The following is a 102,943-nucleotide window of genomic DNA, read 5'->3' on the forward strand; positions in this document are numbered from 1 at the left end:
GCAGGATCAGGGCATTACGCTGCAAGCTCATTGGTTTAGGGACTTGATGTTGTTTGTACAGTACACTGTACTATATGGCCCTGATCCTGATCTGGGCACCACTGTAATATAATAATAAGGGTGGTCGAGCTGAGGCCACATTTCATCGTCATGTCACACGGGTCATGTTACTGAGGCCTGGTCTACATCTTAAAACAGATCGACCAAGCTACGTTGCTCAGGGCTGGAAAAAATTTTGCGCCATAGTGAAGTCGACCTAACTCCCACTAAAGATGCAGGTAGGTCAATGGAAGGATTCCTCAGTCAGCTGAATTACCACCTCTTGGAGAGGTGGATTAACTGCATCCACAGAAACCCCCCTTCCACGGATGTGGGAAGCATCGAGGCTACAGTGGCCTGGCTCTGCCCAGTTTGTCTGGCTGGTTGTGTCTGCTCATGCAGAGTTCTAGCCCTGCTGCCCTTATTGACTTTCAGTGGGACTCAGCCGGAGGCTCACCTGAGCCTTTCATTGTGTAAGGATGGGACTCTGGGAGAGAAAATCCTGTGGCTTTGAAGAGCCCATCATCCACATCCCTCAAATGGCAGAAGTTTTGCTGGCTCGTGAGCTTTCCACCCTCTTGGACTGGGAGCCAATTGGACCTAGAAATCAGGGTTCTTCTGCCCTGAGATCTGATTTAGGATCAAAGTACCTGGCGGGACAGCCTTTGGGGGGTTTGAATCCAGTGTCTGCCATTTCTCCCATGAAATCTGGGGTGTTTGAGATCTGAGCAGTCAGCTCCAGAACCAGTCTGTCTGTCGTAGGAGTTTCTAAAGGAACACCTACGTATAGAGCATGGCAACATAGGTAGTGCTAACAACAGTGTCCGAAAAGGGTGTTTCTAGTGTAGACATGCTGACAAGCAGAGACAGCAGGATTTCTGGGCTTAGCTGCAGCTGTTAATTTCTACCTCATTCATTCTCAGTTTATTTGTATGAGATTCTCTTAGTTTACAGGCTGATTTTAAGATGAAAATACTTTTATGTTTGGGAAGGATTCTTACCAACCTAACCTCTCTACAGATGGCCTGGTGGGGAACACTGGGCTCTTCCAACCTTTGCTTCTACTTAGGGCCTTTCATTTTCAGTTACTCTTTTTTTATGGAAACATTTCCAGGTTTCACAAAAGCGGTTGTTCCATTTTTACTGATTTACAGCCAAATTTGGGACCACTTGGGTACATGAAAATACTGATTATGGTAAGGAAATCTAATCACTCCATTAGGTGGGAGCATTTATGTTAATAAGAAGTCAGTCGAAGTGTTAGAAACGAGGCTGTCTGTTAAAATAAGGCAATGTAGTGGAAGATGCACGCATGGGTGTGCATGTGTGTAAATACGGTTCATGTCCAATTTGTGAAGTAAACCACAATATTAAACTGCTTTGACTTTCAATACTTTTACTTTTTTCTATTAGTTGCTTTTTTACTGTCCTCCCCTCTCCTGATAGTAAATCTGATCTTTATCCTGAAAATTGTTAATTTTTTGCACTGATTTTCACCCGCTGTTTAATTTTTGTAATAGAATCATAGGAGGTCATCTAGTCCAACCCCCAAAGCAGGACCAAACCCCAATTTTTGCCCCAGATTCCTAAATGGCCCCCTCAAGGATTGAACTCACAACCCTGGGTTTAGCAGGCCAGTGCTCAAACAAATGAGCTATCCCTCCCCCCTACTAATAAATACTGATAAGTTACCAGGAAAGTTTAGCAAAGTAAAAACTGAAATCAAAGGGCCTCTCTTCTGCTTTAGCCGGATCAAGGTCTGAAAAGGCGGGATTCTTCAGCATTGGAGTTTGCCCACATTTGTATTACCACAGGAATGGAGGTTTGAAGTTGTCATAGTGATGGTTGCTTAGGGGTTGGGTGAAGCACCATCCCTCTCCCCCATTGGCTTGATCCCCCCCTTCCCCCCCTCCAAAGCCAGGCTACTCTTGGGTCCTAGTGCGCCCTGGTTTGCCTGCGGAGGATGATGCTGGTGACACCAGAGATGTCCCCTTGGAGGGCAGGTGAGCCGAGGCAGTGGTGGAGGCAGTGGTGGTAACACCAGTGACAGGCCCCTGCTGGGGTTTGCACGATCGCTAGCACCAGCAGAGCTGCCCCAGCACTAGTGCAGCAGTGGGAAATTCTTCTAAAAATGCTTGTGCCAGAGACAGCTGAGAAGTGTAAAGTCGGGGTCCCAGCTGCGAGCCCAGAAAGACCGTGTGAATCCTGTGTCTTTGGGTACGCCTACCCTGCAGTCGGAGGTGGGAGTGCAGCTCAGGGAGGCATGCCCATTAGGAATACGGCTAAAGAAACCAGTGAAGATGTGGTGGCCCGGGCTTCAGCTCGGCCTGGGCAAGCCCAGCGGGAGCCCCAGGTACAGCGGGTCCGTGCTGCTGCGTCTCCCCTGCTATTCTCCGTTGTGCTAGCAGGATTAGCGCTGGCATGCCTGTCTGAGCTGCAGTTACACTGCCCGGTGCAGTGTAGACATACCCTTAGATGCACTGTGCCTCGGTAGGCAAGAGGACGCAGTCTAACCTGATTGGGTCAGGATAATGGCCTTTTTGGGCCAGTTGCTTCGGTTGTTGTAAATCCTGCTGCCCATCCCTCTGGCTTCTCAGGAGACCAGGTTGCTAGGTTGAAGCTGCCTTTATTCAAGACAGTGTTGCTTAGTGGGTAGAACAGGAGACAGGGAGATGGACTCACTGAGTTCCATTTCCAGCTTCTCCCACCAACCACGTTTGTTTTTCTGTGCCTCGGTTTCCCTATTTGTAAAATGGGTCTAATATAATCCACCTGCCAGGGGTGCTGTGCAGCTTTATTACCATCTGTAAAGCGCCTTGGGCTTTTCCTGGGCAAAAGGCTCCAGAGAAGGGCAAAGTATTCGTCTGATTCTCCCCACCCCTTAGTGGCAGGGGGCACAGAAAGGGGAGGAGTTAATGAACACATTTGAGAGTACTGTACTTTTTTAAGCATAGTGTGATTTACAGCAAAATTCTCAGGCCTGGGAGAGGAGCTGGGTTTTCTAGCAGGGTGATTTCTCTTCTGGACCCTTCTTGGGGGCTGAATCTGTCACATCAGCCTTTGACTAGTAAGAGTCTGATAATTTGAATCTGTGTTTCCTGCTAGCTACTGAAAGGAAGGTGCTTTCAGACCCAAGCTGTCTGTGAGATTCCAGGATGCTGAGGGATAGCAGGTGCTGGACTGGATCAGTCTGTCTGTCCCCATATCCTGCCTCTGATAGTGGACAGCATCAGATGCCTCAGAAGAAGGTTCAAGACCAGAGGCAGATTACAGTTTTGTGGGGCCCTGGGCCAGAGCAAGTGGGGGCCCCTTTCCACCCCTTCCACTTGCAGTCCCCCTCCCCCCTCCCCCATGCTCCTGCTGGGGAAACGGGGATGGGCTTCCCCCACACCCTGGCAGGAGTGCCGGGCGGGCGGAGTGGGGCAAGCCCCTGTGCCCTGACCCGGCTCCCTGGCAGAAGTGCCGGGTGGGTGTGCAGAGTGGGTTGGGATCCCATTTTTACGCCCCCCCCAGTTGTCTGGGGCCCCTGGGCATGGGCCCCGTTGGCCCAGTGGCTAATCCGCCACTGTTCAAGACCCCCCACTTCAGGGGGCAGATGTGGGGTAAACTGCCCTCCACACGGGGTCTTATCCTGCTCTTTAATAGTTAGAGATTGCCTTAAGCCCTGAAGCACGAGGCTGAATACCCCTTCCAAAGTTTTCCTTGTCAGTAATAGCAACTGCAGATTCTCCATCTGGATAGAAATGTCCACTCCCTGTTTGAATCTTGAATTCTTGGCCTCAGTATAACCCTTCACCCTATGCACACTCCGCTTTAAAACGTGTCGCTTAGCACGTTTTAACACCCTTTTATCCTCGTCTCCCCAAAGTTCTTGGGGGGCCACCAGTAAACGTCGACTCCACTTCCCCGCTCTCTCCCCCAGCGCTCGGGGCTCCTGCGGTGGCGACAGCCGGCCCGCTACGCCCCGGCCCCGGGCGCCGGCCGGCTCAGGAGCCCGCCCCGGTGTGCGCGGCGCGGGCCCCGCCTCGCCGCTCTCTGCCGGCAGGCGGCCGGGGAGCGTTAGGACCCCGAGCCGGGGGAGGACGTCCCGGAGCGAGAGCTGCAGGAAGGGGCGGGATTCCCAGGCCGCCTGCCCTCCGCCCGGGGGGCTCCCTGCCCGTGGGTCACATGCGGGAGCGGGACTTAATCCTAAGCCCCAATTCCCGGTTGTGGCGCCGTGGGCGCGGAGCAGCCGCTGTCCCCGGGGCAGAGCCCGCGGGTGGCCGCCGGCGATGGGACGCTCCTGAGCCGCTAGCAGCCGGGGAGAGGGGCTGGGCCGGCTGGTGGGGGGCTCGCGGATCTCTCGGGGGGACCCCCCCGCCCCATGAGCGCCCCCGAGCGCGCAGCGGACGCCGAGCTGAAGCTGGAGACGGTGATCCAGGTTGGTGGGATAGTTTCGCTTTTACGAGGGACTGGTCCAGACGCGGAGCTGAAAGGATCCGGGGCAGTGACTAGCGGGGAGGGGGGAGCGCCCGGTTCTGGTCTCACTCCGGATCAGAAACTCGGCCTGCGGGACCCCAGGGCTGTCCTGGATTAACGCGGTTCCTCGTCTTGCAAGCGGAGCCTGTAAGTGAGGCGCCGACTCCCCCTCTCTGCCCAGGGCTCCGGCTCTCCCTGCTGTGGCTATTTAGCTGTTTTACACCTCCCAGTGCCAGTGAAAATTGCTGGGGGACCCAGTGCCTGATTCGGGTTTCACACCGGTTTCACACTGCTTGCAGTGGGGCTGCTCCCGATTTATACTAATACAGCTGTTATTCTGAAACCCGATTTATACTGGGGCCAACGAGAGGTGAATCAGGGCCCTGGTATATTCCAAATACTTGACTGTTTGGGTAGCAACAGTGTATGTGCCAGTCCTGAAGGGCCTCCTTGAAAATCCTGGTTGCTTTAAGGGTGACCTGCCAAGCTGATGCAGCTTTTAGGATGTATAGGTGAAGTTTGAAAGGTTGTTTTCTCCCCCCCTCCCTTTTTTTAACCATACAATATCTGGAATATTATATCTTGCCTTCCCACTTGTTGCTTGGACACCTAGAGACTCAGGGTGGGAGATGTATGAGCCAGCTATTAAAGGAGCGGTGGTGTATTTTGATCCATCCTGGAGTGTTTGTCTTCCAAACATGTGCCAAGCATTGGAGTTATATGAGTGTTTTTTTAAAAAAACATCCGTTGCTCCGGTTTCAAGCTTGTAATCGCATCATCCTCAAAGTTCTCCTGCTGGCTGCAGAGTCCTCCAGTGGGAACGGGGTGGACAAGAACTCCGATGTCTGTTACAAAAACAGCCGGGGAGGGCCCCCTTAGAGGCCTCTATCTATCTATCTGTCTATCTATCGCAGAATGGGAAAGAAGCAGAAAAGGGCATGAGCCCAACTTTTCTACCCCCTGTGCAGGTCACCACAATGTATTAGGGCACTATTTTTATCCCCTGAAATGAAAGCTGCCAAGGAACCAGGTTCGGAGGCAGGGCTGGGTCCGACTCCAAGTGCAAGCCATTCCAGGCCAGGGGGAGAGTCTCTCTGGAAGATACCGTAGAGCTCTCAGGTGTGAGATGAGCCAACGGGTAAAGGATGCCTGTCCGTATTGCCCTGGCGGGGACGGGCGTGGTGGGGCAGGGAGAGATTAGGATCGTGTTTGTAAGGGATTCTTGGGGAGTTTGCACCTCAAAAGTGTTTGCAAAGTGCTTTGCCCATTCCTGGGTTCTGGGGGTGTCACAGCTCTGAGCTGCACCCCGAGTAGCTTGGGTCCAAATCCAGGCTCCTCATGGGGTAAGTGGAGGGGCTGGGGCTTGGTAATGGAACCGGGAGCCTTTTGCCTCCAAGCTCTCGGTTTGGGTTTTGAACTGCCAGGAGCGATGGAAGTTGCTTCCATCCTGGTGACTGTTCAGTGGCCTGTGTAAAGCGAGTGGGTTGGTCTCTGACCAGGTCCCTAGTGCTCAGATTTCCACGCCCCACGAAAACCTTTCTCACCTCCAGCCCCCTTTGCCTCTGTGGTGAGGCCGAGGATTGAATGGATGGTGTCCCGGTGGGAGCTTGCCCTGCCTGCGAAGGACCCACCATCAACCTCTGCGGGCTTTAGATCAGGCCCTACTTGAGGACTTCAGCCTCCTGGGTTGTCAGCCCAGCAGTAGAGAGCGAGCGATGGGATGTGAGGATTGTTCTCCCCAGGGCCAGGAGCTGGAGGCTAGGATCTGGCGCCCACTTGATTGGGGCTGACTGTAAAAATCCTCTTGTCCTCTCATTCTCAGCCTGACCCCAGTGACTATCAGGTCTGGCCTGGCCCCGTGAATCTCCCTCAGGGAAGGGTGGGGTTGGTCCCGTTGCATCTGAAACAACCATCCATCGGCCTTGCTGGTGACAAGTGAAGGGGAAATGACCCAGGAGCCTGATGTGGACTTTCTCCCGTGTGATCTGAACCCAGGACAGGCAGGATGTGACCAGGACCCCAGAGGTGCTCTCATCCTCCCTGGGAAAAATGCTGCCACGTTTAAGCAAATGAGGATGAAATGAGGCAAATGACGGTGTTGCCAGGGATTTTTGTGGGATGTCATAAAGTCCAGTGGATTCGGTTTATTTATTTGTCCCTGGCTGAGTCCCATCATGGGGGTGCTGGGGCACTGATCTCTTACACTAGCATCTGGGGGTTAGGGGCTGCTAAATCTCTCCCTCCCCCCAATATTTCCTTTTCCCAGCTCCTGCTGACATTTCTTTCCTCTCCTGTTTGGGGTGAATTTTGTTCTTAGCAAAGCAAAGGACGTGTAGAGTAGCCGGGGGCTGTGTAAACTCCCCCATGCCCACCACTGTTCTTGCTGCTCCTCCCTCATCTCTGCCCCAATCCTCCGTCCTGGGCCACTTGCAGGCTTGGCCCTCTCCTGAGCAGGTGCGTGCAGTGAGTTTGCAGCAGGGCTGGATATGGGATAGGGTGAAACCCGCCAGACTTGCAGGATTTGAACCCAGGTCAGCAGGGTGGATGCTAATCCCCTGGTTCCATGCTGGCTTTGCCTGTGACGTTTCTGTGGACCTCGGTCCAATCCAGCTAGACAGAGTCTTGAGCATCCCACGCTCCTGTCTTTGGCCTCTCCACAGTGAGTCACCTGTATCCCAGTCACAGCTGGTTAGGAGGGGTGGACGGCCGGGCATTGTGTCTTGATTGACTGACTGGTGTCTGAGCAGCGCAAGGCTGCCTTCCAGTATGACCATCTGGGGAGCAAGAGTTGCAGTCCCAGGAAGGTTCAGGGTGAGTTCAAGGGATTTGCCAAGGTGCGAAGGGCCAGGAGGAGGCTGTATGGGCTATGGAGGTCTCCTGGGGTAGCTCCTGTCCGTAGGGAGAACTAGCCTGGCTCCCGCGCTCAGCCTGCTGTGTTCACTCCCAACAGAAGCTGGAGAGCAGCGTGCTGACCTCAGGGGAGGGGAAGAGTTTTACCATTCGGAGCAGCTCTGAGGACAAGCCACCCACCCGCCTGCTCGCCCGGATCCGAGAGATCGTCGCCGAGAACCTGTCGGAGCAGGACAGCCCAGGTAGGGTTGTGGCAGTCCTGCCCCCCTGCCGCTCTCCGGGTCCATCAGGCTAACCTGCTCACCGCCATAGCCTACTGGGCTGAGCCTCGTGCTGCGGCAGCACGTGGGTTCTGCCCGGCCACACTAAACCACAGCCACCAAGGAGCAGCTTCTCGGTGGGTTCTCGGCTCCTGGCCCTTGCCGGGCTGTGCCCACCTGATGGCTGCACTGGTAGCTTGCCAGGAGCCTCAGGACCAAGGCTGGATGGTGTAGAATGTAGCCGCCTTTGCAGAGACTAGACCCGAGCCTGCAGTGATCCCTCTGGATCCAAGCAGGGCAGCTGCATTGCTAAATCCCCCATCCCCCATGCAGAGGTGAATGTCGCATGGGCAAAACTGGTGCTTTGTGGCCCCCCGCACAAAACCTCCCTTGCTGTGGGGCCCACCAAGCCAGGGGAGAGCTGGGCCACCCATGACAGCCAGATTAACCCTTTCAATGCCCGGGATTGTGCGCTGGTGGCCCACTGCCAAAGGTGGTCGCTGATTTAGGCAGCAAAGCGATGCAGCCCAGGGAGGGGCTAGGAGCTACGGCTGCCTTGTACCTCAGTTGATATCCGCCCCCCAGTGCCCCCGACCCCACTTTCTTCTCCACCTCTTGGACCCTGCCTCTATCCATCAGCCTCTGTAAAGTATCTCCTCTGTATTCAGTCCTGCCTTTGTCTTACCACAAAGGCCTCTACATCTCGTGCTGCCACTGGCCACTGCCTTGGGAGTCTTGTGTTTGAGGGCTCCTTGGAACTCCCTGCTGCAACGCTGCCCTGGGCTCGGCAGGAAGGGGACAGGGCTGGGCTAGCCCCACCTCACTCTGTGGCACCGATGGGTGCGTCACATGGAACGTGCGTGATCACCCATGCGGCCGTGTCACTCGTATTGTTGATGTCATGCCTGTTACCAAGACCTTAAACCGGGGCGATCTGAACCCCTGCTAGGAGAACCACAGGGCCAGCTTCTTCTCCAGGCAGCTGCCTCCCTGTGGCTCTGGGGTGGGCCCCCCCAGCTGAGCGCTGATGCCCATCCTGCCCTGCTCTGCTACGGTTCTTGCTCTTCTCCCCACAGCAGCCTGCCCTGGGGAGATGTCGTCACTGCTCTCCCTCCAGGAGGAGAACCGCATCCTGCAGCAGGAGCTGTCCCGTGTTGAGGACCTGCTGGCGCAGAGCCGGGCTGAGCGCGATGAGTTGGCCATCAAATACAACGCCATCAGCGAGAGGGTAGGTGTGGGAAGCCATGCCTGTCCGGATGGGAGTGGATCCTCCCCCGCCCCCCAGGTCTGTGTTCAGGCAGGTGCTGTGTGCTCAGGGAGAAGTCCTTTGTGCCAGAAATGGGGCTTTGTAATGCGTGGGGAGGGGAGGTTGTCACTGGAGCTGGGCAAAACTTTTCATTTAAAACATTTTTTGCCCCCCAAAAGAGTTACGAGTGAGGTTGACTGAAACATTCCGCCGATTCCAGTCGATTTCACCAAAGTGTTTTGAAGTGTGGGCGGGGGAGGAACACACTGAAAAAAATTCTAAAAATGTCAGAACATTTCCTTTTGACGTTTTCCAAACAAAACATTTCAACTTTTCGCTTTGAAATGCCCTTGAATTTTATGACAAAAACATTAAAGGGAAAATAAGAACATAAGAACGGCCATACTGAGTCAGACCAACGGTCCATCTAGCCCAGTATCCTGTCTGCTGACAGTGGCCAATGCCAGGTGCCCCAGAGAGAATGAACAGAACAGGTCATCATCAAGGGATCCATCCCTTGTCTCTCATTCCCAGCTCGGGGCAAACAGAGGCTAGGGACACCATCCCTGCTCATCCTGGCTAATAGCCATTAATGGACCTATCCTCCAGGAACTTATCTAGTTCTTTTTTTTGAACCCTGTTATAGTCTTGGCCTTCACAACATCCTCTGGCAAGGAGTTCCACAGGTTGCCTGTGAGTCGTGTGAAGAAATACTTCCTTTTGTTTGTTTTAAACCTGCTGCCTAGTAATTTCATTTGGTGACCCCTAGTTCTTGTGTTATGAGAAAGAGTAAATAACACTTCCTTATCTACTTTCTCCACACCAGTCGTGATTTTATAGACCTCTATCATATCCCCCCTTAATGCTCAACGTTGAGCTGCCATGTTTCTTTGATCGACCCACAATCGTTTTTTCCCAACTTTTTGATTGGCTGAAAATTTAGAAAAATCTTGTTTTTTCAGGTGACTCGAAATAACTCAAATCCCCCCATTTTTTGGCATTACTTGCAGTGAACTGAACGATCAGTTAATTGCCCAGCTCTAGTCATTAGGCCTTAGTGAGATGCAGCAGGGCAGCTGAGTCTGAAGAAACATCCGCCCTTCCCACCTCCAGGGGTCTGCTTGGAGCCTCCTCCTCTGTGCTGGGAGGGTGTGTGTGGAGGAGGCCCATACACTGGGGATGGGGCCCTGTGTGTTCTGGCTTGGAAGCAAATCTTCCAGGTTCAATTTGGTTTGGCTCTGGTCTCTTGGGGTTGGCGACCTGGTGTGGGGACCCGCATCGCTTCGAGACTCTTCCCCAGCCGACGTGCTCAGAACAGCTCGCTTGGTGTTAAACCCAACTCTTCCCCTTCATAAACACATTGAAACCAGCTGAGAGCTGGTTAGGAACCAGGGAACTGCTGTCCTCAGGCAATGATGCTCCTTTGCCACCACATTAAGAACTGCAGCAGGGCTGGGAAGCATGTTCTGATAGTTGGATCGCAGGGCATACAGCAGCTGAGTTTCTAGCTTGTAGAGCGTCTGTGCAGCATTTCAACTCAGCCCTGGCCTGTAAGTGCTGGGGGGAGAGAGGGCTCCTGGTTGTTGCTTCTCTACCATTGTACATTGTTGCAGCGGCCTTGGCTGCTCCTGCCTCGCTAGGGGGGCCCGTGCAGTTGCATGCCTGGCTGATCTCGACCTCCTGCTGGGCGGAAAGTCCCAGCTCTCTTGCATTGATGTGCCAAGGTGGGAACATGCTTGCGGGGGCTGAGCGGTGACACGTCTCTCCTGGGCTTTAGCCCGGAATGTGTGTAGAGTTGCCACCCCTCCAGGATTGCCCTGGAGTCTCCAGGCATTAGAGATAATTCTTTCATTAAAGATTAATGTCATGTGATGAAACCTCCAGGAACATGTCCAACCAAAACTGGCAGCGCACAATGCAATGTGTTTCCCTGCCGGGGGACCCTGTGCACAGCGGCCCGTCTGGGGCAGTGACCTGGTGGGATACGCAGGTTGGCTGATCCCGAGGGAAGTTGTGTGTGTTCTTGTCCACGCCGGGATCACGGGCCTGTCTGGGCATGTTCTTGCAGGGAATGTGACCGGGGCTTGCTGGGACTTGTCCCAGAGGAAATAAACAGCCTGGTGGTTAATGATTGGGATAGCAGCCGGTCGGTGTCCTTGGCACTCACCTTGGGGATGGGATACTGACCTGCGCCCGACACAGCCAGGTGGGCTGCGGTGGTTAAACCACAGAAAAGGCCCTTCCAGTGACACCGAGCATCTGATTTGAAACCAGCAGCTATAACGGAGGCTCGGAGTCGCGTCCTTTGTGCGACTCCGGCTGCAGCGAAGGCCCCGCGGGGGAAGTTGGGCCAGAGGGACCCTCCCACTCCCAACTCCCACCCGTCGGGCTGCTTGAATGGAGGTTTTGTGCAGGGATTTCTCCAAGTGCAGTAACAAATCTCCGTGAAAAGCACTTAGGTCAGAGCCCCTTGGTGGGCTCTGGACCCCCGGGGTGGGAGGGTGGTGGGTGGTGGTTGCATCTGTTCTTGGGTGTGTAGATAGCATCTGTAGTGCTGTATGGCAGCTGAACTGCACCCAGCTAATAACATGCGGTGCAGAGGAGTTTGCATGAGTAGGTCACAGTATAGACCCCAACCCAGGGGCGGTTGCGGGAGCCGAAGGTTGGGAGTTGTTTGAAGGAGTGGACAGGGGTGGCATTAGGCTGTTCCCAAGTGTGGGGCAGTGGGAGAAGGGAGAAAGTTTGGAGTGGGGAAGGGGACTTAGGCTCACCGCCTCAAGAATGATCCTGTCTGCGGCCATCGGTATGTACTTGGGGCAGCTAGCCCCTCGTGCCACTGAGGCTACATGTCTATATTTAGCATGCTAAATGGAAATAATAATAATTAATAAACCACAGCTCTGGGATAGTGCTTGTCATCAGTAGATCTCAAACCATGAAGTCAGGATCATTATCCCCTTTGTGCAGGTGTGGAAACTGAGGCACGGAGGGGGGACGTGACTTGCCCAAGATTACCCAGCAGGCCGGTGGCTGAGCCGGGAACAGAATGCAGGTCTCCTGAGTCCCAGTCCTGTGCCTGATCTGCGAGGCAACCTTCCTCTTTGCTAGCCCAGCCCATCCCTGGAGGAACATGTTGCCTTTCTCAGTCACTGTTTCAAGTGTCGTCCTGGTTAGTGGTGACTGGCAGGTGCTCCCAGCTGGCGCTGCTGCCGTGGCCCGTGTTACAGCAGTTGCGGACGGTGATGGGTCTCTGTCCATTTCCTGGTGGATTAGTGTCCCCGTTGTGAAATCACCGGCACAGCTGGCACCAACTGGCCCCTGCTGTCAGCCCCGGGGCCAAGGGCAGAGTGGCGAGGGGGCACTGACTGGTAGAGCGGAGTGCCGCAGGGCCGGGGCAGCACGCCAGTTGGGAATTGTGCAGCCTAACCCGGCACCGTTATATTCCAGACCCCCAAATTATGGGGGCTGGCGGCATCTCCGCACTTGTAGCCCAGAAACTGGGGGAGCAGGGGCTGTGGCAGGGCGGCGCGAGCCCCCTCAGGGTTTCTCATCTTCTTTGGAGGGAGCATTTTGGGCTAGCGACATTCCTGGTGTCCGTGGCAACGGGGCAGAAGAATGGAAGGAATCCCTGGTTGCTAAGGCAGCAGTTGCTAGGGGAGATGGTAAACTTTGTTCATTCCAGGGCCTGAGCCTTTGGAAAAGGCCCCTTTTACAGAATACTTAATAATACTAATAATGAGATGAGCAGAGAGGTGGGGCGGGGTCACCCCTTGAGTTTATTCCAGGCTCCACCAAGCTGGGACGATATAAACACTGGAGAGACTTGAAAACAATTGAGAATAGCTTCGAAATACCAGCGGACCAGATCTTGGTGCCACTGACGGAAATCTCTTTGGGAGCAGGTTGGCCCCTGCAGTTGGGAATCTTTTTCCCCCCATGTGAATGGGAGGCACCCGAAAATGAAGGCTACATGTCTGAGGCTTGGTAACTCTGGCTTCTTGGTCTCGGGGACCTTGCTTGGCTTCTCTGGGGCCACAGAGGTGGTTTTGATGCATGTAACCGCCGTCGCAAATGCAGCAACAAAATCCAGGGGATGGGGCACCACACTGGGAGTCGGAAGTCCTGGTGGTAATTCCCAGCTGTGCTACTGACCTGCAGCCTCAGTTTCCCCAGCTGTAAAACAGGCACAAAGATATTGACTCTTCTTTGTAAAGTGCTTTGAGATGTAGGGATGGCAGACTGCCCAATAAGCATTACGTATTGTTGTTGGGTTTTTATTTTATTACACAATTTAATTTTTTTTTTTAAGAGAAAAAATGATTTTCCTTCTAGCTCCCGTTTTGTAGCCGGAGGACCCAAGGTGATCTGGCTCATCTGTTCGCTTGCCTGATAATTTATTTTTTTCTTCTTTTCCCCATGATTCCTGCCCCTGCTCAAAATAATGGCTTAACTGGATTTTCAGCAACAGGTAGGACGTCTGTAAGCAAACAGGTGCAGAGTGCGGGAGCCGAGCAAACGGGACACCCAGCAAATCTGTATGTTTCAGGCTCGCATGTGGCTCGACGTAAGAGAGAGCGCGTGTGACTAGGAGAAGAGGGACAGATTAGAAACAAAAATATGAATCAGTTCTAATATTACCTCTTGTACTGTGCTCCTAAACATGCCTTGCAAATATGGACCGATAATATTAACCCCGTTGTACTGATGGGGAAACTGAGGCCCAGAGAGGGGGAGGGACAACCCCTAGGTCACCACTGGGAGATCTGGGAATAGAACCCAGCTCTGCTTGATTCACCCGATCTGACTGGAGAAGAAGCGGACCTGATCTCCTGGGGCTGCTGCATGGCTAAAATCCGTTGCATTTTCTAAGCATAGAAACAAGTCTGTCTTTTAAAGAAGGTGAAGTCAGGGCGTTAAACTTCCAGACAGGCACAGCCGCTAATGGGCCCTTTTCTCTGTGGGGAGGCTCGGATTGGCCCTGCGGCCCCTTCACCGGGTATTGAGCGGCCTGTCTCTCAAACCTGTAGAGTTTCTGAAGTGCCAGTTACCATTGTCTCTTGGGGCCGTGTGCTGTAAGGGTCCAGAAGTGGACATGGGAAGAGCGGTGCCACCGGCTGTTGAGATGTTGCCCCTTCTCTGCTGCGTTAGCAAGCTGCCCCCCGAGCGCCGTCGCTGGGGAAATGAGCTAGCGTCTCTTGGTTTGAAACACCTCCGCCTGGAGTAGACGTAAGAGCCCTTCCCCCTTCTCTACACATCAAGCACCTCGAAGCACGTCATTCACGAAAGCGCCGTATGGGGTGGGTGCATGTTGTCGTGCTCACTTTACAGATGGGGAAACCGAGGCACAGCTGATGAGCATGTCAGGGAGTGATGAGCCTTGACATGTTCCTTGTGTCCTGAGCCCTCCTGCAGAGGCAACATGCCCTGGGGCACGGTGTGTGTGGAGGGGGAGCACCCTGCTCATGAACCACCCCCTCAGGCTGGCACTGATTAGTTTGGGGGCGGGGTGGGGAGGGGCAGTGTCCTGGATCAAGACCCTCAAGGATGGAGAACCGGGGGGGAATATCACTGGAGCTCTCCAATACCAAATGAAACTGAACTCCTCTGAATCTCCGTAGTGACGCTGCTTGGGGGAGTTCTGCACGGCGCTCTCTGGCTGCCTGGCGGGTCTGCCGACGTGCCGAGGACGGGGGCTAGCGTCTGTCTGTCCATGTCTGGTGCAGACACCTGGCCAGCAGTCTCCAGCTGAGCATGAACTGGCTGCTCCGCAGACCCCCCTGGCACCGGGTTGGTCACGCGACCCCCTCTGGGCCTGTGCAGGCAGGCTGGAGCGGTGGCCAGGCCACGGATTACAGTCGCTCTGTGTCTCGTTTCCGAGCTGCCCATTAGAATGTGAATGCGTCTCCAGGCGGCTTAGGGGAGACAATGCACAAACTGGGCCCCGCCGGCAGCTGGATTTCTTAGCCTGTGTCTCGAAGGCGCCGGGGCTTTGTGCCTCGCTGGAGCAGGGAGAGGGAGGGCTGTGCCAGGATCTGGGCACGCATATGTCTGGCGACGCTGCCTGCAGGATGGAGCCTGAGGATCCGGCCCCCTCCGTGCCCCCCGAGGACCCCCCCGGGCTTTACGTGAAGAAGCGAGTGGAGCGGGCAAGTGGCTACAGCCTGGGCTGAGCTGGGCTCGCTGGTGGATGCCTGGGGTGGGGGGTGCTGGGGAGGGAGTGGGGGCTGCCGTGTCCCCTTGCAGAGCGATGCCAGGAAGGAACCTGGGGGTGGGGGTGGGGGGCAGGGAGGTTATTGCCTGGGGAGCTGTATGCCATTGCCAGCCATGGCTGACCATCACTGGGTGCAAGAACTGACTTGCAGAGCCCCTCCCAGGGATTGTGGCACACAGGCTGGCTTCTTACATGCCTTGCCCTAGGGAGCAGAGCTGTGCCAGGCTGTGCCCTATGGGGGCAGGGGCAGTGAGGGAGCTCTTCCTTCGAAAACGGGAGTAGAAAAGAGAGAATTTGGGAGGTTCTTCAACCTGTGCATTTCCCTCCCTTCCTGGAGCCCGGCAGAGGGGGCCCTGCTCTGCCTTGATGCCCTCCAGGCTAGAGAGGGTCTGTGATCTCCCTGCTCTTCCTTCTGGCCTGGAAGAGCCCCCTACAGTAGCTGGATACACCAAGGGTCCAGATCCCTGGGCCCCCTACCTTATGGTGACCCATTGGGTCAGCCTGGGGGACAGGACTGGAGTGTGCTGGCCAGGAGAGCCAGTCCATTCCTCTCTCTGTGGGACAGGCTGGCCCCCACTGGCTATAGGCCTGTCCGGCTGGCATTTGCTGGGGAAGGCAGAGTGGGTAGTGGGACCCGGCTGAGCAGGTGGTGGGAGCTGGTTGCTGGGCAGTGGGGTGGGCTCTCCGGGGAGGATTTTGTTCTGTGCACAGTCGTCCGTCCGTCTGTCCCCCCCTCCGAAGGCAGCTGCTGGCTTGCTGATCTGGACGCCGACCACCACCGCGGGGGTTGCAATAAGCTTTGGCTTTTCGCCGCCGGGTCTCTGGCTTGAAACCTGCTTCCAGCCCCGGAGGGATGATTTTGGGAGCCCTCTTTGTGCTGGCTGAGTTGACACCTTAACCCTAGTGGGCAGTTTGGCCGCCACAATTGGCTGTTTTCGCTCTAGAAGCCCCAAGAATTCAGTAGGGGCTGGGGGGTGGGGTGGGGGGGATCCCAGGGCTGGGATACTTGGGGGGGTATCAGAGCATGGTTGCGGGGCACTGGCTGAGCTGTGTGTCGGGGGGATCCCAGGGCTGGGATAGCAGGCGGGGGAGGGCATCAGAGCAGGGTTGCGGGGCACCGGCTGAGCGGCGTTGGGGGGGATCCCAGGGCTGGGATAGCTGGGGGGGCATCAGAGCAGGGTTGTGGGGCACCGGCTGAGCTGTGTTGGGGGGGATCCCAGGGCTGGGATAGCGGGGTGGGGGCATCAGCAGGGTTGCGGGGCACCGGCTGAGCGGTGTTGGGGGGGGGAATCCAGGGCTGGGATAGCGGGGGGGGGGCATCAGAGCAGGGTGGCGGGGCACTGGCTGAGCTGTGCTGGGGGGGATCCCAGGGCTGGGATGCTGGGGGGGGCATCAGACCAGGGTGGCGGGGCACCGGCTGAGCTGTGTTGGGGGGATCCCAAGGCTGGGATAGCGGGCGGGGGGGGGCATCAGAGCAGGGTTGCGGGGCACCGGCTGAGTGGTCTTGGGGGGGAATCCAGGGCTGGGATAGCGGGGGGGGGGACATCAGAGGAGGGTTGCGGGGCACTGGCTGAGCGGTGTTTGGGGGGAATCCAGGGCTGGGATAGCGGGGGGGGGGCATCAGAGCAGGGTGGTGGGGCACCGGCTGAGCTGTGTGTGGAAAGGGTAGGACTGGAAATATCATCAGAAGATGGTGCAGGTGACGACTGAAGCATCTTGCCAAAGCTGTACGGGGGGGATCCCAGGACTGGTGTCTTGCAGATCAGGACGGAAACGCCCTGGCAGAGCTGCATGTGTGAAGCTTGTGCTGGCCCTGGCGAATCAGCTGTTGGTACCTGACTTAAATGAACCCTAAAAATGCACCAAATGAGTCGGCGGCCCATTTAAAAACAAATCCAGCTGGATTCCCCGGGTGACGAAAAGCCAGTGGACGAGCTCTTTGCGTCTGGCCTGATGCGCTGGTGGAGATGGCAGCTCTCTGCGCTTGGCTCACCCAGGGCTGCAGGGGATGGGCTGGGGATGATTAAATTCTGCTGCGCAAGCAAATAAGTCAAACTCCTTCCCCCGCTTTTCTTAAGGCCGCCCCCCCATCTCTTCCTTCTCCCCCCCTCTTTCTTTGAGTTTTCCATCGCTCCTTCTCCCTGCAGCTCAGCTGTACCGTTCCTGGGGAGATCTGGTGCTTCCCCTCCCTGCTTTGTGTCCAGTTGTGGGCACGGGGCTGGTGTCTGTGCTCGGGGCGGGGCTGGTTCCTCCCGGGTGTCTGTGCTCATGCTGTCTGTTTTCTGTCTCTCCACCTGCTTCCCCGCCACAGCTAGAGGAGAGCTTGCGCCTGAAGGGGACGGACCCGGTGACCAATGCTGACGTGGGTATCCTGCAGTGGAAGGCTGTTGCTGACTGGAAAGGCATGAACCCCGTACAGCACATGGGTAGCGAGTACAGCCCTGTGACCCCGGGTGCCTCAAAATACTCAAGACCTCCGCACTGCCCCGGCTAGTTGGGTACATGGCTCACCACGCTGCCGAACCTGTCTCTGATTAGAATAGCTGATGAGGGGCTTGGACCAGCCCCCTCCTGGCTGAATGTCCCACTCAACATCCCTGCAAAGGTCCCTGCAGGATTCTCCTCCCCATGACGGAGCAGGAGCCAAACCCGTAACCCACAAAGTTCTACAGAACGGGATGACTTGTGCCAAGTTAACACCCATTCAGGCCCTGGGATGGGCCTGATCCAAACCCTGCTGAACTCGGTGGAAAGGCTTCCATTGATTTCAGCGTGGATCAGGCCCTGAGTTCCTACAGATGCTGCTCATAGATGGTCCGTCTTCTGACTGACTGGACAGGAGCTAGACCCCTCGCCCCCATCTCCCGGGCCCTTGTGTCCCTCGTGAGACACAGCTGAGCCTCGAGCATGGTAGCTCATAAATCACACGTTAGGGTTCCCAGTCCCTCTGCCTTGTCAGATCAGCCTGGCCCCGTTTTTACGTTCATGGAAGGAACCAAACCCCGACCTAGCATGTGCTTGTGTGTAACATTCCCAGGGAAAGCTCTGTGGCTTGTGTGTCCTGTCACCGTTGCTTTGTACTAGGAATCCCCATTGGAGGTTGGATGGCTCCTGGGTGGTTGTACAGGAGAGACTTTTATCTTGGTCAGCAAATAAATTAACAAATCCCGCCCCCCCCCCCCCAGTACATGATCTATTTTTTCTGCCCTTGTTAGAATATGTGCCAGGTATTTTTAATGCTTGTTAATGTGGCATAAAGTCCCCAGGAGTTACGTTTCCCCTCGGTCGGCCAGGCCCACGTCATCTTGTGCTTATGCAGCTCCCCAAGGGTCTGTGCCCAGCAGTGGGAACTGGTGTTACAGGTGTGTCCTCTCTCCGTTCGCTGGGTAACCTTCCCTCCCAGCCCAGTGCAGACAGGTGGAGTCCTGTTCACTCCAGCCTGGTTTCTGACTCTGGGGTCATGTGATAACGCAGATGATATTCGATCAGGAGTCTGCCTGCCCATATCATGCAAGATGTGATGTTGCCCTGATGTGAATTGCCCTGTGTCCCCCATGGCTCTTGGAAGGGGTCTCACTATTATGTATTCTGAGGCTAGCAACCCAGCAGTCTGCAGCCACTTGCTACAGATTCCAGACCCCTTTCCTAGCCTTTACAATGGCTGCCCCTGCAGGGCCACCCCCCCCCAGCTAAGCAGTATGGTTGCTGTATATTCTTTCAGGCTTTGGTAGCCCAGGAGGCTAGCTATGTATATGTGATCTTTTTTGCAGTCGTCTTTGCAAGCAAAACATTTCATCGCCAAGTCCCTTGGGATCTTAACTTTGCATGCAGATGTCTGTCTACGCAGAGTTGCTGTCTTTGCTCTCAGAACTCTGGGGAGCACCGTGCAGTGACGTTTTTCTCACCCAGGCAGGGGTTCGGTGCATGGTTTGCGTTGCTGTGTTCTGATGCATGGGAAGGTTTGCTTTGCATGCCGCGGGGCTCTCTTTCTGTTGACAGTCAGGGAAGAGCATGCACGGTTAGCAGCATGCAGCCCCTGTGTCACCCGGGCGCTATGCTGTGTATGTGGAGTGGTTCCAAGCACTGATCTCGCAATGTTTTTTGCTGTGGAAGCTGGAGCAAGCCATCAGCTGGAGTTGTCGGGGGTTGGGCACCAACCGCTTGGAAGAGATGGAGCTGAGGAGGAGGAACCAAATGGTAAGGAGCTCGGGATGGCCTCTGTTCTGTTGGCCGCAGTGGAGCAGAAGTGGACCCGGTCTGTAATACATTGAGTCTCTTCTCTTAGATAAGATGAATGGCATTCAAGGATTTAGAGAGGCTGTGTGGCCTAGTGGATAGGGCATTTGTCTGGGTGTCAGGAGACCTGGGTTCTGCCACTGATGCTGATCTGTCTGTGACACCTTTGGGCAAATCATTTTGCCTCTCTGTGCCTCTGTTTCCCCTCCCACCATTTCTGTCTGATGTATTGAGGCTCAAGAGGGCAGAGACTGTACTGAACGTGTGATTAGTGCTTAGCATGATGGGACTCTGATCTTGGCTGGGTTCTCTGTTACAGTAGCATCTACAGATGAAAAGCCACTGGTATCTCTGACTCCGGCAAAAGGTGAATACCTAGCAGCATGGAGGGGACTGCTTTGCAGGCATGTGGGAGGCTGGAAGTGGTGGAGACCCGACAGTCAGGGTGGCTAATCAAAGCAGCAGCAACAAGCTGTTCAAAGTGTCTTTGCCCCTTGCTGAGGAGGGGGCAGGGTGGCGTGAGGTTCAGCTGGGTTCGGTGCAAAGAAACCAACCCCGACCAGGGAGGCTGGCACCAACGGTGCCATCAGAATGTGATGTGACTCAGAGAGGCCTCTGCTGCAGAGAAATAATATTTATACCTGACCCCAGTGGGAACCCCAAAGCTCTGGCCCGTGGCGGAGGATAAATACTCTGGTCCTATTAGCACTGTCAGCTGTTGAGTGGCTGCTTTGATCTTTTGCCCATAGCTGGGGAAGGTGAGGCTAGACTGGTCAGTTTCACTTTCCAGGCCTTCTGCTCTAGCTTGAAGGCTGTTGAGGGCGAGATTCCTTCCCGGGTGCGAACAGCTCAGTAACGCTCTGCTCCTTCAGCAGCAGGAGGATCTGCGGAGGCCACCGAAAAGGAAGGGTCCAGAGGCCTTTCTGTGCAAATGTAGCATGTTCTCACTGAAACATAGTGATGACCCTTTCTGTTCATATTAGTTTTTTGTAGCTCTGTCTTTCTCTGCCTCCGCTGCTGGATATTTACTTCGACTGCAAGCTCTTCAGGGCAGGGGCTGCGTGTGTGGTCTGGGTTTGTGCAGCGCCTGGCACAAGGGGGTGCTGATCCGTGACAGGCCCATAGGTGCTATTGCCATGTAAAAAGTACTAAGAATGTCCCTTTAACCCTGTCCTGGTAGCAGGTTTCTACAGAGCATGAATTCAAAGAAGCTGGGCACTGTGGCTCCCGGGGGAAGCCCTGGATTCTGCTGGGGGCTAATCCTCCGAAATGGGACAGGGGAAAGGGGTGGCTCAAGGGGCCAGATCGAGTGCGCAGGAGGCCGGTTGGCAGGCGCGTCTGCAGTGACCCTGTCCCCCATCTCTCCGGGCCCAGCTGGAGCAGGCCCTGCGTCTGGAGACCGGGGAGCGGGAGTCGCTGGAGAACAAGAGCCTGGCCCAGCAGAACGTCGAGCTGCGGCGCCACCTGGAGGAGGAGCAGGCCGCCTACAAACGCAAGCTCCAGGCCTACCAGGAGGGCCAGCAGCGGCAGGCGCAGCTCGTTCAGAAGCTGCAGGCAAAGGTGGGTATCCGGCACTGGACGGGCCGGGGTCTGCTCCGGGGGGGTCTGTCTGCGGGAGGTGCGGCTGCAGCTGGAGCAGGCCCACCTGAGCTGGCTTTGCTCTCCCTGGGACTAGCCTGGCTACCTGAGCTAGCGGCGATCTCGCGCACTGGTTCTCCGCCCGCCAGCCAGCGCACGGCTGCGGCCCCCTGTGACAGCCTCAGGGCCATACAGGGAGTATGTCGACCGAACCCACAGAGAGCTGCATATGCCACCTACAGTGGTAAATAGGTTGAGAGCCACTGATCTAGTGGAGTCCAAGCCAGCTTGGGCACGTCTACCCAGGCTGCCCTCACCCCTCCTGATGGCCGTGTAGGTGTGCCCAGGGCGGCACGGGCTCTGAGACGAGCGGCGAGGGGATGTAGCCTTGCAGTGACTTCTTAGAGTGGCTTGAAGGAAAGGAAGAAGCTGCCTGACCCAGGCAAGGAACCCTGAGGCTGCTGCAGAGAAGGCCCCATCTGCTTTCTCCAAGCTCGTCTGCCCACTCAGCTCTGGCTTGTTTCAGTCATTCTGATCATCGCGGTTTGGACACTCTGGGATCTGCATAGCTGGGGTTTGGAGGCTGCGGATTTAGCTGTGTATATACGGCACCCATGTGCAGCCACCTCTTGGGGGGAGTGTGGAGTGGCAGCCAACCCAGCACCCTGCACTGTACAGAATATTTTGGCTAAGGATGTCTGAGCAAAACTGGCAAAGTGCTCCGGGATCTGTAATGTCCATGCAGAGTGGGCAGGGCCTGGGCTGGAAGGAAAGGTGCCCCCGGCCCCCAAAATGGCCGGGGGCTCAGTGCAGCGGCCTCGAGGTGACAGTCCTCGTGGACTAGTCTCTCCTCAAAGAGCTGCTCCATCGCCGAGGGCTCTCCGTCAGCTGGAGGGTGGTGGGGCATTGCGGGAGGGGGAAGGGGTTAGCTGTGGGAGAGCTAGGGCCCTGCTGGAGATAGCTGAAGATTCTCAGCTTATGGGGTGTGGAGACCAGTCTGTCCCCCTCCCCTCACTTGGAGGGACTGTGCATAATGCCTTAGTGCTTAATTCTAGGTAGCTGAACCTACCGAACTAGTGACTTAGGTGGGGTGGAAGGGGCCTGCCATGGGGGTCGGCTGATGATGGTTAGGATTTCAGGAGTGAGTGGCCTTGCAGGGCACTGTGGGTGTGGCAGGGAGGGTGGGGGGCCGGCCAGCTCTGTGGCTGTTTTTTCCTTGTCCTGCCGAGCATCCGCGGAGCCAGGCTGGCAGCGGGCTCTGAGCTGCTGCGTTCCTGCAGGTTCTCCAGTACAAGAAGAAGTGTGGGGAGGTAGAACAGCAGCTGCTGGAGAAATCAACTGAGCTGGAGCAGCAGAGACTCACGGTGAGTGTCGCCCTCCTCCCAGTGCCAGCGAAAAGCCCGAAGGACCCCACGCCCACTAGTGAAACGATGTCCCTGGCTGGGTCCCTGTCAGTGGGATTGAACCAGCGACTTCTTGATCGAACAGTAAGAGCAGCGGCTGTTTGAGCGGAAAGGCCCAGCTCTGAGCCAAGTCTGTGACTAGCGGGGATGGCTCCAGGCGGCGTGGGGGTGGGTTACACCCGCCGTTGTTTTCTGCCCACGTGCCAGGGGCCGGCTGGCTCAGGGACTCGGTCACGGCAGGCGGCCCTCTTGTGTTCCTGCTTGATTGGACCTGCTGGAATGAGCCTGTCCCCCCCGGCCAGTTCCTGCTCAGGTAGATGGGAGCCCAGGCTGCACCAGCCAGCTCCGCAGCTGCTCTAACTGGCCCCCTTGCCCCAGCCTCGGCTGCCAGGCCAAGGCCTGACCGACTCGTGGTGGTGGGTCCAGGCAGGCCTGGGGTGGTGTTTGGGGGGCGCTTGCCCCACGCTGCTCTTCTCCATCCCATGGCCGAAAGGGACAGCCTGGTTATCCAGAGCCCCTAGCCCCCTGCTAACCAGCCGCTGCCCATGCCCTCCCCCAGAGCCGGCTGGACATGACGGACTCGCGCCTGCGCCAGGATGAAGAGCACAGCAATGACCTGGAGAATGCGCTCATCCGGCTGGAGGAGGAGCAGCAAAGGTGTGTCGGGGGAGGTGGTTGGAGGGGTCCTGTCCACGGGGCTCCACCTGGGGCTCAGGTGGGTCTGGGCTGCTGCATCCTTGGAGCCCCATTCTTCGGGGCCTCTATTGCACCTGCTGCCTGGCTGGGCTTCATGCTGGGCTGGGAGAGCAGCTTCCTTGGAGTCTGGGCTATGCCAGGAATCTACCATTGGAGTCCGTGCTCCTGGTATCGCCTGCACGTAGGCCCAGCATTTCCCTGCAGCTGAGCCACCAGGGGTTGTGATTCTCCAGCTAAGCAGGGTCCGGCTGGGTTCATATTTGGACAGGTGACCTCCAAGGATGCCTGGTTACTGTAGGCAGTGGTGTTGCCGGGTTTTACCCGCCCCTCCCCAGGAGTACTGCAGTACTAATCCCTAGCACAGGCCTAGGGGTGCTGCGCGACTGGAAGTGACGTGTACTTTGCGGTGTGAAACTGTCCTGAGCACTTTTGCTCACTATTGGTCCCCTGGTGCTTTAGCTGAGTCAGGGTGTTAACTCCAGCCTCACGGCCAAATTCCCTCGCGGGTTATTACATTGGGTTTCCCCAAATCTCCTCTTCAAATTCAATTGGACAGGCTCTTTTCTTGCTTCTTGTTGTGTGCAGCTGCCACGCTGTGCCTCAGAGGTGGCTGCCTGGCAGTGGTGGGTGAACTGATCCCTGTAGCTCCCTTATTGACAATGGGCTCAGTTAATGCCTGGAAAGGGTCATGAGGCGCTCGGCTGGAAGGCGCTTGAATTGGGCAGTGATTGTCTTATTCTGAATGAAGTGTTTGGATCTGTGTTGTTCGGTGTCTCAGAGCTGCGATGTCAGGGCCCATCCTCCACGTTGGGCCCTTTGCCCCATGCCAGAGTCAGTCCCTTGCCGACTCTGCACGGGCCCCTCATTTCCTTCTCAGCCCTTGCTCTCGCTGTGTCCCTGTCTCCAGGAGCGCCAGCCTGGCCCAGGTCAATGCCATGCTGCGGGAGCAGCTGGACCAGGCCAACGCCGCCAACCAGGCCCTCAGTGAGGACATCCGGAAGCTGACGACCGACTGGACCAAAGCACGCAACGAGCTGGAGCAGCGGGAGGTGGAGTGGAGGCGAGAGGAGGAGGTTAGGGCCAGAGAGATTCAGTGCGGCCTTGGTTGGCATGTGTCATTCTCCCTTGTGCATGCCCAACGTGTGTGCACCGTCCTGCTGGGCAGAGACGGATCCGCACGCATGCTACCAGTCCCTGGAGAGGTGATTCGTCCCCTCCCCTGCAACTTCCTTTTACCATCAGTGGGAGCCAAGTCTCTCTGCTCCGGGCCTTTCTGTGCCAACGGTCACTGCGTTGCCCCAGAGGTGGCTGCATTTCAGTGGGGCTGTCTGTGCATAGCTGGTTCAAGCCCTTTGTGTGGGGGAAGGGGTCCTGCAGCATCAAAAACTCTGTATAAACTTAGCTCTTGCTAAGAGTCCTGCCTGGAGCTGCCACTGAGGTCAGCGGTGACTGCGCCTTCGGGATACCGAGAGCAATGCAGGGCGCCCCATGGAGCAGGGCTCACTCACTTGTGGGGCGTTATGGACAGTCAGGGCCAGGTGCTCTGTATCCAGCCAGGCAGCGAGTGCCTTGCTGTGCCCTGTGCTTCCCCCGGGGTGCGCTGGCCGTTCCCGTTAGCGCGTTGCTCTGAACGGGGGCGTGGAAGCGTGGGGGGGTGCCTGGGGAGGGGGATCTGGCTGTCACTGCTTCTCCTCTTCTCTCCCTTCCCAGTCATTCAACACCTACTTCAGCAACGAGCACAGCCGGCTGCTGACCCTCTGGAGACAGGTGGTGGGCTTCCGGCGCCACTTCAGTGAGATGAAGACCATGACCGAGAGGTCAGGAGGAGTGTGGGGGCAGGGTGTGTGCGTGGGGCGGGAGGTTGCTGGGCTCTTTTTCTTTGAAAAGCACAAGGAGCTTGGCTTGGGAAAGCTACCTGAGCGGCCCAGAACCCCGTGGCTTACAGTGCCTCCTCCAGGATCCCTGTGAGAACAACCTGAGTGCAGAACAGCCCTCCCGATCTCCCCCGCACCCCCCAGACAAACCCGTTAGCCCATTCTGGGAGCCATGTTTGGCTGCCCGGCCTGATTTCCGCTTCTCTGTGTGTCCTGCCTGGGGGCCTTTAATGACCTTCTCCCTGGCAGGGGTGGTTCTGTAAGTTCTGCAGGCAGGGGAGGCCGTGTCGGTTCTGAACACTCGGGCTCATGTGGGTTTAGATCCCAGCCAGGCCCCCTCGGAGGGAGATGCCCTGCAGGTCATGGGGCATGGGGTTCTGTAGATCCCGCAGCGTGGGCTCCTTGGGGTGCCCGGGCCTCCGGAAACGCCCCTCTCTTTGGGACTCGGGTGCAGGGACCTGTCGGAGCTGAGCAACGAGCTGTCCCGGTCCGGCCGCACCATCCACGCCGCCTGTCTGAACCTGAGCAGCAACTTGCGCCTGTCGGAGAGCAGCGCCAGCGTGGCCCTGGAGAAGCAGGCCCTGCTGCTGGCCCAGCTGGAGGAGCAGCTGAAGGACAAGGTGCGCGACATGATCCAGCTGCAGGTCAGGTGTGACATGGAGAAAGCGGAGCTCGGCACCAGGTACGGATGCCCCCGATCAGGGCCAGTGTCCCAGGCCCTGAAGCTTGGAGCTCGCCGGTCTGGGAGATGCACCGTGCATCCACGGGGAATCAGGGAGCGCTGCCCCTCCTTGGAGATCCTTGGCTTGGTGGATGGGGCTAGTGGGCTGAGCATATCCTGCTCACGGGAGAAGGAAGGGCAGAGGTGGGCCCGTCTGTCCCATGTTATAACCATCCTGGAGCCTTAACTTCCCACCGGCCCTGCAGAGCGGCGATACTCAGACCTCAGTGGTTCAAGAGGCCTGGGGCCTGGCTCTCTAGCTCAGGGGGTTAGCGCGGTGGTCTCAGAACGAGGAGGTTGCCTGTTCAAATCTCATGCGGGCCTGGGTAGCGGTGTTGGCCTCGGATTCTCCAGGAGCCAAATTAGCAATTGGCATTACCCAAAAGAGCCCCAGCCATGGGGGTTCAGTGTTTCATTTACTATTTATATATTCTTGGTTATTCTGACCCAGTGTTGTTATTTTATCAACTACAATTGGTTAATAACACTGGAAAAGCCTCCTGATTGGTTAATAACTTAGATCAGTAATTACATCCCGTGGTGTTTAATATCGTGTGCAGCAAAGAGCCGCAGGAGACACATTAACGAGCTGCTCGTGGCTCCGGAGCTGCAGTCTGAGCATCACTGCTGGAGAGTAACATGGTTCCTGGTTCCAGACGATCAGGGGCTCCCCGCAGAGCCATTCCTTTGGGTCCACAGGTGCCAGGCCCAGGACATGGGGTGTGGCCTGGTCTCCCCCCGCCTCTTACTAGACATCAGCTGGGCAAGCTCAGCGCTGTGGGGAAAGGGCTGGGGGAGGGGACATGGTGTACTTGGAGGATGTTACTGGGACATGGAGAGGAGAGGAAGCTGCCATGTGCTCCAGCCAGGGCTGAGATACTGGGGTGGGGGTTTTCCCAGGGCACTGTTGGCATGAAGCAGCTCGGTCCCTGGACCAAACGTGGAGTGGTAGACCTCTCTCTAGGATGGCTGGGGGTCCAGGGATCTCCAAATGCTTGACCTGGCCCATGGCCGTTGAGTTCTGGCCCTGTGCCGTGAAGTATGGGTCCCTGGCCATTCCTCTGCTCGCCCTGACCAGCCCCCCTCCCTTGCTCCAGAGTTGCTGAGATGACGGCCACTGTGGAACGCTTGAAAGCCCAGAACTCGGAGAAGGAGAAGACGGTCGAGACGCTGACCCAGAAGCTGGAAAATCTGGTGAGAGGCTCAGCATGACTTGGCTGGTTCCCGGAGGAGATGGGAGCATCTGAAACAGCAATCCATCTTGGTGTCTGTGCTCCAGCGAAAGGCCCACCAGCAGTCCGCCTGCCACTCCCTGGCTGATCACAGCACAGTGTTGGGCCTTCTGGGGAGAGCTGCAAGCTGGAGCCAGAAACGAGCCGTGGAGCGGACGTGGGGGTCTCGAGCGCCGCCTGGCTGATGCTGTGTCTCTGCTTGCAGGAGGCTGCACGGGCGCAGGAGCAGGCAGTGCTGGAGGCCGAGGAGATCGAGGCTTTGCGGACAGAGTCGGAGATGCTCCAGCAGACGCTGCGAGACCTTGCTCAGGTACAGGGCGCGCGGGTCCCGTGAGCGAGGCGGGGTACCCCAGAGAGCAGGGTTCTCCGACTTGTGAGCCGTTACCGAGGCGTAGAATTGACAGTCAGAAGGAACCACCCGATCATCTAGTCTGATCTCCTGTATAGCTCAGCCGCCAGCACCCATACAATAAACCCAAGAGCCGAAATGAGACCAACGTTTTACAGCCCACAGGAGACTAGACTGTTCTGTGCCACAGGCAGAGAACGGGAGGGACCCCGGGGCACCAGTGCCCGAGGCTCCTGCAATGGCAGGAAATTGATCAAGTGAGATGTACCCAGGTAATCCCAGCAAGTGACCTGCACCCACATGCTGCAGAGAAAAGTGAACCCCCCCAGCTCTCTGCCAGTCTGACCTGTGGGGAAAGATCAGGGAGAGGCGTGGGCCTGTCACCCAGCTGATGGGCAGGGCAGCAAATGGATCACCTGGAGGGAGGAGCTGCCCCTCTCAAGAGCAAGCTGTTTTCTCAGAGTCATCAGGGGCTGAACTGAAAAATCCAGAGGAAAAATCAGGTTCAAGTCAAACCAAAAGAAAAAGGTCTTCACGTTTTGTTTTGTCCACTCGAAAAACTAAAAAAAAAAAAAAAAAAAAGTTTTGAATGGACCCAGAACGTTTTGAGTCGACTCAAAATGATTTTTTTTTAAAATTCAGTTTTGGGGTGGGGGGTTCCCCTTTTTAACCTGGCAAAACTTTGAAGTTGAAACAAAAAAAAGTCGCAACCAAACTTTTCGAAATGGTCGGAATGAAACGTTTTGACTCTTACTACATTTTCTTTTTCCCCTAAAGCTAGTGGTTGAATTCACCCCGATGCCCGTGGGGAGTTCCGGGCCCCAAAAGCTGTTGATGAAAAAACTAATTTTCCGGGAAAACGTTGCCCTGCTCCAGTCGGGCTTTGAGCGGTGGCGGTGTCGCGCTCTGGAGGCTGGCGGCCTAGGCCCCCGGCTAGCGGCCTCTGTGGCGACAGGAGCCTAGAGACTGGTTTGGCATCTTGGTGCCTGTACCCAGTGGCTCGCCATTGTCTCTCCCGCTCAGGCTGTCCTGTCCGATGCCGACAGCGCCATCCACCTCACAGGCACGGAGCGAACGACGGACGTTTCGGACAGCGACGCCACGGGATTCAGCCTGCGGGGCCTCTCCTCCAGCCTCCGCACCCCGTCCCCGCTCCGGCGCTCCTCCCCCCGGCGCAGCTCCTCCCCCCGGCGCAGCCTCTCGCCGGCCTTCTCCGACTCCACGCTGGCCGTGGTGCACTCCGCCTTGCAGAAGAGGCAGCTGCAGGTGCAGGTGAGGGGACGGGACCTCCCAGAGCACGTGGCCATGGGATTCCTTCATGGCGGTGGGCCAGCCCTCGACTGGGCACCCAGACGTACTCCTGCTCCCCAGCTCTGCGAGACTGCGTGGAGTGGGGCCGCTGAGCCACGAGAGCCATCTGTGGGGTTATAGCTGTTCAGGCTGCATTTCTGTGGGGCTGTTTGGTGCCCACCAGGGGAGTGGGAAGCGAACAGGATTGCAAGCGTTGCTCTTTTGATAAAGCAGCCTGACAGGGTAGTTCCTGGCTGGAAACATCTGGGGGATTTTCGTGCCTTGCAGGGAATAGGATTCTGGGGAGGGGGGTTTGGAATGGGTGGGATTCCCATGGGAGATTGTCGTCCAAAGGGCATGGAGTGTGATCAGCCATGCAGGAAGCCCCGGTGGCAGGCGGTGCGGATGGCGGGGTGCACAGGGGGTGGGCAGTGCTTCAGAGGGAGAGGAGCTGACTTGCTGGGGTTTCTGCTAGGACATCCGCGGCAAGTACGAAGCCATCCAGGAGCTGGTGGGCTCCCTGAAGAAGCAGCTGGTGGAAAGAGATCACGAGCGACGCTCCCTGGAGCAGAAGATCCTGCAGCTGAAGGACGATGTCGACTGCTCCTTGCGGGCCAAGGATGATGCCGTGCGGGATGCCAGCCGCTTCCGCTCCTCGGCTGACCTGCTGGGCAGGTACTTCCATGGGCGCTCCCCCCTGCCCATCCCCCTGTGCTCCAGCATATCCCGGCTGATGGGACGGGTGTCACATGGGCATTTCTGCCCTGCTGACATCCTGGGAGTGGAGCCTGCTCTAGGGGCGACTTTCTGCACCACAGAACAAGGGCCCTGGAACGTGGGGAGGGTTGATTTTTGTTCCTTAAAGGGCTGTTCAGCCCCCAGAAATCTGTCTGTCTGTGCCCGTCTGTCAGTGAGAAGAGCAACCTGGAGCGAAGCCTGCAGGCCCTGCAGCAGCATGTGGAGGCCCTGCGGCAGGAGAGCGAGAGGCTGCAGCTGGCCAACAGCGACCTGCAGCGGCAGCGAGAATGCCTGGAGGACGAGAAGGAGGACATCGCCAAGGACAAGGAGCGGGCGCAGAAGGAGATTGAGCGCGGGTTGGTATGGGGAGAGTGGCCAGCGTGGGGGGGTGGAGGGGTGTGGAGGAAATACCAAGCCAGAGACAGAAGCTCCTCAGTAGCTACCCCGCTCCAGTGAGCAGCACCCTAGCTCGGTGCTCCAAAGTGCCAGGCCTTCCTCCCCTGAGCACCCCAAGGCAAGCCCCGCTGGTGCCCATGCCCAGCGTCCCAGCCCTGATCCTGGGGCCCAACTCTCCCTGCCAGCTGAGGTCTTGCAGACCCAGGCTGCCTGGCTTCCAGGCGAGGTGAGATTTCTCCATGGGTCATTTGAGCTGAGCTGCTATAAAAACAACCCCCGTTAGTGGTGTTTTCCCTTCTCTTACTGCGGACACCTAGGCCAAACCCTCTGCCTGGCTTGTTTAAGCTTAATCTCCTGTTGGCGTGGTGGTTCAAAGGGAGGGCGCTGAGTGATGGGCAGGGCTGGTAAAAGCAGACGTTCTTGTATGAGGCACCACAAGAGGGCAAACCACTCCTCAATCATATCCAGAGAGAGACAAGGCGGGTGAGGTCATATCTCTTACTGGACCAACTTCTGGTGGCGAAAGAGACAAGCATGAGCCACACAGAGCTTTTCTTCAGTTCTGGGAAAGGGACTTGGTGTGTCCCAGGTAAATACAAGGTGAGACAGATTGTTTGGCATAAGGAGTGAAGAAGAGCTCTGTGGAGTTCGAAAGCTTGTCTCTCTCACCAACAGAAGTTGGTCCAATAAAAGATATCACCCACCTTGTCTTTTTCATATCCTGGGCTCAACACAGCTATAACGCTGCAAATAATCGCACATATATATAGTTTGTGTGTGTGTTCTGGCTATACCTAGAAAAATGATCGTTTTTTTCAGAGCCATAAAGATTCAGAAATGACCCTGTTGATTTCCTTCAGAATTTCCAAAAACCTCATTTCTGTCCTGAATGTTTTCAGGCAAAAAGGAAGCTTTTGGAGAAAGCGAAGGCAGGACTCCAGAAGAGGCTTGGGGAGGGAAAATTTGCAGTGGGGACAAAATAGAGCCATAGAGTCAGTGCTTAATTTGTAATGGAAGAGATGCCAGGGCTCAAGCAATTTTTTTTGTTTCATAACTGACATGCCAGGCCCCGAGGTGCCCGGGGCTCTGAACTGCCAGGCCCCGAGGTGCCCGGGGCTCTGAACTGCCAGGCCCCAGCACAAATTAAGCCCTGCATAGATTCCAAGGCTGGATCATGTAGTCTGACCTCGTGCATAACACAGGCTGGAGAGTTCCACCCTTTGGACTAATTAGCTCTTTGAAGTCCCTTTGCTGTGCTCCCTTGCAAGGATAGCCAGTGACAAAGGGTGTTAAAGGTCCCCTGCTGCCAGAGCACAGGGGGTTGTGTGTGAGTCCCTCTCTGTGCCCTGCAGCCACAAACAGCTGGAGCAGCTGGAAGTGAAGAAATCCAGTCTGAAAAAGGAGCTGATGCTTGTTAAGGAGGCTCTGAACAAAGCCACCCTGGAGAAGGAGGTGTCTGAGAATGAGAAGGTGGAGATGGCAGAGGCGCTTTCCAAGGTAGGGCTTTGCGCCCCGAGAGGCAGTTGGGGATTGGGAGGGAGGGGGCAGGTATTACAGTGGGGCTCGGGAGTAGCTGTTAGGCTGGCTGGTATGGGTGCGTCTGATGGATAATGCTATGGTAGCATCACTCGTTCTGCCACTTCCAAACTACAGGTCTGTTTTAAAGGCAGCTCCCTGAGGAGATCTTGACGAAGGATGCTCCCCTCTCTAGCACCTCTCCTCTTAGGCCTGCAAACAAAACTGCCCTTCACAACGCCCTGATCCGATGGGCAGATGCTGCCCCCATTCTAGAGGGGGCGCACTTCCTAGTGGTTAGAGCACAAGACCAGGAGGCAGGATTCCTGCGTTCTGTTGCCTGTCACGCTGACCGCTGTTGGCTCATTGTTTCATGATACTCCTCTGTCTGTCTGTATCCACCTGTTCTCTCTTGTCTTGCACTTAGATTGTCAGCAATCTGGGGGAGGGACCATCTTGGTCTGGGTTTGCAAAGAGCCAAGCACGGTGGGGTCCCAGGCCATGGGGTTCCTAGAGCCGATGGTAATACAAATAATTAGCTAACAATGGATCTGCTGTGGGCTCTTGGGCAGGCCACTGGCCTTCTCTGCTTCCTCCATCAAAGCGGGAGAAGGATCGTCCCGGCCTCACGCAGGTGTCGTAGCCTTGATTAATATTTAGACAGTGTTCGGAGGTCCTTTGAGACGCAGAGGGGCAAAGAGAAGTTGCCTGAGGTCACCGAGCGAGTCAGTGTGAGAGCTGGGAATAGACCCCAGAACGCCGTCCCCAGCTGTAACCATGGGAGGGCGCTGCGTTTCTTGCAGCCGTTTGCTTTATTTTATGCATGCCACATTGGGACAGTAGGGGGGCTGCGCCAGGGCTGGGGGAGGGGTCCTAGCCCTCAGCTTGGCTAGTGGGATTCACACCCCTGGCTTATCCAGGCTTCTATCCGCGTCCTCCCCTGCTGGGCGGCTCTCCGCTCCCTGCCGTGCTCCGTGGGGACTCCTGTGCCCAAGTTGCTTTAGTGACCCCGGCTGTTTGATCTCTCTCCCCCTGCCCCATGTTCACAGGCGGAGGCGAGCCGGGCCGAGCTGGAGCTGACCGCCAGCAAGCTGAAGGCGGAGGAGGCCTCGCTGCGCGACTCGCTGTCCAAGATGAGCTCCCTGAACGAGGGGCTGGCCCAGGATAAAATTGAACTCAACAGGATCATAAGCCAGGTCGGTGCCGCCATGGGCTTGGCAGTGCGGCCCAGCGCCTCCTGGGGGCTCTGGTCTGGGGACATTGACCTTGGCAGGCAGCCTGCAGGGAGAAGGGGCATTGACTTGAATCTCTGCTTTTCCAGGGGAATCATAGAGTCTCAGGGTTGGAAAGGACCTCAGGAGGTCATCTAGTCCAACCCCCTGCTCAAAGCAGGACCAGTCTCCAACTAAATCATCCCAGCCAGGGCTTTGTCAAGCCTGACCGTAAAAACCTCAAAAGAAGGAGATTCCACCACCTCCCTAGGTAACCCATTCCAGTGCTTCACCACCCTCCTAGTGAAAAAGTTTTTCCTAATGTCCAACCTAAACCTCCCCCGCTGCAACTTGAGACCATTACTCCTTGTTCTGTCATCTGCTACCACTGAGAACAGTCTAGAGCCATCCTCTCTGGAACCCCCTTTCAGGTAGTTGAAAGCAGCTATCAAATCCCCCCTCATTCTTCTCTTCTGCAGGCTAAACAATCCCAGTTTCCTCAGCCTCTCCTCATAACTCATGTGTTCCAGTCCCCTAATCATTTTTGTTGCCCTCCATTGGATGTTTTCCAATTTATCCACATCCTTTTTGTAGTGTGGGGCCCAAAACTGGACACAGTACTCCAGATGAGGCCTCACCAATGTCGAATAGAGGGGAACGATCACGTCCCTCGATCTGCTCGCTATGCCCCTACTTATACATCCCAAAATGCCATTGGCCTTCTTGGCAACAAGGGCACACTGCTGACTCATATCCAGCTTCTCGTCCACTGTCACCCCTAGGTCCTTTTCCGCAGAACTGCTGCCGAGCCATTCGGTCCCTAGTCAAATGGGGGAGCCTCAATGGGGGATGAGCACCCTAGCCCAGTCTGTCCTAGATCGATGGAGGGTTGGCCTGGCCCATGGCTCCTTCCCATGGGGAGGGATAGAGGGGTTATGGCTGAGGCCCCTGGAGGAAGCGATGGGCAGGGGGTGAACAAGGAGCTGCCCCAGGTACCTGGGGTGGGGGCTTTGTTTCCCAGGCAGGTGACGGTCTCTCCTGTCCTGCCCCTGACAGCTGGAGGAGGAGAGGGGGGCCGTGTTGGGGCAGAAGCGGGAGGTGGAGCAGGAGAAGGCCTCAATCCGCGATGAGCTGGTTCGGCTGGAGCAGGAGAAGCTGGAGCTGGACACGGAGAGGCAGGGACTGGAGCACTCCCTGCAGGATGTGGAGCGGAGCCGGGAGAGGCTGGAGAGGGAGCTGCTGGCCCTGCAGAAGGAGAGGGTGCAGCTGCAGGAGCAGCTGGGGCAGGTAGTGGGGTGGAGCGCAGGAGCCACATGGAGGGCATGCACTTGGGAGGTGCATGTGGGGGTCTGATTGCTAGATGCTGGGAGCTGCAGGGGTGCTGGGATTTGGGGGTCAAGTTGGGGGTGCTGGGGGAGCAGGCTGGGGGGTGGTGAGGGCCTGGGTGGGGAGCAGGCTGGGGGGCGCTGGGAGCTGGGGGAGCAGGCTGGGGGGTGGTGAGGGCCTGGGTGGGGAGCAGGCAGGGGGGTGTTGGGAGCTGGGGGAGCAGGAGGGGGGTGGTGGGGGCCTGGGTGGGGAGCAGGCTGGGGGGCGCTGGGAGCTGGGGGAACAGGAGGGGGGTGGTGGGGGCCTGGGTGGGGAGCAGGCTGGGGGGCGCTGGGAGCTGGGGGAGCAGGCGGGGGGAGGGCCTGGGTGGGGAGCAGGCTGGGGCTGCTGGGAGACGGCCGGCACGGGGCAGAGGAGCAGGCTGGGGGTGCTGGGAGCCGGGGAGGCAGGCGGGTACCACAGATGAGATGGGTCCCTCCGAGAGTGGCTGGAGCCTGGCTCTCTCGCTGCTAGGGGCCTGGGTGCCCAGGGCATGGCCTCCCCTCCAGGCTCAGCTCTGCCTGTTGTCCCCTCCCCTCCCCGCCAGCTGTCCCGCCAGAGGAACGCAGCCAGCGAGGAGCTGGGGCAGGCCCGCCGGGAGCAGGAGCGGCTCAGCGAGGCCCTGCTGCGAGCCGCCAGGGAGAAGGAGGGGCTGATGAAGGAGAAGGCCAGCCTGCTGGTGCAGCTGGCGGCGTCGGAGCGGGAGAACAGGGGGTTGGCGGAGGAGATCGCTGGGCTCCGGTAAGGTTTGGGCAGGCCAGGAACAACGGGGTCCCTCCTGCGGCTGGACACATACAGCCCCGGCCTCTCCCTCCCCATGGGTGCTGTGAATGGGGATCCCTCGATGGGCACCCTGCCTTTGAGACCATCTACAGGGGTACTGCCATCCTGGAGCGACTTGGCGCTCGGGGGGGAGGAGGCTTCCCCGGCACCTCCCCTCCATGGTGGGGCCAGCCTGAGTTTCCCCTCCCCTTCCCATGGGGGCTCGTCCCCTTGCCATGGCCAGGCTGTCCCCACGGCCCGGGCCGCCCCTGCCTTCCCCCCTCACTGCTGGCTCGCCCGGGCCTCTGTTGCGTGGCCTGCGCTGGGAAGGTGCTGTTCGCCCACGAGTACGGCCGGGTGAGGCTTAGCGGCACGTGGAGACGAGGCCCGAGTGCTTGGCACCAGTCCAGAAACCCTGGCAACCCCCCTGGGATAGGTGGGCCCGGAACAAGGACGAGGGGCCTGAGCTGAGGTGCAGGGAGGCTGCACATGCCTCCTTGCTGCTCCAGCTGTGAGGTTCGAGAGAGGCTCCTGGGGCCGCTGGATCCAGGCGTGGCGAGCTATGGGCGCACGCTGCAGGGGCCAGGTGCCCAGCGAGCTCTCCCTGAAGCAGCTGTGTGTGTGTGTGATGGTTACCAGGGAGCAGTGTTTGCAAACAGGTGTGTCAGGTCAGGGAGTGGGGGAGCCCTGCCAAACGGCAGCCCTGGGTCTGTAGGAGCGGGTGGAATCTCTCATGTCGCAATCCCCAGGCAGGTCAGTGTCTCCCCCCCCCAGCTCCGGCCTTTCCTGTCCCGTCTCCTTGTTGCCCTCTCTATGCCCCATGCACGTCCCAGCCCTGGGGTCAGATCTGTGCCGGGGCAGTCGCTCTGGCTGGGACGGAGCTGGCCCTTCACCCGCCCCCCTGCGCTGTCAGGAGGTGTGAGATTGCGTGGGCACCTTCACCGCTGCCCTGCAGACGACCCCACACCTGTGCCTCTGCAGGGAGTGCCCAGTGGTGCGGTCCTCTCCAGGGGTCCCTGAGGCCCCGCTGCCGGGAGCTTCCTGACCTCGGGGCAGAGGTTTGCAGAGGGAGCGACTTCCTGGCACTCTGAAATGCACCACTGTGCCCGTGGCAGGAGGGTGCATTGGGGTGGCTTTCCACGCCTCCTTGGAGGGGCCCAATGGGGATTTTAAGGGCTGGTTGCCCCCCCACTCAGAGGCCAGGGCATGCCTGTTCAGTCGTCAAAGCAACGTGCTTCTCGTCGTGGATCGTCTGCTCAGGGGCTGTTTTGTTCCGGCTTTGTCCAGCGCCTAGCACACTGGGGGCCTGCTCATCACTTCCTCGGCGGTTTTCTCTCTCTCTCTCCGCTTGAGACCTGGGGCAGGTGGGCAGGGGCTGGTGATTGGGAGGACTCACTCTGCTCGCGCTTTCCCAGGTCGGAGAAGGATGCCTTGGAGACCACCCTCTTTGACATCCAGCAGCAGCGTGCTCAGCTGGACGCCCGGAAGGAGCAGCTGGAGGCCGACAGCCAGAACCTGCTCCTGGCCAAGGAGATGCTGCAGGGTAACCTGGGCCTGGCTGCCCTACCGTTTCCTTCAGTTTCCACCTTCACCCCTTTCCAGTGTCTGTCCCCCATTCGCCCAGCTGCTGCTGGCGTCCTGAGGCCCACCAGGCTCTGGTGGCTGGATTGAGAGGGAGGAGGAGGCTGGTTCAGTGGGTAGGAGACAGGACTGGGAGCCCTGAGTTCTAGTCCTGCTTCTGCTGGGGAGAATGATCCCCTCCCCTTTGTAATGAGCTGTGTGGCTGAAAGTCCCTAGTTAAGTGTTGTGAGAGAGTCAGGGTCCCTGTCTCCTCCATGCTGCCAAGACTCCCAGACCTCGGGAAGGGCTGTAGTTAGCAGATCTCCCTTCACGCTGTGGATGTTGATCGGATCCTCATTGCTCTATCCCCAGTGGAGCTGGCCAGCATCCGCAAGCAGAGGGAGCTGGACGTGACCCGGCTGGAGAGGGATAAGGAGCTGCTGGCTCAGAAATTGGCTCAGACGGAGCAGGAGGCCCAGGTCACGCTGAGAAACAAGGAGGTGGCTCATGAGGAGGACGTGGATCGGCTCCAGAAGGAGAAGGTACGGCACAGGGCAGGCCCTGATTCTGACTCAGACCAGTGCCATGTTACGTACCCCAGCGGCTCAGCCGGGCTGGCTCAGGCAGTTGGGGGAAGGGATCCCAGTGAGTCAATGGCAACATCTCCTTGCCTTCTATGGTGCCGGCAGAGACCCTGCAGTGGGAGTGCACGAATCTTTCCTGTGGGTTTCAGGGGGAGAGGCAGTAAGCTGCACCCCCACCCCACTCACTGCATCCCTCCCTGTCCCACCCCTCGCACCCCATCATTGCATCCCTCCCCAACCCCCCCGCACCTCCATCCCCCAGTCATTGCATTCCTCCCCAGTCCCATCCCATCCTGCCCCCCACACCTACCCATCCCAGCCTTGTACCCCTTACAGCGCTCTCCCACCCATTCTCTCCACCTCCCAGAGCGGCCACCCCGCACAGCCCTGCACCCCATTCACGTCCATACACTGCTGCACTCCCATTATGTCCCCATACACCCCTGTGCCCCCCCACATCCTCATGCACCTGTAGCCTTCTGGGGAAGGAGACCAAAGCCCTGAGGTAAGTGGGAAAGCGGGATACCGGGAGGAAGCACAGGCAGGAATGTCTGTGAGGGGAGGGCTCCTGCCTCATACTGGGAATGAGGGGCGATCAACAGGTTATCTCAAGTGCTTATATACGAATGCACAAAGCCTTGGAAACAAGCAGGGAGAACTGGAGGTCCTGGTGATGTCAAGGAACTATGACGTGATTGGAATAACAGAGACTTGGTGGGATAACTCACATGACTGGAGTACTGTCATGGATGGTTATAAACTGTTCAGGAAGGACAGGCAGGGCAGAAAAGGTGGGGGAGTAGCCCTGTATGTAAGGGAGCAGTATGACTGCTCAGAGCTCCGGTACGAAACTGCAGAAAAACCTGAGTGTCTCTGGATTAAGTTTAGAAGTGTGTGCAACAAGAGTGATGTAGTGGTGGGAGTCTGCTATAGACCACCGGACCAGGGGGATGAGGTAGATGAGGCTTTCTTCCGGCAACTCACGGAAGCTACTAGATCGCATGCCCTGATTCTCATGGGTGACTTTAATTTTCCTGATACCTGCTGGGAGAGCAGTACAGCGGTGCATAGACAACCCAGGAAGTTTTTGGAGAGCGTAGAGGACAATTTCCTGGCGCAAGTGCTAGAGGAGCCAACTAGGGGGGGCGCTTTTCTTGACCTGCTGCTCACAAACCGGGTAGAATTAGTGGGGGAAGCAAAAGTGGATGGGAATCTGGGAGGCAGTGACCATGAGTTGGTTGAGTTCAGGATCCTGACGCAGGGAAGAAAGGTAAGCAGCAGGATACGGACCCTGGACTTCAGGAAAGCAGACTTCGACTCCCTCAGGGAACGGATGGCCAGGATCCCCTGGGGGACTAACTTGAAGGGGAAAGGAGTCCAGGAGAGCTGGCTGTATTTCAAGGAATCCCTGTTGAGGTTACAGGGACAAACCATCCCGATGAGTCGAAAGAATAGTAAATATGGCAGGCGACCAGCTTGGCTTAATAGTGAAATCCTCGCGGATCTTAAACATAAAAAAGAAGCTTACAAGAAGTGTAAGGTTGGACATATGACCAGGGAAGAGTATAAAAATATTGCTCGGGCATGTAGGAATGATATCAGGAGGGCCAGATCGCACCTGGAGCTGCAGCTAGCGAGAGATGTCAAGAGTAACAAGAAGAGTTTCTTCAGGTATGTTGGCAACAAGAAGAAAGCCAAGGAATGTGTGGGCCCCTTACTGGATGAGGGAGGCAACCTAGTGACAGAGGATGTGGAAAAAGCTAATGTACTCAATGCTTTTTTTGCCTCTGTCTTCACTAACAAGGTCAGCTCCCAGACTGCTGCGCTGGGCATCACAAAATGGGGAAGAGATGGCCAGCCCTCTGTGGAGATAGAGGTGGTTAGAGACTATTTAGAAAAGCTGGACGTGCACAAGTCCATGGGGCCGGACGAGTTGCATCCGAGAGTGCTGAAGGAATTGGCGGCTGTGATTGCAGAGCCATTGGCCATTATCTTTGAAAACTCGTGGCGAACCGGGGAAGTCCCGGATGACTGGAAAAAGGCTAATGTAGTGCCAATCTTTAAAAAAGGGAAGAAGGAGGATCCTGGGAACTACAGGCCAGTCAGCCTCACCTCAGTCCCCGGAAAAATCATGGAGCAGGTCCTCAAAGAATCAATCCTGAAGCACTTGCATGAGAGGAAAGTGATCAGGAACAGCCAGCATGGATTCACCAAGGGAAGGTCATGCCTGACTAATCTAATCGCCTTTTATGATGAGATTACTGGTTCTGTGGATGAAGGGAAAGCAGTGGATGTATTGTTTCTTGACTTTAGCAAAGCTTTTGACACAGTCTCCCACAGTATTCTTGTCAGCAAGTTAAGGAAGTATGGGCTGGATGAATGCACTATAAGGTGGGTAGAAAGCTGGCTAGATTGTCGGGCTCAACGGGTAGTGATCAATGGCTCCATGTCTAGTTGGCAGCCGGTATCAAGTGGAGTGCCCCAAGGGTCGGTCCTGGGGCCGGTTTTGTTCAATATCTTCATAAATGATCTGGAGGATGGTGTGGATTGCACTCTCAGCAAATTTGCGGATGATACTAAACTGGGAGGAGTAGTAGATACGCTGGAGGGGAGGGATAGGATACAGAAGGACCTAGACAAATTGTAGGATTGGGCCAAAAGAAATCTGATGAGGATCAACAAGGACAAGTGCAGAGTCCTGCACTTAGGATGGAAGAATCCAATGCACCGTTACAGACTAGGGACCGAATGGCTAGGCAGCAGTTCTGCGGAAAAGGACCTAGGGGTGACAGTGGACGAGAAGCTGGATATGAGTCAGCAGTGTGCCCTTGTTGCCAAGAAGGCCAATGGCATTTTGGGATGTATAAGTAGGGGCATAGCGAGCAGATCGAGGGACGTGATCGTTCCCCTCTATTCGACATTGGTGAGGCCTCATCTGGAGTACTGTGTCCAGTTTTGGGCCCCACACTACAAGAAGGATGTGTATAAATTGGAGAGAGTCCAGCGAAGGGCAACAAAAATGATTAGGGGTCTAGAACACATGACTTAAGAGGAGAGGCTGAGGGAGCTGGGATTGTTTAGCCTGCAGAAGAGAAGAATGAGGGGGGATTTGATAGCTGCTTTCAAGTACCTGAAAGGGGGTTCCAAAGAGGATGGCTCTAGACTGTTCTCAGTGGTAGCAGATGACAGAACGAGGAGTAATGGTCTCAAGTTGCAGTGGGAGAGGTTTAGATTGGATATTAGGAAAAACTTTTTCACTAAGAGGGTGGTGAAACACTGGAATGCGTTACCTAGGGAGGTGGTAGAATCTCCTTCCTTAGAGGTTTTTAAGGTCAGGCTTGACAAAGCCCTGGCTGGGATGATTTAACTGGGAACTGGTCCTGCTTCGAGCAGGGGGTTGGACTAGATGACCTTCAGGGGTCCCTTCCAACCCTGATATTCTATGATTCTATGATTCCCCCTGCATCCCCATCCCCCCACTCCTACCTCTCTCCTTCACTGCCCCCTCTCACCCCCACCCTGCTCTTGTCCTTGGCCTCTTTCTCTCGCCATCCTCTCTCCTCCACCCCGTTCCCACCCCATCTTTTCCCCTCCAGCCCACCCTCCTCCCTTCCCAGCTGGGTGACTTAGGCAGCCCCTGGAAAAGTGTATGAAAAAGTGACTCTGTGTAGGCAAGTGTGTGCGTGCATTGTATGTGCGTAAGAGACTGTGTGTCATTGTGTAGGGAGGTGCATGTATTGTCGCCTGTGTGTATACCTGTGTGAATACAATTTTCAGCCTAACTCTTTGACTTTTATTCCTTTTACTGGCTTGCCCACAAAAAGAGTGTATGGCCTAAAATGTGTGGGTATTCATTTCGTAACAAGTTTTTAAGAGGGAAGGGAACTCTAAAAGAAACGTATTCTTTCTTAAAGAGTGAATGTTGTAGACTAGGCATTGCAGAAGAGCCGATGTATCACACACATCTCCCCACCTTTGTCTTGCGACATTATAAACGCTTTGTTGCAGACTCTCTCTTTTTATGTGTATGTCCAGCACCGACCACCCTGGAGCCCTGATCTTAGATGGGGTCTCTAGGCACTAAACAACAATTGTAATAATAAATAATGTGGAAGTACATGTGTTAGTGCGTGCTAGACGTGTACACATGAGTACACGTGTGGTTCTGCATGTGGGTGTGGGAGTCAGTTTCTACAGATTTATTTACATAGGTTTCTGGACAGCGGCATTTCTGCGGTTGTGCTCTCTGGATTTGTATTTGGGCTTCAGGAGTGGGCCTTTAATGGACCCAGAGCAGCTGTGATAATGTGTGTCCTAATTCCACACACAAAATTACAATAACTTTAGTGAACAAAAACCATGGAGCTGGTTACGACAAATGGGAAGAGGGGAGGGAAAGAATCAGAAAATCTTTTTTGTGAAATTTCATTTTTTTTAAAAAATGACCCTTTTTGACTATTTTGCTGCCAGTTGTAGTGTCCTGTAACAAGTAACAACTGAACTTAGCATAACACATCGGTCAAAACAAGAAATACGCCTGACTGGGTCGTGCAGTGAAAATGAGCATGTGACAGAGAGTGGGGGAGAGCAAGCGACGGAGGGAGGGGGGATGGAGTGAGTGGGAGGCGGGGCCTTGGGGCAGGGGCGGGCCAAGGGTGTTCGGTTTTCTGGAATTAGAAAGTTGGCAACCCTGGTGGGGAAAGGGCCACGGAGCCTGCCAGGCCTATGGAGGAGTTAGCATGGGTTTGGGCAATTTGGTTTGCTGGTTACTTTCCTTGGGACCCACAGCTCTGAAAGCAAAGGCCTCCAGCCCTGGAACTCTCCATCAGCTGCGTCAGTATTAGGGCTCACGTGCACCTCCCTGGACTCCCGCCACCAGCGGGCCCTGTGAACCTTTAGCCCATGTGCAGCTCTGCTATCCCCTCCGGTAACGGGGAGGGGCTCGTGCCCGAGCCGTAGCTTTGGAGCCTTCACCTAGAGCTCTGGCGTCTGCTGCTTGGTCCGTGCAGGAGACGGTGCGCCTGGAGTTGGAGTCGGAGCGGGAGGAGCTGCTGCACCGGCTGAGCCACGAGCGGGAGGAGCTGCTGGCCCGCTACGAGGCGGAGAAGGAGGAGCTGAGCGAGGAGATCACCGCGCTGCAGCAGGAGCGGGACGAGAGCCTCCTGCAGGCGGAGAATGAGAAGCAGCAGGTAGGGGAGGGTGCGCGGGGGATTGGCACTGCTGCCAGCCCCGGCCTGGGGGAGGCTCCCATTAACTCCAGCCGAGAGCTGGGGCCGGTCCTGGCAGGCGCTCAGCACTCTGAGCAGCAGCAGCAGACGGCGTGAGGTGGAACGGGGCAGAGAGCAGGGCCTGCCCGGCCCCACACCAGCCCCAGCATGTGCCGGCTCCCAGCTGGCAGAACAGCTGCTGCGGCTCCCACCCACACCCCAGAATCCCGGAGCTCCAGCCCCTCTGCTCCTTTATCGCCATCCCTGCCCCCCGGAGTTCACCCCCTGGATCTCACCCCTGTCGCACGCCCTCTGAATTTCTTTCCCTCGCTGGGATCTCTCCCGGCCACACAGGCCCTGTCCCTCAAGGAGTCGGAGAAGACCCTCCTGTCGGAGAAGCTGGCCTGCGCCCAGCACAGCCTCGCCGGCGTGACCTTGGAGATGGAGCGGCAGAAGCGAGAGGCCATCAGCCGGCAGGAGCAGGATCGGGTTGGTGTGGGTGCTATGCGGGCATCAGGAGGGTGGGAGATGGACACACGCACATGAGACGGTCGCTGGTGGTGGTGAGCACATTCACCGCAGTGTTTGTGGAGGGGGGGTGCTGATTGCTGCCGCCGAACCGAAGCAGAACTCGGGAAGCAAATACCACCACCAGCTCGCTCCTAGGTAGCGCTTTCCATCAGTTGATCTCCGAGCACTTTACAAACCAGCATTAGCTCCATTTTACACCTGGGGAAACTGAGGCACAGAGAGAGGTGACTTGCCCAAGGTCACCGGGCAGGCCAGTGGTAGAGCTGAGAATAGAACCCAGGTCTCCTGAGTCCCGGGACAGTGCCCTATCCACTAGGCCACACTGCCTCTTATTGCCCCACACACCTCCATAGATGCTTAATCTGTATCTGCAGAGCCAGTTTCAGGTCCTCTGCTGAGACATTTCAAACCTGAATTGCAGCAATGCCACTGCACCTAACTTCTGGCCCGCAGCCACCCCCCATGCAGCAGTGCCTGTGCACCTTGCTCCTGGCCTGCAGCCCCTTCTTTTGCTCCCCTCCTGTCTCCCCAGTGTCCCCTCCCACCTGGCTTCTGATCTGCAGGTCACTTCCCAGCCTAGCCCTGGGCGGAGACTGGCTGCTGCGCTGGGTCACGCCTCGCCTTGAGCTCCATGACGCAGGAGGGGGAGGAAGCCAGATGCCGTCTCCCCTCCTGGAGCACCAAGGAGAAGCTGATTCCTGTTCACGGCGAATGCCCCCTGCCTGTACCTGGTGGCTGTGCAGTGCATGTCGTGGGCAACTGCTGATTGGCAGCTGGCTGGGTGAACCTGGTAAATGTGACCCCAGCGAGGGGGGAGCCGGTGCAGGTCAGTAAGGGCTGGGCCGTTCTTTGTTCGCAGAGCACCATCAACGCCCTGACCTCGGAGCTGAAGAGCTTGCGGGTGCAGTTGGAAGAAACCGTCGCGGCCCGCGAGCGGGAGGCCCGGGGGCTGCAGGAGCAGGTCAAGGAGCTGGCCAGGCAGCGGGAATGCACCCTCCGTGAGGTGAGTGCGGGCATGGGGAGGGGGATAGTGGGCTGGGCCCCACTGCCAACCTCCCCCTTCCAGAAGGGGATGGAAGCGGGGGGCAGGAGAGAGTCACCAGGGGACAGAAGTGGAGCCATGAACCACGGTGGATCTCCTTCAGCAGGGCTTGACAGTGTTGCACTGGAGATGGCAGGTGGGACTCCTGAAGAGGAGGGTGCCGGGGGGGTGGGGAGCAGGTGCTTGGAGATCATGCCAGGGCCGCCTCCTGCCGAGTACACGGTCCCCATGTGTGCTGGGGCAGCAGGGATCTGAGGGCGGCCGCACCCGTCTTCTGCCACGAAGGTGGAGGAGCTAAAGACCCAGCTGCGCATGGTGGAGGATGCCCGGGACAGCATCCGGCGGGACGTGATCGAGGCCCACCGGAAAGTACGGGAGAGCCAGGAGGGCCATGAGGTCCAGAGGAAGGACATCCTGGACCTGCGGCGCAGCCTGAGCGACGAGGCCAAGGAAAAGGAGGCACTGCAGAGCTCCAACCAGGAGCTGCGGGCTGCCATCAAGCGAGCTGAGAGCGACCGCATCAGGTGAGGGGGGGAGCCGCCGTGGGGGGTGGGAGCGGGGTACGTCGCTGCGTCCCGCTGGGATCTGACGCTGCCTTGGTCCCCAGCCTGAAGTGGGCCAACGAGGAGAAGGAGCAGAAGCTGGCCACCCTGGAGGAGGTGCGGGCAGCCGTGGGCAAGGAAGCCGCCGACCTGAGGAGCAGCCTGCAGGAGGTGGAGCGATCGCGGCTGGAGGCCCGCAGGGAGCTGCAGGAGCTGAGGCGACAGGTGTGTGAGTGTGTGTGTGCACGGGGTTGGGGGGGGCACAGGGGGAGGTGGCTGGAAGGAGCAGGCTCCCCAGCACTAGGAAACTGGGCCTGCACCTTCCCCAAGTGCTCAGGACCTGGCCTCTGTGCGGGCGAAGCTGCCTGGGGGCAGGGCCCTGCTCCTCGGATGAGCCTGTTTTCCCTGACGCGGTGCCCGAGTTACCCCCTGCGTGTGACCCCTGTCCGGACTGTGGGGCTGCTGCCCCCGCGTTTGGGGGCTCGACCTCCCATGGCTGGGAGCTTCGGGCAGGGAATCAAACCCCAGAGGAAATGTGCCCTGCAGGCCCCTCCTCGCCGGAGCTGATGGGAGGTGGATGCTCCTCTGTCCTCCTGGTGAGGGCTGGGACTGGGCAGGCCCATGGTGCCGGATCCCCAGGGTTGTCTGAGGTTGAACGGCTCCGAGGGGCCGTGGGGGAAGGCGAAGCAGGGCTTTGAGTGAGGGGCTCGCGAGGCGTCGGGGAAGAGGAGGCTCTGCCCAGCTGCCCCCGAGCCCACGCTGACGACTCTCTGTCGGGAGGACAGGAAGGTGTGGGCACAGTTGGCATAGCAGAGTCTGGGCCACCGGGCCAAGCATCTGTAGTTCAGGAGGGGCCGTGAGTGTGTAGGATCCCGCCCTTCCGGCCCTGGGGCGAGCTACAGTTCCCCTCGCTGGCCTGGAACAGCTTTGGTGCCTCTCTGTTGCGCTGCGCCACTCCCGTCCGCGGGGCAGTCATGTACTTCCCTGCCCCCCTTCCGGTGCCCCCAGATCAAGATGCTGGACAGTGAGAACGCCAAGAAGAACAAGGAGGTGGCAGAGCTGCAGGCCCGGGTGGCACTGGATGAGCAGCGGGAGGAGGAGAGCCGGCGGGAATCCTTCGGCCTCAAGCAGAAGATTGTGGAGAGCGAAGCCAGCAGGGAGTTTGCCAGGAAGGAGGTGAGCATGGGGCTCCTTTGGTCTTGCATGCTCCTCCTGCCTCCGCCCAGGAATTCTCTCCTGGTCGTGCCTGTCGGCCACCCAGCTCTTGCTCATCGCGTTGCCGCTGCCAGGGACCGGTCATGCTGTGTACTGCCCATGTGGCCCGGGTGTGGGGAGCAGATGCGTCCCTCCAGGCAACTTGAAGGAGGCTCATGGAGGTTAAGGCCAGAAAGGACCATTACAGCGCTGTAGTTTGACGCCTGGTGTAACCCAGGCCAGAGAACCTCCTGAGTAATTCCTGCCTCCAGAACTTGCCGACCATGCTTCCTCCTTGGTCTTCTTTGCCTGTGCCACTTGGCATGATAAAATGGAGGAGAGTGGTCCAAAGTGGTGGAGACCACGTCCTTCTGGAGTAGCCATGTGGCCAGGAGGACATGTGGCTTTTGTGCGGAGGTGGCTGTGCCACGCTTGACCCCATGTGCTCTCACTGGGCTGGCTCTCCCTACCCAGAATGCCTTTCAGCCCTCTCTCTTGCCTCCCCAGCTCCACAACCTGCAGCGGAAGCTGTCGGAACAGGAGGGCGAGTTCCAGGTGAGGGAGAAGGACCTCCTGGGCAGCCTGGAGGAGGCCCGCGGCAATGAGAAGAAGCTGCTGGACAACGCCCGCAACCTGGAGATCAAGCTGGAGAACGCGCAGGCTGAGGCGGCGGAGCTGAGCCTCCGGCTGAGCGCCGCCGAGGGCCGCGCCCTCGGCCTGGAGGCTGAGCTGGCTCGAGTGGAGGGGTTGAAGCGGGACGTGGAGTTCAAGCTGGGGAGCCTGCATTCCGCCCTGAGGCGCACCCTGGGCATCAGCCGGGGAGGCCGGGCCCCCAGCCCAGCCATCAGGGGGCGTAGCAGCTCCCCCAAAAGACTCTTCTCTCCTACCAAAGGTAACGGGTCAGGAGAGCCCTCGGACGCAGCCCTGAGGAGGCCCCTTTCTCTCCTCCCCAAACCTTGAGGGCTTGGTTGTCTTCAGTGCCCTGCTGTGTGGGAGTGGCATCTGGTGGAATGGAGCCAGGACTCCTGGGTCCTATTCCTGACCGTGCCACTGGCTTGCCATGGGGCCTTGGTCAAGTCACTTCCCTTGCCTGTACCCCATCTTTGCAATGGGGATAGTAAGACCCTGGCGTCCTGGCAGGGTTGGGAGGCTCAATCACTGACGCTTGCAAAGCACTTGGGGATGCCCAGGTGGAAGGGCCTGGAGGAGGGCGGGGTAGAACTATTGGCCTGAATGGCTGGCTGGGATTCACTCCAGACCCTGCACTGCTCTTCACGCCTGTCCAGTGGCTTCTCCCTCAGGTCCTCCCTGTTCGCTGCCTTGAGCCCTTCGGGGTGGGGTGAAGGGCCCTTTGCGGCCCTGCTGTACAGGAGAGGCTCTTCTCTGGCTGGGCTGCAGCTCCTCTTCCTGCCAGTAGGTGTCCCCCTTCTCCTTGTGGGATCAGAGCCAGGGGCTAGGAAAACCCTGACGGGTTTAGTGCTGGATTCCCGGAGCCCAGCCGGGGCCCACCATCTCTCCCCTGTGCCCGTCTCCCCCTAGGTGACAACGCGTACAGCACCACGGACGGGCGCGGCAGCCCCACCCCACAGGCGGGCAGCCCCGAGCGCAGCCCCAGCTCGCGCCCTCTGTCTCCGGAGCGCGCCCTCTCGCCCGGCCGCAGCGAGCAGCTGGTGGCGGATATCGACCCTGAAGTGGTGCGGGCCGCCCTCCAGGACTTCCTGCAGGAGCTGCGGGAGACGCAGCGCGAGCGGGTACCGGTGTGGGGAGGAAGGGGTCAACATCTGCCCACGCTGCTCTGCCCGAAGGGCGAGCAGCCTGGCGGGTCTCCCGACTGCTGATCGCCCCCTCCTGTCTCGCCCTCCTCTCCGAATCCAGGATGACCTGCGGGCCCAGCTGGGCAGCCTGACCCGCCAGCTGGCTGAGATGGAGTCGGAGCGGGACAGTGCCAGAACCCGAGTGCAGCAGCTGCAGAAGCTAGTGACCGAAAGCCAGGAAGGTAAGGGCTGTGGTGGGGGCGTGCAGAGGGGCCTGTGCCCATCGTAATAATGAGTGCTCTTGGCAATGCTTGGCCCATCTCTAGGGCCTTTCAAAGCACTCGGTGTGCAGATGGATGCATTTTGCCTCACGACCCCTTACCCTAGGTTAGTCTTAATAGCCCCGTATTCCAGAGGGGTAAACTGAGGCACAGAGAGGGGAAATGACTTGCCCCAGCCAGTGGCAGGGTCAGGGTCCCCACTCTTCTAAGCCCCTACTTGCACTGTCTCTTCATAGTAATTTGCATGCTGTTACCCATGGTGCTCCTGGATTTTTACTTTTTGCAGTGGTACCTTTTGTTTGTAAACTTGGTGCTTTAATGCCCTTATGCCAGTGGGCTGGGCTACCATGCAGAGGTTATACCTAGCTGGTAGGCATGCAGGCTTGGTCCATTGCAACATGCAGCAGGCCCTAGCTCATCTCTCTTGTTGGAAATGCAAGGACAGACCCAGAGAACAAGAGCAGGACCGTAGGAGGCAGTTAGTGAGTCTCCAGGCCAGGGCTTGTGAGATTTTCCAGAGTCCCCTCCCATTCAAGCCTGTGTGCGCCATCTCTCCCATGCACCTGCATCTTGTCCCTGTGGCATCTGCATCAAGCACTAGATAGTTGTGTATCGCTGCTCTGTGCTCTTTTAAACAGCTTGTTACCACCCACGCCCCAGAGGTGGCTGCATTTCGGTGGGTGAAAGGATCCCTGTATACAGTTTATGGGATCACTTGGAATGAGAGGAACACTAGGAAATACCAGCCCTCGTTTTGAACCACTAGCCCCCAGCAGAGCCTGGGCATCGCTTGGTATGGCTGCCGCCTGCCAACACTTGCAACTGGAGGTTTAATCCTGAACTGGGGATTTCCAGACACTTGGGGTTTTGTGTCTCGGCTCTGACGTTCTGTATTTGGCTGCCCTCTTGCTGGGCTGCTCCCCTCCCCCCTCAAGGAACAATCCATTTTCCTCCTTTCTCTAAGTTGCCACAGCTAGGAAAGCTCAGAAGACAGCGATATCTTCCCAGGCTCCCAGAGCCCTGTTCCTACATGCGGTGTTGGGAACTCAGCATTTCGGGGATGCTTGGTTATTCCCTGCCCTCTCTCCTTTTGTGGGTGTCATGTTTTCCCCTTGCCCGGGTCTGTGCCCCTTAAACGTTTCCTCTGAGGTTCACTGGGAAGGGGGCCATTTTGAAATCCAGCTGTATAGATCGATTCATTCTCAAGCATTATTTTAGCATCGAAATTAATTCCCTGGTTGAGGGGGAACCACAAGGAGAGGCTAAAACTTTTTTACCTGGGGCTTCAAAACCACTTGATCCTTCTTATTGTTACGTGTAGCGACCAGAGGCCTCGACTGAGATCAGGGCCCCATTGCGCTAGGAGCTGTGCAGAGGTAGTGAGCGTTGGCCCCTTCCCCAAAGGGCTTCCAGTCTAAATAACCAAGGCAAAGAGCAGGGGGCAGACGGTCAGTATTATTATCCCCCCAGGGATGAGAGGAGCAAGACACAGTGTGTCTTCTTGTCACAAATCTGCAGGATCTGTGCTACATCCCAGCTTTTGTCTCTTGGAAGAACCCCTTCAGTGTGCCAGAGCCCCGCACCGCTTCCTAGACTGAGCTACGGGGCTCCAGCCTTCCTGCTTCACGCCGTGAGCTGTGCTCAGCGAGTGGGACTGAGAGAGACTCCTGAGAGAGATGCGTGCATTCTTTGGGGACGAATGCACCCCAGCCAGTATTTGCAGTGATCCCCTGGGTGGATTAGTCGGCTGGAGCACAGCAGAGGAAGCCCTTAGCTTAGCACAGAGGATAAAGGTTAAAGCATCATCCATTCTGGTCAAGCCGCAGCTCACCAGCCAAGCTGTAGTGGGCTTCCATGTTCAGGCTCTGTCTCTCTCTGACTTTGTCGCTTCCCTGGTCCGAGAGCTCCAGCCTCTTCCAGAGGTCAACACTTTATTCTCTCCCGGTCACGGCTCGGTCCTTTACTCTCCAGGCAGGCCCCTGCTGGCTGGAGTGTCCAGCCCACTGAGTGTTGATCCATGAGTCATCGGCGCTTGCATTGTCTCTCTGGACCCATTGTTGATCTGGGTCAGTTTCAGGCAGTTCCTTAACAGCTGTATTCATCCCACCCAGACAGGGAGGTGAAACACACTGCTATGTCTGTCTCTTAGGGCTGGTTTACAAGTGGGAACTTAGACTGGCATAGCTACATCTCTCGGGGTGTGAAAAGTCCACACCCCTAAGAGACATAGCTAAGAACATAAGAACGGTCATACTGGGTCAGACCAAGGGTCCCTCTAGCCCAGTGTCCTGTCTTCCAGTGGCCCGTGCCAGGTGCCCCAGGGAATCATCAAGTGATCTGTCCCCTGTCGCCCACTCCTAGCCTTTGGCAAACAGAGGCTAGGGGCTCTATCCCTGCCCATCCTGGCTAATAGCCATTGATGGATCTATTCTCCATGAACTTATCTAATTCTTTTTTGAACCCTGTTAGAGTCTTGGCCTTCACAACATCCTGTGGCAAAGAGTTCCACTGGTTGACTGTGTGTTGTCAGCCTAAGCCTTGGTGTAGACAGTGGTAGGTGGACAGAAGAATTTTTCCGTCGACCTAGCTACTGTCTCTCAGGGCAGTGGATTACCTGTGCCAAAGGGAGAACCCCTCCCATCCATGTACATAGTGTCTAAGTGTCTACACTTAAAAGGCTGCATCGGTGCAGTTGCGCCAGTCGCACTTTAATGAAGACGCTCTACGCCCATGGGAGAGAGCTCTTCCGTCGGCTTCATTAATCCACCTCTGTGAGAGGCGGTGAAGCTCTCCCGCAGCTGCCTGCCCCAGCACACGGGTCGGAGTAACTACGTCACTCAAGGGTGTGGATTTTTCACTGCCCTGAGCAACATACCAAAGTAATTCTGCAGTGCAGGCCTGCCCAAAACGGAAGCGATACAGTGGTGCAGCGGCAGTGGTTTAAGTATAGACATACCCTTAGTCCGCCCTGAGAGCAGACATAGCCCTTCCCCCTCACTTGGTAACAATGCAAAGTATAGGGAGAAACTGAGGCACACGTCGGCTTCATAAAAACATTACCAAAAATTCCCACTTTGTCCCACGTCATGCAGCTGGGAACTGAACTCACTTCTCCTGGATCCCAGCCCAGTGCTGTGAAACGTGGCCCGTGCTGTGTGAAGAAGTTGGCTGTCACCGGGTTTATACGTTGAGACTCCAAAAGGCAGCCCCCACTCAGGTGCTGAAGATGTCCCCTTCAGGGACAAGTGTTTATTCAAGCTGCATAGTAAAACTTAGCTCTGAGAGTGAGTGCTTCACATCTTCATTGGTAATGGATTTTCTCTCCCTCGCCCTCTGGGGTAGGCAAGCATTAGCCTCATTTTACAGATGGGGAAACTGAGTCACGGAGGGTTTAAAGAACTCGCCCCGAGGTCTCGCAGTGCATCAGTGTCAAAGCCAGGATTAGAACCCAAGTGCTCTGTGCCTCCTATTTGCCGCTGGCTTCTGGTGCAAAGTGCCCGCATGCCCCCTCACTGGCTCTGCACCTGCGTTCTCTGCTTCAGGGAGGCGCAGCGCGGACGGCAAGCTGAGCAGCGCCCAGACCGCCCTCCTGCTGCAGGAGGAGACCCTCCGCCGCAACGACCGGGAGCGCAAGGCATTGATGGACAAGGTGACGGCGCTGGAGCGGAGCCTGCAGTCGGCAGACAGCGACCGGCGAACCACCCAGGTGCACAGGGCCGGGGGCAGGTCGCTGGCCGGGGAGGTTCTAATGGACCAGGGATAGGAGCAGAACCTGAAGGCAAATACGTAAAGAGAGGGTGAATGAGGACACCAGGGGAACAAGGCATTTCAGATGGGTTGAAGTGAGCCCTGTGTGCGCTCGTTGGTCGGAATTGGGGTGGGGGGATCAAGGCCATTTGGGGCACCAGGGGGTTAAAATGAGTGTTTAGGGCCTCTCTTCTGGCTGCAGTGGGCACTGAATACCAGCTTGATGCACCCGCCTCTGGATTGGGTGCTTAGAGATTCACCATCGTTCACCCTGGGTGGGCAAGGATCTGGTTTTCCCAGCTCGATCTCCCTGGCTGGTGGTGAACGGCCTGGGCTGACTGCAGTGGGGATGCCCGATGCCTGCAGCTCCTGGCAGGGACTGAGATCATTACTGCAGATCTCCTTGCCTCCGGTGGGAGATCCAGGCGTGGAGTCCAGTCCACTGCCGTGCTCCCGGCGGGGAGCCAAGAGCTGGGGGGGTGGGGGCAGCAGGGTGTAGGGATTGGGGAGGCCGGGCAGCAGCCCAAGCTGGGAGTCTGGCAGCCTGGCTTGGAGCAGAGGCTGGGCAGCAGCCTGGCTGGGGAGCCGGGAGCTGGGCCAATAGCCGATGTAAGTCTACACAGACACTGCGTCGCCCTAACTACGCCTCTTGTGGAGGTGGAGTTACGATGTCGGTGCAGTAGGGCACTTACATGGGCGGGAGCACAGCTGTAGTGTGGACACTGGCATAATTAGGTCGACGTAGGCTGCTTCATGTCGACCTAACTGTGGAGCGTAGACCAGGCCTTAGACTTGGGGGCGCCCCAGCCCCATCATCTCTGCGAGGTTTCTGTGGGATAGAATGTGGATCGAGGTCCAGATCCACTCGGAAGTGGCTTCATTTTGCATGCTAATGTGACCGGGATCTGCTTGCCTGACCTCTGATTTACTTACACCCATGGAGATCAGGGCCCCATTGCACTGTGCGTTGTGTGTGTATGTACATAGGCACTCACACACGTGGACATGGACACGGACACACACCTGTGTACACTCAGACATGGACACACTCACACATGTGGACACTCGCACACACACACATTCACACACACTCCTTGTCCCCAAATCACTTACAGGCTGAACAGACCAGACGGACATAGTGGGAGAAGGGAAGTGACTTGACCAAGATCCCCCGGCAGGCTTGTGGCAGAGCTGGGACCCATGTTTTCTGAGACTCAGTCCGGTACCCTGTCCCCTAGACAAAGCTGCCTGCCCCTGATCTGTCAGGCTATGGGGCTCTGTGCCATCGCAGGCCTCCCAGAGGCGTTGGGAAAGAGATCCAGCGGGGTATTGGATCTGCTGAGCTGCACTGGGCAACAGACAGGGCATGAGAGGTGAGACTCCTCCAGTAACTCCCTGCCCCCCAGGCTGGCACTGGGGCTAAATCCAGGGGGCTGGAGGGGGGTCTGCTCCATCCTCCGCCTGCAGCGGGCGTGCACCCTTGCTGTGCCTTGTGGGGCTGGCTTTTGGCAGCGAGGGGGCCTCTCTGCCTGGCGGAACTCTTTGCTCACGGTCCCAGGGGCGCCCCGTGTCTGGGCTGTGTGTGTTATGTCTGCCGGGCTTGGAGGCCAGCCATGCCTTTGGGTTAAGGAACAACGCTGGGAGGCTGCCAGTCTGGCAGGGCCTGGGTCTGTCGGCTCAGATGGAGGCCAAAGAAGGCGTTCTGCTGAGCGTGCAGCTTGGGAGCGGTCTGGGAAGGGGAGGAACTGTCTTTCTTGCAGGGGTCTCTGCCACTAGCCGCGCTCGAAGCCCCGGGAAGGGCCAGGTCCCGGGACGGGGGAGGGTGTAGCCGCATCGGCTCTCCCTGCATTCTGCCCTTGCAAAGCAGGAGGAAACTTGCTGCATCTTTGTCTCTTAGGAGAACTTCCTGGGGCTGTGGACTCAAAGGGGAGGGGGCTGTGGGCACCCCTCGAGGCGAAGGCCAGGCAGATGGGCGCCCCTGAGAGCCTGGCTGTCCAGGGTAGGGCTGGCAGGGCCCTGCTCAGCACAGACGGACGCTTAGGGCTACACCTTATAACAGAGCCAATTGCCGCCACACTGGCTCTCGGCTGGATGTGTGGCCTGGGGAGACTACAGTGCCCAGCATGCAATGTGGCTTGCTCTGGCCGGCCTTGTCGCAGTGCATGCTGGATCCTGTGTGGTCTACTACCCCCTCCTGCACCCTGCGCTGGAGCATGGAATTAACCCCTGCCCGACCAGCCTTTGTCCCGGATCCCAGGGATAATTCACCTCCCCCGTTCTCGCAAAGATCTTCCAGCTCCGGGGATCTCTGAGCTGACTCTGGGGAGGAGGCCGGCAGATTGGTGGCCAACACGCACGCTGGTCACTGATGCACTGCGCTCCTGGGGACAGAGAGGAGTCTGTCCCCCATCATGGTCGCTGGGTGCAACTGGGACTGTCACTTGGCGAGTAGGCTGGGCAGCAGAGCACAGGGTTCTCCCAGGGTTGGGGCTGCCTATTACTGTTTAATATTTGTATTGTGGTGGAACCTAGGAGCCCCAGTCCCGGACCAGGACCCCCTTGTGCAAGGTGCTGTACAAACACAGAACAACATGATAACATCCCTGCCCCAAAGAGCTTAGTTCATAGGGCCCCCCCATCTCTTGATAGCCCTTCGGCTCTAGGGGTGGTGCATCTTTCAGGCTTTTGGCTCACAAAGGCCAGGGCTGAGCCCTGGCCACTCTTTGCAGATTCCTGCTGGCACCTGCAATGCCGAGAGCTGACCTGCCAGGGCTGTGGCTGCCAGCCCCCCCTCAGCCCTGGCTTGTAGCACATGCTGTCTCCTATCCCCTCCACGATAGCAGGGGAAGCCAGCCCCACTGCTGTGTGTCAGCCCCTGCTCCCCACCATCCGTCGGGATGCGGGGTGACGGCTGGACGTGGGAGCCCACAGTCTCTCTGGCCGAGCGTTGAGCAGCAGCTGAGCCAAGCCATGGCTTCCTGTGTGGCGCTGGAGCTGTATTGAATTCCTGCCTTATTGTAACCAGCCTCCTGCATGCCTGGAATGGGAGCGAAGGGGGGAAGGGCCTGGAGGTGGAATGGGGCCCAGCTGGGCTCGCAATGGGGCCCTGTAGTCTCTGCAGATGGAGACTTAGGGCTGGGTGCTGCTCTCCCACTCGCCCCCCAGGCTGCTTCGCGCACCCTTGTGAGCGGCCGCACGGTTCAGTTTCACATTGGCCCCCCTGTCACGCTGCAGCGGACCTGCTCTTGCTATGCAATGCTCAGGGCTGATGTGCATGGGCAGAGTCGCAGGGGGAGAAGGGGTGTAGGGCTGGGATAACGGAGGAGGCTGCGGGTCAGGCTTGAGGGGCACCAGCAAACCTGGGGGCTGGGCCCAAGTGCCGGAAGGGGGAGGCGGGACACCATGGGTTGAGCATTGAGGCTCCTCAGCAGAGTTGTAGGGGGATGTAAGATTGGAATAGCAGCAGGGGGCTGCAGGGTGGGATTGAGGGGCATCAGCTGGGCTGGGGCAGGAGCCCAGGCTGGTATAGCAGGGGATGCTGCAGGGTGGCACTGAGGGTCATCAGCTGGGCTGGGGCAGGAGCCCAGGCTGGTATAGCAGGGGATGCTGCAGGGTGGCACTGAGGGGCATCAGGTGAGCTGGGGGGGAGCCCAGGCTGGTATAGCAGGGGATGCTGCAGGGTGGCACTGAAGGGCATCAGGTGAGCTGGAGGGGAGCCCAGGCTGGTATAGCAGGGGATGCTGCAGGGTGGCACTGAGGGGCATCAGGTGAGCTGGAGGGGAGCCCAGGCTGGTATAGCAGGGGATGCTGCAGGGTGGCACTGAGGGGCATCAGGTGAGCTGGGGGGGAGCCCAGGCTGGTATAGCAGGGGATGCTGCAGGGTGGCACTGAGGGGCATCAGGTGAGCTGGGGGGGAGCCCAGGCTGGTATAGCAGGGGATGCTGCAGGGTGGCACCGAGCGACATCAGCCGAGCTGGGACTGGACTCACTGGGGTGGTGCAGGCGAGAATGCAGGCATGTCAGTATTGCTGTATAGGGACCCTAGGGCTGGACTAGCAAGGGGGCTGCAGATCTTTACAGCCGGACGTCAGCAGGGCTGGGTGTGGAAGTTGAGGCAGAGACTGCTCAGGACTGGCCATGCCATTCATCTTCCGTGAGCCCTGAGCTTACCCTGTAAGGCCCCAGAGCCAGATGAGCCCTTAGCCTGGGGAGAGGGGAGGCGGCTGGTGACTCTTCTCCCCGCTGTCCCCCAGGAGAAGATCAGCAAGATGAAAGCCAACGAGGCCAAGCTGGAGAACGACAAGCGGCGCCTGAAGGAGGTCCTGGACGCCTCGGAGAGCCGCTGCACCAAGCTGGAGCTGCTGCGGCGCTCGCTGGAGGGGGAGCTGCAGAGGGTGAAGCTGGTGCTGAGTGACCGCGAGGTGGAGATCCAGGTGCTGCAGGACCGCGGTGACACGCTGCAGAGACAGGTAGCGCTGCCGTGGCTTCTGGGCCGGGCCTGTGCCCCGTGGCAGACCGAGGCCGTGGCAGCCTCTTGGCACCGGCTGCGCCCTCTCCTCCTGCAGGCTCTCTCTGCGTTTGAGGGGAAGGAGCCGTGATGAGGCACAAAGGCCCACGCTGCTGACGGGCTGCACCTGCGTGTCATAGAGCGGCGCTCTGGGCCAACTCTGCCTCAGCGTGGGGGGCAGGGAGTGACGTGGCTAGTGGGTCTGTGATTAGAATCATAGAATATCAGGGTTGGAAGGGACCCCAGAAGGTCATCTAGTCCAACCCCCTGCTCGAAGCAGGACCAATTCCCAGTTAAATCATCCCAGCCAGGGCTTTGTCAAGCCTGACCTTAAAAACCTCTAAGGAAGGAGATTCCACCACCTCCCTAGGTAACGCATTCCAGTGTTTCACCACCCTCCTAGAGAAAAAGTTTTTCCTAATACCAATCTAAACCTCCCCCACTGCAACTTGATTATGTTGCCTTGGGGTCATCATCCTGGTGCGGTGGGTGCGTGAGCACCATGGTCCAGCCCCTAGGCAGCAGCTCCCTACCCATGAGCTGGGATGTGGATTTGATCTCCCCGGGAGTCCACTACATTGCTGTCCCGAGTGGGTGTGGCCTACTGGCTAGGGGGCGTGGCCTAGCACACTGGACTCGCCGGCTCCGCCCACTGCTCCTCTTCAAAGGATCCCTAACGGCAGCCGGTTTGGGTAACGCCAGCAGGGCTGGCAGCGCTCCAGCCATCCCAGTGCGGCCCCTGCCACTAAGGGCAGGGCTCTGACCGCAGAGCCTTCGTGAACATCGGATAGCGACTCGGGAGATGCAGCCGGGGGCCCTGGCTCATTGCCGGACTGTGCCGATCCCGCTGCAGGTCACCGACAGCGAGATGAAGGCCAACGCCCTGCAGCTGTCTGTGGAGCGACTGCACCTGACCCTGGCCAGGGCCGAGGAGGGCGAGAGCGCCCTGAAGGACAAGGTGCAGGGCCTGGCCCTGTCTCTGTCAGAGAGCAGTGCCAATGCCGGTGCCACCCAGGAGAAAGCGCTCCAGCTGCAGAAGGCGCTGACCGCCAGCGAGCATGACCGCCGAGTGCTGCAGGTGGGAGTCGCCCGGGGCTGCCAGGTGCAGAGAGGCAGTGTGTGTGTGTGTGGGGGGGTCCGGACAGAGATTTCCAACAGGATTGAGGGACACTGGCAAAGGTGGGCGGGGAATCGGGCCAGGACTGGAGTTCCCCAAGGCTTCCAGCAGGTCGGGGTTGGGCGCATTGGTAGATCTAACTTGGATGGGCCGGGACTGGCCGAGCCAGGAGGGGCTGCACGGGCATCAGGAGCTGTAGGGGAAACTGCTGGCGCTGCGCCTGACGGTAGACACCTCCTTCAGTCCCACACCATCCTCCCCGTGCCAGCCACCCCTCCATACAACATGGGGACCGGTTTCCCTCCCCATCGTCTTTGCTGCGAGCGGGTGGCTCCGTCCTGCTAGCGCTGGGTTAATCGGTCCAAGCTCGTGAAGCGGGGAGCTCTGCCGGGACCTCTGTGCCCTTGGGGTGTCACCGCCTCCCCTCCTGCCACAGGAGCGGCTGGACGCTGCCCGCCAGGCGGTCTCAGAAGCCAAGAAGCAGAACAGCGGGCTGGCCGACCGGGTCCAGGTGCTGAAAACTGAGCAGCTGGAACTGGAGGTGCAGAAGGAGGAGCTCGAAGGGCAGGTCCGGCAGCAGCAGGAGGTGAGGACACGGCGCCAGGTCGGGATTGGGGGTGACTGTCCCATGAATGTAGTCCGAGCTGGCCAGAGCTCGGATCAGCTGGGCTGGTATCGGGGCAGGGAGGCAGTAGGGGAGCTGACTCCGTAGAGACGTAGGAGTGCTGCAGTGGGTCATGTCTGGCTTTCCATGGTGATCCCAGCGAGAGCATCACTTGGGTGCCACCGGCACAGAGAACGGGACGCGTATGTGGGGCAGGGAGAGCGGTTTCCCCAGAGCACCCTGTGCCACTCATGTCCTGTGCTGGGATGGTGACCCCAGTGCTACATAGTCATGGGGGGCTGGAGGGAGGTTTTCCTTGGAGCATCCCCTGTGGGGTCACTTGTAGCTCCCCCCAGAGAGCATTTGTACACAGGGCTCCCTGTGGATCTGTGACCTCTGCCTGTCCAAGCCAGGGCATTGGGAGTTGAAGCTGCCTTTCCTCGGTGTTTGGGCCCTTCCTGCCCCGCAATCCAGCATTCCCAGGGGGCTGAGCCCCTCGGTTGTTAAACCCCTGCTGTCTCTCACGCTGCTCTGTGCCGACAGCCGCGTGCTGGGCACAGGCACTGACCTCGGGTCTCCCCCATGGAAGAGCTGATCTCTAACCACTAGGCTACCGGGCCGATCCCACGTGCCTATCACTGGAGTGGCTCCCTGCCCTGCGATGTTGCGCTCAGCCACGTCTCTCTTCCCCTGCTGCCCAGCTGGTGCGCCAGTGCCAGGAGAGCGAGAGCGCGGCCCTGCGGAGCCTGCAGAAGCTGCAGGAGGACAAGCACCTGCTGCAGGAGCGGCTGGGCAGCCTGCAGCGGGCACTGGCCCAGCTGGAGAGTGAGAAGCGGGAGGCGGAGCGCTCCTCCCTGCGGCTGGAGAAGGACAAGATGGCCCTGAAGAAGACCCTGGACAAGGTGAGCGGCAGGAGCAGGGGTTGGGGCTTGTGCCTCTTTCCTTCTGCTCGTATGCATGGCTCCCGGTGCTCTCCCCCCGGCACACACAGCCGGAATGGTACAAGCCTGTTTGTAGGCTTCTTATCCAATGTCCCTCCACGAAATGGCACCAGGATTAGCCATGGGGAGATTGTTTTGGGAATTCGCTAGTTCCATGCCATCTTCCCTGCTGGCAGGGGGCTGCCTGATCTTGGACAGAGTATGGGGGTGACAAGCAGGGGTTGCAAAATTCCACAGGATCCTGGGTCTGGCACTAGGTTCGAATCCCGAGCTGGCATTTGTACTGAGAGCGAATGGGGGTGAATGCTCAGCTTGGCTTCCAATCAGCTGTGACTGCTGGGGCGTGAGGGAGATTATCCCTGGCATCGCAGGGCGTTACACTCGGGAACGGCCTGAAATCTTCTCTGTCCGTTCAGTGGCGCTTCGGTCATTGCATTTGTGCTCCTGTGCCTGCGATTTCAACTGGCAACCCGTGGAATTAGACTGGCCGTAGCTGACAGCCCCTTCCTGAGCGACCCCCCCACCCGTCTGCCATGGGGAAAACCCACCCAACAGTGATCCACGTTCAGTTACTTCCCCATAAAGCTGTGCCTGGCAATGTGCTCTGAGCCAGCACTCAGGGCAGAGAGAAACATAGCCAGACTCCCATGATCCTCAGCTGCTGCCTGCAATCCTCCGGAGAGCACGGCTTGGGGACCCAATCCTGTTGGAGGAGTCGTTTCCCCCTCCCGAGAGCTGTGGTGTAAGGGCTCTAGTGAAGAGTGGGGGCCTTATTGCTCCCCAGAAGTGAAGGTTTACAATGCAGTGTGGACGCTCAAGTGCAGGCTTGGAATCTCCAAGTCCACCACCCCGACTGCCACGGGCCAGGGCGTAGTGTGGAGTGTAGCCATAACCAGTGTGGCCTGACCCACCCTCTCTCCCTGGGCTTGCGTGGCCGGTAGGTGGAGCGCGAGAAGCTGAAGACGCACGAGGATTCGGTGCGGCTGTCGGCAGAGAAGGGCCGGCTGGACCGCTCCCTCAACACGGTGGAGCAGGAGTTGGCGGAGGCTCAGCGGCAGATCCAGCTGCTCGAGGTCAGCCATCAAACCTTCCTCACTGAGTGCTTTGTCCTGAGCAGACAGGGTGGGGGGGCATCTTTCCAAAGCCCTAGACACAGTCCTGGTTCCTGCTGACCCCTGGGGGTGGAAACACCCCGCGGTTCTGCTCGCAGCTTCAATCACGCGCTGCCATGGCTGTTAGGACGTAGCCAAGATTCAGGGTGTGCCGCACCCTACCCAGATTATGCTGCAGGGTCAGGGCGCTGTCGACGGGGCCTCTTCATAGGCTCCCTTGCCTGACCTTAACCAGGATCTTTGTGGCCTCAGGCAGGACATATTTTCATGGTTCTGCACAAAAAAACACTGGGGGTGCGGGGAAGGAGGGGCCAGAATGGTGGGTGGGGACAGGTGAGGGATGAAAGGACAGGGTGGAAGTGGGGGGAAGGGACACAGATGGTGAAGACGTGGGTCTGAGAAGGGTCAAATACAGTTTAATCTACAAGGCAGGTGTGCTAGGAAGGGCTAGTGCTGCCTGTTTTCTTGGCCCTCTCCCTGCAAACAGACTAACGGCGGAAACCCCGAGCTCCCATTGCAGGCTGTTTCCTAGCTGCTCCGGCCCGGTGGATGAGCCCCAGAGCCGAGCGGGGTGGACATGACGTCATCTCTGCCAGTGGGTATAACACGAGGGGGAAGGTGGTTTGGGAGTTAAAGCCCAGGCCGGAGTGTAGGTCAGGAGATCCGGGCTCGCTCTCTCCGCTTGGCCACTGGGACGCCATGTGAGCTGGGGCCTGGCGCTTCCCCGCTCTGTGCCTCCGCAGGGATGGGGACGGAGCCCTGGGGTGTGCGACGCTGAGCTGTGGAGGCAAGGTGCTGTGGAAGTGCGACTCGTCAGAAGTTTAGGGGGGACCCAGCCTCGACTTTGCCCTGGCATTGAAGGGTTAATACTTCCTCTAGGGAGACGGATAGCGGGGAGCAGAGGAGGGGGAAGAGCATTGGGTGAGCAGCACCCATAGCTGTGCTGATTAATAGCCAGTGACCTGCCTCTGCTGCCAAACTCCTCCCTAGCGCCTCCCAGCTACCCTCCCCCCCATTCCTTAAGCTCTAGCGAGGCGCGTCCCAAGGCCGCCCTCCCTTCCAGCTACCCGAGCCGGGGCACAGCCTCTCCCTACACGGGCTGAGACCCATCACCTCGTTACACACCTGCACCCTCCTCCCAGCACCAGCCTGGGGTGCTGAATGTGTCCAGACTCCCAGAATGCCCTGCTGCCACCAGAGGCGCGGGGCACGGCTGCACTGAGCAGATACAGGAAGCGGCAAAGCCCCCAGGACTGAGGCAGGCAGGGGCCCTGCAGCTGTATCCCTGCCCAGGGCCTGATCCAAAGCTCATTGTGGTCGATTGAAAGACGCTCATTGATCAGACTCATGTGCAACTCCCTCACCCCCTTGTCACCTGGAATCCTTGGCTCTCCTGGGAGCGGGGAGCCTCGCTTACCTGGCCCCCTCCCCTAGCTCAGATAACCTTTGAACCCTGGCTCTCACAGGTGTGCTTACTGACTTCTCTCTTTTGGTTGGGCTGCTGGTCCCTGCAGGAGAACCTAAGCATGGTTAGAAGGACGATAACGTGTTCCTGGGTGAGTTACGCCACTGGCTCAGTGCTTATAGCTAGTCCTGTGTGCGGGAGCCTCTCACCCAGCCCCTCCCGTACGACGCTCCCCCTCTTAACAGAGAGCCAGTCTAAAGCAGACCAGGGCTTGCTGCGCATTATTGTTACTCATATTACAGCCAGCATAACTGCCATCAGGATCCTATCATGGGAGGCCCCATACAGGCCTGGAGTAGGAGACCACCTTGCCAGGTTACCATCTGTATGGGCAGGGGGTGGGAGGGGAAACTGAGGCACAGAGCAGAGAAGTATCTCGCCCAAGGTTACACAGCATTTCAGTGGCAGAGCCGAGAATAGGGTAGAAGCTGCCACGGTTTGAATACGCTGCAGTTGAGTGCAAACAACTCACTGGGGATTGAACTGGGGCCCTTCATGAGCTGCTACGGCTTGTACGAAAGCCCCCAGACTCCTGAGCTGGGGCCTCCAACGGTTTCGTAGCCCCTGTGGCGTGAGGACATCCAGGGACCTGTAACACGCACTCTGAGTGTGTTACACAGGCAGTGACTGAGGTGAGAAGCTGCCGTGGGTGTTTCTGAGAAACCAGCAGCCAGGGTGCCGCGTGACATGCTGGGGACTTTGGCTCCTGAGCCTGCTCTGGGGCTCCCACTCTGGTCCGGCTGAGCCCTAAGGGAGTTTTGTCCCACGTTCTCGGGTGTGCAGGAGCAGGTGGTTATGAACCGGAGCCTGCGGGAGCCCCCTGCGGTCGCTGGCCTGTGTGAGCGCATAAAGTCCTGGGGCCTCGTCTACACTACATCACTTACTCCATCGCCACTCAGCTGTGTTGCAAACAAAACTGGTCAGCAAATGTCTTCCAGTTGGGAGCCAGTTAAGGGTTTTCCCTTCCCACAAACTCAGTTTTCTAACTTTTTTCCACTTGGGGAGGCGGGGGAGATCTTTTCAAAAAAAGGAGGGAAGGAGGCAAGAGGGCCTCAAAATCCCAACAGAAAATGGCACCGTCTTGGTTTCCAAAACCCGAAACGAAGTGACGCTGGGTCAGTTTTGAAACCATTAGTTTTATTGTCCTGCTTGGAGCATTGAATCAAGGCTGCCATTGTCCCCTGGAGAATTTTGTTCTCTGCCAGGAAAATTTGTTTGGTCAAAATATGTCCCCCAGCTTGCATTAAAACCTTCAGCAGGCTGGAAGGGGAACGATGCTTGTGCGTGGGCATGCGTAATCATGGTTGAACCCTGGGCGGGGCCTAGGGCCCTTAAAATAGCCGCCTTATCGCACAGCAGCCACGCAACCAGCTTTGAAGGTGGGGTTAAATTTGAAGCCAGTGCGGTGCTGAGGTCCACCAGACCTAGTGTGGTGACGAATGGTCACATCCAAGGCAGCAGAGAAGCCGAGGGACTGTGCAGCGGACTTCAGCCAGTACTTGGAAGAACCCAGGCTGCAGACAGAGACAAACCCAGCGCGGGTAACCGATCAGATGCTGCTGCAGTGGCAGGGCACTTAGAGCTGTAAACAGGGCGCTAGCCTATGAGGGCGTGTGGGAGGAGGTGACTCCTCGCCAAGGTGGATGGTGGCCCTTCCACATGAACCGAGGTCTGAGGCTGGCTCCTTCCTGTGTCAGACACAGTGGCATGGTAGGATGGCGCCTCTGTTTCCTTTTAAAGTCCCTGGTGTCTCCAAGCCAGGGAGGACGCATGTGGGGGGGCTGTTGCGGCCCTGGCTGTGAGACTGCGCGGGCTGTGTCAGTAGGGAGCGGGGAGGGGGGGCGGGAAACGAGGCCAGTGGTGGCTAATGAGGGCAGAGTGATGTGATCACAAGGGGGGTTGTTTGGGCCTGGACTAGAGCAGAAGCCAGAAGGGAGCAGGTGTGTCTCTGCAAGAGAGAGAAGAGCCGTTCCCCCCCCCCTGCCAAGGGATACTTAACCAGCTTAAGCCGTGGAGCCAAGGCTCTCCCAGCCCCGAGAGAGCCGACTGGCTCAGAGCCTGGATTGCAGGCTGGTGGCCCTCAGCAGTAACTCACAGACAGAAGGGGTGCAGGGGACTTTTTTTTGCATGCGGGAGGGGGAGGGGGGAGAAATCCCAAGCTGGAATAAATCAACCCTCAGAGGAGGGCCTGTGTGGTCACTAGATCAGAGTGGCCCCTTGCCTGTGGAAGCCTGGATGTATGGCCCCTCCTCTCCCTTGTTCAGGCTCAGGTAGCGGAGATGGAGCAGACCCAGTCCCAGAGCCTGGTGGAGACGGCCGTGCGCCACCGGCAGGAGCTGCACCTGGAGATCGAGCGGCTGCGTGGCTCCCAGCTGCAGGCAGAGCGCACGCTGGAGGCCAGGGAGCGAGCACACAGGCAGCGTGTCAAGGGGCTGGAGGAGCAGGTGAGCGGCTGGAAATTGACTAGCCGGGAGCTCCCCAGCAGCCAGGGTCCCTACAGTGCCCGCTGCTGGGAGAGGCTGAGACTGGAGCAGTAAGTTCCCCCCCAGCCACTGCCCTCCCACCGCTCCCTTCCAGCTCCCATCCTCCCGGATTCCTTTGCCTATTCGGGGAAATAGCCCTGAAATCCTGCTGCACCGTCTGGCTCTGCCATGGCTTTGGGGGACCCCCATGCAGCCAAAGCGCTGACTGGATCCCCCCCCTTTTTTTTTTAACCCTCTCCTTCGCAGATCTCGACGCTGAAGGATCAGCTGCAGCGGTGCCAGTCCCATTACTCTCACTCCTCCCTCCTCTCAGGGAACTAGGCTCCCTGCCACTCACTAGCGACACTGTGACCAAGGAGCCTTCAGCGCTAAGCCCCCTCCAGCTTTATGCTCCAGCCCTGCGGTGGGGAAATTGGGTTTGTATAGAGGGGGGATGCCCCTGCCATGGGGACCACCCTCCCCATACAGCCCTGTGGATTCCTTGGGTGCTCAGCCCTATACAAAAGACAAGCACGCACACACGTTCCCCTGAGCGTGCAGCGAGTCAGGGCCCCAGTGGGTTGACGTGGAATCGGGGAGCGTCTCAGAGCTGCTAAGTTGCCTTCTCCATGAACGTATCGTTACTGATACGCTATGAATGAAAAGTAGCTTGGTAATCAGTGACAACCGTCAGCCTGGGTCTGATTTTCAGCAGCGCTGAGCACCCCCAGCTCAAAAGTACAGTCCATTGGAGCTAGGGATGCTCCGCGCCGGGAAATCAGGGCCCCGGTGGACTTGCTTAGAAGCCACCTTCAATCCTTTTGTAGCATCTTTCCAATGGCGGGTGAATTGTTACACTGAATAGCAGCCCCCTTCCTTCTGAAGCGGGGATAGAAGGTAACGTTGGCTAGTATTCAGAGCAGGGGAGTGAGGACTCCTGGGTTCTCTTCCTGACGCTGACACATCGTATGATTGCCTCACTCTGTGCCTCAGTTTCCCCATCTCATGCAAGGCTAATAATACTGACCTCATAGAGGAATTCTGAGGCTTAACTAATTACCCGTGATGTGCTTTGAGATCCTCTGCTAGAAGGTGCTCTGCAATGGGTTTATTCGTAAGCAATATTATTAAGTTTAACAGAAACAGTGGCTTCTTTGTCCAGAGGGTCATGTTGGGGGCTAACATTTAAAATGCACCTCTGAAGAGGAGAGTGCATTTGCAGGCCGACGATTGAATGCCCCTGGGTGACTGGAGACCAAACATGGGCTCAGTCACCAGTGAAATGGGTTTGCTGATCTGTGTCGTCCCGCTATTTCATTAACCTAAAAGGCCCCTTTAAGCAAAAATATATTTTGGGGGTGGGTGGGGACCAAAAAAAAAAAATCTACAACCAAGCTGAACTAGGTCTTGCAAAACCAGCATTTACCTTCTCAGCAAGGACATTTCTGCCATTCCATTTTTTAAAAAAACAGGACTTTCCTAAGGGTAATACGCTCATGGAGGAGAATGTATATTTGATACATGTCATTTTCTACTGCAGTTTTTACCAGAGGTTTGGAAACTTTTCAATACTTTGTCCTAACCTGCTTCTGCAGCTCTGGTTCATCCAATGTGGTGTTGCCCAGAAGCCCCATAACCCTTTCTATAAAATGGAAGGTGGAAGATTTTGTTGTATCAAGGATGTGAGTGTTTGAGTTGGGTGCTCTGCTCTATGCTGGCCTTCCCCGTTTTTTTCCCTTAGAGCAGAGAAGGGTCAGTTTCACAGAACCCAAGTCTAAACAGCTGTTGAATGTTTGCTCCTCCTTTCCAGATGTTTTCTCCTTTCCAGGAGCATCATGCTCTGCTTGAGCATGTTGTCTGAGAATGTACCCATAGCGTGACTGTGTGTCCATTACCATCTCAGGGCCCCGCTTCTCCCAGCACCCTTCTCACATCCAGCGCCTGCACTGGGACGGCTTATTGTAGTAAGCAATATGTGCTCTAAGTACACCCTGAGCTTGTAGCTGCTTCCTAAAACCAGCAGGTGAATAAACTCCACCATCAGAGCTATAGTGATTATTTGTGCCAGCCAAATCCTAGTTTACTGCAGTGCTAGTGATCAAGGCGTGGAAAGTTGAATGACCCTGAAACCCAGAAGAGCTGAGATAACTGGGTTAGGAGACAAATTGACCCTGAAGAAGTTCTTTTTCCACAATAGTAACAAGTTGATCATTAGTGTCCCTTAGAGTGAGTAGCCTTGTCCTCAGTGTCTATTTAAAGAGACCCTGCCAGCTTGGGTACTGATGTCTGAAAAGTTTTAACTTATTCCAGGTAACACCAAGATCATGAACATTTATTTTTCTCAAAGATTAGTTTGTGAAGTTGACAGCACTGTGTGTTTAGTCAGTTTCACTGTGTCCCTTGTTTTATGGGGGGGTGGGTTAAGATCGGAAAGTGTGATTGTTAACGCCACGCCTTTGAGCCAGCAGTGGCCCCGTCCCTCAGTTTGATGAGCAGAGCTGTCTAGGCTAATTACAGGAGCATCTCTTCAGACTTTTCTCCTGCCATATTGGCTGCTCTGGTTGTGTGTCAAATGAAAGAATCGGCTGAAGCAGAGCAGCTGTTAAATTAGAGCAGGAGAAGGAACTGCACCTAGTGGAGGTGGCATTTGCAGGGAACTTTTCTCTAATAACCACTGTCCCGGCTTTCTTGGTAAGGTGACTAGAACAGCACCCAGAGGGCTCTGACCTTAGCCCCCAGCACTAGTGTAATGTAACCCCCACTAGCACAGAGTTCTGCCCCCCCGGCCCGTGCAGCTGGAAAGGAGGAAGTCAAATTAAGTCCATGGAGGCAGCCCAGGGCAGAAGTGAGCCTGGCTCACTCAGCCATAGCATAAGCTGTTTACTTAGAACACCTGGCCAAGCTCTAGCTTATCTGGGGCCCAGGCAAGCACCTTCTCAGCTTAGCTGTGCTCCATTCACAAGTCAGACGACCTAACTTTTGCTCTAGGCTCCGAGTCAACCTAGGCCCTTTCCCTCGCCTGCATCAGCACTAACGCTTCTGCAGGAACCGCCCTCGGTCTGTCCGTGCTCAGTGACGCAGGTGTAACTGATTGATTGGAATCCAGCAAACAGCTCTGAGGCTGCCCAAGGAAGCTAGAATGCATGTGTCCCTTTCAGACGGTATTAGCCCTGCAGAAGCCAAGACTTAATTACAAAAAAACAAAACAAACACTAAAAAACAGCACCCTTTCAGGCTGTAGTTTTTTTAGTCCTTTCACGCCTGGAAAAATTCCTCTCCCAGCCAGTCTGTGACACTAAATTGACAAGGCTCAGGCTGAGCACCCATGGCAGCAGCGTGCTAGGAGGGTGTTACTGAAATCCTGGTTCTCTAGCACAAAAGTTTTCTTACAGATGGGTGGATGGTTTTCTTTTTAAAGTGACCAAGTTTTCTACTAGAAATTCCTACTTTTTGTTGTTGTTTTTCACTTACGTAACAATCATGCCAGGAAGAGGGGTTTTTTTTATAGATTACATTGGTACTTTCTTGATGAATTTGGACATTGGGGGAGGAAAAAGGAGAGCTTGCCCCACACGGGGTTGGTGCTGTGGGGAATGTCAGACTGTCAACTAGCTCACCTGGCATTTGAAGTCCCTAGTGGTCAGTTCCCTGGAAGCTTAGGCAATGGAAAGACCAACCAGGGAACTCTGTGTCTCTGCGTCAGAGTTTTAAACATGTCCAAAGTTTGTATAAATGTTTTACAGGGGGATTTAAAAAAAAAAAAACACAACACACCACAGACAGGACAGTGCTCAGCCTGTCTCCCCGCTTTTGCTGTCAGGGAGCGGCACCCGGTCCAAAGTCACATTAAACAGGAAGAAAAATGTGTGCCAAGTGAGTGTGTGTGATTTCATTCTCTCCTGCAGTAAGTTGCTGCCATTGGACTAGAATTATAGGGCTGGAGGGTAACGCAAGAGCCAATCCTGGGCCTTACCCCGTAGCAGATTGCTATTTGATTCATGTTTATAGATTATAAAGCCAGGAAGGACCTCCTGACTTAATTCGTATTTGAGTTAACATGAGTATATAGTTTTACCGCTGTCATACAGATCCCCTCAGGCTAGCGGGGAAACTGACAAGGATGGTCACTTTCAGGTTGTCACCAGGTGGAGCTGGACTATCTGACTCCTGGAGCCATACCTGCACTAGCTCCGATCAAGCTAGCATGCTAAAAATAGCAGCGTGCCCACAGTGGCGGGATGGGATAGCTGCCCTGAGTGCAATTGAGTCGGGACCATCGATACATAGGTGGGCAGCTAGTCCAGCCCACTGCTCCACTTTCATTTTTAGCATGCTCCCATGTAGACCTAAATCATCCTGCTCCTGCTGGGGAAAGCTAGAGGCGAACTCGTGGAAGCTAATGCTTCATCCAGCGCTGTCTTGGTACGGATTGAGGTCCTCTAGGCTGGCAAGGAGGGAATGTGGTCTGAGCCCAGGGACAAGTTACTGCTGCTTAATCAGCTCCTGCTTGGCCGCCAAGGGGTTGAAGTGTACAGTAGAACCTCAGAGCTATGGCCACCTTGGGCCTGGGGGTGGTCCGTAACTCTGGAATGCTCAGAACGCTGAACAAAGCAGAGTTCAGGCTCCACATCCAGCAGCTGACAGGCCAGGCCAGGTTTCCACAGCAGCTGAGCCCCTCCCGGGGCTGCCCCCTGCATGAGGGTGAAGGGGTGGAGACAGGCTGCCCCGATGTGCCGACCTTTGAGATGCAATACAGCCATAGTACAGTATTTGCTTTTCTTTTTTTGGTCTCTGCTGCCGCCGCCTGATTGGTTACTTCCAGTTTCACGTGGTGTCTGGTGGACTGGCCAGTCTGTAACTCTGGTGTTCATATCTTGGAGGTTCTACTGGAGTGAAAATGAGGGGCTGGAAGAGGAAAGGGGGAAGCTGCAGCAGAAAGCACTAGGCTACTCCCTTCAGCCTAACCAGGACTCTGGCATTTGGCTCTGTTACAATGTTTGCAGGATGCTCTTTGTTGTCGGGATTTTGCTGAAGCCGCAGTGGCGTAATGCAAACTATTTTCATAGTAGAGCGTGTGGCAAGTCACTGACCAGCCCTAGCTGTTCCTCCCCCAGCTGAAGCTGTGAGCAAGCTCAGTGCCGCCAGCCGTGACCTTTTCGGGTTGTTTATTTTTTTAAAACATTCATTTCGTACAAAAAAAAAAAAAAAGGAATTATCCGTACAACGCTACAGCGAAAGCAAGAAAACCAGAACAGTACAGGAGAATGCAACGCTGCGGGGCCCCTCTAAGCCCTGGGAGCAAGTGAGCCTGGGCCAGTTCACCGCCCGCAGTCAGGGCCACATCTGCATCAATGGCCCAGCTCCTTTTTTACAAAAGCTATTTTGCAGTTGCTGTACTCAGCATTGCCATTTAGGAGCCTAAATCTCATTGACTGCCAATGGGATTTAGGTTCCTAAATCATTTACGCACAGAAATGCTGAGCACGGTAACCCTAAATACCTGGCTGGAAGGGAAGGAGGGGAGGGGAGGGGTCCCCCGGTTGGATCAGGTCTGGAGCTGCAAGAAAGACAGATTCCTGGCTCATTGAGGCAGAGACGGCCAATGATTTTTAAGTGAACAGTGGACCACAAGGCTCCCCTGCAGGTGGACACAGCCGGGAGTGGTATGGGGGGGCTGGAACCCGTCCGAGGAAGCAGATGAGATGAAGGAGCAAGAGCATGGGGAAAGAGTTAAAGTCCACACCTGAAAAGGGCTGACTTTGGTAAAGCACAGAGGGAGATGGTACGAGTGGCCTCCATCCACCCGTCTGTGCGGTGTCTACCTCAAAAGAGTCATTTTCTCTTCAAGTAAGGACCAAGTGGGAGCAGGCACCAGCATCATCCGAGCTCTGAGTTTCTGAAGGGCCGAGCTCCTACAGTTGCGGTTGGCTGCAATGGGCGTAAGTAATTTGCTCTAGCAGCTGACCTCTCTAGCCCGTCATCTCCCCCATGGGATCCAAAGTCCCTGCACGGAGAGAATGGGCTTCTCCCATCTCTGCAGCAGCACCCAACGATGAAACTGCCAGCTGTCAAAATACGCCCCGGGCTGCCTCTCGGGCAGTAAAATGTACCTGCTGCAGCCCAGCTCAGACATCTTCAGCCGAGCCACTGTTTCCCTCACGGCAGTCGCCGCGGGTCAGGTAACAATCGGTGCTATCCTGACACTTGAGCAGAGGCGAATGGGGGCATGTGCCAAGCTGCCACTCAGCCAGCTGGCGCGTTCACAAGGAGACCGGGGCGTGAGGCAGAGTGGGGGTGGGACGCAGCGGGCAGAGCCCAGCTACAGCAGCGTTGTGGCAGCTATAGAGTTGACCAAGCCCGGCACAATTTTGGGGCCAGATGGGCCCCAAACAATAGACCCTTGGGCCAGCATCCAGGATGAGCTTCAAACTGCACCCTGGTCCAAACCAATGAATAAAGCAGCAGCCATCAAATCCACTGGAAAGGAGGAGGAGGAGGAAGGAAAGACGGGGGCAACGGTCTAAGAAAGCAGCAAAAGGGTGGGGTGGGGTGGGGGGAACAGACCAGAAATTCAGACAACCCCTTACACTTGTTCTCTTGGATACTCTACGTATAAATTGAGCCAGCAGCCCGGCTGGGCTGGCGTGCGCCAGCTGAGTCCAATCAGACTGCACTGGCTCAGCCCAGCCCCTGCCGGTGACTCTTCCAATATCATAAAAAGTAATAAAAAAAACATAAAAATCCCTATATTATGTGCACAAAATGGACTTCTATGCTGTTTCATGCACCATGTTTCCTTAGCACCATTGATTTCATGAGCACAATGACAATGTTATTCTACCGGGGCAGACGGAAGGTAGCTCAGGGAGAGAGCTTTCCTCTGGGTCGGCTTGGCCTGGCCTTGAGCAGAGTTGTGGCCTGTGCGTCTGCTGGGGCATCCGCCGTCCAGCCTTAGCAGCCGCCGCAGCTTCTGGCGCAGGAGGTAGCCACGGTCTGGCAGAGGCCGCTGGTTGCCAGCACGCCGCATTTGGAGAACTTGTCACGGCACAGGTCAGCTGTGAAGGGGAGGTGAGGAACCATGAAGGAACAGAGCAGAGCTCAGGGGAACAGAACACGAAGTTTCAGGGTTTTGTCAAAACTGAAAACCAGAACTCCAGAAAGTTTCTACAGCTGAAGATTTGTTTTAATCCCTGTCTCCCCCGGGGGATAAAAGAAATCAGTTCCTGAGCAGCTGTGTCCTGGAGTTTAGCATCTTAGGGGCAGAGGGGCCAGCCTGTCCTAGGAGGGCAGAGCGACGACTTAGTGGCTGGATCCTCTGCCAGCTTACACACCTGCCTCACCAGCCTCTCTGTACTGATTGAGGAGTGATTTGCACTCACTGCACAAGTTTAGGGTCCCCACAGGGTGTGAGCCAAGTCTCCCTGCTTTTTGGAGAGCTGCCATTCAGCCAGCCTCCAGCTGAAATGTCCCCGCCCGGGGTCCTCCAGAGACCAGGACCTGTCCCGTCTTATGGGCCAATTCACACTGCGGCAGCAGCTCAGCCCCGGGGGCTCCTGGTGCGTCACTTCCTTACCTCGGAGCAGCTCTTCGTGGGCGCAGACAGTGCGGACACAGATTTCCTTGTTAATAACGTACACCCGTCGAAGGCTGAAAGGGAGACCAGAACACACGGCCTGAGACACCAGGGTGGAGGGAGTCCTGGACGTTGAGAGTGGGGGAAGGGCTCTTTGGCACAAGCACGGGCAGAGAGCAAAGTGACCTGTATTTTCACGGCCAGCAGCTGAGTCAGCAGCAGAATGGGGGAGAACTCTTCCCCTCTAACACAAGCCACAGGGCAGAGGCTCTGGGGGCCCGTGGGAAGGTGCTGGAGCACCAGGGGCTCTCTGGTACCTATGTCCATACACTAGCTCGTGGCTGTCAAGGGAGGCTCACTCAAGGTCTGCCCTATCTCCCCCGCCCCCCCCCCCCGTGTTACCACGAGTGGGTTGTGCACGTGGACACGGGGCGAGTGAACGGGGCCGCTCACGCTACAAGCTCCGGTTCACTGGCTAGTGAGGACAAGCGTTACAAGCCCCTGCCCGTGTGTAGCTCAGATTCACTCCGGGCAAAGGGGCAGCCCCAGCCACGGTTCGTCACACCGCGAACTCCGAGCAGCCCAGACTGAACTGTTTGTTTTCCTTTATTAAATGCAGAACTGGGCCATCTTGGGGGATGCTCCTGGGACGGCCTATGAAAACTCGGGGCCTGGCCCTCCAGCCAGGCCATGCGGGTGCAGCCCTGCCTGCCGCTTACCTGTAGAAGCAGATCTCGTTCAGGCACTGCTTGCAGGGCTTGTGGACGGAGTAGAGCCTGGTGCAGGGATACTGCTCCTCCCGGCAATCTGCCCAACGAGAGAACACAGGCACTGGGGACCGAGCACTAGCACCATATTGAACAGTCCGCTGACTTCCGCAAACTCAAGAGCAGCTGCTGTTGCTCTGACATGGGCGTGCATGGGCGGTGCCTGGCTCGGGGGGGAAGCTGAGAGGTGGGGATGAGTGTTTAACAGGGACCCACAATTTCATTTCAGATCCCTTGGTCAGCAAGCCACCCATCTCCCTTAACCCTTCCCTGAAGGGCAGCCTCTCCTGTTTCTTCTGCACTGGCTGCTGGTTCTGCAGCATGAGCCCAGCTGGAGTTCGGACCAGTCTGGGGCAGCGCAGGGCTGGGGGAGATCTTCAGTGGGCCCAGTCACCAACTCAATGGGAGTGCCATGCCAGGCATTGACTCGGATGTTCCTCAGCCTCAGCCTAGTCCTGCTTCCCTGAGTTAATGAAGTGCCACACAAGCAGAGTGGAGATGGAGTAGGAATGTCCTCTCTCTGTTATACTTTTCATCCCGTAGGATCCCAAACGACTGTACCCACGTGCACGGGAATTGCTTTCAGGAGCAGTGAAATGCGGCCACTTCTAAGGTGGAACAGCACAACTGGTTAAATAGCTCCACAGCTTAGGGCAGAAAGTGAAGAACTTTATCTCCAATGAAAACTGGATGGGGGGGGCAGGGCGGAGGGACTTCAGGAAAGGAGATTTTAGTTACTGGAGCCGGACAGCCGAGTTAACGCCTTTCCTCTTGTGGCGAGGGCCACGGATCTTTAAAGAGCACAGTGGCCAGAACCTCAGCTTTCGAGGACATCTCCAAAGCACAATAGCGCCCCCTGCAGAATGCTGGGGCATTGACCCAGCTGCCAGAGGGGGACGCCCCTCAACTGCATGAACGCCGGAGCCTTGCTTAGCTTGCAAACCCTGCTACTGGCACAGCTGTAGGGACCAGGAGGCAAAGTGCCCCCCCCGGAGGGGGGCAGGAATGCCTACAGCTAGTATCTCAATGGGTGAAAGGGCAGGTGCTGATCTCGTGCTGCTACCGTGGGGGGGGGGTGGGGGAGCTTCACAGATAAATACCCTGCTGCAAAGAATGAACAAGCTAAAAGCCACATCTTGCAAGGGCCTTGAATTGCATGGGGCTGGAGGGTAACCAGCACTTGGCAGAAGCCAGAGCCACAGTGGGGCCATCCAGCAGCTCCTGAAAAGCTGGCCTCCCTAGGCAGGGCTCAGGAGTTCTCCGCCTCCTTTAGTTTGGCCCGGTTCAATCTGGAAGGTGATCTCGATTTTCCCTTTTTTGGGGGCGGGAGAGAAAGCAGGAAAAATGTGATTTCGCGACACGTGCCAGAGTGGGACCATTGTGCTGCAAGCAGCCGATCTGTGTTTAGCTTGGAGCGGAGCGGAGCGGAGCAGAGCACCCTGGCCTCTGTGCACGCTCGGCAGAATCACTCGCGCTGGCCTGGAGCATGGCTTCGGCTGGCCTGCGCTGTCCCTCCGCCCCCACCCTGCAACCACGGCCGGTCAGCCAGCTGCACGTGTAGCAGCCCTGCAACACGTCACCAGGAGACGGCCGACTTCTAACCCTCTCAACTGCTCTCAGCAACGTGTCCACCCCCGACATCGCAATGCTCCCAGTGGCGGAGCCAGATGGCACAACCCGAGTGATGGGTCATTGGTGGCGGGCCGCAGGGTGAGCCTGCCCCCGCACCCACCTAGCAGAGTGGGCTCCTGTCCTGTGCCCGGCTCCCCATTCTGGGCGGTACAAGCTGGTGCGTGGGATTGCAGTGCCATATGGGTGTCATGATGGACAGGCGGCTGGGCCAAATTGGAGTGAGTGGCGCTGCAATGTAGCACGTGAGGTCACAGCGCCATGGGCACCGTGTTGCAATGCTCGGAGTGAGGAACTGGGTACAGCCCTGCAGGACAGGAGTGGCCACTGCTGGGTGACTGCAGGGTCCCCAAAAGGCATCCCTCATACACCTGGAGGCCACTGGGGGGGCGGTTGCTCCCCACCCTTATTAGCTCTACCACTGAATGTTCCTCCTACACGCACAGGTCCGATTCCTAACCCAAAGGCAGAGCGGTAACCAGTGGGCAAGAGAAGGAAACTCCATGGGGCTTTCAGCTGGTTCGTGTCTAACTCTTGGGTAGTGATGGCAGATGGTGTTGCAGGCAGAGTTTAGGGAGAAGGCGGAGGAGACCACCCCCCACTGCTCCTGAAGCTGTGAGTGAGAGGGAGAGAGAGGAAGAGGGATTGAGGAACAAATAAAGTGAAAGTCAAACAAGTGCATTAGAGTGAAAGAGCCAGAGAAATGCTGCTAAATGTAACAGGGTTCATTCGTAGCCTCCAGGGCTCCACGGCTTGGAAATCTATCCACGCGGGGGGAAATCAAGGGGGACTTTGTGCTTTCTCTGGGGTTTGGACATTTTCTCCCCACAGAGGAGGGGCTGCGCAGTGCAGGGTCTTTAAGCTACTCTCCAACATCAGTTAAAAAACCAAGGGTCAACGAGAGCATCAGCTGGAAGGGCCCGATCCTGCAATACCGGGAGAAGCGCTGCTGGATTCAGCAGGGCTGCTCCCAGAAGGGAGGGCTGCAGGATCTGGTCCAAGGAGAGAACGCTCTGTCCCCATCTACTATCTTGCTTGTTAATCGCAGGTTCTCTCTCAGACTCAAGGCAGCCCCGGATCAAAGGCAGATTGGCTGATATGTGGGGCAGCCATGTCAGAGGAGATACAGCTTTCTTGCGCTTCTGGCAGACCTCAGATGATATGCTCACAATTGATCAATGGTGGTTTGAAGGATTAGAAGGTACAAGGGCGGCCTCATTAACTCCCTGCTCAATTTAAAGCGTTTCCTGTAAGCGAAACGTCATCAAAGCTAGAAATCCACCAGGTAGCCCCTGCCAGCTGGAGAGAGTCCCCAGCCCCACCTCCCAGCTGTGGTGTCTCCTGCACGTTCCACTCCAGGTTGTCCTGCCTGCATGCTTGGGGGCGGAGGAGGGAAACCAGTGCCCTGGCTCCTCTTTCAGAGCTTGAGTGAGCAGCTTTTTCCACCTCCTTTATACTTTCCAGCCTTGCCTCCTGCAGGCCCTTCCTCCCACTCAGAGCTGACTTCAGGCATCTGCAGCTCCCAGAGTCACCCTACGGTTCGGAGAACAACAGGCTGCGGGTCTTACCAAGAGGTCCAGGTTCTGTGGGTTCGGTCTCGGGAAGAGCTGGAGGGGAAAGACAATAGGTGGAGCTGAGAACACAGCACCAGGCTGGGAGTGGGCTGCAAACTGATATAACTCATGCTCCTGTCTATCTACGGTACATACAGGGCCCCTGTTTTTCCCAGCATCTGAGCGCTTCACAATCTCGGATGTATTGATCCTCACCACGCCCTGCCAGGCAGGGCGGGCCATTATCCCCATTGTGCAGATAGGGAACCGAGGCCCTGAGAAACCAAGTGACTTGCCCAGGGATCACACAGGGAGGCTATGGCAGAGCACACAGGTCTGCACAGTCCCAGGCCAGTGCACTAACCACTGTGCCATCCTCCCTCTCTGGGATAAGTGCTACTGCCCAGGAAAGCTACACACACACTGGACACTGTTTATACTCTGCTCCACATTTAAACAGCGGATCTGCTCCTCGGCTAGTGTACGGCAGCGGACATACTGACTACAATAGGACTACACCGGCAGCAGACACGGCTGCCCACAGCCCCTCTCCGCCAGGAGTGGCGAAGGCTCCACAACGCACCGGGGGTTGGCGCTGGGATGATCTCCTGCTGGGTCTGTTGCTGGGACTGATACTGGAACTGCTCTTCGGGAGTGCGCTGGGTGACATCTGCCATGGAGAACGGACATGTTCAGTTCAGGTTAATCAGGCACCCCACACACCCTCTGCCAAACGGGGCCAGAGACCCCAGCACTCTCCCTCCCCAGGAGCTTTGTTTTATTGGTCATTTTTCCAGTTTTCCCCGGGAGCCTCGTTTTGCAGTTTGGATCCTCCTCCATTTCTTCCTGGATCCAGCAGTGACATATCAATGCCACATAGTAACTTGGGGCAACAGATTGCGTCATAAAACCCCAGAGGACTAGACCTTCCCTGCAAGATCAAGGCAAAACAGAAGCCAGGCTGGGAACGGCAGAATTCATATTCCCAACAAAGCACAATTATGCCGACTCCACGGCACGTTAGTTACACTCCAGCCAGTGCTGGCCAGCTGGAGCAAACAGGGCAGCTCAGAAGAGCAGATGAGTGCTCAACAGAGAAAGTGCTTACCTTGATAGTCATAGTAATCTTGATTGTCTAAAAAACAAAACAAAAACAAAGCACAGAGAAAGGTCTCATTTTAGGAACAGCAAAGACCTAACACAGCATGTGGAAGAAGGAAACAAACTGCTCTTGTTCTCCCTGCACAAAACCTGTCTCGCCCAGCCCTGGAAGAGCCCAGTCATCTCGGTGGTGGCTGCATCTCGCCTGGGATACTGACAGATTTCCTAACCCCAAGGGCAATGGAATCCCAGGTGGTTGCATTGTACAGGGAATCCACTCTAGGGTTTACAAGTCTGCTCTGAGTTGCTGATCGCCCAAGTCAACGGGAGGGAGAAGTGATCAGCATCTCTGGGGGAAAAATCAAGGCATAAACTTTCACCCACTGCAGTAGGGGAAGACATGGTTTGAGCGAGGACACAGTAGGTCAAAACTTTCTAAAGCGACTAGTGGAGTGATAAAGACACCGTACGGGGCCTAGTTTTCAGAGATCAGGTGTCCAGCACTTTCTGAAAGATGTTTCAAGTTGGGCCCCCCAAATTACTTGTCGCTTTTGAAAATCTTGGCCATTGGTCTCTTCAGCCCATTTCCAGCGACTCTCCAGGGGGAATGTAAAATCCCAATAATTGTTTTTTTTCCAGATCAGATTAAATGACAATCCCAGCAGCCTGGACAACACTCACTCACTGTAACGTCTGAAAGACCCTGGCTGAGAGAAAGAAGGTACTGAAGGCATAGCAGCTGCTACCTTTGCCTGGTACCACCCCCAACCAGTGTGTTGCAAAGAGCATTGGGCTATAAAGCACGTTCAGTTTAATTCAGTGACAGTTACCGTACTGGAACGCAACACGTCTGTATCTTTAACAAATCTTAGACTGATCAAGGTTCATGGGCAGTGAATACACTTCTTGGAAGCAGCCTAGCACAACAGAATACCAGGAACCATCGGAGTTTAGTTGCTATATTGCAATAATCATTTCCCTGAAATCTCATGAGCCACTCTGAACAGGGGAAGTAGAAACCTGAGTTAGCCAAACTTCTGTTAATGGACTAAATTAGCTTTGCCAGATGGGAAAAGGCAGATTATTTTACTTGGGAGGACCCTAAATTGCCCAACCTTCTCTATCAGCTAGGGATGATCGTGGGCAGCATATCAGTTGTGAGTTTGTTGGGCGATGTGACAGTGAGAAACATTTCATGCAGTTTAAAGGCAACAACATCCTGGAATGTAGAATTGGGAGTGCTTCTGTTTGTCTCCGGGCACCTTGTTACCAGGGAGATAGCAACAAATCCTGCCCAGTCCAGTCCCCTGCACTGAGATGACCCAGGGAGGTCCCTTCCAGTCCTACAATCCTATAAATCAGAAGAGTTCAGTGAAGCGCATCAGACATTGGGGGGGGGGGGGGGAGGGATAGCTCAGTGGTTTGAGCATTGGCCTGCTAAACCCAGGGTTGTGAGTTCAATCCTTGAGGGGGCCATTTAGGGATCTGGGGTAAAAATTGGTCCTGCTTTGAGCAGGGGGTTGGACTAGATGACCTCCTGAGGTCCCGTCCAACCCGGAGATTCTTTGATTACCAGGGAATGGTTTAGGGGGAAGTTTAATGGAGCGACATCTGTGGACTGGGATTGGAGCATGGGTTGGGAGGAGATCTCGCCAAGGACCCGAAAGGTGTAAATACCAGGGAGGGAGAGGAAAGGGTTGGCGTGGGACAAACTGGAATGAAATTCAAAAAGGGGACATTCAGACTGAACATCAGGAAAAAACCCTCCTAGATGGCGAGATCTGTTACGCAATGAAGCTGTCTCACCGAGACACACAAAGAGCAGGTGTGTATGTTGAGGGATGGAGCAGGCGGAGGGGGGAGATATATACGTGAAGCCACCAGGACCACTCACCTAACTGAGGGTCGTACTGGGAATACTGCAGCTGGTCAAGATAAGGGGGTCCTTCGAGATCGTATTGTCCCTGGGCCAGGAGTGCTGCTGGGAACACGCACACACACACACAGGAGAGAGAAATCATTGTGGTTTACTGAGTGCTCAAAGTATTTGACCCTTTCAAAACGGCCCCCCATGCCCCTCCCGCTGCTTGTCCCTTGAGTGCGGGCAGACACCGTGTAAGAAAGCTGCCCCCACTGCCCGTGGGATGGACACGTAGAAGGGGAGTCAGCATCCTAGGCACAAGCCAACATCCAGGTGTCTGTGAGTTCAATCCCCCCTCCCACACCACACCCTCAGCAGCCCTGGAAGAGCCCCAATCTGCTGGCCTAGCAAAGCTCTTGGAAATCAACAACTGGACTCCACCGCCATGTTCACACGAGGGTGGTCGTGGTCTGAACTGGTTCACCAGCCCGCCCCCGCCCCCCCCCCCCCCCCCCGGGACAGCCCATCGGGGGAATGCTAGACCAGTAGCAATGGCTCCTTTGAGTGGGTGAAGGGCTCAGTGCCTGGAAGTCGGCAGGCAGTGGCCTCTCTGTGCTGCTTTGACAACAGGCCCTTCACTGCCTCAGTTTCCCTGAGCGTTTCATCATCAGGGCTTGTCTGCATGAAGAGAGCTGACCTGACGCTCAGCCCCAGGATCGCCAGCGTGTCTCCATGCAGCGTGGCCAGCCACCGTTCCTGGCAGCTGGGAAGGTTGGCTCAGGCCCGCAGGGGCTCAGTCGCTGTGATTGCCCCTTGTCAGGGTTTGGACAGGGCCGCCTGCAGAGCAGGAATTCCCAGGAGAGGACTCCAGGTCGACCCAAACAGCACCAGCACCGTACAACCAGGAGGGACAGCGCAAGCCAGACGGGAGTCTGAGACAGTTACTTGTCCCACAATGGCTCTACCAAAGCAGCCTCAACTAGCGGGAGCTGAACTCACATAGCAGCGACCCCGAAGGCCGCACAGTGCATTGAACTGAGCTACATGGGCCAGTGCTCTCCGTCTCCGCTGATCAGATGCACAGACTGTGGATTGCCTCCCCCCCACCCCGGGCAGGGACTCGCAGGTGTCCTGGGAGAGTGTGCTTGGCATTGTCCTGCCTCAAACATCCTCCTCCTCACTGCAGGTGGGAACTTCATGAGGCCTCAAATTAGCCAAGCGCGTGAACATTTAGACCCAGCTGTGAGCCACCACCTCTCGGATGATGCGTCCAGCCGTGTACTCAAGCACTAGGATTAGGGTTGCCAGTTTTGGGTGTGTTCCTGGAGATTTCATCACATGACATAATCTTTAATTAAAGATTAATCTTTAATTCCAGGCCAATTGTAGGGTGAGTCATGCTACACAGAGACAGCACAAATGAGGGCCACAATCTCAGAGAGCACGAACAGTGCTAGGTCCCAAAATCAGCAAATGAATGATCTCAAGTGTGGGGCAGGCCTGCAAACTGAGGGAGTCCGTCTGCTCCTGATCCTTGTCCCTCATCCTTTCCTACACCGACAGCAAGGTCTGGTGCCTGGAACTGGCTGGCTGGCAGCTTGGTAAATCTGTCTTATCAAGCACAAGTTCAGGGAGTGTATTAAAAATGGGCGTCCCCGCCGAGGTGCACAGACAGACAATCACCTGACTGACAGCCCAACGGATTTACGTGTGGCTGGATCCAAGTTAAAACCACCCTGGGGTCCAATCTGGGCTGAGCTACCGACAATGCCGGACGCAGAGCAAAGTGGACATTTAAGGCCCTCTCCTCTGGATGTGCAGAGCACGTGTCACACCCACGGCCCCCTGAGTGCCGATGGGGTACCCACGTCCAGATGGAAACATACCCCCAACCCTGCTGTGCTTATGGGACGCGTGCACGCTAGCCTCTTCAGCCATTGCATTCAAATGCAGCTAGGAAAGCCGATGCACTGGAAGTCGAGGGCTTTGCAAATGACGCAGGAAACTGAGACAAGTCTCCCTCCGTCTGGAAGTCATTGAGTGAACAAGAGCTCCTCCACTCCTCCACAAAGCAGCAGATGGCAGAGGAGGAAGGGGAAGAGCTGGCTTAGGCCCAGAAAGAACAACAGCCTAACATGACTCAAGACCAGGTAAAAACCCCAACCCTTGCAAGAAGCTGTAAGAGCCGAATCACTGCTCAGTACCCATTGTTTTTCCCTGTCCATCTTCAGGCCCCTCAGTGGGGTTGGAAAACGCACTTCCCCTCGGGACGCACATGGAAGTCTGGAAATTCCCACAGGGTCTCTCCTCCCTGCCACACACACTTCATGTATAAAACAAACACAGGTCGAACGTCCAGTGGAGATCACTACCCACTGCCCCTTCCCTATCTGCACCGCTGAAAAAATACACCCAACTAGTCCCGCCCCTTCTGACTGAGGACCCGCCCCCTCGCCCACCAGAGCCCCGAGCCCACCCCTTCCCACCCGCCAAACCACCTCAACCCCCAGGCCGCCTTCCAGCCCCTGAGCGCCAGCCCGACTCCCGAAGCAACCGGCTAGCTGAACCCCAGCCCAAGCTGAGCCCCTGCCGGCCTATGAAATCTGCCGCCGTACTCACCTGGCTGCCACCCTTCTGAACCCCAACCCTACGCTGCTAGCCACAGCTGCCACTGGTCATCTGAGTCAAACTTCAGCCTTCTCGAAATCAGCCATTTTGGGGAAGTCTCTCCCCCCCCAACCCTCGATCGTAGGCACAGCTCTGCCAGTGGAGCGAGAGCCCAAGTGTAGACAGGCCTCAGGGACCACAGGTATTTTATAGACCTGCCAAGTTCAGATGACACGATGGTGAAAATGCCCGAGCGCCGTCTACACTCGTGCTCCTGCTGGCACGGGGGAGATGTCCCAAGAAGCTTTGCCGGAAAAAGCACACACTAGAGCTGGTCAAAACAATTTTGTCGAAAGATTCCTAGGGCATGTACGGTTCTGACGAAACTTTCACGGAGATTTTGCCGGTCCAGGATGGAATTTCTGGTCTCAACCAGAGAGAGAAAGATGCAGCCGAGCCAATGGCGTGGAAGAGGACTCACCTGGGATATGACTCCCTCAAAAGTTGTCATGGGATGGTAAAACTGGTTGCTCTCTAGCTCCCATGTACACACAGTCTTAAAGTGACACCGCGTTAAAAAGCACGTTCTTTCACAAACGCGACTCTTCACATTTGGCGCATATTTCTCACTGTTAACGCCACTTTGCTTCTTTCAGTTCCACTCAAGGATCAGATAGGCTGGCTGGTTTCACTTGCTGGATCTCATGTAATAGCAGGAGGCTGCAACATTAGGGCTGCAAATGCTGCTAGGGACTGGGGTCCCTCCCAGCCCAAAACGTAATGACGCAATCAGAATATTTGAAGAAATTCAGAGAAATGTTTCTAGTGACCTTTGATTTTGCAGAAGGTTTGAACAGCAACTCTGTGCACTGAGAGCAATCCACAAGCATACAGGGGGACTCAGGGAATCTGCGTTCTATCCCTGACTCTACCAGGGCTGGGTGAGCACGTCATGTCCCCACTCTGTGCCTCTGTTTCCCCAGCTGTAAAGTGATGGTAACACTCCTGGTCTCCCTTGTAAAACACTTTGAGAGCTACTGATGGAAAGCGCCAGATATGCGCCAGGGTTCATTATTAACACATTTTAAAACCGTGGTGTAGGCAAGACGAGATGTGCAAGCTGGTTCATCGAATCATAGAAATGTACGGCTGGATGAGGTCACCAAGTTCAGCCCCCTGTGCTGAGGCAGGATCAAGTAAACCCAGATCATCCCTGGCAGGTGTTTGTCCAACCTGTTCTTAGAAACCTCCAGCAACTCTGCAGCCTCCCTAGGTAACCTCTTCCAGTGCCTATCTGTCCTTATAAGTTGGAAAGCTTTTCCACAGCAGGGGAGCCCTGACTACACTAGGGTTTAAAGCCATGTTTGCTAAAAGGTTTTAGTTCATATGTTTAAACCGCCTTTCCCCTCTCCAACACACCTCTATCCTAGTCTAGACATACTGTCTGTACATGACAGATTCTTCCTGAGAGCAGAGATTGTGCCTTTGTTGCTTGGACAGCACTTATGCATCGGATTTAACTGCTGAGACGTTTTGCACGTTTAATGATTCACAGCTGTTATTTGTTGTCAACAGCAAATTCAGGTCTACAGAAGCCTGAGGACACAGCTGTAGTGTTGCCAGCTCTTGTGATACTGGATTTAAAAGTCCCCAGCTCCTGGAGTCATGTGAATGTACGAGAATCTCAACTTTCATTTAAAAAAAAGTTTCTAGCATTCATGAGTATGGAGAAAAGCTTGCAAATACCAGCCAAGTGCATCCAAAAGGCTCACAAACCAGAAGGGAAGGGAAGGGAAAAAACACCCCCAACATATATTTTCTTAAATCTCACAATTTTAAAGCAAATCTCATGATTTTGGGGGCTGGACTCGTGATTTTTTTAACGCTTGGGATTGGGGATACTGAAGCTATGCTCTGCATTGTAGAAGCTGCTTCTAGCACAGAGCGGGGGCTGGCGTTGGTACCAGTATTCCCTTGCACGACAGACATGCTCATCACCACTGTCCTTGATCAATACTCTAAGAGATGAGCCATATTCATAGTAAATAGACCTAATGGCCTGTGATGGGATGTTAGATGGGGTGGCATCTGAGTTACCCAGGAAAGAATTTTCTGTAGTATCTGGCAGGTGAATCTTGCCCATATGCTCAGGGTTTAGCTGATCGCCATATTTGGGGTCGGGAAGGAATTTTCCTCCAGGGCAGATTGGAAGAGGCCCTGGAGGTTTTTCGCCTTCCTCTGTAGCATGGGGCACGGGTCACTTGCTGGAGGATTCTCTGCTCCTTGAAGTCTTTAAACCACGATTTGAGGACTTTAATAGTTCAGACATAGGTGAGAGGTTTTTCGCAGGAGTGGGTGGGTGAGTGAGATTCTGTGGCCTGCATTGTGCAGGAGGTCGGTCTAGCTGATCATAATGGTCCCTTCTGACCTTAGTATCTATGAATCTATGAATCAGACACTTCTGAAAGATGGGTCTTTGCAAGGGGTCGGACTCCATGAATGCCTAAGGCACCCCTGCCCTAGTCAGCCTAGGATTTATCTAAAACTCACAAAGGGAATCTGCTCTCTACTGGTTAAAACCTTACACGGAGAAGAGTCTAGACTCAGCTGTACCCAGAAACTCATTCTCACCCGAGAGGCCAGTTTTCCATCTTTCAGCTGTAGTAGCCCACAGACTATCACGTGAGCTCTGTCACCTCCTGGGACAAGGTGAGGAGGAGTATTAGAGGTTAACTATAGACTGTATTTGGGAATGACTCACGGTTAACAACAGGTGTGCAACACAAGAGCCCCCCCTCCCATTTCTCCCAGACTCCTTAACTGGGGTCAAGAGTGAGTTGGTCATTAGTGTAGACAGGAGCAAACTGGTTTCAACCCCATCTGGGGAGATGGGTAGGGGGCTTGTGCATGAAATCACCTGTCACCCCTGGCTAATGTAGCCAGGGTCTGACTATTTGATTCATCCCACGCAACTCCTCTCACCCCGGGACGGCGTTCCAGGATCAGTCCATGGAAATGTTGCCAGGAACACATCGTTTTATAAACAACAAAAATTAAATGAACGGGAAGAGCTTGTGGAAAATCATTAAGAAGTGGGGGCAAATTCAGCCCTGGTGGAAGCAGCTGTTGCTGCACTGAAGTCAATGGATTTGCACTGGGTCTAGTTTGGACTTTAGTCTCAAAGTTTTCCTCACATCCACATAAGCCATCAAAACCACGCGACCTGAAATGTGTTTTCAAGGCCCAATCTTGAGATTCATCACAGGGTCTGAGACCTTTCATAGTGGAGACAGGAGCCCACAGAAATCAGTGAACAAGCTAGTGAAAGGCACGTGCCCGAGGGTACGTCTACACTGTAAAGAAAAACCCAGGGCACCGAGTCTCGGAGCCTGGGTCAATTGATTCAAGTACATGGGGCTCAGAGGATGCGGGGCTAAAAATAGCAGTGTAGATATTCAGGCTCGGGCTGGAGCCTGGGCTCTGAAACCTGGCGAGGGGGGAGGGTCTCAAAGCTGGGGCTCCAGCCCGAATGAGAATGTCTACACGGCTAGTCTAGAGCTAGGCTATGAGACTTGCTGCCACGGGTTTTTCCTCTGCAGTGGAGACTTACCCTGAGAGAAAGGACGGCCCTGTGCTTATGGCACTGGATGGAGATGCAGGAGACTGGGGTTCATTTCCAAGCTCTGTCATAGGTCTTGTGTGCGACACTGAGCAAACCATGATCTTTCCATGCCTCAGTTTCCCCGATCTGTAGAATGAGGGTAGCAAAACTTCCTTTTTTCTGAGCTAGTTGGATTGCAAGCTCCAGAGGCATGAACTGCCTTACTGAGTGTCTGTGCAGCTCCTAATGCAACGGGGCCCTGATTTCAGGGCGCTCCTGTCATATAACCACCACCCACCTCCCCGCTCTTCAGTGGCTCGGGGACACCTGCTGTGTTTGCAAATTCTTCCCCTTCCCCATTTTCAAGGTGACACTGTCAACCCTCCCCCCTCTGGAGAGCACAGAGCATCTCGGTCCCAGAGGGGTCCCTCAGAGGAACGCCGGCCATGGAGCCACCCCCTGGCTGCCAGCTGGAGCCGACTGCAGAAACTCCAGCAGTGCAAGGCGGTTTGCAAGGAGGATCCCAAACAGGGCAGGCTGAAGAGAGACAGAGGGAAATCCCCAGCACAGTCCAATTACTCTGAACAAGGGCACAGAGGCGCCTCAGCTCAGTTAGCCCCCGACCCACCTCGGCGTTGGTGGTTATGTCCCACTCTCGGTTTCCTCAACAAAGTTCTCTCCTGGCTCCATCTCCTCCTGGATTGTCTGCCCACCCGCTCACACCCCTCCCACCTCTACCTGCCTGGCCCGGGTTCCTGCCACCAGTTCTGTATTGCGGGATGTGTGGCAGGATGGGCCAGCTCTGAGCAGCACCTTCTCCCTCCCTCCCCACCTGACAGTGGCCATCAGGCAGCCGGGCAAAGATGGGTTGGCTCCTTCTCCCCACCGGCGTTGCCTCTGCATGGGCTGGTTGGGCCTGCCCTCAGGGGTACCAGCTGGGCGTGGCATGGCAGCAGGCAGCCTGATGACAATCTCAGGGGAGCGCCCAGAGTTGGAGGGGAAGACCCATCTCCGACTGCTTGACCAAGGCACAGCCCAAGCGCCCGGCTGCCGCATGGTTCTTATGCCACCTGCTACGGGCCTGCTCTGCATATCAGGTCTCCACCTGCTAGGTGCTGAGCACCCTCTCCCCTGTGGCTGTTGAATGGCGGGTGCGCGGGGTCCTCAGTGCCTTGTTGGATTGGGTCCTAATTGCTGCGTTGCGAGTAGCTGGGCCTGGGGCATCCTGCGGGTTCATCAGCCTTCCACTGAGATCTCTTGTTGCAACCCTTGTCACGTAAGGAAAGCTCTAACAGATGGAACCACATGGGTCACCAGCTGTTCTATGCACTGCCTGGTCCCTTCCCCTACCCCCCACACCCCTCCTCTAGTCTTTCGCTCCCCACTCCCTGTCCAGCGCCAATGCACATATGCTCTGGTCTCTCTCGGCCCCGCCTGGGAACGTTTCCCATGTTTGTTACCCTCTGTGCAGGCGCTGGTCGAAAAGGGACCCTGGTGGCTCTGGTAGCACCACTGACTGGGCCATTAAAAGTCCAGTTGGCTCTCGAGAAGCTGCCGGCATGTCCCTCTGGGTCCTAGCTGCATGGATGGCCATGGGGGCTCCGTGCACTGCCCCTGCCCCAAGCACCGGCTCTGCAGCTCTCATTGGCCAGGAATCACAGCCAATGGGAGCTGCGGGGGCAGCATCTGCGGGTGAGGGCAGTGTGCAGAGCCCCCGGGGCCACTTAGGAGGCAGAGGGACATGTCACCGCTTCCGGGAGCCACCTAAGGTAAGCGCTGTCCAGAGCCTGCACCTCAAACCCCCTCCTGGAGCCCACACCCCGTACCCCCTCCCACACCCCAACCCCTTGCTCCAGCCCAGAGCCCCCTCCTGCACTCCAAACCCCTTGGCCTCAGCCTGGTGAAAATAAATGAGTGAGCGAGACTGGGGGAGAGCAAGTGATGGAAGGAGGGGGGAAGGAGTTAGTGGGGGCGGGGCATTGGAGAAGGGGCGAGGCCTTAGGGAAGGGGTGGGGCACAGTTATTCGGTTTTCTGCAAATAGAAAGTTGGCAACCCTAACTAGGACCAGCAGCCTCTTCGCTGCCCAGGCTGGAGACATGCAGTCTAACCTCACAGAGCCACCGCCATCCTCCTGCCCTGCTCCGGGGACAGACACCCTACAGCCTCGTTAATTATCCACGTAAACCAACAATCAACAGTGATGCCATCTCCCTGGCGCCCCCCCATTCCTCCACACGCCAACAGGGAGAAGTGCATAAAATGTCATTAATGATGCAATAATCTGCTGTTACATAGGCCCTTGTGTCCCTGGATCTCAAAGCAGCGGCCAGCCCCCCAGCACTGCCGGAGGGTAGGGAAGGGATGTCGTCACATTTCACAGGTGAGGAAACCGAGGCCCAGAGAGTCTAAGTGACAAACAGGGAATCTGCGACAGAGAAGGGAATTGAACCCAGGCCCATTAAGGCCAAACCACTGCTGTAGCCACTAGGCGGTCCTGTCCTCGGTTCCCTTTTTTTCTATTCACTCCTGAAGCCCTGTGGATGGAGACTGCTTCGCCCCTTCCTCTGGACCCTCCCCCTGCTCTTGACTTTCTACCTTCTGCCACATTGCCCCATAGAGTTCAAACTCCCTCTCCCCTTCAAATCGCTTCGGATCACTCCTCCCCCTCCACGCCCCTCTTCCGGGAGGCCGAGCAGTGACTGCCAGTCCCGGGAGAGGCATTTGAGTCCGAGCTTCAGGAGATGAAAACTCTGCCACACTTGGAGAGCCGGTCGGTCAGTGCATCGTACACCTGAATGGTGTGATTCTTCTGCTTAGATCAGAGGCTCTGTGGGAGAGGGACTGTGCCTCCCCCCACCCTCTGGGTTTGGTCCATCACTGACCAGGTGGGTGGATCTCTCACAGTGACTCTACCAGGTGCACCAGGTCACTTTTCTCCAAGGTACATGCATGCCATGCTGGCCTGCCCATGCCAGCGGGCTCGGGGCTGGGATGCCTTGCACTCACCTGGCAGACACAGCAGGATGAGACAGACTGCTCTCATGGTCACGGGGGGCAGCGGGGAGGAGCGGAGCAGTGCAGTGCAGGAGGTAGCTGGAGGAGCTTTGGGAAGTCTGGAAAAGAAGATGGGAGAAGGGATTAGCAGGAGGCTTTGGACGTCGTCCCAACCATGTCATTACAGGGACAATCCCTAGGTGTCTCCTAGGGATACTGCCGAGATACCAAAGGGGCATTCTACACCCTCCTCTTCTTGATGCTTCATCGTCGTCTCCCAGGCCAATGGGGGTGGAATTACTGTGGGCCGCTGGCTGGACAAGTCTGACCCATTAACGGCTCCTGCACATCTAACTCTAAGCTCTCCTCCAAAGAAACACTGAGAATTAACACTTCCGAACACCTGCCATTTCTGTGCCATCTCCCAGCCACGGGTTTCAAAGCTACTTGACAAAACATTAATGAAGCCTGAACTGCCCCCCCCCTTTGAGGATCATCCTCCCATCACAGACAGAGGCACTGAGGCTTGGAGAATTTAAGTGACTTAACTAAGGCCCCAGAGTATGTCAGTGGCAGAAAAGAGACTGGACCCCGTGCCCTGACTCCCCCGCCCCTTAACCACAAGACCATCCCTTCCTCCCCATCAGGAAACCATCTGCAGCCCCTCCATGTGCATGCTCCCTGCCAAGACCAGCCTGTTTTTTAAAGGCGTGTTCCATGCTGTCTACTATAATGGGCCCAAGCCCCCACCCAAGCCCCCAGATGCTGGTGAATCACTGGAACATGCAGCATTCCTTCCCTTCCTGATGGAAGCAGAGCGTGGCCTCTGTGCACATGGCAGAAAGCCTCGTTGGAAAGCTCTTCTCCAAGCTCTAACAAGAGAGGTCCAGCGCCGATAGAATTGCACTGACTACCGTTCTACCAGGAGCATGCCCAGTGCCTGTTGCTAGATCTATAGGGCACCGGGCTGGGAGCCAGAAGAGACAGGTTCGGCTTCCAGCTCTGATGCAGATGTATGACCTCGGACAACTGCCATGCCTCAGTTTCCCCATCAGCAAAGTGAGGATAATGTTACCGACCTTCCTTTGTAAAGCATTAAAGATCAGGTGCACCGTAAGAGCGAACTGACGATATTTCACCATTTCTTTTTCAGAAGGATTGTCGGGGAACATGACGAATTTCATTGCTCTGAGACAACACAGCAGACAGCATCTATCCCTGACCAGCCAGTGCACCTTAATTCTGGTTTCCGTCGCACCATCTGCTAGCAGGCTGGGACCCTGCCCCCGCACAAACGCACACTTCTACCACCGCACCTTTCCTCATCCCTCCCAACATTTCCAATGGCTAAAGCACCCCGCCCCGCCACTCAGGTTCGGCCTTTCTGCCCTGCTGCAGATGGAGACAGAGGGTTGGACGGGCCAAACCGGAGTGGCACTGCGATCCTCTGCACTAGGTCTGTATACCTCTCGGTTTGGGGGCCCTTCAACCAGGACAGGGGTTTTAGTGGGGGTCAAAGCAGGGCAGGCCCATGAAACCCAGGCCTAGGGTTGCCAACTGTCTAATCATACAAACCCAAACACCCTTGGCATGCCCCTGCCCCACCCCTCCCCCTCCTCCGAGGCCCCGCCCCTTCTCCTAGGCCCCGCCCCGCTCACTCCATTCCCCCCTCCCTCCATCGCTTGCTCTCCCCCACCCTCACTGGGATGGAGCAGGGGGTTGGGGTGGGGGGGGGGGCGCAGCCTCTGGGCTGGGCCGAGGGGTTTTCAGTGTGGGAGGGGGCTCTGGGCTGAGCCTGGGGCAGGGGGTTGGGGTGCAGGAAGGGGTGCAAACTCTGGGAGGGAGTTTGGGTGCAGGAGGAGTTGAGGGCTGTGGGCTCCAGGTGATGCTTACCTCAGGCGGGTCCCAGGAAGCGGCCAGCATGTCCCTCCGGCTCCTAGAGGGAGGGGCGGCCATGGGGGCTCGGCGCGCTGTCCCCGCCTGCAGGTGCCGCCCCCTGCAGCTCCTGGCCAATGGAGAGCTTCCGGGAGCTGCGTGGAGCCAGGGGGAGGGAGCCTGCAGTCGAGGGCAGCGTGCAGAGCCCCGCTGCACTGCCAGACTTTTAGCAGCCTCAAATCTCCCAGTTTGGCTTCAATATCCTCTGCGAGATGGGCCTGATTCCGGGAGACTCCTGGTGAAACCGGGAGGGTTGGCAACCCTACCTTACCCAGTCCTGGGTCCTGTGCATATTTCTGCCACTGCCCCACACTCTTGTCTTGCAACATCCCATAGTAATCCAGTTCCAAGCTCCCCATCCAACAAAGCACTCAGCCCTGGCCTGCAAAACCCTTGCTTCTCCTACACTGAGCCTCAAGAACAGAGCAATGCTGTATCCAAAGGGTGCCAAGAAGTGATGCTGCCAAACTCCTTGCACAAGTGACCAGGGCTGGATTTGAACCCGAGCTCCCCAACAAGAAACAGGCAATGCCATCGGCCACTTTCCTTGGAGCTCTCAACAGCCTGTGCACACTGGTAACCCCAGTGCAGAAGGCAGGCTGTTCCCAATTAAAATCCACACAGTCCGCCTCTTTCCACTGGGGTGATGGAAGTTTCTGGAGGGCAAGCCCAGCCCGGCTAAGTGAGAACACATGCTGGGCTCATTTTCCAAAGGTCACTTGACATAAGCACGTACTCTCCTTGTTCTTACTGTATCCACACAGGGTGAACAGCTGGCTGACACCGAGCCAAGTGGCTGGCGGATCTTAACATCTCCCCAAGCATGTCCTGATGGTGGGAGGTGAGCGAGAGCATCCTTCTTCCCAAAACAAGATGCCTATCTGAGTCACAGCGCTCTGGGGGGAGCAGGCTAATCATCTCCTGGCAATAGCCCATCACAGATGCTGGATTGCAGAGAGGAGGATCTCTGATCTCTGATACCGTTTGTTGTGCGCAGCATCAGAGTCACCAGCTCATCCTCACCTCAGCGCAGGATTTGGGGGGGAATCTCAGTCCAGCTCCTAGCGGGACTGGTGTCTATATCCCAAAGCCACCACTGTGGAGACAGGCACTTACTTCTCCAGCAAGGTGAAGGACCATTTTTGACTGAATTCTCCTCCGGCCCCTAGGGAGGGTCCCTCTGGGGATGGATGGAGGCACGCTGGGAGAGCAGGGAGGGAAGGGCAGCAACCTGGAGAATGCCTGTACTGTCGCCAACGTGTGATCTCTATCCTGCGGCTAAACAGAGGCCTTCAGTGCTGTCAATCCAGCACCGTTCACTTCCTGCTACTCCTAACAGGCCCCAGCTAAGATCAGAGTCCCATTATGCTAGGGGTAGTACATACACCCTGCAAGAGCGAGTCCTTGCCTAGTGAACTTTGCATCCAAGCCAGAAAGGGTAGGAGAATTATGATCTCCATGGTGGAGACGGGGCGCTGAAGCACAGAGAGATGAGGTGACTTACCCAAGGCCACACAGGGAGGCACTGGACCCAGATCTCCCGAGTCCCAATCCAGTGCATTATCTTCCAGCCTTTCACACCGCCTCCCCCTCCCCCCACATTCACGTGAAACTGAAAGTCTTCCAATGTCTCAATAGAGAAATGGCTTTCAATCCAAGCCAACACAGGCGAACTTGCTCCATCTTCCTCCTCCGCATCCCTGGGGGACGCAAGGAGTGGGATGGCGACCTGATCTTGGAGTGGAACAGACTCATCTGCAAGGACCTCATCTCAGCCACTCTGGTTCAGGAGAACGTTGCACAAGTGGCGAGAATGTGATTTCTCTTGGTCTACATCAATCCCCATCCCCATCCCATCCCATGGGGAAAACATGACCAGGGTTGTCAATGCTTAGCCTGACTTTACTCAGCTGTTTGTTTTTTCGCTGTTTTTAACACCAGGATCATCTGAAGCCAGGAGACATACAAAGGGGAATTAGTGGAGGCATCACGGATGGTGCCCTACGTGGAGGGCAGAGAAGTGACTCCAGGTAGCATCAGCCTCAAAGGAAGGCAGAACAAGGCAGTACCCCTGGGTGTGTCTTGGGTCACCTCCAAAGATGGCCTCTGACTCAATCCAAAACCTCAGTACTGACACACATCTATGCTGCATCGCTGCCCTGCCTTCCCGACCTTCACCTGAACCCCCTGTTCTCCTCTCTCAACACACAGGGTATTGCTTAAAGATGGTAACTATATCAGCATGGTCCTCACATGTTCATCAGTAGTCCTTGACTAATCACATGCTTCAGCATTCTCTTCTCCTCCCACTGAACTGCAGCCACCTCTGGGGTGGAATGTCATGGCTGTGCGATAGAGTGCAGCAACACAAGGCCCGGTGGAAACTGTTTATTTGATGGAAAATTGGAGCATAGACTAAAGAAGTTTTTTCGTGGAAAGTGTCCGAGTCCCACTGCAAATCTCAACTTTTAGTTGAAAAACGGAATACCTGAAAAAATTTGATTCAGGAATGCTGCTGCGGTGCCTTCTGGGAGCTGGTGTTCAGCTCGTGGTCCCATTCTCCTCTGCAGGCAGGTTCCGACTACATCTGCTGTGATACACCATGGTGGCTCAACAAGAAGGGTGACAGTGGTGTATTGTGGGAGATGTAGTCTGACCAGGGAGCTGGCCCATAGAGGAAAATGGAGGCATGAGACCACCAAACTAAAATTCCCATTAAGCAGTGGGGCAGCATTTCAAATCAAAATTTTGAGGTTTTGGGGTGGAAGTTTTCTTTTTTTTCAGCAAAAATTCAATGTTTTCCATTAAAAAAAAATTCAGGTCTAAGTATAAACACCATAGCTTGGCACAAGAAGTGAAGAAAACCAACCCCACTGAAACTCAAGGGGAACATCATGGGGGCAGAAAGCATGGTCATTGCTCCCAGAGGAGTTTGAGTGGCTAAGCAGTGCTTGCTATGGGGTCATTCCCAATGCCCAAGGGGGCGAGAGAAATATGCAAACCCTGATATAAGAAAAATAACGTAGTTGGATATTTCACTTTTGCCAGAAAGTTTTTTGGAAAAATTTCTTGAAGGGTCCCCAGTTCTGCAGCATGTTAAACTACCTACCAGTATTACAATATCTGTACAAAACGCTCTAGCAAGGAAGTAAACGCTTCCCACAACTAACAAGCTCTCCAGTAAAATCTGAGAAGCCAGGCCCAACTATGGATGCTCTGTATCCCTTGCAGAACTAACAAATACACCAAAACAACTTCAGATTTGGGCATGAAACCAAAGACGTAGCCTGGTTTTGCCCATGGAGAACTGAAAGCCAAGGTGTGTTAGGATACATCTGCACAGCAAAAGACGACATAGCAGTGAGTCTTAGATCCTCTGTCTACAGACTTGGGTTGGCAGCCATGTGGACATTCCGGCTTGGGATGGGGCTCTGAAACTGATCTCCCTTTCCAGGCTTCAGAGCCCGAGCACCAGCTGGAGCCAGAACGTCTACATGGCTATTTTTAGAATTGTAGTGCGAGTCTGCTGATCCAAAGTCTGTAGACCTGGGCTCTGAAACTGGAAGCCGCTGTGTTGTTTTGCTGTGTAGACGTACCCTTAGTTACTAAGTAAGTGGATCCCAGGTTGGAAAAATCAGTTTTGGACATGAGATTCTATAAAGAAAGGATTGCTGGCATAATTCCCACCGATTCATTAAATACACTGTAGCGTAAGTGGGTTTCCTTTTGGAGTTCAGCTCAATTTAATGATGTGAATTGGGGGGAGAGTAGGAAAAAGAGGCCGGGGTTGTATTCCTGGGTCCTTGGGCAAGTCACTGCCCCACCCTGTGCCTCAGTTTCCCATTTATTAAAAAGGGATGATTCTTTCATACTTTTGTAAAGTGCCTTGAGATCTCTGGATGAAGAGTGCTAGATAATAACTAGTTTCAGAGTAGCAGCCATGTTAGTCTGTATTCGCAAAAAGAAAAGGAGTACGAGTGGCACCTTAGAGACTAACCAATTTATTTGAGCATAAGCTTTCGTGAGCTACAGCTCACTTCATCAGATGCATTCAGTGGAAAATACAGTGAGGAGATTTATAAACCCAGATAAACGTTTGGTGGTTGTAGCAGTGGAAGTCCAAGGGCAAAGGGTAAAATAGTTTGTACCTTGGGGAAGTTTTAATCTAAGCTGGGAAAAGTAAGCTTGCGGGATTTTCATGCAGGTCCCCACATCTGTACCCCAGAGTTCAGAGTGGGGAAGGAACCTTGACATGGTGGGAGCGGTGGGATAACTATAATAACTAGCCAATTTCTTGATTTTAGATTGATATGCAAATACTCATTTGAAAAGGTTACAAAGAAACAAACAGAAATAGTGCTGTGGAATCTTCAACTGCTACAAGCGGCAGGGAGCTCGCGTCGATGGGTCACCTGACAAAGCAACTCCAGCAGCGTAGCGCCCCCTGGCGTCCTGCTGGGGCAGTGGGTTCATGCAGACGGCAGGATGCTGCCTCGTTCTTGCAGCAGCTGGGGCTTCGTTGGAGAACTCTCACCTCAGTACTGATAGGAGCAGACGCTGCTTAAGCGTAAGTGTTGTGTAGCCATGTCGGTCCCAGGATATCAGAGACACAAGCTGGGGGAGGCCACATCTTTTATTGGACCAACTTCTGCTGGCGAAAGACAGAGCTCTTCCTCGACTCGAATACACCCTGCAGGTTGTACAGCTGACTTGCTGGTGCAGCTTGTAAAGGGAGGGGGGACAAGGGGGTGGTAACGTGCCAACAAAAACCGCGTCTTTTTCGCCCTTCGTCTTTCCCCTATATTTTGCCCATCTGTTTACCAGCTTCTCTGGCAAAGATGCCGTTGTGACGGCTTACCCACTGCCTGGACTGCTGCCGGTATCTCGTTAGTGCCAATGCAAGGTGGAACGTGTCCTTCCTCCTCTAGACAAGTCATCCCTGTTATCAGCGTAGGAAGCTTATTTCCCAAAACTCCTTTGTGACCAGCACCGCTAACCTGTGCTTAACGGACCTGTGCACAACCTTTGCTAAGCACATGTAAAAAAAAAAAAAGGGGGGGGGGATTCCCCTCTATCAAGTCCCCACCCTCAAAACAAAGGCCCGGCTCCCCCATGCACTTACCCACATGCTTAATTTAACCCCCAGGAGTAGCCACTGTATGAGTCAAGGGCAGCGTGGGGGTTTGCAGAACAGCAGCCAAAAACAGTCTGGCAGCTGCAGGAACAGCAAATCACATGGGGAGGGAGGGGGAAGGATATGTTTTAAAAGATTCTTTTCCAGACTGATGTGAACTGAAAAAATACACTGGCATAGATCGCCGCTTTAGTGCGTGTGCCCCTTTAAGAAATAGCAGAGGTACAGGGGTGGTGGGTGTGTGTAGAGTAGGATCACATAGCCAAACTCTGCAATTAGCACAGGCTGTGGTCAAAAGCCTCCTATTTAAGGGGCCAGCGGACAGGTTGAAAGTCCCACTTCTAATGCATCCAGCAGCTCTTTCCAAGTGTCCTCTGATTTCTCCATGCATGAATAGAGACTTGCTCTCCTGAGCTACAGAGGGGAGAATTTCTTTCCTCTTTCTCCCCCCGCTGACCATGCCCGTTTTCCTTGGAATGCTTCCCCCCCCCCATCCCTTACCCACCCCCAAGGTCCTTCACCGAAAAGGAAATACTTGCTCGATGCTCTGGGCAAAGTGTCCTTAAAACAGGCCTGGATGTAATACGCTTCGTTCTTTAGGAAAGTTTCCTGGTATTTCCCCCCCTTTGAAGAAATGCTGTGGAACTCTGCTTGCGTGCGCAGAGCATCGAAGGAGGCCATTTCTGCCCATGCTGATGCTCTTCTCCCCCCACCCCTGCCCCTCCCCAGCTTCCAATCAATTAATCCAGGGCCAAACGCCCCCTTGATGCAGTCAGCTGGAAAAGGAATGAGGTCAATGATCCAGAAAAGCACTTTTCAAGCAAGCAAGCTAGATTCCTCTTGGGCTGCCAGGAGTCCTAGTCTGAGCACAGGGGTGGCTGGGAGTGGGGCCTTTGCCCCAAGGCAGGATGGGATAGCTTAGCATTTGAGGACTGGACACCGGGCTAGACAAGACCATGCTGGGTTCTTCGCTATTTGCACGTGCTTGGCTTTCAGTGGTTTGCAGAGATTTGAGCCCATTTGGGAAGGATTCCTTGGAAGGCTCTGTGTATCCCTTCCTAGGAGCAGTTTGCTTTGGAGAGTCACGCCAGGCTCCCATCAAAGCACAAGCAATGCCGGGATAGCTTTGGGAAGCGAGATTCGAGAATTGCATTTAAGAGACAAACAACTGATGGTTAATTGTAGGCAACCGTGGAAAGGCGGAAGGTGCTGCAAAGCTTCCATATGCAGTTCTGCCAATGCCCCTCAGTCCCCACACACAGTGCCTCCTGCTGGTCCACCCTTTCCTCTTCCCCCTCCTGCTTGCCCACGCTCCTCAATCCCGTCCTGCGACTTCCCACTTCCCCCGGCACTCCAGTCCTGCCCTCCACCACCCACCGCGTTGCCAATACACCTCAATCCAGATCTCCAGCACCTCCTGCTATTCCAGCCCTAGGCCTTCCACCACTTTGTCTCTACACCCCACCATCCTAACTTGCAGCCCCTGCGGCTGGCAGTGAAATACACAACATTACTGAAAGCTTATTGCAAGATTTCTCCAGCTCGGGGGTGAAACAGACAGAGTTCGACTGCTCCCCTAGATCATATGCTCCTTGTGTCAAGGGGTATTTTGCATCTTGTACAACACTGGTGAATGAATAGCAAGGACTACAAAATCCTCCAACATATTGTCACTGGGGATGGGGGTCAGAGTTTGAGAGCCCCGGCATTTGTTTTTGGCTTGACAAAGCCACTAGAGTTTTGCAAACCCTCTTGTGTCTCGTTCTGGAAGCCCAATCAGCACACAGCTGCAGCCCACGTGACCTCCTCGGGGGCACAGGTCATCTTGGATGCTGCCCACAATGGTAAATAGGTGGTAACCACTGGCCTAGCTCCAGGACAGGGAGCCTGTGTGTTGGCTAGGGACAAGCCCATCATCCTAAAGGTCTGTAGGCTCTGTTCTCACTCCTCCCAATTACACTCTCCCCTCTCCCTTTCTTGTCTCAGTCTTGCCTCTGAGAGGCATATGAAGCCAATAAATCCAAGTCAAAACTTCCAGGCCCACCATGTTCCAGTGCCTTTGAAATCAGGCCAAATGAGCTTGCCCGGCCCTAATAAAACACTTAACTCTTTTCCTGCCTCTTGTGTCTGAAGGAGTCCAATCACTTTACAGACACAAACTCTTACAAAGGCCCCTGTGAGATAGGCAAGGATAATGGTCCCCATTATACAGACGGGGAAACTGAGGCACAGTCCAGGGAAGAGAGTTGCCCAAGATCACACAGAGACCAGAGTGAATAAGAGGCAAATGAGCCTCAATGTGGGGTTCACACTGAAGATTCAGCTACCCAGCAGACAGCAGCCTGCCCAGTAGGCAGCAGCCTGCCCAGTAGGCAACACCCGCTGATGAGAGCACACAGCACCCCAGCCAGCAGTGGACTAGCTCCAAGGTTTTGGTGCTAGTCTTTGAAGCCCTCAGTTGGCCAGTCCTCGCTCCTTCAGGCCTTATCTCCACTCGGAAAGATTACTGCCCACGGTCCAGCAGTGGTGCAGCTGCATGGGTACTGACACCTGCGGAGGTTGTTACCACCCGTCACAAAAGCACGGGCCAGTGGAGAAACTGCCCGTGCCCTGGCTATGCAGCAGGGGTACTGCAGCATCTCGAAGCTTTGCTTTGGTCTCCCGTTGACGTCTACGATAGACGAGGGTGCTGTGATTTGCACATGGTCTGTAGGCTCTGTTCTCACTCCTCCTAAGAGCCCAGAGTCAAGGCGCCAGGGCTGAGCCTTCCGCACCCAGGGTGCAACACATGTGTCTGCACATGCAAACCTGCCAGCTCGGACCCCACAGCTGGCAGCCCAGAGAACAGGCATGTGGGTGGCATCACAGGAAAGGGCAACTGCCTTGGGTCAAGGGGGTGGAAACGTCCACAGGAGGGGGGGACCAGTTGGAGCTGGGCACTATTTCAAAAAAACCCTTCCCCCACGGGCTGCATCTGGAGCTCTGAAGCTTGAGGAGTCTGGTTCCAAGCCAGTTCTCACCCCACCGGGGCTATAAAGGAGAGGGGAACAGATTCAGAGTCCCACAGGGGAAGGGAAAAGGCCAATCCCGCCTTTTCTAGTGAGTGAGGTGAGGAGGAGGAACACGCCCCATCGTCAGCTCATGTGCACGGGACGTTGGAATTCAGCTGCCAGAACTGGGGGTGCTGAGAAGGAAAATGGGGCCACCTCCCTGCCCAGCTCCCCACCACTGCCAGATGGACCCAGGGCCCCTTCCTTTGGCATCCCTAGAGGCACTGGGTCTTCTGGAGCCCCATCCTTCAGCCTGACCTGCCACAACGAGAGAAGCACGTGGACTCATCCTTGTTTTTAACCACAGCTCAAGCCTGGCACTCGTCCAGTGCTGCACTTGTATCTCTTCTACCCCAGAATCCAACCGCTCGTGCGGCTGGATCCAGGAGGGTGCATCTAACTCCCACCTCTGACTTCTGCCTCCCTGGATTTCAAGCCTGCTTGCATTGTCCTGAGCGGCGCAGTGCTTCAATTCCACCGAGCCAGACTCGTAGTTCTCACAAAGAGATGGGAGAACTGGGCCCATTCACACAGGAACATCAGCCTGGAAGGGCCCCCCTGACTGATCGAATCCAGGCTTCGGCTATTGCTATTTGCCAGACTTTGGATGTCATGTTATTCTATTTTTTCTTTAAGTTACAGGGTTGAAATATGTTAATTCGTTGGGTTGTTAGCATGTGCGAGTGTGGTGGGCATAGGGTACGGGGACAATGGCAACCCCACACACCAAGTCCTCTATCCACACAGTGGGTAGAGCACTATCAGGAGCGAGAGGGAAGTACAGGCTCCATGCCGGCCCATTCAGACCTTAGCCTCTCAGCCAGGACTGCGTGACAAAGGGATCAATCAGTCTCAGGTGGGGTGGCTGTGCGCGCGATGTAGACTGGGGACGTGGGCAGAGATCACGTCTTTCGTCTGAACATTCGTATCCCTAAACAGCGGGTGGCAACGCCCGGTCAGTTCATCTTTTTCTAATCAATTCTTTGAGATTCACTTACACCTCAAAAGCCAGCATTTATCTCAGGTTTCAGAGTAGCAGCCGTGTTAGTCTGTATTCGCAAAAAGAAAAGGAGTACTTGTGGCACCTTAGAGACTAACCAATTTATTTAAGCATAAGCTTTCCAATGCACTTCCCCGTGCAGCGAGCACAAATCAACTCCATTAGCTCTATTTTCATCACTGCCATCCAAGATTGGCGATGAACTGAAATGATGTCAAAATTCTGAGCTAACCTGCCTAGGGGAGGCAGCATGGGCCAGGGGATTCCATTCCCGGTTCCGCCACTGATCTGCTGTGTGACCTTGGGCAAGTCACTTGACCTCCCTGTGCCTGTTTCCTCTCCCACCCTTTGTCTTGCCCGTTTCTACTCTAAGCTCTTCAGGGCTGGGACTATTTCTTATCAGGGGTCTGGCCACCACATGGCACAACGGGGCCCTAATCTGATCAGTACCTCTGGGCACTGCCGTAATACCAAAACCAAACAATATTGCTCCGTAGAGTTGGTCCCTGGGCTGCACGGTCTGTTTACTGATACAAAGGGCCACGACCAAGGATGGCCCTTTGAGCCATTAGACTGGTCACGGTGGCCACTGCTGGTTAGTTAATGTCACAGCTTGTCCTCTTGTCTCCACAAGCTGCTGGAGCCGGTCTCCACTTGGCAATTTACTGAAATCCCTCTTAGTCCAGAAAACGTCCAAGTGTAGACAAGCTCTGACTCTCCACAAAGCCGCATTCGAGCCACCAGCTCCCTCTTCCCCCGCTCTGAGTCCTCAATTCATCCTTTCAGCTGTCAGCCCCTGCCCCTTCTTGGGAAGCTCACCCAGTGACATGCTGCTACATTCACTCTGGGCATGCCCCCTGCTCCCCACTAAAAGAGTGAGTGGTCGAAGGGTCCCGATAGACGGGCACTAGCCACATGCATCCCAGTGTCTCATTTGGAGCAAATCAATGGAACAGCATCAGTCAACAGACACCAAGACACACATACACACTCCAGGCTCCAACTCACCGAACTGAAGAACCCCATTAAATGTACCCCCACACCCAGGCAGAGTTGGAAAGAGGATAGATTTTGCTATGAAAGATGTGGCTGTTGCTGGAAGCGGGAGGTGGGAGCTGGAAGTGGGAAAATCTGCCCAAGTTTACGGAGGAACTTTCCTTTCTGCTCTGTGCAGGGGTCTAGCGCTCCAAGAAACCAGATGTTTTTGTAATGCACATCTGGGAACAATCAATCTCAGAGAAAGAACAACACAGTCGCCCTCTTTCATTCAGTTAAACCCCACCTTCCAAAAGGCTGGCCCCCTCCCCCAACTTTTTACACAGCAATCCAGCTGCCAGAGAGTGAGAGAACAAAGAGAATGAGAGAGGTTTCAGGTTTTTTTGGCCACTGACCAAAGGTAAAACTCACTGAAGTGGGCTTAATTCCCCCCATCCCGCACACACTTTTTGGGGGGTGGGGGGAGATATTAAATTATCTTTTGTACAGTTAGTTTCTGGGGGGGGGGGAGTTAGAGCTTCCTTCAAAAGTTAGGATATTTTTAGATTTATTTCATGGCTAAACATCTGTAATTCTACAATTGTCTAGTTCTAGATTTAAAAAATGTCGTCGTCCCCCCCCAAACCTTTTTCCCCCCCATCAAACTTTTTGGCTGCTCAGAACAATTGCTTTTTGCTTAAAGCCCAGAGTACAGCTTTCCAGAGCTGAGCTCCACCTTAGGCTGGAGAAACACAAAGACATTTGGCAAGAAGAAAAAATGCAATTGAGGGGATTTCCCTCCTCCCCCATTCAACCGAGAAATTCTGCATTTCCGCACTTTGAGCTAATTATACACAAAAATCATACCTCCCATCGTCCCTCCAAGCCGAACCCAAAGATGTCACCTCTCCAGCTGGGAAGCATTCCGCTCCCCAAATCAAAGGGACATTATCCCAACGTGTCCTCTCACCCCTTCTCATTCTCTTACCCGTTTGGGATCTATGTGCCGGTTTGTTCCTTTCCAGATGCCCTGATCCCTTCTGTCTGGTCTAAAAGCTCCAAAATGGGACAAGTAGCTCCTACCTCCAACATGATTGCACCACTGGGTCCTAATGCTACACCCAGTGCAATCTCAGTCCTGCTTCCTTTAAAGGGAAAATATAAATGGAAGTTACTGCCAGTCTCTGAGTTGCAGGATTATTTTTTAAACTCCTCAAACCCTAGCGGCTGAGAGATCAAGGAAAGAAGAGAGGGGCTGGAGGTTTCGTTTGTCCAGGGCCAAGCACAATGGGATCCTGATCCATGATTGGGCGCTCTCAGGCACTTTTGCAAGGCAGATAATTGAAATACTAAGAACAGAGGCTCAACAGATTGGGAATGGGATGCAGAGCACCCCCACACTGGCTCACTGGTGCCAGCACAGCCCAGGTGGTCACAGTGGTGGTCAGGAATCGTTCCCCTTCACCAGCTTTTCAGTGGGAACAACAAAAACACTGGTGGTTTTAGCTCAGGCCTCAGCAGACTAGTGTGCACCTAGCAAAGGCCCCATTATAATTCATCCAAAGTCCTTCTCAGGCCAATTAAGAGGTCTACACTGCACCATAAACCCTGGCTTTGGGCCCAAACTCCCCTTCCATCCACACAGACCTTGGTCCAAGAGCCCCTCCAGGCTCAGGTCCCCGGCCCCTGCTGCAGATGGGACGGTGAGCGTCCGAGCCCCATTGAGACTCAGGGCCAAGCCGTCACTTTGCAGTGTGGACGCAGGACAAGCCGCAGACCCAAATTAGTTGCGTGTAGCGCAGTAAGGACGTGTTCAGACGGCCAAGAGGCCTGGGTCCAGCCTGAGCTCAGGCCTGGAAACAGTGAGTCCACGAGTGCGGCTCCCACACAGCTGGGCTGGCAGTGCAGTGTGCATCTCGCCCCAGAGACGGCTACCCGAATACACTCTTACTGATGATTTGTATCGTGGTAGCACCTAGGAACCTGCACCACGGACCAGGCCCCCATTGTGCTAAGTGCTGGACAAACCCAACCAAACCACCATCCAACCCTGCCCCAGAGAATGGCTGGTCTAATTGGTTTTGGATCAGGCTCTGAGTGTTTGGCAGTGAGAGCAAAGAGGCCAAGGACAGAATGGAATTCCTCTTTCCATACTAGAGCTCTCTTCAGTGCCTAGAGGCATCCCTCCCAGTCACTTCTCCTAGGCCCTGCTGGCAGAGCAGCCTGCAGGAGCTTGCACTATTGTGGCCTTGGCTGCTCCATTTTGTGGTTGAACAGAGGATGGCAGTCCACAGACTAGCAGCACTACATTGCAGTAAGAAAGTGAAGACCATTCCCAGATCTCCAAGCTCCTCTGCACTACAGCAGTGCAAAGTACTTCACAAAACTGGATACTATCCCCATTTTACAGAAGGGAGAACTGAGGCACAGAAAGGGGAGCGATTTGTCTGTGGTCCCACCGAAAGTCAGAGAAAAACTGGGAACAGAACCCCCCAGACTTCATTTCTCAAAGCACTTGGCCCCGCTGCTCCCCTAAAAATAGAACACACAAGATTAAATTAAGCCCCCTGCAAAGGCAGGAATATTACTGGCTGAGATTTTTTTTTTGACAAATCTTTTTTGTTGTTGTTGAAAAAAATGCCCATTTTTTTAAACCCCGACTTGTTCGCGAAACAATGCTGGGTTTGACACATTTCCTGCCTTGAAAACCAACAGGGAAAAAAAAAATAAAAAAAAATTGTCAAGACGTTCTCCACCCAAAAAATGCCAGTTTTCTAGTTTGTAATGACTTTTCATTTAGAAATGTAAGCCATTAGACTGAAAAAAATGGAAAAGAAAAAAAGCAAAATTCAAATGTTTCAATGGACTTGACATGGGGAAAAAAAAATTGGATTTTCAGTTTGCAAAATATCTGAAATTTTGACTTTTGATCCTGATTTGAGATGGGGGGAAAAATGAACACCCGAAAATATTCACTGGACAGGAAAACCATTTCCTGCCCAGCTCTAGGCAGAATATAGTCCATATTGCCTCTCAGTAGAGGTTGCATGAGTGTTAAACTGATACTACATTTGTTGTACAAACAGGACCTATTCCAATAACACAGAAGCAGAGGATCTGTTTGTGTTACCTCTTCTTCCAGGCTTTACCTGGATAGGAAGCAGGGCTCTCAATCGCAGGTAACTCACTCAATTAACTCAAAAAAAATTAATCGCAATTAATTGTACTGTTAAGCCATAGAATATCAATTTATTTGAGCATAAGCTTTCATGAGCTACAGCTCACACGAAAGCTTACGCTCAAAGAAATTTGTTAGTCTCTAAGGTGCCACAAGTACTGCTTTTCTTTTTGCGAATACAGACTAACACGGCTGCTACTTTGAAAACTGACAGAATATCAATTGAAATTTATTAAATATTTTGTATGTTTTTCTATATTTTCAAATATATTGATTTCTATTACTATACAGAATACAAACTGTACAGTGCTCACTTTATATTGTTTTTATTACAAATGTTTGCACTATAAAAATGATAAAAAAATTTTTAATTAACCTCACACAAGTACCGTAGTGCAATCTCTTTATCCTGAAACTGTAACTTACAAATGCAGATTTTTTTGTTACATAACTGCTCTCAGAAACAAACAATGTAAAACTTTAGAGCCTACAAGTCCACTCAGTCCTACTTCTTGATCAGCCAATCACTAAGACAAACAAGTTTGTTTCATTTACAACAGATGCTGCTGCCTGCTTATTTACAATGTCACCTGAAAGTGAGAACAGGCATTCACATGGCACTTTTGTAGCTGGCGTTGCAAGGTATTTACGTGCCAGATATGCTAAACATTCATATGCACCTTCATGCTTCGGCCACCATTCCAGAGGACATGCTTCCATGCTGATGATGCTCCTTAAAAAATAATGTGTTAATTAAATTTGTGACTGAACTCCTTGGGGAAGAACTGTAGGTCTTCAGCTCTATTTTACCTGCATTCTGCCATATATTTCATGTTATAACAGTCTCAGATGATGATCCAACACATGTTCGTTTTAAGAACACTTTCACTGCAGATTTGACAAA

General features: G+C 55.6%; 2 protein-coding genes across 7 annotated transcripts; one reads left to right on the forward strand and one right to left on the reverse strand.

Annotated features, from left to right (window-relative positions):
- The first annotated feature begins 4,152 nt into the window (after positions 1 to 4,152).
- CROCC (ciliary rootlet coiled-coil, rootletin) lies at positions 4,153 to 66,953 on the forward strand. Of its 4 annotated transcripts, XM_084651531.1 has the most exons (40): positions 4,153 to 4,459; positions 7,448 to 7,589; positions 8,684 to 8,835; positions 17,376 to 17,426; positions 19,178 to 19,261; positions 20,675 to 20,860; positions 22,159 to 22,242; positions 22,841 to 22,938; positions 23,885 to 24,050; positions 24,688 to 24,794; positions 25,306 to 25,533; positions 26,670 to 26,766; positions 27,010 to 27,114; positions 28,177 to 28,425; positions 28,919 to 29,118; positions 29,355 to 29,537; positions 30,930 to 31,074; positions 32,142 to 32,288; positions 33,360 to 33,590; positions 34,216 to 34,409; positions 35,846 to 35,973; positions 36,363 to 36,532; positions 41,584 to 41,763; positions 42,136 to 42,270; positions 43,172 to 43,315; positions 43,640 to 43,878; positions 43,962 to 44,121; positions 44,905 to 45,072; positions 45,598 to 45,982; positions 46,630 to 46,841; positions 46,966 to 47,086; positions 50,668 to 50,831; positions 55,126 to 55,341; positions 56,233 to 56,457; positions 56,933 to 57,082; positions 57,802 to 58,002; positions 58,983 to 59,114; positions 60,668 to 60,709; positions 62,883 to 63,062; positions 63,348 to 66,953. In XM_084651531.1, exons 1-40 carry the CDS (start codon positions 4,403 to 4,405, stop codon positions 63,420 to 63,422), a joined length of 6,333 nt encoding a protein of 2,110 aa, XP_084507657.1. In that variant the 5' UTR covers positions 4,153 to 4,402; the 3' UTR covers positions 63,423 to 66,953. The 4 variants fall into 4 exon arrangements, with proteins under 4 accessions (XP_084507657.1, XP_084507658.1, XP_084507659.1 ...); XM_084651532.1 differs by lacking the exons at positions 17,376 to 17,426; positions 19,178 to 19,261 and having other exon boundaries at positions 8,684 to 8,892; XM_084651533.1 differs by lacking the exons at positions 17,376 to 17,426; positions 19,178 to 19,261 and having other exon boundaries at positions 4,154 to 4,459.
- Positions 66,954 to 68,228: 1,275 nt separating this feature from the next.
- Positions 68,229 to 99,976, reverse strand: MFAP2 (microfibril associated protein 2). Of its 3 annotated transcripts, none has more exons than XM_084651556.1 (9): positions 99,850 to 99,976; positions 86,780 to 86,886; positions 77,598 to 77,684; positions 75,711 to 75,737; positions 75,186 to 75,272; positions 74,618 to 74,656; positions 71,373 to 71,460; positions 70,654 to 70,727; positions 68,229 to 70,135 (listed from the first exon to the last, which is right to left on the reverse strand). In XM_084651556.1, exons 2-9 carry the CDS (start codon positions 86,814 to 86,816, stop codon positions 70,032 to 70,034), a joined length of 543 nt encoding a protein of 180 aa, XP_084507682.1. In that variant the 5' UTR covers positions 86,817 to 86,886; positions 99,850 to 99,976; the 3' UTR covers positions 68,229 to 70,031. The 3 variants fall into 3 exon arrangements, with proteins under 3 accessions (XP_084507682.1, XP_084507681.1, XP_084507680.1); XM_084651555.1 differs by having other exon boundaries at positions 77,598 to 77,681; positions 99,729 to 99,859; XM_084651554.1 differs by having other exon boundaries at positions 99,729 to 99,859.
- Positions 99,977 to 102,943: the final 2,967 nt, after the last annotated feature.

The sequence above is a fragment of the Lepidochelys olivacea genome, assembly GCF_965140295.1.
Source record: "Lepidochelys olivacea isolate rLepOli2 genome assembly, chromosome: 18".
NCBI classification, from domain to species: domain Eukaryota; kingdom Metazoa; phylum Chordata; order Testudines; family Cheloniidae; genus Lepidochelys; species Lepidochelys olivacea.

What these genes read in the sequence shown, in the direction of transcription:
- CROCC (XM_084651531.1), top strand. Translation starts at nt 4,403, where the DNA reads ATGAGCGCCCCCGAGCGCGCAGCGGACGCCGAGCTGAAGCTGGAGACG. An exon ending in CGGAGAATGAGAAGCAGCAG is followed by an intron (nt 41,764 to 42,135) that starts GTAGGGGAGGGT and finishes CCGGCCACACAG; the next exon opens with GCCCTGTCCCTCAAGGAGTC. An exon ending in GGGAATGCACCCTCCGTGAG is followed by an intron (nt 43,316 to 43,639) that starts GTGAGTGCGGGC and finishes TCTGCCACGAAG; the next exon opens with GTGGAGGAGCTAAAGACCCA.
- MFAP2 (XM_084651554.1), bottom strand. Translation starts at nt 99,841, where the DNA reads ATGAGAAGGGGTGAGAGGACACGTTGGGATAATGTCCCTTTGATTTGG. An exon ending in GCTTGGAGGGACGATGGGAG is followed by an intron (nt 86,887 to 99,728) that starts GTATGATTTTTG and finishes CTTCTTTTCCAG; the next exon opens with ACTTCCCAAAGCTCCTCCAG. An exon ending in CACAGAACCTGGACCTCTTG is followed by an intron (nt 71,461 to 74,617) that starts GTAAGACCCGCA and finishes CTCGTTGGGCAG; the next exon opens with ATTGCCGGGAGGAGCAGTAT.